The sequence below is a fragment of the Rhodamnia argentea genome, chromosome 6 (assembly GCF_020921035.1).
Source record: "Rhodamnia argentea isolate NSW1041297 chromosome 6, ASM2092103v1, whole genome shotgun sequence".
Classification (NCBI taxonomy): domain Eukaryota; kingdom Viridiplantae; phylum Streptophyta; class Magnoliopsida; order Myrtales; family Myrtaceae; genus Rhodamnia; species Rhodamnia argentea.
This window is the reverse complement of record NC_063155.1, coordinates 26,367,721-26,489,197: the sequence shown is the minus strand read 5'-3', so window position 1 is coordinate 26,489,197 and position 121,477 is coordinate 26,367,721. Positions and strand designations below refer to the sequence as shown.

At 40.2% G+C, this 121,477-nt stretch overlaps 16 protein-coding genes and 2 long non-coding RNA genes across 29 annotated transcripts; 6 read left to right on the top strand and 12 right to left on the bottom strand.

The window, feature by feature from the left end:
* Window positions 1-5,111: 5,111 nt before the first annotated feature.
* Window positions 5,112-9,310, bottom strand: LOC115756233 (protein CRABS CLAW). The gene is made up of 7 exons (XM_048280751.1): window positions 9,218-9,310; window positions 8,845-8,973; window positions 8,452-8,554; window positions 8,296-8,344; window positions 8,098-8,173; window positions 7,878-7,965; window positions 5,112-5,440 (listed from the first exon to the last, which is right to left on the bottom strand). The coding sequence occupies exons 1-7, from the start codon at window positions 9,308-9,310 to the stop codon at window positions 5,112-5,114; spliced, it is 867 nt and encodes a 288-aa protein (XP_048136708.1).
* Window positions 9,311-19,104: 9,794 nt separating this feature from the next.
* Window positions 19,105-21,945, top strand: LOC115728173 (cytochrome b5). The gene is made up of 3 exons (XM_030658510.2): window positions 19,105-19,342; window positions 21,201-21,267; window positions 21,400-21,945. Exons 1-3 carry the CDS (start codon window positions 19,256-19,258, stop codon window positions 21,648-21,650), a joined length of 405 nt encoding a protein of 134 aa, XP_030514370.1. The 5' UTR covers window positions 19,105-19,255; the 3' UTR covers window positions 21,651-21,945.
* A 1,278-nt stretch (window positions 21,946-23,223) lies between these two features.
* On the top strand, window positions 23,224-27,662 carry LOC115727924 (fructokinase-like 2, chloroplastic). Of its 2 annotated transcripts, XM_048280321.1 has the most exons (6): window positions 23,224-23,418; window positions 24,254-24,573; window positions 24,677-25,078; window positions 25,265-25,311; window positions 25,937-26,408; window positions 27,345-27,662. In XM_048280321.1, the coding sequence occupies exons 1-6, from the start codon at window positions 23,375-23,377 to the stop codon at window positions 27,569-27,571; spliced, it is 1,512 nt and encodes a 503-aa protein (XP_048136278.1). In that variant the 5' UTR covers window positions 23,224-23,374; the 3' UTR covers window positions 27,572-27,662. The 2 variants fall into 2 exon arrangements, with proteins under 2 accessions (XP_048136278.1, XP_030514104.1); XM_030658244.2 differs by having other exon boundaries at window positions 23,225-23,418; window positions 24,677-25,311.
* Window positions 27,663-27,906: 244 nt separating this feature from the next.
* On the bottom strand, window positions 27,907-31,931 carry LOC115727487 (probable 6-phosphogluconolactonase 1). Its single transcript, XM_030657711.2, has 4 exons — window positions 31,803-31,931; window positions 30,674-30,850; window positions 30,456-30,591; window positions 27,907-28,613 (listed from the first exon to the last, which is right to left on the bottom strand). Exons 2-4 carry the CDS (start codon window positions 30,847-30,849, stop codon window positions 28,119-28,121), a joined length of 807 nt encoding a protein of 268 aa, XP_030513571.1. The 5' UTR covers window position 30,850; window positions 31,803-31,931; the 3' UTR covers window positions 27,907-28,118.
* A 10,024-nt stretch (window positions 31,932-41,955) lies between these two features.
* Window positions 41,956-42,998, bottom strand: LOC115755951. Its single transcript, XR_004017179.2, has 2 exons — window positions 42,720-42,998; window positions 41,956-42,465 (listed from the first exon to the last, which is right to left on the bottom strand). It is a non-coding gene; the product is annotated as an uncharacterized LOC115755951 (long non-coding RNA).
* Window positions 42,999-43,008: 10 nt separating this feature from the next.
* On the bottom strand, window positions 43,009-46,657 carry LOC115755868. 5 transcript variants are annotated; one of them, XM_048280845.1, is made up of 3 exons: window positions 44,998-46,655; window positions 43,571-44,299; window positions 43,009-43,100 (listed from the first exon to the last, which is right to left on the bottom strand). In XM_048280845.1, exon 1 carries the CDS (start codon window positions 46,257-46,259, stop codon window positions 45,156-45,158), a length of 1,104 nt encoding a protein of 367 aa, XP_048136802.1. In that variant the 5' UTR covers window positions 46,260-46,655; the 3' UTR covers window positions 43,009-43,100; window positions 43,571-44,299; window positions 44,998-45,155. The 5 variants fall into 5 exon arrangements, with proteins under 5 accessions (XP_048136802.1, XP_048136804.1, XP_030551343.1 ...); XM_048280847.1 differs by having other exon boundaries at window positions 43,015-44,299; window positions 44,998-45,365; window positions 45,444-46,657; XM_030695483.2 differs by adding an exon at window positions 44,300-44,421 and having other exon boundaries at window positions 43,015-43,888.
* Window positions 46,658-46,907: 250 nt separating this feature from the next.
* On the bottom strand, window positions 46,908-50,383 carry LOC115755919 (ubiquinone biosynthesis protein COQ4 homolog, mitochondrial). Of its 2 annotated transcripts, none has more exons than XM_030695524.2 (3): window positions 50,267-50,383; window positions 48,688-48,890; window positions 46,908-47,716 (listed from the first exon to the last, which is right to left on the bottom strand). In XM_030695524.2, the coding sequence occupies exons 2-3, from the start codon at window positions 48,868-48,870 to the stop codon at window positions 47,222-47,224; spliced, it is 678 nt and encodes a 225-aa protein (XP_030551384.1). In that variant the 5' UTR covers window positions 48,871-48,890; window positions 50,267-50,383; the 3' UTR covers window positions 46,908-47,221. The 2 variants fall into 2 exon arrangements, with proteins under 2 accessions (XP_030551384.1, XP_030551403.1); XM_030695543.1 differs by having other exon boundaries at window positions 48,688-48,872; window positions 50,267-50,382.
* A 737-nt stretch (window positions 50,384-51,120) lies between these two features.
* LOC125315376 lies at window positions 51,121-51,313 on the bottom strand. The gene is made up of 2 exons (XR_007198617.1): window positions 51,250-51,313; window positions 51,121-51,198 (listed from the first exon to the last, which is right to left on the bottom strand). It is a non-coding gene; the product is annotated as an uncharacterized LOC125315376 (long non-coding RNA).
* Window positions 51,314-51,517: 204 nt separating this feature from the next.
* Window positions 51,518-56,476, bottom strand: LOC115755931 (protein SPIRAL1-like 2). 2 transcript variants are annotated; one of them, XM_030695556.2, is made up of 3 exons: window positions 56,330-56,476; window positions 53,822-54,097; window positions 51,518-51,893 (listed from the first exon to the last, which is right to left on the bottom strand). In XM_030695556.2, the coding sequence occupies exons 2-3, from the start codon at window positions 54,074-54,076 to the stop codon at window positions 51,813-51,815; spliced, it is 336 nt and encodes a 111-aa protein (XP_030551416.1). In that variant the 5' UTR covers window positions 54,077-54,097; window positions 56,330-56,476; the 3' UTR covers window positions 51,518-51,812. The 2 variants fall into 2 exon arrangements, with proteins under 2 accessions (XP_030551416.1, XP_030551422.1); XM_030695562.2 differs by having other exon boundaries at window positions 53,822-54,101; window positions 56,330-56,438.
* Window positions 56,477-69,065: 12,589 nt separating this feature from the next.
* Window positions 69,066-73,526, top strand: LOC115755911 (ninja-family protein AFP3-like). Its single transcript, XM_030695512.2, has 2 exons — window positions 69,066-70,038; window positions 72,922-73,526. The coding sequence occupies exons 1-2, from the start codon at window positions 69,519-69,521 to the stop codon at window positions 73,317-73,319; spliced, it is 918 nt and encodes a 305-aa protein (XP_030551372.1). The 5' UTR covers window positions 69,066-69,518; the 3' UTR covers window positions 73,320-73,526.
* A 1,276-nt stretch (window positions 73,527-74,802) lies between these two features.
* LOC115755835 (magnesium transporter MRS2-5) lies at window positions 74,803-78,199 on the top strand. The gene is made up of 7 exons (XM_030695395.2): window positions 74,803-74,851; window positions 75,564-76,185; window positions 76,478-76,548; window positions 76,900-77,028; window positions 77,106-77,450; window positions 77,767-77,814; window positions 77,923-78,199. Exons 2-7 carry the CDS (start codon window positions 75,753-75,755, stop codon window positions 78,151-78,153), a joined length of 1,257 nt encoding a protein of 418 aa, XP_030551255.1. The 5' UTR covers window positions 74,803-74,851; window positions 75,564-75,752; the 3' UTR covers window positions 78,154-78,199.
* A 91-nt stretch (window positions 78,200-78,290) lies between these two features.
* Window positions 78,291-81,666, bottom strand: LOC115755804. Its single transcript, XM_048279994.1, has 4 exons — window positions 81,339-81,666; window positions 80,320-81,169; window positions 79,429-79,853; window positions 78,291-79,147 (listed from the first exon to the last, which is right to left on the bottom strand). The coding sequence occupies exons 1-4, from the start codon at window positions 81,582-81,584 to the stop codon at window positions 78,530-78,532; spliced, it is 2,139 nt and encodes a 712-aa protein (XP_048135951.1). The 5' UTR covers window positions 81,585-81,666; the 3' UTR covers window positions 78,291-78,529.
* A 3,604-nt stretch (window positions 81,667-85,270) lies between these two features.
* Window positions 85,271-87,623, bottom strand: LOC115755847. Its single transcript, XM_030695420.2, has 3 exons — window positions 86,512-87,623; window positions 86,299-86,355; window positions 85,271-85,665 (listed from the first exon to the last, which is right to left on the bottom strand). Exons 1-3 carry the CDS (start codon window positions 87,527-87,529, stop codon window positions 85,616-85,618), a joined length of 1,125 nt encoding a protein of 374 aa, XP_030551280.1. The 5' UTR covers window positions 87,530-87,623; the 3' UTR covers window positions 85,271-85,615.
* A 3,969-nt stretch (window positions 87,624-91,592) lies between these two features.
* On the bottom strand, window positions 91,593-93,771 carry LOC115755794 (pentatricopeptide repeat-containing protein At1g69290). The gene has a single exon (XM_030695328.1). It carries the CDS (start codon window positions 93,752-93,754, stop codon window positions 91,769-91,771), a length of 1,986 nt encoding a protein of 661 aa, XP_030551188.1. The 5' UTR covers window positions 93,755-93,771; the 3' UTR covers window positions 91,593-91,768.
* LOC115755860 (erlin-2-B) lies at window positions 92,337-116,217 on the bottom strand. Of its 2 annotated transcripts, none has more exons than XM_048281562.1 (11): window positions 115,907-116,217; window positions 114,495-114,620; window positions 114,331-114,398; window positions 114,157-114,216; window positions 113,919-114,077; window positions 113,355-113,501; window positions 113,011-113,225; window positions 112,817-112,925; window positions 112,481-112,737; window positions 92,591-92,594; window positions 92,337-92,347 (listed from the first exon to the last, which is right to left on the bottom strand). In XM_048281562.1, the coding sequence occupies exons 1-9, from the start codon at window positions 116,142-116,144 to the stop codon at window positions 112,633-112,635; spliced, it is 1,227 nt and encodes a 408-aa protein (XP_048137519.1). In that variant the 5' UTR covers window positions 116,145-116,217; the 3' UTR covers window positions 92,337-92,347; window positions 92,591-92,594; window positions 112,481-112,632. The 2 variants fall into 2 exon arrangements, with proteins under 2 accessions (XP_048137519.1, XP_030551293.1); XM_030695433.2 differs by having other exon boundaries at window positions 114,495-114,615; window positions 115,980-116,215.
* LOC115755826 (protein root UVB sensitive 3) lies at window positions 96,273-101,269 on the top strand. The gene is made up of 15 exons (XM_030695381.2): window positions 96,273-96,584; window positions 96,685-96,742; window positions 96,943-97,002; window positions 97,102-97,140; window positions 97,227-97,289; window positions 97,376-97,432; window positions 97,657-97,720; window positions 98,218-98,301; window positions 98,570-98,652; window positions 98,752-98,881; window positions 99,428-99,520; window positions 99,754-99,892; window positions 100,206-100,246; window positions 100,329-100,513; window positions 100,988-101,269. Exons 1-15 carry the CDS (start codon window positions 96,433-96,435, stop codon window positions 101,084-101,086), a joined length of 1,347 nt encoding a protein of 448 aa, XP_030551241.1. The 5' UTR covers window positions 96,273-96,432; the 3' UTR covers window positions 101,087-101,269.
* On the bottom strand, window positions 102,371-107,703 carry LOC115755811 (ureide permease 1-like). 4 transcript variants are annotated; one of them, XM_030695353.2, is made up of 9 exons: window positions 106,957-107,702; window positions 106,726-106,788; window positions 105,987-106,378; window positions 104,977-105,115; window positions 104,513-104,687; window positions 104,009-104,046; window positions 103,824-103,921; window positions 103,305-103,679; window positions 102,371-102,946 (listed from the first exon to the last, which is right to left on the bottom strand). In XM_030695353.2, the coding sequence occupies exons 2-9, from the start codon at window positions 106,775-106,777 to the stop codon at window positions 102,794-102,796; spliced, it is 1,422 nt and encodes a 473-aa protein (XP_030551213.1). In that variant the 5' UTR covers window positions 106,778-106,788; window positions 106,957-107,702; the 3' UTR covers window positions 102,371-102,793. The 4 variants fall into 4 exon arrangements, with proteins under 4 accessions (XP_030551213.1, XP_030551221.1, XP_030551230.1 ...); XM_030695361.2 differs by lacking the exon at window positions 106,726-106,788 and having other exon boundaries at window positions 105,987-106,244; window positions 106,957-107,703; XM_030695370.2 differs by lacking the exon at window positions 106,726-106,788 and having other exon boundaries at window positions 105,987-106,377.
* Window positions 109,241-109,987, top strand: LOC115755945 (60S ribosomal protein L39-1). The gene is made up of 3 exons (XM_030695574.2): window positions 109,241-109,393; window positions 109,547-109,650; window positions 109,752-109,987. The coding sequence occupies exons 1-3, from the start codon at window positions 109,391-109,393 to the stop codon at window positions 109,798-109,800; spliced, it is 156 nt and encodes a 51-aa protein (XP_030551434.1). The 5' UTR covers window positions 109,241-109,390; the 3' UTR covers window positions 109,801-109,987.
* Window positions 116,218-121,477: the final 5,260 nt, after the last annotated feature.

Below are 121,477 nucleotides of genomic sequence, written 5' to 3'. Positions count from 1 at the left end.
AGAATCTAGTCAACAAAAAAATAAATAAATAAAAATCAGCGTAATATTAAAAAACTTAAAAATTAAATTAAAAAAATTAAATTAAAAAAAAATGGGAAGTAGTTCCGGCGGCGAGGGCTCACGGCCCTCACCGCCGCCGCCCCACCATCACCGGCGAGGGGTGGAGAATGGCCGAGGGGGGTCATCAGGGCGTGGTGACCCCCCCTTGCGCTTTCCCCCCTTGCCGACAATGGCAGACGATGGTGGGGCGGCGGCGGCGGCCGGGGCTCCGGCCCTCGCCGCTACAACTTCGCTTCCCTTTTTTTATCTTTATCTTTATTTTTATTTTTACTTTTTAAGTTATTTTTCTATTTGATTTTAATTTTTTAAAAACATTTAACTATTTTTAAATTGAGCAAATGAACGCCACATGGGTTGATTTTTTTAAAAAACAATTGCCACGTAATATTAAAAATTTAATAAAAAAGGGCCACGTGTACTCTTTGGCCGGAATTCGCACTTAGGTGATCGTTTTTTGCTGGAATTGAAACTTAGATTATCGTTTTTACTTTAATTTGACGCTTAAGTGATCCAAAAAAATATTGGCACCAAACTAAGCATCGTACACAAATATTGGCACTTCAAGTGTTCTTTTGCCTAAAATTAATTACCATATATTTATTGGTTGGCAAACTACAAACTTTTGTACTGATTTAGCAACTTATTTGTACAACTTATCGACACCTCAAATTTATCAACTCTTCTTAATTTGAGCTGCTGATTTTTCTCCGATTAAGTTATACATTCCTACTTAAGTTACTTGCCGACGTTTATTTGATTGTTTGGAAATTACCAACATTTTTCTAAGTTATTAGCAATTTATTTGACTCGCTTACCAAAGTTTTGATTTTACCAACTCTCACATGAAATTACCACCTCTTATTTGAATGATTAACTGACTCTTCTCCAATTAAATTATCTACTAGGTTTAGTTTAACAACTTTAATTTGAATTGCTTACCAACATAATTTTCTCAGTTACCAATTTTTCTACATTAAATAAGTGCACAGGGAGTTAAAAAAAGAAGAAGTAATTCCCTGAAATAATAGTACTTGTAGAGCCAGTACAATGCTCCACTTTTGTTCTCCAATTTGGCCGCCTACTAAAATCTTGAGGCAGACTTCCGCCTTCAATCTTTTCAAGAGAAAACTATTCAAAAAGTCGTCAGTTTATTGTATAATAGTCAATTCAGCCTTAAATTTTTTAAATATGCCAATTTAATTCTAAACATTTTGACAATATGCCAATTCAATCATAAACCATTCATTTGTGCCAATTGAGTCCCAAACTTTTAATAAATTACCAATGTAGTCCTTCCAGCTAATTTTGACCGAAAACAACCGATATAGTGGTCCAGCTAGCACCGCCCGCCCTATGTGGTGCAAACGTGAACAACTTTCTAAAATATAATGTATTTTTATATCAATTTTGTACTAATTTTGTATTTTCCTTTTTTTTTCTTTCTTCTTAATAGGGTCGGCGAACCGCGACACTTGTCCGATCTAGATGAGCGCTTGTGGGCTCTCGTGGCGATGGCAAGGGTGTCCCGAGCCCTCGCCAAATCTAGCGAGGGGTGACCCTCGCCTACAGCCGATAAGGGCTTCACTAGGGGTGATTGGTTCCCGATCCGGTCTAGTTCTCCTCAAGAATTGGGAATCGGACCGGTGGTGTCACGCCCCGAACCTTACGAGCACGCCAACACCCCGCACGGGCCGTAAATTTATAAACTTCCCGGGGATCCAACGGCAACGAACTTAAGCCTAAAATGATAAGCACATGCGGAAGCGAGAACTACACTCCATACAACAGAATGAAATACAATGACTCATGATGTAAAAGAAAGATTTAAAACTTACTCCATACATTTCTTAAAAACGTCAAATTGACTTCAAAAGTTACTACTTGATAATTCTCAAAATACAACTTCTCTTAATAAAACAAGGTAGATGAAGTTTAACCTTACAGAGTTATACGAGCGAACACAACCCCAAATATAAAAACAGCTCTCTAAGACTACAAAAAGAAGTACAATCGGGTAAGGCTAACGGTTCATCTACTTCAAAAGGGCATCTTCAAAAGCCAATCCATGGTGGTCATGGGACTTCATCATTTGGGACCTGAAAATTGTTATCCCACGACGGGGTGAGAATAAATCTCAGCAAGTTATTCCTAAACCTAGACCAGGCCAATAGTACCTCCAAACAAATCCTAAAACATGTAATTCTACTCGAAGGGACAATTGCTCAGCAAGCAAAACGACAAAAGCACACTACAAACATAAGATAGAAGTTTGCAATTCAAGTCATGCTTTACGCTTTTAAGGTCGAGCTTAAATCTTGGGACATTTCACAAATCACAAGATCATAAAGGGTGTTTCCTATCGTATATCTCAATCACATACCAATCATCGATATCAAATTGCCAAGTGCCCGCGTCATAACGCTTCAGGCCATTTTAAGCATTAAGACTCGCGTAATCATGCATCAAGTCATTATAAATATTAAGACTCGCGTAAACACGCATCAAGTCATTATAAATATTAAGACTCGCGTAAACACGCATCAAGTCGTTATCTCGCGTTTAACGCCTCAAGATAAATTCAATTCTCCGCGTATCACGCTTCAGGGTATTATGTGATCACATATATATAATCAATTCGTTCGCTTAGCCAAACTTGAATTCAAGGTCAATCATGACCTAAACAACACAAGCCATGCCAACTAACCATAGCACGGGTTCCAGCAAACATGAATTACACAATCACAAAGGATATCTCATGGTTCATCTACTATGCCCCAAACACATCAATTCATTCATGTTCCACATCATAATGTCAAACATACTATGAGCAATTTATCAATTCAGCCAATCGATCATTTCGATCCCTCATGACCGAATACGAGGTACTTAGCTAGTCAATTCCAAATGCTCAATTCACATTGGCAAACCATAGCCAAACATAATAACGATAAGTAATCAATCCACAAGGGCACCTCAAGACCAAACACATATAGGACAAGTAAGTTAATTTAGCCACATCCATGCATCCTCGGCGGTATCCACCTACTGATTTCTACTTCCAGACCTACCCTCAGAAAAATTGACATTTTTCTAATCTCTTTTTGAGCAATCCAAACTCAGAATCATGTTCCTCATGATCTTACGGTCATGTGGGAGAAAACGGGGCTCAATTCGGACTTCAGACGACCTCGAACGAGCCATTTCAATTTCGACGCGCACTGAAAAACGGGATTAACGGGTCTCTCGGGTTTCACACATTCTTCATACAAAACTACCCTAAAATCCTACCAATCCAATTCTAAACCATCCATTAGTAACCTAAAGTCCTAAACTAAGTTTAAGAGTAACTTACCACAAGATTGAAGCTTGAAAAGCCAACCAAGGGGCGGCAAGACTTCACGACCAAATCTGGAACAGATTTGAGGGCTGATTCAGTCCAAGGAAAACGCTTGAAGTCAGCCACTTAAATCCTCTTAATCCACTCCAAACTTCTTCCACAACTTGTCTAACATACTAAGCGAGGTATATGGAGTTTCTTACCTTGAAACCACTCAAGAAACTCCTTAGAACAGCCCTACAAGTCCACAGTTCCAGTGAAGGGCGGCAGCTGTTCTGGCTTGGCTTTACGGGCTCTCAACGGCTCGCGGACGGCGGTTCAAGGCTCACGGTGCTCTTACGGAGGAGGGTGGTCGATGGTGGCGGTGGTGAGGCATCCCGGTGACCAACGGACAAGGTAACAAGAAGGAGATGGTGGTGAGAAAGGGGAGAGGGAGAGTGAAAATGAGCTCTTGCTTCTCAAGAGCTTGTTCCCAAAGCCAAGAGAAAGAGTGAGAGATTGAGGTGATGGGTTGTCTTAGACTAGGCTTTTGACTTGAGGGGGGGCTTAGTAGACTAGGTGGTTGAGGGTTTTAAGGAGAGTTGTCTAGGGAGTCACATCAATAATTCAAACTTTTGGCTTCTTGCAAATAACAATAAGAGGGGCAATCTTGTAAATCCAACTCAAGTCTAAAGGACTACTTTGCCCTTAATCTAACTTGAGGAATGAGCTCCAATCCAACGGTAAAAGAGAAATTTTCTAATTCCATCTATATCTCACTTTTCTAATCATTTTGGGACGAACCGTAAACTTAATTGACTTTGGTGAGGCGACGTCCAAAATATTCATATTGTGATCCTTAAAAGTCCGATGCCCAAGTTCGAAGTCCAATTTAATGGCTAATCCCAATCGATTACAACTCGGTTTATCTCAAACTAACGGGCGGCTCTTTAGGAGTTACGCGTATCGACCTTATGATTCGTATCATACTCAAGCTATGGCGACCTTGGTTGTCATGTGATTGCGAGGGTCGATCATTAGTTACGAAGGACGCGATCGTCAAGAAACGGTTTAGGAACGTTCACAAATTATACTGTGGTCAAACGGAATCACCCGCGATCCAATTATATAACGCTAGCAATTTGTTCCTTAGTCGTTCTTGGATCGGCCTATAATAGTTCTAAACCTTCCCTCGACAACCCTTATGGCCAAATTGTCGATCCATGGTCAAGTTCTTAGGTCCACGTACTCATTTCCCAGTTAGCCATTCCCCTTCGGTTAGTTAACTCAAGAGTGATCAATTCTGAGCGAGATTTACTGAAATACATCGATGACAATTCATTACTTCAAAAGGGTCGGATTTTCAGAATGTCACAGGTGGGCCCGATTCTAGAACCGAGGATAGGACCGTTGGTCCGGTCCGGTTATAAGGAACCAATAACATGACAAATTTATGCACGCCTTTTGTGATGTTTGATGGTGCTTTACCACTAGTGGCTTAGAGTTTGTACACCGATCTTATGCGGGTACTTGGTTCCGGGGTAAAGCATACTACCATTTGGGCCCGATGGAGGGCTCTCCGGTACTTCTACAAACCGGAAAATGCTTGGTTACTGATGCATTTCGACGTGAGAGCATGTGTTGGTCCGACGACAGCCTCTCTTTTCCTAATTTGCCAAGCTTTAGTGAAACAATCGTCGCAAAAAAGGCCAAACCACATTCGACTGAATCGGCATTAGACTCCATCAACCAACTCTTGAGCCACGTGAGATTCCTCCTTCGCCGTCGTGCAGCTGCTCTTGCCGCTCTCGATGCTGGCCTCTACTCCGAAGCCATAAGACACTTCACCAAGATCGTCGATGGGAAATATGGGGCTCCTTAGGGATTCCTTGCTCAATGCTACCTGTACCGCGCCCCTGCTTATTGCTCGATTGGAAGGATTGCGAAATCCATTGCTGATTGTAATCGAACACTTGCACTTGACAACACTTGCGTTCAAGCCTTGGACACGTGTGAGACTTCGGAGAGACGTGAGAGAGGTGCAGGGGGAAAAAAGGGCAGAATCTGCGAGTGCGAAAGAAAGAAGTAACTCTAAATCTGTTTAGGGTTACTTTTAAAAATAAAAGAAAAAAGAAAAAAATCCAATAAGCGTAGTCTAGTTTATGCCCCTAGAACCGGGAACCGGACACCCGGCTATTGGTTTCAATTTTGAGAACCGCGAACTGGACCGCCGCCCTCTAAAATAGGGAACCGGACCACCGGTCCTGGTCCGATCCAGTCGGTCCGATTTGCTCACCCCTAGGCTTCACAACCCCACTAGCCCGCTGAAGGGGAAAAAAGGAAAAGAAAAGAAACAAAAAGGAAAAAATAAATACATTCAAAATATTTTTAAAAAATAAATAATTATCGACGTTAGTGCCGGTTGTGCCACATAAAATGGCCAGCGCTGATTGGACCATCACATTAGCGATCGCTAGCCAAAATTAGCGAGAAATACTATATTGGTAATTCGTTAAAAAGTTTAAGAATAAATTGGGACAATCAAAAGGTTCCGAACTAAATGTTGCTGATTATGCTTCCAGCTGCACACTATGTTTTGTTTTTTTCTTTCTGGCATTTGCTTTGTTCCGTAGTTATTTGAGATTTGCTAGCTTTGAGAGCCTTTTGTGTACCCTTTGAATATTATTCTGATAAATGAATGGAAATTTAAAAAAAAAAACAACAACAACACTGACAAGTTTCAGGGTACTAATTAAGTTTCTTTAATGCTTAACGCCGGATAAGCGCTTTTAATCTCATAACTACTGCTTCCTTTTTGGGGGTGGAAGTAGGAAGTGCCCTGGAAAGGAGTTGGGCGTGGTCCAAATTCCCATGTTCCTTCATTGCTTATTGACTGAACGCAGGTAATTAAACTAAGCTACATTGCTCCTTGACGAGTATCTCTAAGCTATCAGTCGTTTTCATTTCGTCTTAGAAACCTTAGAGTGTAATCAGAAGGTGGAAATGTCATTTTTTCTTGCAAACGGTGTTAAAATAGTTACCATGTGCATTCTTTCAAAATGATTTATCGCGCAAATAAGATTATTCATGTGAAAAGATTCACGTTATTGGCAGTGTTTCGGATATGATTTCAATCTCTTTTTCGAAACCGTAACTTACACACGGCATGTCATCCAAATAGGCTATGCTGGCTTGAGATCTTCAAGTAATTAAGTACATACGGATGACCGAGTTATATGTGTCTTCTGAAATTTATTGTGGAGAACAGGATCTTCAATGCACGCAAGCTAAGGTTTTTGTATTTCGTTTTTCAGTTTGATGCATCTCTGTATCCAGTCTTGCAATTTTCAAACATTCGATAAAATGTACATAGCTGCACATTGTTCTGCCGCAATTTTCAATTGGTACATTCATTGCAGATGCGAATTGATTTTCATTTCCCAACACTTCGTCAAGAACTTGTGAAGCATGTCGGACTATTTACGCATAGGTAATAAGTAGAAAGTTGTTTTTAAGGACTATCATCCAAGTATTTATCAGTCAGGTAATTGATCCTATTCAGGACGAAGTCTCTGGGAATCATGTATCCCAGTAATTCCACGTTTAAGCATTAATGCTTGTTTAAGCATTTCACATTCTGTCGATTTACATGCTAAACTCCCTAATATTCAAGGCCCTGATCATTCCTTGTAACTAATTGGATTAGCCAATCCATGAATTGTGCCCCAACTCTTAAAAAAAAAAAAACCCTTAAGTTGATGGCATGTACGAAATTATGTTGAGCTGATTAGGGACATGATCAAAGATACTAAATTGACTGATAAAGCACAAAGTTTCACATATGCATAGGAAACACTTATAAACCTTACATCGTCATCAATCGTAACTAACAACACGACAGTAGATAACTCTAAAACAGCTCGATCTAGTAGCTCATTATTTAGCGAAATAAAACGGACACAGATGGAGAAGGAAAGTAAAACGGCTCCGCTTATGTTGATGCACAGCATCAGAACGCCAGAACATCCGATATGCCCTCATGCTCTCCGAATATCCTCTGTCATGCCGTTTGTGACTGCGATTCTCTTCATTCCTGTAACCAAGGGTATGACTTATTATTGCTAACCAATTAATAAAACTCGATATCGATCTAGAGAGCTTATTGATTTCACATCGTATTTTCTTCTTTTTATTTAGTTTCAACGAATTTGATTACTTCTCTGGACTTATTTGGGTCATTCCACAGACATTGGAGGATTATGCTATCCAACCACCGGAATTTCATTGCACGCAAAGAGGTTCAAACGCAACAGTTGATTTATTTTACAAACTGTCGTGCAATCAGTACAGACATTGCGCGAAGAACTGATTACCACAATTTCCTCAGCTTGTATACGGTTAAATTATTAATGACCATGGATATCTACTAGGCACCGTCATTGAGCAAATAAAATTCTTTGATAAATGTTCTTTTACATATACTCTTCCTTTTTAATAGGACCAAGCAGATCTAGGAAGGGACGATAGCTTACACGGTTACTGCTGCCAGAAGCTGATCCCGAAGGTGAATGTGGAATGTACCTCGCCCACTATGTAGAACAAAGCGGCAGATTAAAGATAGAAGATATCACAGAAATAAAATATTCTGTCGTTGGAAGGAATGAATTTCACTATAAGTTAGGGCCCGGGAACGTGCAGATGTGTCCTGAAAAGGTGCTTACGTTTTTTGCCGCTGCACTGAATGCTTCTCTGTGTGGTATCTCAGGATTCGCCGCTTTGATGCGCTGTATCTCTTCCCTATTATTCATATATTCCATGTGCAGGTACATATCGGTCAGTTGTTCGCTAATTTTCTTTGCTTTCTGTATGTCTATGAGCAAAAAGGGGATGAAAGAGAGGAAAAATGTATTTATGCTTACTTCATGAACCGGTTATAAGCAGATGGAAGCCTGTGCTTCTTCTCCGGAGCTGAAAAAAAAAAAGGGTTGAACGATCCATACATTACTCATAGAGCCAAAAACAAAAAATGAAAGAAGGAAACGAAGTGGAATGATGAGTATATCGGTCGATCTCACGTTTCACAACAAAGGGGGCGGCTTTGGGTGATAGCTGATCACCCGAAGTTGAGGACGGGGAGGACGATGATTGGCCTTTCCTAAAATCACTGGAAAACCCCTGCTTCCCCAACAATACAAACACTTATGCCGGTATTACTTAATGTAAAAGCCTCGAATAATTTCTTGAAAGATCAGTATTCGCAACTAGACATGGCAAAAGATCGATTTTAGTACCCGGTGCAAGAAAGAGGGACATATATGCAGTATTGACGCACATCAATGGAATTAGAGTTAGCATACTAAATTTAAAAGGACATGTCTCGACGATATAATTAGGACTGCTTGTGGAAGGCATTCTTTGCACTCGGGAGATGCGTAAAAAGAAGTAGATAGAGAGGATCAGAAATGGACCTGAAGGCTCAAGGGATGATCAAGACACTGGCCTTGAAGGGGGGCCCTGGTGCTCAGGAACGAGAGATTGCTGCAATGCCCACATTTCACCGTCACTGTGTCCAACATCCTCTTGCATGGAATCCCTACCTGCAAGATTGATGAAGAAGAAGAAGAAGAATAGACCCTTCGGTTATTACAAGACATAATGCTCTCTAGACATGATTTCATTAACTCTTCTTGTGGACTTTATAGCTTTATCCCATGCAACAATACTCGTTCTTCGTGTGGAGAGGAAGCGAGAGCTTGTTTCTCTCTACTCATAAAGCTATAAATTCGTGAAGTTGGCGACGAGAGTTAGATTGGAAAGTGATTCAATTTAGGTGAGACATACAGCAAGAACGGTGTTGCAGAAGTTGCACCGGACATAGCACAGATGCTCGGACTGTGGGAGTTCCATGCTCGCCTTGTCTTCCATATGACTCATGACTCCTCCAACTCCAACAAGAGGAAAAGCTATATATCTATGGAGAGAGAGAGAGAGAGAGAGCTAGGGTTTGAGGGGCTATGCAACGATGTTAAATATGAGAGAAGAGAGAAGAGTGGGAGGGAGTGAAGCAGAAGGGGATGGAAGAAGCGTCAAAAGGAAAATCTAGGGTTTGTGTACACCAGGTCAGAACGTAGTACCTGCACTGCGATTTGCAGATACGGAAGTTTGCACGGGGACTTGATTTTTGGTCTTTTGCACTTATGACTCCCTCCTGCTCCTCTTTGAGGTGCTTCTTCTACTTTACTAAATACTCAACCATCCTTAGTATCACCACGTTCTTCGGCCACACATGCACGCGCAGACGAGCGATCGTAATACCTCTGCAATGTAATATCAATGCAAACACTACCCACCATTAATCTGATTCTATTTTACTTGCGATTCCTACAGGGATGGATTTCTCTGGGTGACAATTTTTGCACTAATAGGCCAGATAGATTTCATCACTACTTGCTCGTTAAATTAGCTTACGTTCCATCCGATACCGACATGAAGTAGAATGAGAACTATTTGCTATTCCGTTGTGGTTATTGGTATGATAAGATTTTGCAGATTACGGATGTATATATTGTTCCTCTTGTGTGAGTAAGGTCCACATCATACATTCGAGACCGTATGATGGATTGTGTAAATTTATCAAGTGGTAGAATCGTGAGATGCACGGACTGGAGATTCTAACCTAATTCCTCTCTAAGTTTATGCATGATATTACTTAAATAAGAATGGATCATCAGCTCATTTATCTTGCTACTTCAATTTTTGATTAATAGGAGATAATAACTTTTGTATTACTTTCTGTAAAGTAATAAAAATAATCTGCACATTGTTCTGATTTGCCACTAATTATACTGTTCAATTTATCAAAAATGGAGACTCTTGAAGCCACCATTTAGCAAAATAACTTGTTTTCTATTACATATTTTCTATCACCAATACTTTACTATCTAGTATGATTACTCATCCAAAGATAATATTACGTTGGTATGGTAGTTCATGCAAACATTCTTTATCTCACGCCATACAACTTCTATCTCATATATAAATGTTAGTGTAGGAGAGTATTCCAGGGTCAATTTATCATTAACACAGAAAATGCTCACACAAAGAAGAAATATATTGGACTACTACCTATTTTCATTTGCAACATTTTAAATTACTCTCTTTGGAATATTCATCAGGCACGGACTTATTCTAGGTTGATGGAGCAAGTTGCTGCATAGATATCTCTCGCGTGTCGCCAGCCAAGTCACATTGCGAAATGACATGTACCTATGTTTGTTATCATAAATCTTGTCATGTCAAAAACCATGCATTGTAGGATGATGGTGGCAAGAGGATTAATCAACAGGAAGAGTGAATTCGATGATAGCCGAACAATCGTCCAAGGCTATTACGATTCAATGACCTTTTGACACGAAGTAAAGATGTCATTTGTGCCGATGCTCTCAAACACAGATGTATCTACACTGATTTATGATCAAAGTATATACAACGGCGCAAGTAAAAAAAAAAAAACGTTATGGCCCAAAAGGACATAGAAAAGCATATGCAATCTAAGTTGAATTGCGTGAAAATTCTGCAGCGTCTAGAAAATCTAGATATATAACGTTAAGGTAGCACAAAACCATGCATAAGAAGAAATCCTTCAATGATTGGTGATTGCCGTGGGGAAGAAGTAGGAAGTGATTGAAAATGCAAGGAGTCAACCCTTGTCGATCACATCAAGGAAACTCAGATAAAAAAATAGGCTATGATCTGCTCTGATAAGTTAAAGTTATATGAACCACAATGTAAAGGAAAAAAGAAGGAAAAATCACTATGCATCAACCAAGATCGTTACAAACTTCGTGAATCTCCTTTCGTTAATCTTCGACAATATGGATACTACCATATTAACGTAAACATTATCAAGCTAGTCAGGACGAGAGATCGAATCGGAGGGATTCATTTTGGCAAAGGCATTTTATTGATTGCGCTTGCTGGGGCGAGAAATATAATGACGAAATTGTGAATGAATATCCAAATTAGTAGGAGATGTCCATTTGGACATCAAAGTAAAGAAAAGACTGATCGCAAGTAGAAATATATTGCCAAACTTAATGCTTGCATTGCATTCGCAGGTAAAAGAGTAATTGAACAAAACATAGAATAAGATAGTACCTAAAGGTTTACAAGCAGCTAAATATTTATTCCATAAGGGCTTATGCGATCTAATCATATCACATAATTCTTTAAAGGGTGTTCCGAATGAGTTATTTAAGTTTCACATTTTTTTTCCTTTTGAATTAAAGTTCACTTATTAAATTAAGTGGAGCCTAAAGTAAATTTTTTTATTTTTTATTTTATCACATTTTTGTATTTGTAGCGAACAATAGGCAGTTTATCGGAATCAAAGTAAAATTTCTAAGGAAGAATTTCTTTTTTCTTTGGTAACATATTTGATAATATTGTATAAAAAATCATGTGGATAATTTTTTATACCGATATTACTGATTATTAATCAGGAAACCTTATCAACAAAAAAAAAATCGTTCCTTCTTCGAAATTCAAATCAGTCAAACCAAATAAAATAAACCGAAGGTCATCTTTCCTTCTTGCTTCGTGTGTATAGTATGTATAATTCAAACATAGAAAATAAACCATCATTTCAAAATGACAGAAACAAAAAACAAATACGTGTGACAACCTGTTGAATGGACAAATGCATGGAAGAAGAAGAAAATGACAGTGGAGAGAGAGAGAGAGAGAGAGAGAGAGTAGGGTTTTGATGGTTGATCCATTCCACTTTAGAGGGCGCAATTTTAATGTTTAGGAAAATGACAGAGACAAGTGCTGAAATCACATGACAACTGTGGACCAATGGGTTATTTACGGACATGATGGGACGATTCCTGGATTGCCAAAACTGGAAAGGAAGCCATTCCCACGCTCGATTCGCCAGCTTTCTTTGTTGGTATAAATCGAATTTCCCAAGAACCCCACAAAAATATATGTTGTACGCACTCACTCTCTTCCAATTCAATTCAATCCAACTCAACCCCACCTTGCTCTCTCCGCGTTTGTTTGATCTGATGCATGGACGTGGTTGGATTTGAAAACCTAGCTAGGAGCATCAGGGCCATTCTCTCTTTCTCTGCACTGCGGTCTCTGATCCTTAACGGATTTGGACACAATCATTTGATCTGTTGTCCCCCTACGTTGGTACCTCTATTTGGAAAGTGTGATTGGACTCATCTTTAGCTATAGTCTCTCTCTCTCTCTCTCTCTAGAATGAATTGTGTCTTACTTCTCATGCGACCATTGGGGTTGCTCCTCCCAGGAAATGAAACTTTGGTTTCCTCTGGCTGGTTACACCCTTGGAGAACTTCTCTTTGATACCCTTTTAGATTTTGAAAAATGCTGCTCCAATTTATCGGTTATATGGTCTACAAATGCGTCTAAGTCTCTCATCTTTTAGGGTCGTGTCTCATGATCTGTAGAGCCTAAATCAAATTATAGGGTAGTTGCGTGGATTTTAAACCATAATATGCCGCCAAAAACCAATTTTGATTATCTTAGTAGTTTGGTTCTTCGTCATTAATCAAAGAATGGATGGAGAGGTTGGTTTATTATACCTCGATAAGTAAAGTATTAGGTTATTTGAAGGGACAATTTCGAAGTACTCAAACCAACATTTGACCACTCCACAACTGTATGGGGATTCAGGGGACTTTTTCAAAATAGAAAGAATTGAAATAGCCAGTGCTAAATTGATGGTAATAAATTGAGAGATTTAATCAGATTAGCTTTTATTATTATTATTATTATTATTATTATTATTATAGACCTTGTTTAGTTTAGAATTCCTCAAATTATTGCTTCATTTGAATTAATAAACTCGTAAGCGAGGCTGAAACATCTCAGAAGCTTCTCTGACCCCTCTTGAGCTAAACATGAAGTACAAGAATGAGAAATTACTAGCTCTTATATGAATGTATCTTCCAAAGTCGGAGGCACTTGAGACTTTAGATAAGTAAACAATCAGAAGAAGTAAAAAGGACAAAACAATATGCAAAAATTGAAGGTTGCTCGCTCTATGTTTTGATATGGAAAGAGTTGCATGGTAGTGCCCCTCCACGTAGGGCATTGCCAAATGTGGCTTTTAACAACGCTGGAGCTGGTTTTGGTTACATAGTATTGATGCAGAAGTACTCTCTAGGTTACTCTCATGTGATCGATCAAATCCATGAAAACAACCAGATTCTATTTAAAGCTTAAACGAGTATTTTTCTTCATAGTGTTACGAAATATCTGCGAACCACCAAAAGCAAATCAAATTGATGAACGTTTGAGGCTCGCAATCACTGTCCACAAGGATAATTTACGATTCAACAGACCTTCTAATTAGCGTGCACCGCACTTTTGGGTAGATCATGAACGGGCATGAAACCAAAAGAGAAGGCGAAAAAGAAGAGTGTGTCGAATGAAGATTTTCGGAGTGCGTAACAAACGAAGAAATAGCCATCATGTATAGAGGAACAAATAAGAAAGTAAACTACATCAAGTAATGGCTAGGAAAAGTAAATGTGGAAACAACTAGAAAACTAATTAAGAAAAGGCTGGCTGAGCAAATTTTACGATGCTTTGTTTGATCGTCGATTTAAAGTACCCGTAAACGCAGGTTCAAGATGTGAACCCATTTTTCAAGCAACGCGGAGCAAATAAAAGTGATGGAATATATCCTTTGATATGTGGCTCAAGATTACTACATGAATAGTCTTATCAGCCTACACAAGGGAAAATTACCAAAAAAAGCCCTAAATTTATTGCAATTATACTAATTCACTCATAAATCATTACCAATTACATCCTAAATATTTTGTATTTGTGTTAATTCGGTCTATCTATCCAACGGTAACGTGAACGCTGATTGGGGCTGATGTGGCGCTGTCGACGCAGACTTGACAATTTCTAATAATATTTTAATATTTTTGCACATTTCTTATTGTTTTTCCTTTTCCTTTTTTTTCTTCTCCTTTTTCATCCAATCGATTATCGGATCGAAGATTAGCCAAATGCGACGGCCGGCAAGGGCGAGGTCGGGCAAGGTTGTCGCTGGGCGAGGCTCCCCTCGACCTCGCTAGATCTGGTGGTTGGGCAAGGGCGAGGCCGACCTCCCCCTCGCCTCTAGCCGGTCGCCAATTTGACGATCGCATGAAGGAAGAAGGAGAAGAAATAAATAAATAAATAACTCGCAAAAAATATTCGAATTAGTAACAATTATTCACGTCACCGTCGGCTGATCAAAGTTGGCCGGATGGACTAAATAGGTCCAAATGCAAAAGATTTAGGACTCGATTACCAAAAGAAAAAAAATTAGTACTAAATTGGCACAATTACAATAGATTGAGGACGTTTTGGTAATTTTCCCCCCAACACAACTACATGTGCTTAAGAACTATGAAGTTATTGATCACATCACTTAACATGCAAGAACCTGACACATGTGATATGAACACAATCCCTGTACCTGTTCGATCGAGCCAGCGAAGAAACTTCAAATTGTTTTTGAAAGGAAAGAGAAAATACGAGGAAGGATCGGTCTGTTTCTTTCTTCTTCTTTGGTTGAGCCATCATAGTATGACTACTTTCCTCGTGACAGAATACCATAGTTAAAAGCTAAGGCAGTTAATATCCGTCTCTCGGATGATGGACCCTTGGTGCCTAGCTGCCGGACCCAAGTCCTTGGGGCCAGCCAAAGCCTGGTCGGCCGACCGGACCCGGGTCCCCAGTGCTTGGACACGGGGACCGGGGTCCGGTCCTGCTGTCATACTGCAAAGTTTTTTTCCCATGAAATAGACAGATTGAAGAAAGTTCAGGTTTTCAATTTTACAGTGGACACTTTAGGAGTTATTAGTCCTTAAGCTGGAGATGCTTCCCTGGGTTGAACCCCATATCGCTCATAGCATAAACTTTTCTGGACAAAATTCGACGCTGATCACATTAGAAACGTATCTATCCACGTTCGTTCAATATGTACGAGAACACTGCAGAAACCGAGACGAAGAAAAACAACGTGAAACTCGTACGTTGCTTTCTTCTTACTCATGAAGCTCGGTCCTTCTATGAGGAACGCTATGTTTTCGCCCAGAAGTGGCCGACCCAATGTTCCCAGAGGCAAGCCTTTTGTACTGTACCTTATCTCGTTCCACGTTAACAGGGCCAGGCAAATGAAGGGATTCACGATCAGGCCAAGGTGACCAAATCGATGTGAGTTGACCGTCTCAATCTGCTTCAAAGCCTAATAGGTTCAGAAATAATGTTGGCTGATATGTGTTGAAGCATATTTATGGAAAAAGAGAGTTCTCTATTAGATAATATTGTTAGAGATATTATTTAATATTGGACTTTGAAAGATAACAGATCTTTGGGTGACTGTAAAAATAACACTAGTTATGAGCCACAAATTATTAAAAAAGTGGACCCCACAAGAATTTATAATTAATTGTTATTCATTTTTTGTGGCTCAAAATAAACCATTGATCTAACAGTCACCCAAAGAATGTTATATAATCAATTCCCTTCAATGTTAAAGATATTACTTGATATTTTGTTATTTTTGAATATAGACTTTGCTAGCATAACAGTATTTGTGTGACCGTAAGAATAATAGCATGTTATGAGTCACAAATCCTTGAATGAATGGACCCCACACCAATTTTTTATTATCTCTTTCTAAGATAGCTAATTTCCTTATTGAATTAGACTATTCATGTGAAAAGCACAACAAAAAAATTCTAAATCTATTGCACTTGCGCCAATGCAGCTATAAACTTTTTAATTATACCAATTGAATCCTAAGCTTTTTAACGATTTGCTAAATGAGTCCATCGACTAATCTTAGCTTGAAATTGCTGACATGGACGTCGGTCGTCCTACATGGCCCGACTAATGCTAATGTAAAGATTTTAAAATAAAATTTTATGAATTTTTTTATTTCTTATTTCCTTTTACTTTTTTCTTTTTTTTGGGGGTGGTGGGGTGGGGCTTGGGGCTTGCCGGCCCTCAAGCGAGGGCCAACAATGGCCGGCGAGGTGTGCGGCCCTTGCCTAGAGCCAGCGATCCTAGTAGACCCACAGCCCCAAAAAAATAAATATATAAAGAGAAGAAAAGAAAAAAAAAGAGAGCAAAAAATTGTAAAAATCAAAAATATTTTTTTAATAAAAAAGTCCACGTCAACACCCACGCACCACGTAGGACGGCCGACGTCTACATTAGTAATTCATTTAAAATTGCTCGGATAGACTTAATTGGCAAATTGTCAAAAAGTTTAAGATTGAATTAGTACAATCAAAAAGTTTATATCGGTACAAGTGCAATCGGTTTAGGGATTTTTTGGCACTTTCTCCGATTATCTCATTTCTTAAGGTCAAGTCAATTGAGTAAAGATGTTGAGATTGTTGATTTTCCCTCTCTCTCCTTTGAAGATCCTAGAATATTAATTTAAAAATTTAAATAATAAATCACGTCTTCATCCGACAGCTTTAAATTTTAGAAATTTCACAAAATCCCACGCGATATCATTGCAAAAGTTCAGCCTACATGTGGGAGTGAGCGCTAGAATAATTAAATAATAAATCATGTGAACAACTAGTAATCCCACAAAATCTCTCTATTGAAATCCCAAAATGACTTTGCATATGGGCTTCGGGTGCGTTTGGGACCGCTTTAGGTAAATGCAAAGTCATTTTCCCAAGGATATTTGAGCGAAGGTGTACTTGGTGAAAGCTAATGGTGTTTGGATAACCCATTTTCATGTATATTTTGCAAAGCAACTTTGAAATAATAAAATAAAAAATAAACTGAAGGCAAGCATGGCGGGGGAAGCACGGAGGCAGCCAATTGTTGGCCAGAAGCGATCGCCAGCCATGCGAAGCCACAGAGCTTGTCGCAACTCTTGTCGAAGCTCGGCGAGCCCGGGCGACGAATGTCAAAGAATTTTCGCGAAGCCCGGGCAACAAAGGTCAAAGAAGTTTCGCGAAACCCATCGCCGACATCACGACCCCGGGTGAGGGGCATCGGGGTAGATCCACCTTAAGGGATGAGATGCCAGAGTCACGCGACCTCGGGTGAGGCGATGCCGCGGATGCGTGATGCCAAGTGAGGGACGCCGAGGTCGCAGATCTGCAGTCAAAGAACCAGATCCGGGTCGCTCAATGCTCGATCTCGACCTCGACTCACAAAAAATCAGACAAAGACAACGGCTTCAGCTAAGATAGAGGCTTGACGGCCACCGTGACCCTCGATCTCAACCCAAGTTTTGGGCGTTGGGAAGAAGATGACCTCGCCTTGAATGAGAATCAGTGAGTAGGACAATGCTTGGGCGTTGGGAAGAAGACGAATGATTTTTTAGGGCAAAAGTGGAACAAATAATTATCTGTGGGGGCAATTTGGGAAAAAAAATCAATAATTACCTTGAAACCAGCCTTCTGAAAATGCTCAAAGTCCAAGGCAGGTCTCCACCTGCTTTGGGCTTTCAGCTTTGATTGATGGTAGCATTTTCCCAAAGTGGCCCAGAAAAAATTGCCAAACACCTAAACTTTTTCCCAAGGGACTTTAGAGGTCTAAAGTCCCTTGGGGAAGCTCTTCCCAAACGCACCCTTCAAGGGCTTAAAATTGGCCCACTATAACAAGGATTGCAATCGAGTTACAGATTGGCTTGCAAAGACCCGTCTCAATGGATCTTTACCTTTTAATTGGTTATCTAACCAACCGAAATCCTTATGGGCATTACTTTGTTCGGAATCTAGTCTTTTGTACTCGAACTTTGCAATTAGCTAATGAAGTCTTTTTCTGACCCCAAAAAAAAAAAACAAATCCCGAAATGACTTTTAAAGAGCTTCGCAGGGAAACCATCGCACATTGGAAATGCAAATGATTCGTTGTATCAAGTTTTTATTACCGAAATCAAGTAGGCATTTAACTCTTTATTTATGGAACTTCCAGAAACCGAAGAAACTACCCTTAGATGTCATTATCTTTTGAGGATGTTCTTAATTGGCTTTCTAATATATATCACTAAGGTGACTGCTTTAGGAAATCCCTGGCTGCCCTCTAAGTCAAACCTTCTTCTTCTTCTTAGGAGGTTGTCAAAGTTGGCAAGGCAGTTGGGAATTTACGGCTTAACAACGATAAGATTTCGAAAACATATCAAAGTAATTGGTTAATCCAAAAACATAATATTTCGGGTTCAATTTCCTCCTCGGATTTGCAACTAGATGATGCTCATGATAGTGAAACTTACGATCATTGGCATCATCCAGTTGTGATGCGTAGAAAAGTAATTTTATAATGCATGTTCACTTTCGTCTTATTGAAACTGAATGCGAAACCGTTTGTTCTAAAAGTTAAAAATATTACGATACATTGTACATTATGTTAAAAGTTTTACACCCTTCTCTCATGTGAAAACCGATTTGATCACGTAGGCCTTAAGCAAATGAATCTAAAGCGTGTGGTTGAGACGAGTTGTACATAAGGAAACAAGTTCATTTTCGATTTTGCCGAAGAAAACGACTATATTGGATTAGATTTTTTTTTTTCAAATTATTGGATTATTATTTTTTTTTTGTTTGGCAAATATTGGATTAGTTTTTTTTACTCTAAATTAGTTGGTGGGGTTCGTTTTCAGGCTTGTAGCCCAAAATTAAGTAGAATTCATAACCAAGGTCAAGTTCAGGGCTCAAGCCCAATGGTCTATCTACACCAGAAAAGGAGGAGGATGAAAACATATGTCAGAGGCGGCGAAAGTTTACACCAGAATAGTCTGCGCCTCCGAAAGAATTCCTGCCGCCGTCGTTGGGTTGACCGGGCAGCGGAGGAGCCGTCGTCGCCGGTGGCCAAATGCCGACCATCACGAAGATGTACTCGATGCAAGAAGCATCGCAGCACAACACCAAAGAAGACTGCTGGATTGTCATCGACGGCAAGGTCGTCCCTTCCTCCGTCCTTCTTCTTCTGGGATTTTGGGCTATGACCCAGATTCTGCTTCACGGCCTTTGTTTCTGTTCGATATGATTTTGGCTTATCACTTGTATTTGTGTCCGCTGTTCTAGCTTAGGTTATAGTGCTCATATTTGATTGTTTAGTGGAGTCAATGTCCTGTCCATATGTTCTGTGATTGGAAGCTTTTATGTCTTAACGCCCTTTTGATGGCTGATCCATTTTTCCTAAGTTCAGTGGCCTGAAGCCATCCAGTTTCATTATGGTGGCTATAAATTGATCAAACTTGAAGCACTTTCCAATAAATACTTGAAAGAACAAATTCAAGTAATGAATGTTATACGGCAAATGAGCCGAAAGATGTCCCTTTGTCCTTCCTATCAAAAATGAAAATCTTTCTGAAAAGAAAAAAAAAGGCCAGCTACCCGCAGTTATAGTCGAGGAAAAATGGAGAGGGATTTACTAAAAATATTATGATCCCTATACGGTTGCATGTTATTTCATGGATTTATGCAATCCTAGTTTTGAAGTTTCGGTCATCTTGCGTAAATGATGTTGCGCACATGCGCTTGTGACTTTAGCAGCAATTTGAGATCATCAAGTTCATTGAGTTTTGCTATTGTTTGTAGGTTAGCTAAGAATCAATTAACTGTCACTGGAGGTGTCGAGTTTGGTTATAACAAATGGGGGAGTTGGGTTCCGATTTTGTGAATTATATGGGCTACACAATGTTATATGTAGTGTTCGTGGTTTTGGCTTCAAGATGCTGCTCGTTGGATCCTAAGATCAGTTGAAGTTAGCTTTTTGAGTAAGTTTAATCTCTAGCCGTAATTGAGGAGTTTTAGTCTTGACAAATGACAGACACAAATACATGCTATAGACTGATGGTATGCACCAGCAAACAATGTGTGTGACCCCCTTCCACCTTTTGGCTTCTTTAGTTGGAGTTGCGTCTTAGGTTTTTTTCTTCGTAGCAGTTAAAATGGAAAAATATAGAACAAGGTGTTGTCTTCTTTCAGGCTTAAAAATTCTTTGTCGTTCACAGCAATGTCAAAGCTAGCTGCTTGGCATTGGCTTGGGTGATGTGAAGTAAAAGGGAACCTTGTTCTGAAATGCTATGGATTACTTTCAATGAGTTAGTAATGAAAATGCTACTCTCAGGTTGATTTTGGAGGGACGACATGTCAGGGGAGAGGATGAAGTTCTAGCTACACCCTTCCAAATATCTTTTATGTTTAAGGACTTAGTTATGTCCATTTAACCAAAGAAAAGATACATGCTCTGAGTTGGAGCACAGCTTTGATGTTGGATTATGTTGTTTTTTTGATAAATTCATTGCTTGCAATACGAAATTCTAGTGGTCTTTATACTGATGAATGCTATTGCTTATAAATTTGAGGTAAGGACAAGGAGTATGTATGTGTGTGAAGGAGAGAGTAGATGGTAGTATCTGGATTGGCGAAGAGACTGATAGAAGTGGAGAAAGTGGATGAGGGAAACCACCTTCATTTGATCCTCCAATTGGATTTTATTAATACTAATAAATTTGTATTCTTTGGACGGAAGTATGTGGAATTCATGGACTTAACGGAAGGTGGTTGTGAGTTTTTAATTGATATAAGTTTTGTAACTCCAGAACTCTATGACAGGGTCAATGCTATAGAATGGAATGCTCCTTTTAGCATCGTTTCCCTCTTGCCACTTCCTAAACAACAGTGTTGTGCAAAATATTTGGAGAAAAATAGTACTGACTAACGCAAGTACCAGAAAGAAATTAAAGAACAAATAAGAGTAACTATGGCATGTGCATGACTACGCTCTAACTAGTTGTGTTTCTTCTGCACAGGTCTATGATGTGTCATCATACATGGACGAGCATCCTGGCGGGGATGATGTTATCCTTGAGACAACTGGTAATATACTTCACCTTGTTGATAGTACTTAATGAAGTTTGATCGCATTGAGGACAATTCATTTAAGATAAATCTCATGATATTGGTTATAATCTATCATGTGTCCATGTCTTTCCTTTAATCTTAATTAAGGAAAAGATGCTACCGATGAGTTTGAAGACGCTGGCCATAGCGAAGAAGCAAAGGAGCTGTTGCGGACCTTTTGCATCGGTGAGCTTGACACATCTTCCCCAGCCATCCCGGAGCTCGAAATATTCTCAAAGAATGAAGGAACAGACTATTCTCAGAAGCTCGTGGCCCTGACAAAACAATACTGGGCTGTTCCTGTTGCTGTTGCTTGCATCTCGGTGATTGTTGGCTTCTTATATTTGCGTAAGAAGTGATCGAGTCTGTTTTTGGCATAACGTCCCCTTTAAAATGAAATTTTTGTAACAATTTTTTGAGTCATGTGACAATGGTTCAGAGAAAGCGTTTATATATGTTGGGTTCAGATTTGGATAGAAGTCGCCAAGATTGTTGAGAGGGAATTTTTCCTGTTGCAAGTCATTAGACATTTTGTTTTTTGCTATTTTCGAACGGCATCATATAGTCTCAAACACTAGTGTGAATTAGAGAATTCATTTGGTGGGGTGGTATGTTGGGTTATTTTGTTAGGATTGTGTTTAAGCTTTCCAAGGACGTGCTTTAGTATCCGTTTATTCCACCGGAAGTGAGCCTAGCACGACACATTTTTACCATTCATTGTGCGAGAGGTTCTAACCATTCTGCTGTTACTGCTGGTTTCGTCTTTTGTAATTTTGTAAACTTCCTAGCTGATCAATGAATTAGCTAAACAAGTCGGTTCTGGTTGATTAAATGATGAGCCATTATGAGCCTATAATCAGGGCGAATGTAATGGAAGCTGCATGATCTATATGATTTTTGTTTTTGATCTAGGACTGAAGAGTCGTCTTGTTCCAAGAAATGCATTTACAGCCATGCACATCCAGAATCTCGCTCACGCTCGATGCCTAGACGTTGTTGTCTCCGGAGCTCATATACTTTCAGGATCTGAACTGCTAAACAGGGGTCATTTTGGTCCAAATCTTTGGATAAATGCGAGTCCTCATATCCATAAACATCATCGTATCAGTCAGTAATGATCTGCAAATTGATGTTCCCTACCTCCATCTGAATGCTGCATTATTGTCGCTTATGATAGATGAAAAAACGAATAGGTATCGAAAGGAGACAGGAAGGCTAGAATGCCAACCCGCGTTTTGATTGCTAGGTGCGTCGATGCCGGATTTTCATGTAAACTATAAACTTATTTTGGTATGGTTTTTTGGTTCATAAATCTCACCCATACCTAACGGATCTCATACCATAGGAATTATCGAGGATTATCAAACCAATTCTTAAAATCGAAACAGTCAAACATCATCGAAAAGACTAGCTTCGAAAAGCCAAAAACTTAGTCAAACATCATCGAAAAGACTAGCTTCGAAAAGCTAAAAACTTAGCTAAAACAAGCAAAGGGCACGCTGCAATTTGTAAATCAAGTGGTCATGTTTGACAGTGAACATTGCAAGGACATGCTGCACGTATGGTCAAAGCATATGATAGAAAGTTATCAAATTTTAAAATCGCGAATTTGATGTAACGTTACATTGAAAATGGTCTCATCTTCTCTTCAATGTCTTTGTTGGCAAAATGTCCTACCTCCGCCTCCGCCTCCGCCGCCTAACTGGTGGCAGTGAAGATGAAAATTCTTGGCCGCGAGTTGCCCTTTTCCTTAGCTAAAACTAAAAGGTAACCAAGAGAAAAAAAAAACAACCAAGAGAAAAAAAAGGAAAGATAAGAGTAAAAACTTAAAAGCAGCAATCCACCAGTGAAAAAAACAAAAAGGGACTACAAAAGAAGAAGAAGAAGAAGAAGAAGAATAAACGGTAATAAAAGAACCTCCCTCCTGCTGATTATCCGTAAGCGCCCTCGGTTCTTAAACCCGAGCAGGTGCTGGAAGATAAACCCCTCCAGGGCCTCCACCAAAGAGTCTCTCTATCTTTGCCTCCGTCTGCTCCCTGCTCCGTAGTCGATTCGTGGGTCCCAGTTCGCCGATTCGATCTCAATGATGGCCTCTCTCTCCTTCACTCACCTGTCTTCATTGCCCAGGTTCGCTTCTTCTCTTTCTGGCTCATCTGAATTCCTCCTCTGCCTTGGAGTGAAAAGATAATCCCTTTACTTGCTTCCAGTCCCTGCTCACTTTGAGCCTTTTTTCTTTTCTTTTTCTTGTGATTTGAAACCACTCATTTACTTTTCGCGGGTGCATTTGATTACTCGCGGTCGACTTCTCATTTTGCTCGTGCGCTTGTTCAGTGATTGTTTTGTTTTGAAAATTTTGTCTGACTGGGCATTCGAGGTGAGACTAGTCAATCTTCTTGTTGAATTTTAGAAGTCTGCGGGAAGAACATGTCTTGCTTGTGTTTTGATTACTGATGCTGGGTGACCCACTTGACTGTTCATATTGAAAAACTCGCTTTCTTTTAAGACATATAGTTGTCACGGAACTGCGGCTGCTGTTCGGAGTTCGATTCAGTGGTTGGCTGTGTTTTTTGCGGCTGGTTCTGCAACTTTGTTTCCAATCTCCAGTGGTTCTTTGTTTTTCTTGCCTTCCCTTGGTTTTGGGGTGGGAATGCATTGTCGTTTTAACAAATGAAGGCTTGAAACCATTAACGTGGGTTTGGGATTGATTATTGTGCGAGAGAAGAAAATGACGGTCAAAGTCTTTCAGCAACTATGGGTGAAATGATCAATTTGATGTCATACTATAGGTGAGATGACCTAGCCCCGTTTAACGTTTTCTTGCGAGAAGCATCACCTCAATCAGAAATTTATTTGCTTTTGCCTAATTTTATATGAGGTTGGTTTTGGGTCACTCCACCAGTATAATTATGAACTCGGCAGATGTGATTTTTGTTTTTCTGAGGCATGAACTCCGCAATTGCAGATGGCATAACAATTGCCCTGTCTATTCGACCCAGATCTTGGTGCTCTGTCAAGATGTTAAATCACAAAACAAATGGGGTCTTGCGGCTGTGTCTAAAACAAAACTTGTGGAGCCTTCAGCTGCAGAGCAAATTGAAGATAAGGCTGTTACTAAAAGGAGGACATCAAAAATTTCTAAGCAAGCTACTACTCTTACTAGAAAGAAAGCTGTTGTAGATACCCCGGAGGAGTCCTCTGAATTGATTTCTAGTGAGGAAGAAATGACCGTATCCGAAGGACTGGAAGATTCCAACAAGAAACAGCGAAGGACTCGTAAGAAAGGTAGTGCCTTGGAGTTTACTGCTAGTTTGGTGCTTATCTTAAGTCGTGGTCATTTCTAATATTTACGGCCAGGAGGCATGCATCTGATTTGAATATTTTGCAGCTGCATCCTCTCTTACAACGACCAAGGAAGAGAAAACCAAGAAGGTGAGGAGGCGGAGAAAGAGTACTCTGGAAGTTGCTGAGGACAAAACTAGTGAAACTGAATTGTTGGATAGTGAGGACTCCACATTATTTGCAATTTCAGATCAAGAGAGCGACGAGGACCTAGATCTGGGAAAAGACAAGGGAGAGGATATTAGCTATACGTATGGCTGGCCTCCTCTTGTTTGTTGCTTTGGAGCTGCGCAGCATGCTTTTGTACCATCAGGAAGGCCAGCGAACAGGCTTGTAGATTATGAAATTCACGAAAGGATGGGAGATGCTTTATGGGCACCAGAGAAATATGTAAGGGCTCCAGGAGGGTCAGTTGGAAGTGTGGCTATTGCCCTTGCAAGCTTGGGAGGTAAGGTTGCTTTAATGGGTAAACTTGGGGATGATGACTATGGCCAGGCCATGCTTTATTATTTGAACATCAACAATGTCCAAACCCGATGTCTTCGCATTGATAGCAAGAGGCGATCAGCTGTATCATTGATGAAGATTGGTAAAAGGGGCCGATTGAGAATGACTTCTGCTCGACCTTGTGCAGAAGATTCTTTATTGAAGTCTGACATCAATGTTGATGTGCTGAAGGAGGTAATCTATCCTGCTGCTTTGAGAAAGCCCTTGAGAATATTAAACCAGAGGTCCAGAGTGATATACATTACTAAGCCGTAGAGGGTAAATTTATTGTTTAACATCTTTACAAAACTTAAGGTTTAAGCATGTATCTTTCTGCTGGTAGTGCTGATGTATAAGTGTTTTGGTTCAATGGCTAGTGGATCTCTAAAAAATCATGAAATTCAGTGACCTAACGGCAATGAGCGATAATTAGAATGGACATCATGACTTCCTTAATAAAATCGTAAGACAGTTGCGGTAAGTGTGGAAACTACACATGCATATCAGGAACCTGGTGGACTTTACTCCACTATCCCTTTTTGTTGTCACCTTTGCCCCTAAATTATTTACCTGAATGCCTCAAATTGGGTCGTACATCTGATGTACCATCATACAATGGTTTATTTTTGGTGTGGGATCTGCTTGTTATAAATGCAGTCTTCTACTTGAAGTGCATATTGACGGCACTTCTTCCACCATAGTTTGAGCTTGGAGCAGCTTTGAAGCTCGCATTGTTGCTTATTATGTCATTTGAATAATTGATTCTTCATTATGTTGTGTATCCCTGATGTCCTTTAACATATTATGGAATTTGATGCAGGCAAATATGCTATATATCAACACTCATTCATTGCTTGAGCATAACATGAGATCAACGGCATTGCAAGCCATCAAGATCTCAAAGAGATTCGGAGGGCTTGTATTTTATGATGTCAATCTTCCTTTGCCTCTTTGGCATTCTGATGAGGAAACCAAATTGTTCATTCAGCAAGTGTGGGAGCTAGCAGATTTTATTGAGGTCACCAAGCAGGAACTTGAGTTTCTATGTGGGATCATGCCATCTGAGGAATTTGACACCAAAAATAACTCGAAATCTAAATTTATTCATTATGAACCAGACATAATTGCACCTCTCTGGCACGAGAATCTTAAGGTCTTGTTTGTGACGAATGGAACTTCCAAGATTCACTACTACACAAAGGAGCACAATGGTGCTGTCCATGGGATGGAGGATCCTCCCATCACCCCCTTCTCTCGTGATATGTCGGCGTCTGGGGATGGCATTGTTGCAGGTATGAACTTGTTAAGATGCAATACTCATATCTACTATAATTGGGCCTGTTTGTTAGACCAAGAAAAACAAGTTCCACTTTCTCTCTTTGAGTGTTTAGTTTTTGTGAATGGCCTTGCATAGGATGTTCCTTCGGGATACTTCATGATTGAAAATATTGTTGCTTCAGGATGCCCCAAAGAAAATATTGGTTCCATATGCTATTCTCATGTACTGCTGGCATATTATTCTGGGGCTGATCTCTCCAATGTCTCACAATCATATTTCTTTTGCTTGTTCAATGCTCTTTCAAATATCTGATTATAGTGGAGGCTAGACAGATGAAGCACATATTGCAGATGGTATGCCGTGCTTTTCACGCAGTGTCTCATAGTGGGGTCAAATAGCTAATCAGACCTCATAGTGCCACAATTTGTGCGTTTTTCTTTTTTTCAGTTCATCACAACCATAGTATACCCGTACTTGTTAAGATATTTCATTACTCCATATGCATAATTTGATCAGTTTTTAGCTTCTTCCTCGAAATTTCACCATGCATTAACCTTAACTTCATTGACACTCTTATTCTCATTTAACTGGTGCTCTTTCTCTTTTTCATGATTGTATGTTATCATCAGTCGTCATTGCTCCTCATCATTGTTCAAGTTCTTAAATCTCTCTCAATTCCTTTGGCCATTCCTCTGGACATCCTATACCTAAATTTGATGAGCAATCGCTAATTTGTTCAAGACCCAAAGAAAGTTTGATGCTTGAAAAGGCAATTCAGAACAGTTCACAACAGGATTGCTTCTTTTCTCCTGGATATTAACGCTGTGATTTGCTACGTCTCGCATTGTCAACATGATGGAAAACGAACCTTTTCTTACCAAGCTCTGCGTTGTCGGCATGATGAAATGGCACTCTGCTTTACCAAGTTCTCTTTTGCCCATGTTTGAAGGTCTCATGAGGATGCTGACAGTTCAGCCTGACCTCCGCACAGACACAGACTACTTAGAGCACTCGATCAAGTATGCCATTGACTGCGGAGTCATCGATCAATGGGCGGTTGCACGCACACGTGGCTTCCCTCCTAGAGATGATGAGGAAGAAGAGGTGTCGCCTGATATTAACGGCATTAGATCCATAGCAGAGAGGGAGTATCGGACGATGCAGCTTGCAAGTTAATCCCAACATTCTCGATGATCATTTTTGCTTTCAACTAGCCAGCATTTTCTTCCCTGTAAAGTCATTCTTTTTCCCTTGTTCCCTCCCTTCACAAATTTTCTCCATTTGCTTCTTGCCTTCTTTCACATTCACAGTCGAAAGTTTAGGCACAGTGTAAAACGTTATTTCCCTTTTTAGGACTTCTTGTGACTGGTATTCTATTACTTGGTGAAAGCCATCTGAGAATTCAACCGGAAGCTTTGATTATTGCAACTTCACTGGTGTAAATAGGCAGAAAAGAAACACATATCAAATTGTTTTGTCTGTTGGAACTTTTCAAGCATTTTTCTTCACTATTGATCCTCCGACCTCATCAAAATCTTCTTATAAAAGGGATTAACCATAGTTCTCCACCATCCGACAAAAGAGGACGACAATTCAAAAATGGAGAACCAAACCAGATCTATATAGTTCGAATATTTGTTTCACTTTCTAAATGTGAGAAGGGCGGGGGCATAAACAAAATCCACAGGTGTTCCATCCCTCTGCAGTGCACGAAACATAGACATCAGGACTTATAAAATTGATCGCCGTCGAGCTTTGAGGCAGCTCCCTTGTCCAAAAACCACACTAACTTCCCCGTCGTCGGCTGAACCATTCTAGCGGGCAGTTTTGGGCAGTCAGGTTCCACGTCGTCGATTGCCAAGTGCACGGCCTCCGACTTGGCTTCACCAGCCACGACCACAGCCACGTTGGAAGCAGAGTTGATGGCCGGTAATGTGAACGTGATCCTCTCTGGTGGAGGCTTCGGCGAATCGGTTAAGAAGGTGACCCACTCGCTTTTCTCGTTCAGCACTGCATGGTTAGGGAATAGTGAGGCAACATGTCCATCAGGACCCATCCCTAGGAGGATGAGGTCAAACTTGGGACAGTCGCTAACCTCGGAGACACTGACCATGCGAGTTTTCACTAGTTGCCTGATCACAAACTCGTACTCACTTGCAGCCTCCTCTGCAGAAACCGCATCATTGATGGAGTGCACATGACTCGGGATAATGGGAACCTGCCAAAGTAAAAATAAGATGAAATCGAGAAAGCAATGTATGAATCCTTTGCTGAATGAGTTTAACTAGCATGAGGAGACTTCCTGTTTGAACTAGATGGGCATCTGATGCCTATCAGTCCATGTTCATCTGATCCTTTATCTGTCCTTCCTAGTCATACCGCAATGATAACGACACTGAAACTATCAAGATACTCCATTCATGTCCGAAAATGCTCAAAATGAACAGGAAAATAAAACTAATTCCCTGTGATTTTCAGGCTATTAGAAGCTCACAGAAAATAATTACAATTAGTGATTTGATTGCTAGTTCAATTGGCTCGTTCCGACAACTTTTTCAAATAACGGTAACTTTTGCAAAAAAATCTCTTATAATATTGAATCGTTGCAACACAGGCAGCTAGCTCATGTAGAAGGTAATTAGTGGCATCAAAAGGCAGCCAAGTTGCTGCACCATGTCACAAGTTCTGATGAATCTTAGCATAAAGGAATGGATAGATGTTTCAAGCAAGATAAAGGACAACTAAGGCAAGCTAATATAGAACGAATTTAATCCTGTCATCTTTTTGTTGAATTTCTGTTTTAGGTGCATGTTATATCTGCTCAACTCTTATATATGTTTTGCATCTGTTAGGGCACATAGAAGACTGGAAGAGGAAAGATGGAAAAACTGCAGACAAGAATGGAAAACTTCCAGCTCAGTAGCTAGTTATCGATGGAATTGAGCATACTATGTTATCATCTCTATCAGATGTATGAATTTTGATGAGGACATTTAATTTGAAAAGTCCATAGTTCTCCCTATAACTTCCCTGCATGCGGTATGCTAACAAAACCACATATTTTGAATTACACAAGGAATTGAGGAGCAAAAGACACCACACATTTGTAATGTCTTAGAAGTAGCACGGAACAGTTAAGTTAAATTCGCATTTATTGGTTAATGACTACATATCACAAGCTATAGATCGAAGTAGGTGGAAACAAGTTCGTTGTTGTCTTAGTTTATGGTGATTCAATGATTATCTGCCGACATGGAAAATACTTCCTTCAGAATGGTTAAGAAGATGATGTAAATTAGGTAGAGTGGGACCCACTGGAGACTTGCACATATTTGTCAATCTACCGAAAAAGGGTTTAAGCACTTAGGAAAGCAACTGAAAGGACAACCCTAAAACTTCGCCGAGAACAGGGTGAAAGTCAGATACGAATGCGGAATATGTCCAATACATGCTAGGATCTTCGTGTTGGCCTATTAACTGAAGCACAAGACAAACTAAAGGCTGGGGAACGACTCTTCCAATGAATTGGCTCATGCACTAGGTGAACCACCCAGATTCAGAAGTTATACAAGGGAAGATATTTTTCCTGAAACAAGAAAATGAAGAGCTAATGCTTGATGGTTAAGCTCTATTTGATGGAACTTAGTCCAATCATGCTGTTATCGTCAATTTTGGGTCCATACAGCCAGGAACAGCTCAATGAAAAAGTCTATCTGGTGAACAGATGACAATAAAGCATTCAAATTGAATACGAAACTGAGCATATACGGAGAATGTGCAGTGACCTTTCAGCTACATCAAGAGTCTCGAATATCATTGTGGAATCAGTCCAAATAATAAATGCAGACGTCAGTGGGAGGAGCTCCGCAAAAGATGAGGCTTATCTACATGCTAAGGAAAGAGGTGATATCCCAGGTCGGGAAGGGCTTGGGAATGTGAGGTAGTTAGTTCCCAAAAGAAGACTAACCTAACACATTCTCCATCACTGCCACAACAAATGCCAACTAAAAAGGACATATTTTGATGGACGATACATTATGAGTCTAAAAAAGATGCATACTTTGGACAAGAGGCCGTCCTTCGCTAACTTATAGTTGCTATCAGTGTGGTTCTTTGCTACCACACGCTCATCGGCCCAGAAAATATACCATTTTGCCCAATCCACTGTCCTATTATAAGGTGCTTCGCAGAGCTTCCTGCAATGAGAGAAAAAATTTAAACAGAGAGCTGAAACTGTCCATCTTACAAAGCAAGTAAAGGGAATGCAAGCATTAATACCCCATTAAGCCAATGAGAGAACCACCAGATAAGGCGATTGAGAAAACGCCTCGCTCTTTCACCGAAGCCTCAGATAATTCAGCAATGTAGTCTGCCAAGTCGGTGCTCAGCTCATCCAAACTTTCATGGATCCTCAATTTTCCTCTATCTTTATGAACCACCTCAGAGAGAGCCATTCTATATGCAAGTCCAATTACACAAAAAACCAGTACTTAGATGACAAAGAAAGATGAAATGCTAATTCTAGAGGAGAAACAATAAGAAGGTCTTCGCAATAAGCTAACTGGAAACGAAAAATACCGGCAGGTGGCAACGGCCAATAAGAAAAATTGAAAACGATGGTATCAACTAATCGACCACATGTTTCATAGATCTTGAAATAGCCTGGAAATGAAAGACAGCAGCACCCAGAAAAACTCAGCAACATTTATGCCTCACGGGCATAAATGTACGAAGGACGACAAATTGAAGCATTGCTGCACTGTGTGATCAATCAAGCACAACAAATGTCTGAATCCTTAAACCACAAGCATACTCATAATCCACACAGCAGTTATCTGAAACAAAAAGTCAAAATTAAATCCACCACAGATGGTTTTTCTGTTTCTATAGCCAAAACTCAAAGCAATTAGCCACCATGGAATTAAATAAAATAAAAGCACAAAAAAAAAAAAAAAAGCTTTCGTGAACAACTTGGTGATGGCCCTGACGGGTATTTGTAAAGAGATCAAGAGCAAAGCCACCGGTTCACACATCAACAAACAGGCTTTAGTTCTACTGCAGACACAAAATGTGCCCAGCACCCTGATTCCAGAAAGTCAATCAGAACCCTCCTCTAAGACATTGGCAATAAAACGCCATACACAGCAAAAACGATCGAGAAGAAACACATGCAATCTACCGATTTGCAGACAGATAAACAAAAAGTTATTTTATCCAGAACGAATTGGCCAAAAGAAATCTTTTTTATCTGTGGAAACGAAAGAACAAACGGACAGGCTTACACAGGAGGGGCATGAGGGTGAAAAAGACATTGTCCCAGATGGATATCAACGAAAATTCATGTAATCACGCCATTGATATGCTATATTCAAATGAATTTCACAAGAAATTCAGAGAGAATCCTCACCTTCTGGGTGTCCCACGTGCAGCCACCGATCGTAACGAAACGCAAAACCAACTCTCTCCCCAGAAAGTAAACCGAAGTAAAGATTGGTGAATACAGATGGAGAGACGCCCACAGAGAGAACTTATATATAATGACCCTCGCCCATTTTTCCTCTTTTGCGGGGCCAATGCACTATTCTTTTCCCTTTATTTTTTGGGGTTATACAGAAGAAGAGGGAAACCTCGCTGTCCTAAACCATCAGCGATAACATCTCCGGGATGACAGAGACCCACAAGCACCGGATACATGCATTTTCTCGTTCCTTTCATTGGATCAATTTTGTTCAAATTGCCATATATATAATACCACAATAATTACCCAAATCACCTGAATTTCTGAATAATTCTCCCCTTCTTCTCTTTTCCCCATATTGTGAGATCAGCACAGCCCACCTGTCCATTCTCAGCTGCTGACAAATGTACCAATAGTAGCTTCTGTCTTGCAAGACAAAAGCAGCAAATTTTTTAATCAGTATATTGGTCTTGTATGGTAGTGGGGATCGATCAAAAATTCAGTCTTTCATTCCATTCCATAAGTTATCTGCCCCTGGCTCTGGCACATAAGATCTTCCTCCGCTTTCTATTCATCCCCATGGAAGATAAACAAGAAAATATTCTCTCTCTTTTCAAAATTTAAAAAAAAAAAAACAATTAGTTCCTTTATAATTTCTCTTTTGGTTGTCTCCCCAAAACCAGCTAATGTACACTTCATTATATTATGCCTGTGCGCGGGAGAGATGTGCCTTACGCTTTACCCCACCTCATCTTGATCCCATAATTTCGCCTCCCCTGACACAACTTTTTCTCTATAAATTATTGAAGAGTGATCTGATTTATGGTTTGTTGACGTAAGACTTGCTTATGATCAATTGATTATCGCTCGAGGAATGCACCAACAATCTAGACATCACGTTTAGTCTTAGGTTATAGCTCGCAAATATGATGTGTGTCTCACAAATTTTTATTTCCTTTTGTAAAAAGTCAATGGTTAATTCTATCCTACTCCTTTAAAAGGGTGTCGCATGTACCTTTCAATATAGTACGTTATAATGTTTTTTTTTTACTTTTTTTTTTGTCCAAAACCTTGTATTTTCCAACTGATGATTTATAAAACTACAAGTTGGCCCAATTGGTGTTTCTTTTGTTTAGCTTTTCATACGTAATCCAATTCAAAAACGCATATTTCGTCTTTCGTAAACATCATGAGAATTCGATGTTTGCTCGTATCTAGCAATTTCACAAGACATATATAACCGAAAAAATGGTAAAGAGAGATGGTTTGAAAGCCGTTTATGATACAAAAGTTGTGCGAGTTTATAAGTATTTGGGCCCAATACCCAAAAAAATATCTAACTTTAGCATTTGTAATAATTATATCCAAAACTTTTTTTGTCCCATAAAAAACATCCAACTTATACTTTGGTCGCAATTCTACTATAAACTTTTACTCTTATCCAAATTCTACCGGTTTAGTAACAAAAAATACCGTCAACTTTTGCACATATCCCAATTATATCAAAAAAAAAAATTTGTCTCATAAAAAAATCTTCAACTTTTACTTTTGTCTCAATTTTACCACTGTTAGTTTTCCATCTATAATCATAATCACCATTAATTAATCATACGTGACATTTTCACGTCATTAATGAGTTACACTTCATCAAAGCTGGCATGAAAAAACCTTTGAACTTCTCTTTTGTTGTTTGCTTCTTTGTATGTTGCCGGAAGATACAGAGTCACTCAAGACAACGTGTTTCGTATTCTCTTCGGCACTCAACAACCCAAAGAATAGCTAAACATGGAGATATTGGACGAATAATCTAAAATCTCGGCGTCCAACCTATTGTTTCTAAATTTTGAAGATTCATTAATAAGTCCAATGAGAAAATTCCTGCCACATAGGATTAAGTAACAGTGATTATGGACGAAAAAGTGACAATGGTACAATTGAGATAAAAGCAAAAGCTTAGGATTTTTTATGAGAAAAAAAAAGTTTCGAATATAATTGGAACATATGTTAAAGTTGGGGGATTTTTTGGATATTAGATCGGTAAAATTGGAACAAAAGTAAAAGTTGAGGATTTTTTTATGAAATAAAAAAAGCTTCGATATAATTGTCACAAATGATAAAGTTGGAAGATTTTTTGGGTATTAGACCTAAGTATTTGTAAGCCTTTTTTTTTTTTGGCGCTACTATTGTAATGCTCCAATATTTAAGAGATCTCTTCTCTTTCGCGAAGGAAATGTCAGGGACGATATTCTTGCTTCCCCTATGTCTCTCCTCCAACTTTCCATAGCTGAAAAGGGGTTATGCCATTTTAGTCTGTCTAGGCTGGCTGTTGGTTGCTCGTGTAATCCCAACTTTATGTCACCTCCAAAAGTGTCTTTTGTTTGAGCTGAAGATCTCAACACTAATAATTTCCTTTTAGCTCCCCTAACCTCCACCACCGGGGAGTGTAATCATGGACATACCCAAAAGGAAGTTTGGAATCTCTACTAATCTGGGATTGCCTTATAACTTTTGCGGAAAGGAAAACTGAAAATGGAAACTCCAAATGATGACAAATACAACCCATTTTCTGAAATATTTCTTTTTTCTTTTGTTAGTAAAGAGACAGGAAGAGCGACCAGTACAGTCTCCCGTTTGATCGGTTTTCATAAAGGCCCTACACTAGCTACAAAATGTTCGACTTGATCAATAACTACTCGGTCCTCCTATAAGTGCACGAGCTTCTGTCGTCGTAGCCCCACCAGTATGCCAAAAGCCAATAAGTCTCTCCATATGAGATGGCCAAAAAACAAAATACAAGCTAGCCAGCAATGCGCTCATAAGAAGGATAGAACTTGTGGCCTTATGAAAGACAGTATGACATTTTTACCATTAGATTACCATGTTTTGGAGTGGAATTCTATCAAAGCCTAGCATTTTCATTTTTTTTTTTTTTTGAAAGGGATAATTGATTGTCCCTTCTTGGTTGAAACTGCCCCATGCAATCTTTCATTACTAACGTTGACAAAAGAGTACAAAGCACACACTTCTCATCATGGTCTCAAATGTCACTCCCATGTCTCTATTTCAACTAAGCTTCTGTGCGCAACTTTCAACTTTGGGCATCTCTCTCTAGTTTGGCAATACCCTTTTCCGCATGAAAAGGAGAATCTCCCCCACCCTATCTCAAGCTAAAGGATGAAGGGATGAAGGGTTATAAGCATTATATTGTTAGGGGAAAAGAAGTTTTCGATAACAACTCCCCGTTAGTTTTTTTTTTTTTTTTGGTCCAAACAATTCCCCGTTAGTTGATCAGTTGTTCATTAATGAAACAAGATCATTAAAGCATTTCCATTCTATCTCGACTTGGTTGCTTCTCCGCACCATATTTCGATCTGTCTCTTTTTCGAGCCGAAATTCCTTGGCAAAATCCTCAAACTCCTCAAAGACAAGGGGATATCAATATAATGCCCCATAACTTTTCGCTCTATTCATTTACTAAACGACTCGATGAGATCGGTAATATAAACCACCGATCAAAAAGCCCGCGTGAATCTCACTTATTTAAACATCCGATCTAATCTCTTGTTTGATGCCTTCCTTGAGAAACGAGTGTGGGGTCATACATCCTGGTGATACCGAGCAACTAAAAGCAAAAAGAAAAACATTTCTCGTAATAATTGTTGTGTCGTGTCACATATTCTATGCCACGCAACTGTCTTCAGCTGAGAGAAAGCAAACATCTCCATATCTGATAGAGCCATGTCCATTAGACCAGCAGTTCCTGTCTTTTTACTGACCATGGGAAAGCTCCAAAACAGCTTTCGGAGATGAAAACAACGTTAATGACTTATAATCAACACGAAGGAACGACTTTAGGCCACTGGAAATGATTGGTTGTCAATCCACATATCCTTAAGTAGAAGTCATTATGAAAGGATTAGCGTGTGGGGATCTAACTCCAAAAGCAAAAATCATTCTCTTTCGGTTAAATTATGGGGTCGTCTTTTGAAAAAAGCACATAGGTAACTTCTTTTCTTCACCATAAAAATTTGCTTAGCTTGTGGATCTCATATTCAATTCGACCAAGAGATTCTTTCCCTCTGAGTTCAAGACTGACAACTTCTTCCCTTGATTTGTGATGTCTCTTAATCCTATTGCTAGGCGGTTGTGTAACCTGATGATATAGGTGAGGGTTTAGATGGTAGAGCTTACTAGAGTTAGAAATCTCGTTTTGGAACATCGGGCACTAGGGCTACATTTAGTAGTCAGAAATAAAAGTAGGGATAGTATGAAATTTATTCTGTTCTTTTGAAGGATCCTGTTCAAGACAGGATAAGGCCGAATATAATAGGGATGTAGCTTAGATAAAAATATCTCATGTGGGGGTGGGATAAAGATAGATGATTCTTATGTCCATGGTACAAAGTAATTCTTCTTGAATAACACATTTCTTATTATTAAAAAAATGATTAAGAATAAATAATATCTAAATTATAATATAAAAAAAGAAAATTCACAATAGCAAAACAGAAGAAACGACAATTTCAGTTTATATTAGCAAAACAAATAAATGACAATTTCAGTTTAATATTTATATATTTGAAGATCTTTCTTTTTTATAACTTATACCATATGTTTATAGTATTTATTTGCATTATGCATTTTAGGTGTATTTGTACTTCAAGTATATTAGTATAGTCTGTTATTTAATGAGAACTTAATTAAGGAATGATGAAGGGGGAAAAAAAAGAGGGGGTGGAAATAATTTCAAAAATAAGTAAACGAAAAAAAATGAAGTAAAAGAACTTGATTTTAAATTCAAACTTGAAAATCATCTTTTTAATTTCTCAAAGGACGAGAGGCAAAGAGATTTCTAAAACTCCCCTATCATCTCCTTTTGGTCTTTCTTTGTAGCAGTGGTTCACGTTAAGCTTCATAACTCTTCTATAGCTCTTTGGTTTATCTCGAAGCTCTGCAAAAACGATACAAGAGTAGAAGAGAGGCAAAGTTCCTTCTCCTCCATAACTTTCTGGTTCTTGTTGCAGTTTCATGAAAGCAATGAGAGAGTCTAAACACTATATTTTTCAAAATCGCAACTATGGATGATCATACTTTCTCATTCTTACTAGATTTGGCTTTCGTTACGTGATCTATTTCATTAATTTTGTTATAGTCCGTTTATATTTTTTGTCATGATCAAACCCGTAACTCTGGAATGCTACAAGAAGTTCCTTTGTTGTTTGAGGTTTAGATCGTACAGTAATCACAGATTGATTATTGAAGGTTGTCTCTATTCATGCATTTGTGATTTCTTTCGTAGTAAATTATGAGATACTCTTACTATCTTCTTTTATGCATTTTTAGATTCATTTATACCAATATGATGTTCTTACTAAATAATAAATACAATACGATATGCAAATACTCGACGTTATTACTACGAACGCAATCTAAGTTGATGAGATCATCAGCTTCGAATAATTTTGGTGTGATCAAAGTTTAAGTGAAAATAAAGTTCTCGGTCGAATATCAAGTCTAGACATGCTATAAGCGTTTTCTTTTTCTGGATCGAAGGCATTAATTAGTCTCTGCATGCTACAGTCCTAGTCTAGAGTTTTTTAAAAAAATTTGGGTCTAGACCTAGTCTAGATTAACTTCGTTGCATATATGACAATCCAATACACAGACGAGAGCTTTCGGTTGGATGTTGACACCGCCATCAGAACCTGGGCCCAAATGAAAAGAAGCTAATGGTCAGTATTACACCATGATTATACATAGGGCTTGCAGCGTTAAAAAGTCCCACTCAAAAATTCAAATTATGTGATGAAGAGATGTCATATGAATATAAAGAGCATATATAATCCATTGTCAAGTGATATTTCAATAATCTCTATCACGTTTAAGCCAAATTAGGAGTGGCACGTGAAATTTGATCCCAACGCGTGGAATTTGATTGCTAATGATGGATGCACATTTGCAAAAATGATAGCATTGATTTTGATACCTTATTAGAAAGTCCAACTCAAAAACTTATATTATTAGATAGAAGTAGAACACATAAATATAAAAAGTATGTAGGACCTTATATGAGGTTATATTTCAACAGCCCCCATGGATAGAATGCCTGATGAGCTCACAAATCCTGAGTTTCCTACTAGCAGAATTCTGAGTGACTTACATAGTTGCAAATTTTTTCTCATTTTTGATGTATTTTGTCCTGAGGAATATGTACAAACACACAGCAACTTGCATCATGACGCAGGCCCTACAAGAATTTATCAACTTGCAAGCCCATTCTAGACGTAGCTGCAGATATTTTTCGTTTTCCACATAGCAAAATCATTGTCAATGATGCATCATTCATCATGTCGATCAACTGCTCCGAATTTGTTATTGCCATGTCAAGGTTTGAATTTCTTGCCCCCACCCATCTGTCATTTTGTGTGTAGATGTCGACATGAACCGCCACAGAAATTCTTTGAATTGTTTCAGATCATCTCCGTTTCACTTCCTAATCAGACAGAAACCACACAATGCCTTCACTTTCAGGAAGAGAAACTGTTGCATTCAGTGGTCTTTTACTCTTCATTATTGAAGAAAATGATTGAAAGAGAGCAGGTGTTGTAGGCCACGTTCAGCAGGCCCCTCTTAAAGCCTCTCGCCCAATAACAATTCCGGATCGAAAAGACATCTGCATCAGGCTCCTTTCGGATAAGTGACAGTTTTGCGTGTTGTTTGGTTATCCTTTCTGTGCAACTCACTCTCCTCCTTTCAATTCATAAGCCTATTTTCAAATAAAGGCGATAATTGGGTCTTTTACCAAAATTTGCATGCCCTCTTTGTCAATCTGGGCTCATCCCTACATGGCAGTAGATAATGAAGTGATTGGTAGAAATAGACTCCCCATAGTTCACACAGGTCCCAGATGATGGGATCCAATTCACTATCCACCCCATGCAGTTCAAGAACTTGCTTCTTTACCTCCATTAGGGTTTCATAATCCTTAGGTTAGACAGCACAATCGGTACTTGACATGACGGTCATCATCCACGATCTATGTCCATCACTCTTCAACCAAGAATGCTTCACGGGTCTTTGGGACACCTGCGTTATGTTACGCAAACCCGATCCACGTAAAGCATACCGCCGAGTGAGAAGATATGGCACAGTCCTACATCATGGATCAATAATGCTAGCTAATGCGAAATGACCTCGCGAGACTTGTGAGCTCTCTTCCATGGAATTATCCCTCCCCATCTCTGAGTGGAATGATTTCCAGCTACATGTGAAACAGAGAAACGTCCTTGGCAAAACAAAGTGGAGCTATCAACCAAAGATGGAGACTGGTTCTGGTGCAAAAATTTGGAATGAAGACAAAATAATATATCCCATTAGGTTAGGTTAGACATGAAAAATACAAAGGAAAGGAATGTCCTAATCAACGTGATAGGACGAGTGCTGGAGGGGGGAAAAAATCCACTAGCTAGCCATTGGTGTGGTACTGGTATGGGTCCACTTATATCTGATGATGAGCAAAGCCAAACGTGGACACACGTCCATCAATTGACAACTCACCTTGTTATTGCCTTGCTTTAACATTATCTTTTCGTCTTCGTGTGCCCCTTGTTCTTGTGTCTCCTTTGTATTTTGGGGAGAAGGCACGCGATGTCATTCATCTTTAGCTTGCTGAATCCATGAGCAATGAGCAATGGGGACATCAGGAGACGGAAAAATTACCAAGAAAGTTACAAATTTATTAAAACTGTATCAATTCAGTTCTAAATCCTTTTTTGACCAATCGAGTTCTAAACATTTTGTATTCGTGTCGATTAAATCCATCTAACCAGCGTTGACATGGCAATTTGTTTATATTCTTTTCTTTTCTTTCTTTTTCTTTTTTTTTTCCCTTCTTCTTTCTCTAGCCGATCGCCAATTCGGCAACCGACCAACGGCGAGGGGCACACGAGGTCGGCTTTGCCGTCGCCGGGCGAGCTCGGCCTCATCGGATATGGGCAAGGCTGGCGAGGCTCGGCCTTACCGTTGCTAGGTGAGCTCGGCCTCACCGGTCGTTGCCTTTGGCCGATCACCAATCCAACGACCAGCGGGAGGAAAAAGGAGAATAAAAAAAATTGAAAATTTATTAAAAGTCGATAGGATTGATAGAATTGGCATAAATATAAAAGATTTAGGACTAAATTAATAAAAAAAAAGTTTATAATTAAATTGGAATAATTATAATATATTTAAGACTTTCTTTATAATTTTCCCATGGGGAAAGTGTATGAGATACCGCATAACCTGGTCATCTCCCGTGACCCCGAAAGAAGTGCTGTCGAAGATATCAAGGTTAGTATTGCCAAGAAAAAGTTAGCATCGCCATGTAATATTGCAAGTAGAGTCCAGATGAATATCTGTCGAGGAGTCACGTTGCCACAAACACCATCCCCACAATTGATTGATTGAATTACGAGCTAACAATGACATTAATTGAACAATAAAAATAGATGGCGAATGTCCAATCACGCAAATCTTCAGAGAGATGTTGCATAAAGCTGTAAAATGCCACGCGGATTACCCGCCGTAAAAGCCGTAAAGGAGTCGACCACTTGGCGGATTTACGAAAACTCTTCCTTAGGCTTAGGCAAACTATTCTTTTTCACAGCAAAACATGAAGAGTCGAAAGAGTTCACTTATGTTGAGAGCTTGCGGGTAGAAGAATAACTAAAAGCTGTCCGATCCAATGCAATCTCAATCGCTAATTGTAAACCTACGAAAGGAATAGCTAAGAAAAGCACGTTGGCCCGTTGGAGTTCCTATTAGTTAGTTTTTCTTGCATAAGCTAATTCGAAAGTACATGTTTCGTCTTGAGGAAAAACCCTACGAGTTCAACGTTCCCTCATCTTTGTCGATTGTTCGTTAGTATATGCAATTAGAGATTATTTAAAAACCTCGGGCATCGCACTGAAACTTTGGCAAGTTTATAGGTAATTTTGGGTCGCTTCTCTTGCTCTAAACACTTGTTATGGTTCAACTTAAATAATTGTATGGGCCACTGAATCTTGCGTAATTCAATCGTATGAACTGTTCTTCCTACGTAACTCTCCAATACTAGGTTTCTTCCCATCCAAAATCTCCTTTTTTGGACATTGTTTGAGGCTGGTACAAAATATATAATTGAAAAAAAAATTGCTTGCCCTACATGCTTCTGCTGTTTCTGCTGCACTAATTAGTAATTTCCAACCATCCATTGTTTCGAAAGTGGTTATGCCATTTTAATCTCACTAGGCTAAGCTGTTCATTGCTCATGAAATTTCAACTTTATGTCATCGTGATTTGATGAGCGTTTTGAGTTGAAGAGCCCTATCATTTCGCCATCCATCATTACCTTTGATTTCTCTAACCTCCACTGGACCACTGCCATATCAAAAAGGAGGTTTGGAATCTCCAATCAAAAAACAGCAAAGTGGGAAAAGTGGAGTAAAGTTGTATTTTCTTTTAAGAGCCTTACAGTTTCATTGTGACGTACTAACTGAAAGGTTTTTATTTAGTTTCACCGCTCTTTATTATTTAGCTCATACGTTATCAATTACTAGCAATAACGTGGCCGGATACGACCCGGACATTTTTGGGATGCTCCTAATACCAACGAATGGCAAGTCACGACCAAGAAGTATTGTAGTCTCTCTCAGATAGGTCCGGAAAGGAGAAGGAAGGCTGGAACAAAACAATTAGAATTAGGCTCGGTCAATTGAAATGTGTTTGTCTAATTCCTTTTCAGACGGAGAAAATGGAAATTTGAAACTCCAATGATGTCAAGGGCCATGCTACCCCACTTTTTTGGAATCTAATTTCATCAAAGCCTGACAATTATTCTTCTTGAGGGATAATAGAATGTCCCTTTATCAGTGGAAACAGAAGCATCATGCGCTCTCTTCTTTCTTTGGGGAAGAGGGACAAAGCACCAGCTTCTCATCATGGTCTCAAGTCCACTTCCATGTCTCCAACTAGTTTCTGAAGGCGACCGTGTGCATCTTTAACAAATAAAGTCGAAACCTTCTTCTCTCACCTTTTCATTTCCTCCTATACAGCCCCCAGTAACAAATAAAAGGAAATGGATCTATTTCCAAATTACTCATATAATAAGTAACAAAAAGAAGACAAGTATAATTAGCATATCTCTTATAACTTCTCATTTCATTTAGTTCCTTATGCATGAAACCACCCAATTTCTTCCCGTGGACAACCACCATATTTCGCACATGCAAGTAGCGCGTGCACTGCCGTGTCACTAGTCTCTCTCCACTTCAGGAATGTGCAGCATACCTGATGGCCGCTGGGCGTGATTTAAGATCCGATCATTGCAATGCAAAGGGGCATTCAAGGACTGGTACTGCTGGTCTCCATCCATTCTCGCACGGTGGGGTTCTATTTTCCAATTCCTTATGTTATGCATGAGAACCTGATGATGGACATTGGAGGGAGAAGGTCATCTATATTTCTTTTTTTCCTGGAAGATCTTCCAAATTCACCAGCACATTGTCACATTCCAGATCAAAATGCAGAATACTCTTTATTTTGCAACAGTGCAGCATCCATTTCAATTATGAGCCCCTCTCGGCAGTCTAGACACCTAAAGACTATGCAGGTTAGAGGCTGGACATAAGCAGAACAGAAAAGAAGGAACAAACCGTTGAATGAAGTGAACTAGCAAGATGACATGCTTATTGTTCCAAGACAATTAAATTTCTTTGTTGTTGTGGCTAACGATAAATTTCTATCCTTTTAAGTTCTCGTATCCAATCATGCCGATTGTAACAACTATAAAAGAAAATTATTGAATCAATGCATCATAAAATCTGAAAAATTATCCGCTGGAGATGATACTTATCCTTGTGGAGTAAAACATGACTCACAGAACCATCGACCATAAATTCTGCAATTGTGGCTAAGGTTTCTCCAGGCCCATCTTGCACAACTCATAAAATGCCACGACATTCACATGATGAAGCTTCGATATCTAAAAAGCAAGAATGAGCATAGTTAGGCAATGGATAGAACATTAGAGATGCATAAAAGCTGGACACAATGATAAGAAAGGGGGCAAGAAACGGAGAAGCAGTAAGCTCAAAAGTACAGAGACATTCTGGTTGCACGCATATAGTACCCAGAGACATTCCAGCTTCGAAGATCAATCTGTGAAGCAACTTTTCTTTATCCGCTTGATAGAAACATCTGTCCCTCTCCATTTCCCATGATAAACAGATCCTGAATTTACCAAACACAGTTCTCTAAGCTCTTCATGTCCTTTGTTCTTTATCACCAATCAAGAGCATGTGGAGTGGTCACCCCAAAGGACGAAAAAAAAAAATTGGCAAAACAAAATCTGGGGAACAGAAGTCAAAAAAGAAAAATTCCATAGGAGAACATCCGGCAAAGAAATGATGAATGCCTGAACCGTGACAATCCACGCAAGCTTAGTGGCAGTGTCACCAGAGCAATAGATGTAAACCGTATACTACCTTAAGTAATTTTGAAAAGATGAAGCATGCAGAGACCAAGCGTGTCATGTCTATGCGAGCTATTACTAGACCTTGTCCCAGATGCTATGGATGTCGGTACAGGCTGTACAATGTGTTCTTATCAAAGACGCCAGTGCCATAATTTTCACATTTACATTACGGTATGACGAAAGGGATCCACCACCATCAAGTATGGTATTGGCAATTCGGGCTTACCTACTGTCCCAATTCTGAAGAGAGCTAATGTCAAAAGCTTTCCCGATAAGATTCTGCAGGCAGATCCATATTTCGTACTTCTTAACTTCCTATAACCACCGCATTTCTCCAAAGAACACAACCTGGTTAACCTTAGGACCACATGAGTCTGCGGGAACTTGGAGGACAACAAAATTTTGGCTTCTCGTCATAAAAAATTCTAAAGGCAAAAAGGAATTGATTTAAAGGGGGAACAACAGTCTGGCCAAAGATGAACAACCTGTATTAAGACCAATAATTCTTGGATTTTTTTTCCACCTACCCATTGTTCCTAATTACCTAGTGAAAAGAAAAAGGATCGGATTGGAACCCATATCTCTGGAAAAATCCCCATCATATCAGAGGGGTAGCAGGACTAGCTCCAGGTCAATTGTCAGCCACGAGGCACGCAAAAGCTCTAACGTCACGAGGATACAGGATTTTGCGGCAGACCAAAATCATCATGGGAGACTAAAAAGCTTCAGTGGTAAAATTGCTTATCCAAGCATCATAACTGCAGAGTGCTCATATCAATAATCCTGTAGAAGATCGATCTTTGCAACTAAATCAAATTGCAAACCTTCATCATTCTTAAGTTCGGAAATTCCGTGGGTAAAGAGATGGGTCAGTAGCAGATACTTCGGGCTACTCTTTATGGCCGTTTCCAAGCAAAAATATGGGGGAATCAACATTGGCTCTATGGAGATTTACCTGCCTCAAGAGATGAGATTTATCATCACCTTGTCGAGCTTTTCAACCTCAGAAGGAAAAACAGGATGATCCTGGTCCGTAAGATAAGTATCCATTCTCCTATATTCTTATTGTGCCAGCTTCTGATCGTAAGACAAATGCTTAGTTTCATGGTTTTCCCTATTCAAGCTCACGCCAGCCCCATCTTTACACAGATGAGTAGAACCAAATGAATTTTCGAACTCCTAAGTTAAATCATCAAAGGAAAAAAAAAGGGCAAAACAGCAGAGCAGACAATCACTTAGAACAGGATGACAAAATCCAAGAAACACACGTGTTAGCAAACACAAACAAGCAACATTCGAACTGGAGGCAATGACTTTCCGGTTGTAAATGGAATCACAAATCTAGTGAGCACATGTAACTACACAGTTGGACAATTGCTACCACTAATATTCAGATAGATTAGGACGAAGTCAAGTGCAGATAGTAAGCCCCAGAATAATGAGAAAACTAGGAAAAATCCTAGACATCACAGCAAAGTTATAGCCTTGTCAATGGTAACAAACCAAGGTACATGAATTGCTACAGAGAAATGCGAAGCTGAAATCGAGAGAGAAGGAGCAGGTCATTCCCATCAAAATGACCTAAAAAAAATCTGCCTATGATCTGCTTAAATTGTAATCAATTTGGACATTCTATGGAAAAGTGAAAGAGACCTGTGTATTGGCAATCAAGAGATGCAGTGTACAGTGCGCTTTCCACATTTCATTTTTAGAGCTCCATTTTAAACTAATTAAATAATGAGTATTTGGTATCTCTGTGTAAGTGACACTCTCTCAAGTCTCCAGTTCGCTGGCATCAAAATCGAAATCCTTCAGAAAGGGAATCCTTTGGTATAGTTCTTCTTCGAGGCTTCAGCCAATCGCTTGACACCTTTGACAGTGTTGTAGAACTCCATCAACTCATTGGCAACATCTCCCGTGTGACACCCAACAAATGCTTTTAAGAATCTGCTCTCAGTCATCCTGAGAGCCCTGAAGACACTAGGGCCTTGGATTTGAGGAGAGAGACCCATGTCTTGAATCTTGGCAGCGAGAAGAACACGCGGCCTCAGCACGTTCTCCAAATTACAGTGCAAGAGAAATGGGTGTTCGAAAACTACCTTTGCAGGGAGCTTCATGATTCCTAGAATGAAAGTCATGTTCCTTTGGATCTTATCAATGGAGAAGGTGAGCATAAAAGGAGAGCGACCGAATAGACGCAACACCTCCTCCTCTGAGAACCCAAACTTCTCCAAATTAGCCACCTTTTCACGGATTGTGGTCAGCCTGGAGACGGCCATGATGGTCACCACATATTTATAAGACTTGGAGTTCTGGGGAACCCCAGTCCTGCGAATGTAATCCAGCTTTTCATTCTCCAAAGAAGTACGGGGTATCAAAGTCGGGCGAGACATGAGCATGGGAACCAAGTCGACCTTGCTAACGCCCATCTTCTCATACAGGTCGACAGTGGCCTTAATCCTGCCGGGGAAATCGTAGGTGAGGATGGAAGGGTTGCGAACGATGGCCCTGCGGAGGACTTCTTTGGAGCCGTAGAGGGAGATGAAGTACTGGAGGCGGTCCTCGAGGTGGTTGTCGATGCGGCAACTGAGGAAGCGAGGGCGGCAGTGGATGACCTTGACGAGGTCGGGACCGGTGATGCCCACGTCGGTCAGTATTTGGAGCTTCAAGCGAAGCTGAGCGAGGTTGGCCCCGCGGAGAGAAGGGCGGCGGGAGAACAGTTTGGAGATGTCATCGTCGCTGCAGCCCCATTGGCGGAGCAAATCGGCAGAGTCTTGAGGCGGCTCTTCCTTCAGACAAAGGGTCGAACAGGTGGCGGGCGCGGGGAGGAGAGAGAAGGAAAGAGAAGCGGCGAGGGAGAGGATTCTGGGGAAATCACACACGGAGCGTGTAGGGAGGCGGAACAGGGATCTCATGAGTCGGAGGGAAGTGAAGACAGCTTGGAGCTTGAAATTGGGAGAGGCAGCGCCGCGGGAGCGGCTTCTACCTCTTCTGCTTGAAAGAGCAAACGCGAATGAATGAACGAACGAACGAAAGGGATGGATCTGGGCCTTTGCCTGACGTTTCAGATTGATTCGAACGATAGAAACAATCTGGGATCACCACTACAAGCAAAAAATGGGCCACTGAATCGAATAGGGAGCAAAACAAGACGACGAACCTTCTCCGACCTATGAAAATCTTTTGGCGCCAACCAAACCTTCCCGCTCGAACTGCATATTAATGTCCCACAAAACAGCCTTTTAAGTCGTTTCGTTGCTCACGTTTGGGGAGGTGTGATTTCACTTCAGCAAAGCAGGGGACATTGCATATCATTTCCTCACACACAAATTTTCAGGGAAAGGTCCAAAAAATAAACCATATACTTTCGTCACTGTTCGATATGGTTCTCGAATTTTTAATTTTGGTTCAGTTTCGTCGTAGACCATCCCAGTATTCCTTGCAAAAAGTTCCCTACTTTTACGTGACTGTTTCACTTCGATGTGTGTTCTGCTTTCGTTTTCCATCCGCGGTCAGTGCTCCGTCAACAGTTGGCAAGAAGATTGAAGTACATACAAAGGTTCTTCGAAAAAATTCCTTACTATTCTCATTTTGGATTCGATAACGGTACAAGAGTAGAAGGAGAAGATACACAGACAAGAAAGTGCAGCCTTTGGGTCATAGTCCTGTACAAAGTGAAAGGCGCACCCAGATTGCAATGCAGAAGAGGGAAACGGACCGCAGTTCCTAATAACGATAGACCTCAGGTTTAGTTTTCTGTCAAAACAACAAAAGCACAAGGTGATTCAGAGAGTGGAGGGGAACAGAATCTCCAGTCTGTGCCGACACGTCTGTAGATGTCGATGCGGTGAGAATTGCAGAAAGTTCAGACAGCACTTTATTTAGGTGCAGCGGGTGCAGGAACTATTCCCCATCTCCTTCGAACGTCTTCCAAATCCTCGCGGAAGTGCCGTTCATAATATAGACACATGAGGTCCGTGCACCTCATACCCGCCTGAACTGCCCATGGGAAGTAATGCTGGAAGAATAAAGCCCTTTGCTTCTCATTGAATCTTGCCGTGCCTCCTAAAACAGATAGGAGGCACATAGGCAGGTACATCTGCTCGAACTCTATCACCTTAAGAGCTGACTCGCCTATTAAATTAGTTGGGAGACCAAACAAAGTGTGCCAAAAGTCGTGCACCTCTCGAGCCCGCATGGCCACATATGCCAATTCATCAGTCTCCATGAACCTCACAGGTGGCCGGTCATCCGGAGAAAAGTTCCTGGATCCCATAAACCTGGCATATGCAGCACCAAATGTGTTCTCTGGTAGGTCCCATGCATGACTGACCTCATTCGATATTACTCGTGGTCGTTCCAATAGAATTGCCTGCCAGAACAGGATTTTATCTATTTGCAGTTCAGAAAATGAAAGGCAGACTCAATCAAATATACAATGTCTCGAGAAGCATGAAACTCTCAACACTGGATGGCTTGGTACTAAGCTGTAGGAAGTAATGTTTAAGATGACGATACATACATATCACTAACTTCGAGGATCCCGTTTGATTTTCTTAGTAAGCTAGGTGCCCAATATAAACAAAAGATCATTTGTCCTGAACATGGGGTTAGTCACTGGCCAGCTCATGCAATGGACAAAATGCAGAGCAGACGCGTCAGACATACTAGACTTACTAGTCCCCAGAGAATAATGCAGGTTGTGCTCCAACAAAAATGCTACTGAGTTCAGTTTTAACAGAAGTTGCAGAGGTAAGTGCGAAGTTCCAGTGTCAATTGAGAAAGAAAACACAATGACCTTTCGTTTCCGGCCGGATGCCCTCCAAGACTTAGACATTTTTAGTCAGACACACTAATGCCGAAAAGACATATCATTTCTACATGACTGTGATAAGTAAAATTTCAGAATGTTGGAAAGTTGCACCTCAACACAGAGCAGCACAAGTTCAGCATGTCTAGAACTAGGTATGCTTAGACATCTGAAGAGTACAGTGCAAAAATCATGTAAAGAATCTCCAACAGTTTTCTCCTGGCACTTTACGTTTGCAAAATGCTAAAGTCGTTCAACATAAGGGACAGCAAGAGCAAGCCAAAAAAATTAGTCACCGAAGACGAGACAAATAAAACTCGAGATATCTGGATCACTAGCTTGCGACTAGTTATCTATAATTAACCAATTAATAGTTTCCCACCAAAATACTGCACATCCCCATGTCCAATGTCAGACTCACAAGTAATCGGTCATGTATAATAATTTGTTCTTTCACATATTAATATATAAAACCACAATACATATACTCAAAAGTGGGAAAAAGAAAAATTAGGATGAATTAAGAAACTTACTCTGCCTTCTGAACTCCTCTTCATCCTCTCAAGGACTCTCTCAAAAGCAGGCTTCCCAGTCGTCTCACCAAGAGCCGCAATAAGATCTGCTCTTCGAGGGTCAAGCAATGCACCCACGGCCGAACCTACAGCCACTGCTGCTTGCTGCCACCTATTGAGGCGGATGCGAGCACCTCCTATCATGACTATATCGCTCTAATTATCTAACAATCCAATGACAAATAAAAACTCATTTATATGATCCAAAACCTCAGAAAATGTGGACAATGATGCTCGGAAGAACACAAGATACACCAACAAGGACATACTTTCTAACTGGTGCCGCCACTAAAAAAACAATAGATCAACAGATTCAAAACTGAGGCAGCCACACTACATGTATAAACAATATAAGATGCCACAACATCCAACTTGACAGATCTAAAAAGATAAATCAAAGTGCCAGTGAACCCTTCAATCTAATATACAAGAATATCAAATACGTGACTGCAATTTTAGTCTACATTAATTGTCATTTTTCGCAAAAAAAAAAAGATACCTTCCGTGAAGAAATTAACTACTTGCGATTCACGTTGGCTTGTGGAAAGGAAAAGCTGCTCCAAGGAGTCAAACTAGAAAAAAGTAGTTACACTAAGAGACTAGAAGAAGGTAATAGTAGGAAAAAGAAGCGCAATTTGGCTCACGGGAAGAAGAAGCTAACCCATTGTGATCTATTGTCTGATTCACATCGATACAGCATAAAAGTACTAGAAACCAGAGATGCCCTACAGGTTAATATCACTGAGATCTTCTGTCATCCAATAGAAATCAATCTACTTGGAGCTACAATTTTTGTATTGAAACATCCAAACTTTTAACTCCAGGAAGTGATTACCAGCTCTTTCTACTTACCCTATAATCCATATTTCAAATTTCAGATGTCTACAAACTAAAATATATAAGCATATGCTTAACATCTTCAAACAAATTTCCTGCAAAATGCCCATGAAGAATTTAAGCCAGACAAGGCCATACACCTCTACAAGAATATGAGGCAATGTTATGGAGATTCGAGACAAAACCAAACGGGCATGCAGTGACTGTTCTCCCACCCTCAGAGGGTCTACAGCTAAACCACGCATCCCCTCAGCCAAGAAATTTGTGTAATAAATAAAAAGGAAAGAAATTTATGTATCCGCAAAATACATATGTTAAAGTATAGGAATCCAATGAAAAGGAGGCTAACGAAAATGAAGAGCTTCACTCTACAAGACGAGCACCGCAAAGCGCGCATTGCAGCCTCATTCTCTCCTCTCGAGCAATCATGCCGACCTTACAAACACATTGAACCTTCAGATAAAAAAAATATGAAAACCAATGTTTGAAATTCCAGCAAAGTATGGTACTTTCGAAGTTCACTAGACACAATTCGCCGACGAACAATTCAAATTCGCGAACGAACAAATCGATCTGAATCTGAACAGAAGGAAACATCAGAAACGGGTCCAAAGAGACCCATTGCCATCTACAGGAGCGAGAAAGTCTCGTGCATATACGAAGCAAAAAGAGGACAAATGGGGGAGAGAGAGAGGGTGGTTACCTACAGTCGATCTCGTCGGCGACGTAGAAGGAGGAGGCCGGTGCGGTCGTCTGCGGCGGTTCGTAGAGCGGAGGAGGCGAATCGCTCAACAAATGGGGAAGATGGGGATGACTATACATCTTTCCTTTTTTTTTTTTGGGTCAAGGGGGATGACTATATTTACGTCTTATACTCGTTTATCGTAACTAGAAGGTTTTTAACTTTTTACCATTTTGAGACATATAAGAACCACGTAAAATAAGATTTTTTTTACCGAAAAAAAATAAGAGTTTCTGACATGATAGAGCGTACCCAAACATTTTACCTCCTAGAACACAGCGACGACCATTACTGAAAATATTCTTATAATTCTTGAGAAGACTTTTTAGTTTTGTTTGCCATTTTTCCCAAATCGAATGCATTTTCACTATACTTAGGATACATTGAAACCATTGTATTAGGTAAAGAGGATAATAATTTCAATTTGGGTATCAACTATTCAGTACAAACTTGCGATTTCAAGACTCTCCGTACCTTGTAACAGAGCCCATGAGCACAAGTCAACTCATGAGCAAGGTTCAAGTTAGAGACCACGTAAAAGAGAGCCAAGCACGAGAAGACAACCAATGAAAATTGGTTTTGCTATGATTGACATACGATAACAAACATGATCAGCAAAAGTTTAGATTTTGCAATTTGCGGCAATATGTAGGTTTTTCATATGTGAGATATATTGATTATGGAAGGAGAATTTTGTCATATTTTATTTACATGAATCGTTTTGCTATATATAAGACATATTTACTGCAAACTAAGAAATTTTTTTTTTTTTTACTAAAATAAGATCCAATTTAATCTATTGAAAAGGCTATCCAGATCAAATATACATATATATTCATTCAGCTTCAGCATACTTTCCCCGTGAAACTGGTCCGCAACAAATTCTTCCCACCCTGATAGACGCATCCCGTTTTGCAAGTGAAAATGGAAATTTGAAATATTACTTTCGTGCTGCCTTTTGCATAAAAACGTCAAATAATTAAATAACAAATCCCACATAAATACATAAATTTCTCGATGTTCCTTAGGATTGAGGAAAATTATTCCACTTTGAAATTTTGAACGTAGAGATCGTAAGGAAAAGTAATAAGCAGTTTTCTTATGTATTTTTGACAAATACTACTAACTTTTCCATTTTCAGGCCATCAAATCCTAGTAGAAACCGGGCAAAGTCGCAACCTCCCCATTCTTATGTGCAGTGATGACAGGAGAAACGGGGCAAAGTCTGCAAGAATAAATAGATTCGAGAAAACAAGTTCTGCTGATATCAAGATTCGCAGCAGACGTTTATGCATCTGCTGCGGAAGCTGATATTGTGCTTCAAATTGGAGTCCAACAATAAGCAGCCACCACATCAAACATATTACACAACATGATGCAGCCAAGTTTCAGTATCGGTTTTACAGAACAATAAAAGCACTCGGTTGTCCGACTTCACAGGCTCCACTTGGATCTATTCAGCGGTAACCTTCGGTTCAGGAGACATGTGCAAAGGCCTGTGCAGTACTCACTTGCCTCCGCCACCGAAAAGGTAATCCAGAGATGATCCGCCCCCAGGTGCAGAGTGGACCTTGGTTGAGGGCCGATCCTGCACGTAAAACTCGGATCAACAATGGACTGGATAAATCCATGCTGAACAAAAGTCAGATGAGCAGCCATTTGACTACAATTTGGCCTTAGAAGGCAAAGCGGCATTGTTATGTGACTTATGTCCATAACCTTTCTTCCAACCTCTAAAAAATTCCAGAAAATATAAGACAACCTTCAGGCTTCAGGAAAAAACCTCATGTGACAGCTAATGTTTCATACCCATATGCTTCACAGAACAAGCTAACATGTTGATGCCATGACATTCCGGACTCTTCCAATACCCGATTGACAGAGTCCAGCAAGCCACAAGGCATCTTGACAACAGCACAGTAGCAATGCTCTATGATCTCATGAGACTATTAAAGAAGGACATTGACAGCAGGTGTGACAAACAAGAGAAAAAAAGTGCTAAAAGCACAGGAGAATCGGACATTCTTGCACGCTGATTGAAGCATGAAGCATCAGTACGACATGCCCTATCAAGAATTTGCCCCTATCTTACAAGGTGTCAGGACAATACAGAGCCTTAGTCTGAAGGCCCAGAATAAACTCCTTGGCAACCAGAAAATATCCTCGGGAGACAAGTACCACGAGGGCTTGTAAGAAATGGGCCCCAATCTGCTTGGGGGTGGTCAAAGGACGACAACATTTAGCAGGTGTATCTCACGAAGAATACACACGGCAATACAGCTCTATCTTAAGAAACAACATTCTAGAATAAATGACAATATGATATATTTTACTCTCTACCCATAAATGAGAAACCAAAGTCAACACAATGTCAAGGGCTTACCTTCCTCCACTGGATGCATGGATCCTAAAACATTCAATGGCATGATTTCCACTGCACGCTTAATTTTTGGATCAAACTAAGAATTTTGACTTGACCAAGCTAAAGAATGAACAAGCTGACATTACATGTTAACAATTAACATCATGTGGACGACAGCAAACAAACATACAGTGCAAAACAGAGGAGACATGTTTCACATGCAATCAACAAGATTCCACAGGAAGTAATACTGTTCTCGATTCTTGTTATGAGGTTCCTCCTACAAATAAAATTTGACGGGATCCTGAGAAACCATCTCTTCATTCATATGATCCCAACTACCTAGATTAATCAAAAGTTCGATTCCGTATGAACTACTCATTTTCAAATGATATCCACATTGGTCACAAAGAGCCGCATACGTGAACATATAACCTATAGAAAAATGGGCTAATCCAACCAATCTTGCTTGTACAATGGAAAGAGCCAATGGTTTATCTCATCGAATCAAATTAGCAAAGGTGAGGTCATGAGCCCATGCTAAAGTTTCAATCAATTCCCGCCACAAATAGGTCGGCTATTACTGAAGCTTTTAAGAAAACAAAAGGCCTGCCCTTGATGAGTGTAGGGATTTGTATAACCATTAGAGCGGTTCTACCCTTCATGCCCGATGGATCAAAGTCCGATTCTTCCAGGGTTGATGCCCGAGTGGTTATCGGGGATAAGAAAAAAGCATACATTGTTTAATGGATAGGACGGAGGTCTTCCAAACCTTAGGTATAGGTTCAAATCCTTTTGATCACAGTTTTTTCCATCTATATTTTGAGAGCAAAAACAGTTAATCCCTCCAACGACACTGTCCTACAGTTCACTAGCAAAAGGACTCCACTCTACAAATGAGATGAATATCAAGTGATAGTGATATTACAATGAATTAAACAATATAACTTCCCTCAAAAAGCAAGCAGAACATGAGTTATATTAATATGGCAGTTTAAATATCATACTGCTGTGAGTTACCTGAATTACATGGTAACAATCCTCCCAATTATCTCTCCAGTTATAAGACTTGGTTGGCAAATACTCACTAAAATTCCTAAAACAGCTATCCTGTTAAATGCTGAATGACAAAGCTGTCATGGCTAGCAATTTACCGTGAGAAAGTTGCCCGTGTTCTGACCATCAGCTCTCATGTAGTTGTTTGAGGAAGTACTATGGATTCCAGCAGGAATCTGCTTGGTAACATCTACTGGAGGAGAAACAGCCGCTGGTTTTGAAGGAGGTGGATTGTCCACCTCAGTCGGAGCAGTCGGGAGACTGCTTGCTGCTGCTTTTGGAGCCTCTCCACTACTACCAAAAAGGTAGCCCAAGGAGCTCTGTCCTCCACCACTGCTAACTCCACGGCCCATTTTGCCTACTTTCCTGAAGCTTTGGGTACAAGGACAATCAAAAAGAGGAAAAACAGCGGAAAATTAGGAGGAATTGTGGAAAAGATCAATCGGCCATACCTACAGATATCTCTAGAGCTGAACATGGGATGGAATGGAATCAAAGAACATGTCAGCATAAAACAGTGAACCAACACGAACACTAGAAAGTGGTTTCAAAGTTCCATTAAACAAGAAATCCAAATTTTCATCTGTTTTTGTGTTCACAAACTGTCAATTCATCCTTGTATTCGCACAAAGTTAAATCCTCCCCTCCAAAGTGACTCAAATGAAGTGGCAATTATCACCGCCAGAAAGAGAACTTCTGACAATTACCAACATAAGATCACATGACGTCGTTCTCCTGTTATTAGCCAAAATATGTTTCAACTGAGGGTGCTTTCATCTGCCTACTAACTTCAGGAATCAATTCAGTCAAATCACGAGTTAGAGTTACCATGGAATTTAAAACAAGAAACTACAAAAGTACTTTCACAACAAAGAAATTCCTTTAGGAACTCTCCCCTGGCTTCTCGTCACAGATTCTACATGACCTTAAATGCTATTTCATCTGTTCAAGAGGTGATTTACTCATCAAATAAACAACGAATCTTAAAAGCTAAAGCAAAAGGGCGGAAAGGTACAAGCACCCGGAATGCTCACTGTATCTTACTAAAATGCACAGAAATCCTAGTCCTGCATTAGTTTTCTATCATACTATATTATTTGCTAAAATATCCATGGAGAACAATGATGAGAGAAGACGGACTACATATGTGATAACAGGTGACTGCAAGAGATAAGATCAAGAACATTGTAATAATCCCAAGGACTCGTGACAAAAAGCAAAAGTTTCTATTCGCTCATTTAAGCACCTTGCTCAAGCAACACATCTATGTGTAGAAAACAGGTTACAGAATCTGGAAGCAAAGCTAATGATAAATTCCTTCAATTGAGAGACTCAAGCGGCAACTTTTAGAGCAAAGATCAATTTTAAAATTAGAACTAAATGCATTCCTCTACTTAAAGTAGTTTTCAATATTCCGATCATGCTTATCATGGAGAGAACTTCAATGGCCAGAATAATCAAGAGATGAATGGAGAAGATGTATAGTTTAGATTCATATAACTGGGACACTTTTGACTTTGAATAACTATAAGACAAATTCAGTCTGTTCCATTTAAATCCACATAGAACTACGTTCAAAAGTTGACGTGCAGCTTGGAAAATATGTGTCAAGTATGATGAGTAAACCGGAGAATAAATCTTTAGCAGAAGTTTTCAATCAATCGCAAGTTTTTCCATGATCGATAAAACGGAAAAAAAGCTATAGACCACTTAACCTACAGAGAGGAGAGAGATTCCTACAAAGAACAAATAGCAAAAGTAAGAACGAATGTTCCACCAGATATCAAAAGGAAAAGGAAAAAAGTTCCTTTCCAGAATTCAAGTTTCAAACACATGTACGAACCCTGTCCAACATATAAAGGGTTGATCAATCTACAGAAATGTACTGGGGAACTATACATTTCTACTTCATCATCTTCACTACAATTTACTCCGTCTTCATCCGTGAATTTTCGCTACATCAAATCAAAGATTTGTTTGACAACTCTGCGCTCATATCCAGGCAAAGCGGGGACTACAATAATTCCAGATCCACAACGTTTCTTATCTATCAAAGGCCTACAGGTCTAAAAGAGACATCTGTATGCCACTGCCACCTAATGGGGATGATGGCTAATCATATACGCTTCGAACATCACAGACCAACAAATGCGACGGTAACACAATCACGAATCACAAGCCTTATAGAAACTCAAAAGGCGAAACGATCCCACCAAACCGAGCATGTCAAGCCATCACAAGATCTTTCCAGAGCACGGCGACATACATTTCGAAAGCTACCCTTCGAGCAGCAGAAAAGTCTCGATCAAAAGCGCTCTACAGCTCCGTAAAAGCGCAAAAGGAAACGGAAAAACAGGAAGGCAACGGCGACACTACCGGCAGATCCAACAAACGGGACGCGCATTTCACTAAACGAACGCAATTCGACGCAACACTGCCGGTATCGCGCTAAGGGCGTGGAAGACGAGACACGGAGATCAAATCAGTAACGGCGAAAGGGCGACTTTCGAACAGCGCATCTACATCCCCGGCGAATCGAAACATCGGGAGAGAAGAGGAACAGGAGGGCCAAGATCTAGGGCTACGCGAGAGCTCGGGGTCGTTACCTTGGGACTCGTCCGGGGATCGGATCGGATCGATAGGGAGAGAGATCTGACTCTTGAGAGTGGCGGAACTGGAGAGCAAGCGCCGAGCGAGTGAGACAGGCGAGAGATAAAAAAAGTGAGACGATGGACTGGACAGTAACACCGACTACTCCGTTGCGGCTGCTTCTAATTCACTTTTCCATTTAAAATTCGAAGCTCATTTTTTTAAAACATTTTTTTTATAACGTTTTGACATAATTAACCAATAACTATTGCTTTCATCATCGGTAATAATTTATATCTATATAATTTTATAGACGATTTAAAAATATTATTTTTTCTAAACAAGGGCTAATTTTAATTTGATCTTCTCATTTGGGCATTTTGTTTGTTTTTTTAACTGGGGTGAATGACCGTGGAAAAAAGGTGTGGTGATATATATAATTCTAGCTCGAGGGTAAAAACTAACCACAGTTCGGAATCACTTTTACTTTTCTAATTTTGAATTTTTTTTAAAATCTTTTACTTTGCACGTCTTTAATGTTTTATGAGGGAAATTATCAAAAGGTGTCTCGATTTGATAATTTCCCTTACAAATATGTTGCTTTAAAAATTATAAGTCGGCCGCACCAAATTTTAAGGTGGTGGGGATGCTAGAGCTCGCAGCCCAAATCTAGCGTCTCACGGCGAGGGAGGGGAGTCAACTGCGGCGAATGTCGTGGCAACGGTGCCATCAGACAGTGGCGTGTGGGGGAGGGAAGATGGAGGTCTATAAGTGATGGCGGCCGGGGATATGTGGGAGAGTTTGATGGTTCAAGCTGTTAGATTATATGGTATCACTGTTAATAATTATAAAAGTTTAAATTTTAAAATGAATGACTTGATTTGATATTTTTTATTATTTAATTACTCCCTTTTGAACTCGGGATTAGGGGTGAGCAAGGCGGACCAATCAAATCGGAAACTGATTGATTTGAGCATATTCCAGGGAACCAGACCAGCAATTTTGGGATTAGAATGCAATCTCCATAGTTAAGTAAGTCACAATGTATTGGGAATTAAAAAATCCAAAACCCTTTCAAACCCTAGCTTGTAGAAAAACATAACAACATAAACATGAAAAATACTCATTGAGAAGTGTGGCGTGTTGCATGACTTAAAAACGCACGCACATATATAAAGAATTTACTGGTTCCATCGAGTCCGATCCTCGATTCGAAAAATTTGAAACCAGGACCACTAATCCGGTTCTCAATTCTGAGGGGAACCGGACCAAATCGAAAACCGATCACCCTTACTCGGAAGTTCTTACTATGTAAGATTTTGTGATATCACTACCAACCATTTTGAAATGTTTAAACTTCCAAACAAAGACATTTTGTTATATTTAATTACTCTATCATGAGAATTTGCAAAAAGGCGCAATGTGTTCTTTTCAAAGCATGACTTTTGCCTAAAAGAGAATTTTTTGTTCATTGGATGAAAAATTAGCTATACTTTTGTGTTTTCCCTTTTTCAAACCACCAAATGGTTGAACCTTTAAAAAATGCAAATGACATTCAGATTCACATGTGAATTTATCTTTTAATTTTTTAAATTTCACTATTTGTCAGAACATAAAACTTCGAGAAAAATTCAAATAAGGGTCCCAAATATCTTTATTTTCTCACATAAGGATTCGAGATGGATATTATTTTAAATAAAGGGTCTGAAGTGTCTCTTTATTTCAAAAAAAAGCGTGGCCGAATAGCATTTTCATCATTTACTATTTTTTGCAAATTTTCCCTTTCTACTTTTCTTTCTTTTTTTCCTTTTCTTTCTTCTCTTTCTTTTTCACCTCCCCTCCCCTTCCCCAGCCATTGCCGACCTCTGCCGGCCGCCCTCATCAGCTTCTGGCAGGCGGCCCTCGATTCGGTGCGAGCGTCGGCTAGCAACGGTGACGGTGACGACTGGCGGTCGTTCAAGGAAGCTGCCATCTCTAGCCTCGGCGACCTGTTTGCTGCTCTGTTTGGTCTTGAGCCCTCCTTGACAATTGGTCGAGGTCTATGAGTCCAAGCAAGCACTTTCACGACAAGAGGTTGCTGTTCCAAGTTTTCCTTCAATTGTTTCTGCACCGGCCACACCAGATGCGACGATCACAGCAAACCCGTAACAAACCAGTCACTATTCTACGAGCTGCCGGCCTTGTTCTCTGATCCAAGGCGTAGTTGCTGTACCCCCGTGGTGGAGTCGCTGCTGACGACCGACGCTCCTACCTCCTGTCTTACTTCGAGCTCCACGATGACCAGACGAAGCAGCCAGCCGGGACGATACTGAGGCGCCTCCCGAGACTAGCACTGTCGCTGCACCACCGTGACCGAGCTCCCTGTCCCTCTCAGTTCGCTATGTTTTTGCAGGTTTCCTGACCGAGTATCGTCGTTGGTCATTCGCCCGGCTAACCGAACCAAACCAGCCCCGCTAGTGTTGTCCTCACCCAAGACCCACGAGTTGAGTGCCACCACCGCCGTCCGGGAAGCCGAGCGCAGCACCATCTGTTGCCGGCACGACTTACCAAGCAAACTGCAGTTTTGATAGTCCCCGTACACCGAGATGAGTTCGGTCGCGTCCCATCCCATCGCATCTCTGGTTAAAAGGCAAGAGTCCAAGTGGTAGGGGATCATAATGGCTCGGTCAAACATGGAGACAAAACTGACCGAGAGTCCATGAAGCCTTGGATATTCTTTGTTCATATAGAGTATCCAATAGCGCATTGCTCGAATTTTCACCAAGAGCTTCACCGCAAGCAAAACCAACCCAGGCAGAGAAGTCCCGCATGCACAGTTGTCAGATGGCCCCGCCGTGCGCATCCGTCAGTCGTCACCGTGCTAGCCGACTACATGTCATCTTAAACTCAGGTGAGGGTCACCTGGCAGACCCCGCCGGTAAGGGCGGCCGTCGCCACATGTGGGCGATAGTTGGGGGAGGGAAGGAGAGGGGAGGGGAGAGGAAAAAGAAAAAGAAAATAGAAAAAGGAAAAAATTATGAAAAAATAGTAAAGGACGAAAATGCCCTCTAGCCAAGCTATTCTTTAAAATAAAGATGGCATTTTAGGCCTTTATTTGAAACAACGTCCACTTCGTACCCTTATTTGAGAAAATGAAGGCACTTAGGGCCATTATTTGAAATTTTTCCTAAAATTTTGACTTTTCAACAGTTTGGGCAAACGAACTCTAACCTTAGACGTACTTTTATGCTGCATTTCGAACGGACTTTTACACATGTCTCTAATTATCGCGATTTAAAATTTTAGATTTTGAGCGAGAGCGATGAACATGCTCGCTACTTAAACAAACCTCTTGACATTTGCATGTTTGCTAACAATGATTCAACCGACGCATTATCGGGTATCAAGACTCGAACAAACAATACTTAAATTGTGTAATGGTGGTAACATTTGCTTGTCTTTAGCAAATGAAATATTGAACAAATTAAAAGTTCAAACACCACATTATATATTGAGCTAGAATTTAGAGACTATATTGAATAAATTAAAAATTCATGAATCACATTGCATATTGAATCAAAATTCGGTGATTATTTATGTCATTTTTCCTAATTCGAAGAGCTCACAAACACTCTTAACACTTTTTTTTTTTTATTTGGGGGTGGGTGGGTAAGAAAATGCTCAACAATTTTTTTCTTTTGGTGGGAATACAAATTATCATTTCACTTCGTTTGAAGACACATAATTTCAAGAAAAATATGCAAATAAAATAAAGTAACTAAATGTGAAAGATAAATCAACTTAATACACCATGGAGGAGAGACTTGCCCATTTTCTAACACAGCATCAAAGCACAACCGGCGGTCGATCATTTAATATTACATCAACATTAGTGACGATCACTGGGATTTCCTTCTCCAGAAGTTACAGCTTTGCCAAGAGGAGCGGTGCGCGTTTAGATTCGGCATCCCAACACCATCAACATATAGAGACAACAATAACTCCAATAGATTGAAAGAGCACAGAAAACATCTAAATTCTAAATCTATCTCTATATCAAAATAGAAGAGTATCCAAATCTAAATCTAGTTTTACATCGGGAGAGAAGACTTGTAAAAGAGATACCATTTGATTACAAATTACTTTCAGATAAACCGACTGTTAAGGCAATAATAAAAGAGTTTTGTGGATTTGTGAAATGCTCGACTATATGAAGCAAGCATCAAAAGTCGAGCAAGGCAATAACATATCCTTTTGAAACGCTCACCCTTCGAACTTCTACAAAACTCTCCAAAGTTAACGACGTCTCACGAAATCAACGAAGAAATCTCGCATATAAGAATATACGGATACATGGATAAGATAAGGAACATGGAGAAGGAGAGGGAAATGGAAAGGGAAGGGAGAGAGCCTCTCCCTTAGAAGACACGCCGCAGAACGATGGGTTTTTGGCAGCGGCTGAAGAAGAGAGGAAAACGCTCGATAGTTGACTTGACGGGACCTTGATAGTTTCTGACATTTGGGTCTTACAGTCGGGCCGGGCCGGCCATTGGACTCCAGAAGGGACTGTCTCGGGTCAAACTTGTCCAAACATGACAATTAAGAAGAAGAAAGTCCGAGCTGATAATTTCGAAATCTTAGAACTTGTTTGGTAACGTTTCTATTCCTCCGTTTCTGTTCTCCGGAAGAAAAAAGAATCAAAAATATATTTGGCAATGCAAATGATTTTGATTTTGATTTTGCTCCCGGGAATACTTTTGGACCAAAAATAAGAAACAAAAGTTGCTTCTAAAAAAAAAAAAACACTTTTGAGAATCAAAAAGGCAATGATAGTCTTCTTTCACTTTTGCTAGGCGCCCACAAGGCCTAGGCCGGGTAAACCCGACTCTGTCCGAATAATATTTTTAATAAAAAATTCGGAAATTAATAAAAAAAATCATGAAATGATTAAAAAAATCCAAAAATTGGAGAATTCATTAAAAAATAAAAAATTTGAAAAAAAAAATCTTAAAGATTAGGAGATGGATTATTTCAACTGGCCAATCCTATTTTTGACAATTTTTCCTTTCGATTTCTCCCAAATAATGATTTTGCCCTTCGTGGGCAAATTGTTCTAAAAAATCCTGAAAATTCCAAAAAAAAAAAAAATCAAAAAATAGGAAATGGGTCCATTCAAGTGGCCAATCTTGTTTTTGGTGATTTTCCTTTCAATTTTTCCTAAGCCTTGCTTGATTTGTTGTCAGAGTACCATGTTGCATCGGTGACCATCTGCATGGTATCTAAGGGTAAAACTGAGCCACCTATGTGACAGAGATGGATTTTATTCATTTTGAGCAATAAAAGATAATCGTAGTCACATCTTTCATCATTGTCATATGCATAGCCTCAAGACAAGCATGGGAAAACAACAAATTTAGCTTATTATCATTCCAAGGAACAAATCTGAAGCATTTCTATTTAGCCAAAAAATGTCATGGTACAAGAGAACCGTAATTGTGGGGTCTGAGGAAAGTCATCAAATGTGATTGTGTAATTATTTGATTTAAATGACAAATTGGGAAGAGGAATTATTTTCCAGAATAGAAATTTTATGCGCTTACTAAACGCATTTTTGTTACGGGAGTAGAAATTTTATACTGTTACCAAACGCGCTTTAATTCTCTAAAACTCATCCAGAGAACAGAATCAAAAAAATTAATTCTAATTAGAATCACTTTTTTGGAACAAAAATGTTACCAAACAGGCCCTTGGTGACCCACATACATTTCACGAAAACATTCTAATCCGCCATCCTCCAAATATATTAGCCCTAAAGAAACAAAAAATTACCACCTTGCCATGTGCTATTGGAAATCAAAAACTTCCATTTTATGTTTCAAATTAGAACCACGGACTTGTGTATAGATGCATTCAAAGGGATCTAACAAGCTTAGTTTATGTTGTAACCCAAGATTTCATGGTTAAACAGGCGGTTACGATGCCATGTGAGATTTTATTGAACTACTACTAACTATTTTAAAATCTTAAGATAATAGGTATGGACAAAGGATGTGAATATATAGAGCATATATGATTCGTCGTCAAGTGATATGGAACAATAGTCTCTTTTGTTAAGATTTTGTGAAATTGCTATGAAACACCGGCTCCCTCCCACACTCTCCTTCGTTCTTATCACCATGATGCCAACTAATTTAAGCACCAGAAAGCCCACACGAGCAAACACCCAGGGAATTTCTTTTGCCCGTGAGTTGCATATTACATGTCGCGGAGCGTGACAACCCGTCAATCGCGGCGGGCGAAATACGTGCATCAGCGACATTTTTATCTTCACCAGTGACTTTTGGTGATTTTCGAATTTTGTCGCTCTTCGATCCTGGATGGTTTTGAAAGCCTAGCCTTCGTTATGCAAGATCAACTTGTTGGTTAACGGCCCTCGATCAAAATAACAAGAAACGAAGGCTAAATTTAGTTATTTATGGCTTGCTCTCTCCTACGTAAAGAAAAAGGACATAGTTGAGTTCCCAATAGGAAAAACTAGGAATGTCTCGGATCATTGCTCACGCCGGAAGAGGAGATCCATAACAAACTTGCCAACGATCCCAAGCTCCAAGTGGAATGTCCAAAAGCTGAGTTTGAAAACGTACTCAAATTTTCAATCTTCTTAGGGTTGGTCTATCTGCAATTTGTCCATCCCAAGTCAGTTCTCACCGTTTACCTCGAAGATGGATTCCTCCAAAGGATCGATTTTTCAAAAGCAAACTTCGATGGATCCTTATGCCGAAGGCTCGAGCAGAGCCCCTCATGTTTGCATCGTCCGAGATATGTCGGGGAGCGATGGTGGCGGTCGCGGCGAGCTTGGGTCCAGGAGAGAAGAACAGTCGAAGGCTCTACTAATCAAGAGATAGAATCGTCGCTTTCTTCCCCAAAGAAACATGGTAAAAAAGAAGAAGAGAGAGAGAGAGAGAGAGAGAGAGAGAGGAATAAAGGTCAAGTCAAGCCCCCTGAGGAAGCCACACGTAAGCCGTGCGAGTTCTTGCATAATCTATGAAGTTGGAAAAACTGCCGTTCGATAACGATGGTCGTGCCTCGCCGTGCCTGCCACTGTCTGACGCCAGCACATCATCTTTTGCCGATTTTTCTTCTGCTTTGAAAAACGAACGATGTCCCAAGACGTGGCACCCGGAAATGGTCGAGAATCTTTCGTTCTCACATCCACGTCGGTGACGTGTGTTGCGCACAATTCGCTCTCTTTTAATTATTTGACCAGCTATGTTAATTAAGGCTAACCATATCTTCAAGAATCCATGATACGGTGCTATTGTTTAACGAAAAATTCAAAATTCAAAATATATTTTTTTTAAAAATGATTGCTTATATTATTTACAAAAATAAATATATGAGATATTTTCAGCATCCATAAAAATAGCTAGTCATAAATTATTATTAATAATAAAAATACTTTTCGTTGACTAATTTTTCTACACGATATAACTAATTTTTGTGAGCAAGTCCTTTAGCAAGTGCGAGACGCCAAAGCTTCTATCAAAAACACGTTTTTTTTTTAATATTTTGGTTTGGAACAAAAACATGTTGAACGAGCACAAATTTGACATCGAAGCAGCTGTAAGCACCACCGAAACTGGAGGGGGGTACTTATTCATTAAAACTCCTAGATCTAGAACTAGCTTGGGAGAGAAAAGCTCATAGATTTTAGATTGGGAAAGGAGAGCCTCTAAACCTGGATTTCGACGAGAGAATAGAGCAAGAAACTAAGAAGATAGAAGGAAAAATAACCAAATAGGGAGGGGAGAGACGGGAGGGAGAGATCTAGATCAAATTCTTTCCATCTAGAAATTGAATAAGCGAAGAAAGGCTGAGATTCAGAGAGAAGAGGAGAGAGAGAGAGAGATGAAGTGCTTAAAAAAGAGGGGGAGGGGATTAGATTATTAATGCGATTTTTTGTTGTTTTTGTCTTGGTTGGAAGCGATTCTAAGCAGGTGCGAACTTATCTTATAAAAAGAAAAGCGGACTAACAAATAGACAAGGAAATAATTTCATAAAAAGAAAAACGGATCGAATCGACACAAGTGCAATAAGTTCGCAACCTTTTCGTGATCTCCCCTACAAAAACTTCACTAGCAAAACCTTTTGAAAATTCTAAATCCCTTCATGCCAGCTAATCACGGGTTTAATGCATCGAGAGGTTAGATCTAATCTTCGATTCGCTTTCGCTAGCTCAATACATTCAAATAATCGAAAAGAAGAACGTAATGACGCACTTGGTGCACGTGCTTCGCAAAATTGGCGGATAGCTGAATTTAGAAAAGAAAAAAAGATTAAAAAAACAGGGGTCAGATCGGAAGGACTTCACCACACACGTGGACGTAACTACGCTCGCTCAATCATCCCAAGAGAACAGCAATTGCTCTCGGTTTCCATGGCCCCCCGCCCATCCCTTTCGATATCTTCTTTTGAAATCGGAATTCTGGTCACTCAATCATTGCCATCCACCAGAAAGTAGAATTCACAAACACGAAGTGACGGCGGGACAGGATGGTGATTTGATCTCACTTTCGTTTGATTTCGCACCATTAAGGAATTAATGGGATCCCGTCACTCGATACGCTAATAGCTTTTATCTTAATAATATATGTGAATGTGATGTTTGGTTTTCTATGTTGCGCATGCATCTTTGCATAAGCTCAAGTTGTTTGTCTTAGGTCATGTCGTGTCAATTTAAATTCAAGCGAGAGGATTATGACACCACGTACCTAAAAACACAGATGGAAAATGATATTACATTAGAAAAGCTTTCCTATAAATATAAAAAAAAAAAACAGAACATTGCGCACTTTCGTTACCCACTAATAAGAAAACCAATTTGACAACTCTTATCATAGGTGAAGGAAGAATGTGCCTTGGTCTTAGTACGAGGACGGCTTAGGAGATGGCAGTTCGTCGGAGCGTCACTAACCTCCCGTCGATCACTTTGTTTGGTGAAGCGTTGCATCATCTCTTTTCAGCAATATATGTTTCCATCTTCACTTTTGTGCTACAGACCATTTTCCATCTTGTCACAAAAAATTTTATTTACCGAATTTTGTTTTATTTTCTCTACCTAAAATTACTAAAAAAGAAGAAGGGGTCAAAAACAAAGTCCGAGCCTTTCTCCATCTCCTTGCTTTGCCCATCTCCTTTCACATTTGACGCACGGATCGCCCAAGCTTTCAACTTTCTTCAATTACCAGCTGAACACCCCTCTTTCTCGGCTCGATGTTTCTGATCCCGATTCACTTCGCAACGGCATTCCTTACGTCCGCAAGCAAGCATCCCGGCCATGTGATTCCTCACCCCGCCCTTATTATCTCCTGCGTCACCGCCATGAACTCCGCCTTGATCGGCAAGAACTCGACCCTGGCCCTCATCAGCGCATGAGGCTGGCAACGGAGAACATTGTCTTCACCTAGGGATCTCAAGTAGTGCCATGGGCAGGAAGGAGATCTGGTGGCTGACTCCCCAGGAGTGACAGGCCCAGCGACGCTGGCGGATCTTCTGAGGACTAGGCTGCCTCGCAACTGCCGAGCCGGTCCTCGTCTTTGTACAACTCTCGACCAAAGAAGCTCAACCTGAGCCTACTTCTTGGCTCAAAAACTCGACCTGGCTTGTCGAGGGACATCCGAGTTCTGCCTACACAAGCAACGATCATGCACTTTTACAAGGAATAGAACTCGACGGAATAAGAAGGAATTCACGCGGGGACCGGCCGCGATGATGAACGCGAGGCTTCGCATGGACTATGAAGCTTGTGGACGTATCACATGGTCCAGCGAATCATACATAAAGGGGGCATCCGCAGAATGCAAAGTAGATGGTAGTTAAAAACTTAAAAAGCGAGGCTTATTTTCAAAATCTTTTAAGAGCTAAAAAATTCTTTCATTCCCAGATTTTACCGGGAAACTCGTAAGTAAAAGTAATAAGTAACCATTTTGATTTTTGGCCAACCTAATGATACCAAATACGGAGAAGTACCAAAAAAGTCCTAAATCTATTGTATTGCTACCAATTCGATCATAAACCTTTCAATTTGACAAATTCTGTCATAAACCTTTTTGCATTGGAATTAATTCAATCTATTTAGCCAGTTTAGGCCAAAAATTGCTGATAAAGATGTAGGCAAAAAATTACTGATAAAGATGTTAGCCATCCTATATGTCACCGCCGGCACCGACATGGACATTTTTAACACCTTTTAATTTTTTTTATTTTTTATATGTATTTTCCTTTTTTTATTTCTCATTTCTTTTTGTAGGTGGCCGGTGAGGACCGGCCGTGCCTAGGTGAGCGTTGATGAGGCCCCCCTTGCCCATGCCGAGGATGCCTTGTTGGACCTCGCTTGGGTGAGAGCCGACCTCCCTGAAGAGAGGCTCAACGAGGCTGCCTTGGTTTGAGCGAGAGTTGGCCTAGCCGGATCTAGCGAGGGGGTCTTGCTTGGCCAACGGCCAAAAAAAAGGGAAAAAAATGGAAAAATAAAAGAACTGTTAAAATTTATATAAAAATATTTATGTCAAAGTCGACGATTCCACATAGGACGGTCAAGTGTCTAGATAGCGATTTTCAGCCTAAATTGATCGGATGGACTGAATTAGTACAAATACAAAACAGTTTAGAACTAAATTGGTCCAATTAAAAGTTTAAGACTAAATTTGTGCCAATGCAATAGTTTTAGAACTTTTTTGGTACTTTTCCCCTCCAAATTAGCCCCAAAAATTAGTAGGTTATTCCTATTGTTTGTAACTTTCCATATCGGAAAACAAATTTCAACATTTTGATGGTTACATTTAGCGACTTTTTCAATGCGATAATTGCTTTTAAAATTGGAAAGAAGTACTCACTTACTATAGCTATAGCTAGTAATTTCCTTTAGTCTATGTTCCCATTTTTTCTGGAAAAAAGATGATCGGCTTGAAAAATATTTCGTTGAAAATTCGCTTGTGTCGCTTACAAGAGTTGATGAGCACAAAATATTTTCATTGTCAAATAAGAATCTATGTTTAAGTATCTTTAAGAAAGATAATATTTTTCATCGAAAACCATACAAGGGATAACTTTGAGATTTTTTTTTAAATTATTATTTTTTTACGAAACAAAAAGCCTTAATCATAAAAACTTTTCGATGACAGGACAGATTAGTTGACCATGGTCAAAATTTTTGTGACCGCTTTTTGTGGTTACTTTCGAGGTGGTTTGATTCGAATCGAAATTTCAGGGAAGAAAGCAAAACAAAGATCGATTCACGATGACTAATTTCGAGAGTCAATAAGACAAATGGCATTGCGCAATGCACATTTTCCAAAATATGTTTTTTTAATGACGGAAAAGAAACCTAACTTTGAAAGAAAATATAACATTTGTTAAGGATAGGTAGGTAGGTTTGAAGGCGGAAAGAAACCATCAAGCGATTAGTTCGATCGATCAAACTCGTGCCCAAAATTACACCGTTGCTCAAACTAACTTCGATACCATGCTCGTTATCTACTCGATATATGCACCACAATCCGTAAGTATAGGTCGGTACTAATCAATCGAATTGTTTAAGTATCTTGTGTTTTAGAGTGATTAATAGAAGGGCCGCTCCGTCGATTCATGAGAGATCCGAATGACAAATGGACGAGTTTGCATAGTGACCGTACATGTAGAAACTCGGCTTGCTTGACTTTGGTTGGGATCCGGCTCGATTAAAATATTTATATGTGAAATTTATGTTGTGGCGGCCTTGGATCATTGATTATGTGTGATCTTTGATCTCAACCTTGAAAAAAATTATTGGTATGGAGGGTTGTGTGAAAACATAAATACGAAAATAGGAATAGTTCCCCCCCTCTTTTTTTAATAAGTGAAAAAGACACTATCTCTAACAAGCAAAAGAAGGTTGTTTTCAATAGAGACAATGACACAAACGGTTTTTAGAGTTTGGCTTAATGTGCAAGTTCTTATTTGTTGAACGTGGTCTATAAATTTTAATGTAATGTTCAATACGATCTTCAAACTTTTAATCTGCTAAATATTTTTGAATTATATGAAAATGTTTAATATTATTTAAGAATTTAATTAATGAAAAGGTAATATTGAATACCTTTTACATGGTTTAAGAATTAAATCGAGTACATGCCAAAAAGGTTGGAGAATATTATAAAATTTAAAGACCGCGTTGCATATATTGGGTTAAACTATTGAAAGTTATGAAATTATTTATTTCATTTTTCCTTTTAAATACTAACAGAAAAGGTAACGATCAGAGACAGCTAAGGAGGGCAAAAGAGAGAGAGAGAAATTCGCGGGGCACAAAATCCAACGCCGCATCTTCGAAAAGCCAAAGGATTTAGGACACGTGGGTTTCAACCTCAATCATGTCGAGAGGGAACACGTGTTCCAGTCAGCCTGCCTGTTCCGTTTCGAGACACGTGTCCCTCTCTACCCACAACTTGCTCCCCCCCGCAGACCGTAGATATAGACTCCCCGACAAGCAACGAGGATGGCACCATTTTTTTAGCCTATTTCTTTTTTTTTCTTTTTTTGTCCTGTTTGCACCGCTTGGGAAAACCCATCTGTCTCGAGAAGAAAGAGGAATTTTCAAAAAAAAAAAGCATCGCCAGTGCGCACCGTGCTGGGTCAGACCACGTGTCGTCCAGGAACTGCTTCAGGATCGACACTTGTCATTTCTAGGTACTTTCTTGTCCGAACGCCAAGGGCATTTTGGTCACGTCACCTCTCTCTCTCTCTCTGGAGAACACGTTCCCCGGTCCATCGCTCTTCCGCTTTCAGTTTCTCTGCTCCCCTTTCCTCCTGCTTCCCTGTTCTGTTCTCCCATTTTTCAGATTTTCTTCTTCCTCCTTCTTTGTTTCGTAATTTTTTTTTTTTGCGGTAACGGTCAGTGAAACAGGACGCTAATCTCTGCTCGTTATTTCTTTTCCCCGAAAATACAATAAAAAGTGGGAAGAAAAAATCTCGGGAAAATTTTCCATTTTTGGTCTAAATTTTATCTGGGTCTTGATTTTTTATGATTCGTCACCCAGCTTCCACAACGGGTCTTCGTCGAGAGAGTCGGGTTGCATCTGCAAATGGAACGGCTCTTTCCTCCCTCGAAAGACCAGTGCCGTCGCACAGTTCATCGTCCGAGCCATAGGCAAACCGTGGGCGAGTTTCCGTTTGCGTAACGAGAACGGGGACATGGACGACAGGAAAGAAGCTCGAAGAACCAGTCCAATGGAGAACATCTCTCTGCGTCTCGAGCGGTTCCCGAGAGATCTGCTTCAGAGATTTACGTCGTCGCCGAGTGCGTCTAGTAGTGTCGCCGCGCCACGGTCGCGCCAATCGTCGGAGTACAAGACGCCGAACCAGGAAACAGAGGAGCTCGAGCTGAGTCTAGGGCTCTCGTTGGGAGGCCGATTCGGGGTCGACAAGAGCACCAACAGACTGACCAGATCGTCCTCCATTGCCGGGTCGTTCCCACTGTTCAGGGAGGACGATTCGGCGGCAACGACGACGACGCCGCCCACGCCGTCTTTTACGGCTCTGGTGAGGAGCAGCTCTCTGCCGACGGAGACGGAGGCGGAATGGAGGAAGAGGAAGGAGATGCAGACGCTGCGGCGGATGGAGGCGAAGCGGAGGCGGTCGGAGAAGCAGCGGACCGTGAAGGATGATAGGCTTGAGATCGAGACCCAAGTGGGTGTTCTGCCTGCTAAACAAGGTAATGTCCTCGCTGTTTGCACGTTCTTGTCGCCGTTTTAGTAGACACTTAATGATTTGGTATTATCTACTACGTGCGGAGTTTGTTCAATTTGGGGTTGTCGGTGTCTGTCTGTAGTTATTTTTTTCCTCTGGATGTTTCTTGTTTTGGTAGGTAAGCTTGGCCAGAAAAAGTTCCATTTTTGTGTCTATCCTTCTCGTTGGGGGTCTCTGTTTTGGTTGTTTTAGGTCTATTATTGAGAGTCGGATTGACTTTGGCTTGGATGATTCTGTTCCCAGAGGGCCATATTTCCATAGGCATCGATGGGAGAACGTGCACAAGAGATGAAATGAACTATGTTCTTGGTTGTTTCTGTGTTCGATAGCATCCTTAGGTAGGGTTTTATGCGAACCATGGCTCGACATTTTTGTCCAACTGAATCAATTATTGAGTGTTAAATTTCGTCAGTTTGGAAGAAAGAAGACAACAAGGTTGGTGTGTGATTGAATGGTGTGGGCCGATCGGGTGCAGTGATCTGGGAGTCTGTATGAGTATTCATAGGTAAGACTATTGATGATTTATGTTGAATATAGGGCAATGCAAAAAGCTAATTTGAGAGCCTTAACTCGAGGTATATACAAGTCTTGACAAAGACCATGTGAATTCCTAGGACTCTTTCTGTAATCTCTTGGCCACCAAACAGTCTGAATAGGCGAGTTCTTAGCTTGTTGAAGTAAATCAGAGTCTTTTTCATAGATATTTCTCACCTAACGCTAGGAACTTTTCAGGCTCATATTTTTTAAAATAGCAACTAATTCTTTCTCTAGCGCCGTCTTGATTTGCCTATGGAGTCATCTCCAGTTGAAGCTCATTTCGGATGGAAAGACGACTGTCGAACTGAAGAACCAAGAGCCCAAATGGGACAATGAAACACATTGGAACTCTGAGTGAAAAACTGGGGTGGAGCTCTTCAAGATTTTTGTATGAGAGGGTATAGGCAATCACCGGAAGTTCTGATCCATGAATTCATTTCAGTCAAGCAGAATTTTGCTTGAAGCACGACATGGTTCTAACCTTGGAATCCGGACATTATAGGTGCGGCTTCTCCCGAGATTAATATAGCACTGGTCATACTCAGGGAATTCTTATTCGTGAAGTGAAAACTATTTGAAGACAAGAAGCAAACGTGGCCTACTACTAAATTAAAAAATGTTTAATCGGGATGGTTATTTAGGAAGACTGATAAGCAAATGCCTGTTAGTATTTCCAGTAAAGAGAGCAGGAGTTTAGCTAGATAGGGCCGCTAGAATTTGTAAGTTTGAGATTTGACATTGTTCTAACTAAAGATCTCAGAAAGGACTTTGATTCTAGTTTCCTAGAATCCCTCTTTGACATTCCTGGCTATCGGCTGCTGTGGACGGAAAGATTATTTTAGTAGTTACATAGGTTTACTTTCTTGCGACTCTGTCAAACTGTTGGAGCAATGAAAGTGTAATTTCGGCTATGCAATGTATGTTATTTCTGGAGTGAGAGAGAGGAAAGAGCAAGCCTGACTAAGCACACTTGACCGTACCAGCCTTCGGTTCTCACTGGTTTAGCAGTTTGCCTATACCATCAGTATGATTTTCCTTCTACGAAAGAGTAGACCCACTGTAATAAATGTTATGTTTTAGGAAATGATTACATGCTGGGGTGTTCTTGTGCTTGTTGTTTGGAAAACACCATTATTTTTTCGACAAGGAAGGTTAGGCTCGTGAAGCACCCCGCTCACCTCGTGGACCTGGTTTGGTGTAAACCAAATTAGGGGTGATCGGCTCAAAATGGAATTGTTTACACTTTGGATGGTATGGGGAGTTGATGCACCTAATCAAACCCATGGGGTCTGGCAAAAGATAAAGCTAGTTTTGGAATGTTTGCTTGTAGCTTGAAACCGCTGTTGGAGACTATAGAAGGCTCTCAGAGTACACAAAAAATATGGAAAGCGATGCGTCAAACTTTTAAGGAAGGATATCAGAGGAACAGTAAGAAAGATCCTCCTGATGGTAATTTAATGTTTCTAATTTCATACAAGGTGTTGTTTTCCAGCTTTTAGTTGAGCAAATGTGTAATAGACAGGATTACCGGCAGATTGTACACTTAAGGACAATAGAAAGAAAATAGTCAGGGAGTGCAATTGGGTTTTGGACGAGCTAATGAGGTGGTGCTTGTTGGAATCAGGGGCCTGTAGTAGTAATGGTCTATTGCTGTGTTTCTGTAGCTGTGAAGATTCCTAATTTATCGGGGAAAAAACATAAGAAGAAAGCGGACATTCTGCAGGAGATGTTGCTACTTACGTAACTATGGAACTTCGATATCGAATCTTTTTAGATAATTTGAGTCGCCGGAGTGCGCACAGTAATCCATTGGATTTGGATATTCTGAAGCTTCTCACTCCGGAAATGTCCTAGAGCACATTGCTGTTAGAGCTGTGAAATACGACTTGACTCAGTAGATTTCTCGGTTTTGTTCTCTCATGCCATTGATTGATGTAAGCTTCTCTCTCTCTCTCTCTGTGGGAAACGTGTTTATATTTTCTGCCAGTCTGCTGATAACTCCGTACATTTTGCATGCTGAGTGTGGCATAATGTCAAGTTAAAACTTCTCAGGAGTGACTTCTGCATTTGGTTTGGCCTGTTGTAAATTTTCCGGAACTCATTTGTGCTGTTTATTTGATCTTCTGACATTACTTGAATTTCTTATATCCTTAAAATTACGAAGTCAATAGTAGCTCGTAGATGCAGGCAAATAGAATAGAACCTGTATAACTAGATGAAGCTTTTTCCTTTATTTTGCCTTTGCTATGAAACTAACATATGTCGAGGATTAATTACTGGCTAAGCTCATCATCTGTATCTTCCATATCAGGAACAAGCGGCTGCAGCGATGTGAGAAGCTCCCTCGGCAGTCAGACACTGCAACAGCGGGTAAGTCAGGACACCATCGGTTCATCCGGGGGATCCTCAATAGAACAGATGACGAGCACCCAGAGACCAGATCCTTCTGAGAGCAGGGACAACGAAATTGCCGCCGGCACCATGGAGGACATGCCTTGTGTCTTCACGAAGGGTGAGGGCCCAAACGGGCGGAGAGTCGACGGGATCCTCTACAAGTACGGGAAAGGGGAGGAAGTTCGAATAATGTGCGTGTGCCATGGGAGCTTCCACTCTCCGGCGGAGTTTGTGAGGCACGCCGGTGGAGGCGAGGTCGCTCACCCTCTCAGGCATATCGTCATAAGCCCGAACCCAGGTCCTTTTCCGCGGTAAATTCTCAGGCTCATGTGTTGCTTCATAACACCCCTTAAAATTGGTTCGGGAGGAAGTAGAGGATGCGAAGTAATATTAGATAGAACTCGAATGGAAAATAGGCTTATTCGAAGATCGAGGATGTTTCATATTGCTTACAAATTTCGAATGATGTATGATCAAATCTGTACATTCACCATAGAAGAAATTGATCCCAGCATTCGGATCCCGGGATCAAAGGGAAGATCAACATGAGAAATGGTTTTTAGTGCTACATTCTTTTAGCCTTTTGACTTAAAAGGCGATGAGTTCCGTACATAAGTTATTCGAATCCAGGGGTTCTCGCATGTTTTTTGAGTTGCCAAAATTGATGCTGTCCACGGGTACGGTTCAAATTGAGCGCGAGACGATCACGGTTCGGGATCACTGCGGCTCTGCAGCTGAGGATGGTGGTTAAAGCATCAGCCGCTACCTGTTTATCCACGTGATGGACGGTGCGGCGGCACCACCGGTTCGCCATGAAGACGGAGTTCACTTGCCTTTGGGCTATCCCCAATCTGCGACCTCGTCGTCCGGCAAATTGTCTCATCTCCTCCGCGCTCTGAGCCCATGTCATGGGGACCTTGTTTTCTGCAACGTTGGCTATATGCGCCATGGATATGCCGTTACGCTTCGTACGAGGAAGTCATATGCTCCACTGTTCCCTTTTTTCGCTGAGGCGAGAATCAATCTTTGAATGTCTTCTCTTATTCCACAAAAAATAAATAATTTAATTTATATATTTTTTAAAAATTATAATTTATATTACTTGAAAAAATAAATAAATAATTTTTTTTATCGTTTATGCTTAAACATAAATTATTATAGATATTAAAATTTATTTTTTACTTGATAATTATTTCAAATTATATGAACGATTATATTATTTTTTTTAAAAATCTATAAGATCACAAAAAAGCGAACAAATAAACAATAGCGAGAAATAGGACGGAAAATCCGATGGCCACACCATCCTGACTTCCTGAGAGGTAGCAGTGGCACCACCTGCCACCCTGGCACGACGCAACCGTCCTATCATGACCTTTCCACTTAACATAGTTAGCACGGACATTAACACCCACTTAACAGAATAAAACAACATTTTATTATTTTAGAGCGTTGTTTATTTTTTGAAAAAAAAAAAAATTTTAAAAAATTTTTTTAAATCGATTACTTTTTTTACTGTTTATAGAAATAAAAATAAATATTTTCATCATACGTGAAACATTTATACGTAAATTCGCGTCGATAACGAAAATATTTATTTTAAACGATACAAGCAAATACAGCAAATACTTCGACACCGAAAACGACGTAGTGCGGTGTCGCTAACCCTCTCCGGTATTCACGAGCGTCGTTGGGTGTACCACCTCCACGCTTGCTCATCGGTGCGGGGCGGTTATGCTCTCTGCTTCTGCGACATCGAACCCCTCTCTCTCTCTCTCTCTCTCTCTCTCTCTCTCTCTCTCTATCTCGGACTCCGATTGGTTTCGCGATCTTCACGAAACGGAGAGGTACATTCGCTGTTGCTCGGCTCATTTCGCTCTTGCTCTTGCTCTGTTTCGTCTTCATTTGCTCCTCTCATCCTCATTTTCCTGTTAATGGCGTCCTGTGGCTGGTCTCCGTTACTTCCCGCTCAAATCTGATAATTTTTTTCACGTTAGAGTCGCAAATTGGTGGAATCAATCGTTGCTGGCGCTCGGTTGCTGTCCATTGCGATTGTCGAAACCCTCTCGGCTGAAGTGTCGATTCTTCTAATAACGGAGTTTGTCGTCGGTTGATTTGCGGCATTAGAGCTTCTAGGGCTTCGTGGCGTTCACTGCTAGGGGATTGCTTCCCGTGACAATTTGGGCGGTTCTTCTTGGTGTCATTTAATTCAGTTCCATGTTCTATGAGCTAAGCTTTTGAAAGTTTCTTTTTTTCGTTCGACAAGTGGTTTTTTTTGGCTTTTAGTAAGTTTCTCCCTCCTCGAATCCAAGGAAAGTCGCCTCAATTACATGGAAGTAAATTGAGGGTCAATAGGATTGTGGAAAATATATTTGCCAGTAGCTTTTTGGGAGTTTGGAGGTTTCTCTTTTCTTGTCGCCACTTTTTGTATTGGGAAAAACTCTTGCTTTACTTTGAATCATTGTGGGAATAGTCGGATGAAGAGAGCGGAGACTCTGGATTCAGCCAGTCAGCTGATCATCGCTCTTAAGTTCCCACTGTTGTTTACTCTATGTCCAGGTGGGTATTAAGAGGATGTGGCATCTGGAGGAGGAAGTTTGATGGTTATATGAGTTCCTTCCTTCAGCTGGGAATGAGAGCTTGCTGTATTCACAGAATCAACGAGGTAGCGGTACTCTCATGGCATGCTGCTAGATTCCATTCGCATAATTTCATTGTTATCTCTGCAGAGAGAACGATTATTACCCCATGGAAGGTGCGCAAGGGCCAATCTTCGCACCTATTATTGCTGAGTCTGGCTCTTCTCAGTACAGTGCACGGTTTAGTGCGGATGGGTATGGAAGCCGTGCTTCTAATATATCTAATGCAAAGAAGAGAGGTCATGGAAGCCGCTCTTGGATAAAGATTGATCAAGAAGGAATCTCTAAAGTTTTGGAGCTAGACAAGGCTACCATAATGAGACATTGCTCTCTGCCAGCGAGGGATCTGCGGCTTTTAGATCCTTTGTTCATTTATCCTTCTACAATTTTAGGGAGAGAGAAAGCCATTGTGGTCAGTCTTGAGCAGATAAGGTGTGTAATCACAGCTGATGAGGTTTTCCTGATGAATTCCTTGGATGGATGCGTTCTTCGGTATGAGTCAGAATTGTGCAGGAGTCTGCAGACGAACAAAGATCAAACTGGTAAAGAATCTCCTGGATCAAAATGCATCTCAGCTTGTTCTTCATAATTCCCCAAGCTGACTAATGGAAATTGTAACATTAAATGAGGATCATATGGGCCTTGCAGTAGCTTTTAGAAGTCCAAGCCTTCTTGAGGAAGAAGTGTTTTCAATGTGCTGCCCTGTTTTTATGTGGACTTTTCACTAGTCATGTGATAAATTTACCCAGGAAAATCATTGCTTAGATTGATTAATATTTTCTCTATGAAAGATAATGCCAGTTGAAATTGCTTACATTTGCCTACTTAATTCAGATGACCTACCTTTCGAATTTAGGGCACTGGAGCTAGCTTTGGAACACACATGCATGTCGCTTGATGCTCAGGTATGCAGTAACTTCTGCAGTGATTGATGATATGAGATGAATCAGAGAGTCACTTCTTTCTCTGTAATGTGTCAAGCCTGTTTATTGTGTGGTTACAAGTATGTACTTATGACCTTTCCTAGACAGTTGTTTATAGAGGAAGACTTACAACCCCAGAAAAAATTGGACCCAAAATGAACGGTGATCATGGAGAGTTTTAGTCAAATTCTCCGACCTGACATTGTTAATCTAACATGACTAAGGAACACTCAAACTAAAGTGACTTTGATAGATTGCTGCAGCTGCCATTGTTTATTTGACATCATCCTTGCATTCTTAACATATGATGCGAGAAGCTTCTATATTTGACAGGTGAAGGACTTGGAGATGGAAATTTATCCAGTTTTGGAGGAATTAATATCATCTGTAAGTACTCTTAACCTAGAACAGGTCCGTAGATTCAAGGGTCATCTACTTGCTTTGACTCAGCGAGTTCAGAAGGTAATTTGATAATTCTAATCACCTTCAGATGATTATGGTTGTGTTACTCTCCTTCACAAAGATTTTTGCAATTCCAGGTCCGAGATGAGATTGAACATCTCATGGATGATGATGGCGACATGGCCGAGATGTACCTCACTGAGAAGAAACAAAGCTCTGAGGCGTATACCATAAGTGATCAGGTCATCCAAACGGATGATTCAGGTGTGGCTAGGTCGGGTTCCAAGTCAGCACCTGTTTCACCTGTAGCGTCACTCAGTGGGGGACACAAACTGAAAAGGGCTTTTAGCAGCATCGTAAGTTCAAGCAAGCATGGAAGCTTTCTGAGTTCATCTAGTAGTGGTGAAAACATTGATCAGCTCGAGATGTTGCTTGAGGCATACTTTGTTGTCAGTGACAACACTCTCAGCAAACTCTTATCGGTGCGTGTTCAAATGAATGACTTGAACAACTCAGCCTCCTCTCCTAGTTCCATGTCCTTTATGATCATATTTCATCATATCTATGATTTTCCAGGCATTGTAGTTAGATTTCCCAAGGAATAACTATTATGTGATTGGTTTGCAGAAATCTACTGGAAATTTGGCTGCTCTTAGGCCTAAAAAAGTCTTTCAATTTCATTTGTTGATAGCCGTACTTTTTCGAGTCAGCATGCTTCCTAGAGATGATCAACAATGAACATCTAACTTTCTTGACTGGTATTGCTGAGACTGTGTGCTCTTTTATTTGGCAATGCAGCTTAAGGAGTATATCGATGACACGGAAGATATGATCAATATCAAACTGGTGAGCAGAGTTGAATTTGTACCTAATTTCCGCATTTATTATCTTCATCTCGTTGGTTGACAACTGATGCTTCATGAGCTTTTTCTCTTTCATTTTACTTGGGACCAGGGCAACATTCAGAACCATTTAATACAATTTGAGTTGCTGCTAACAGCGGCCACATTTGTTGCTACGATATTTGCTGTTGTGACGGGAATCTTTGGGATGAACTTTGCAGCTACAATTTTTGATTATCCATCTGCTTTCAATTGGGTTCTCCTCGTGACTGGTCTATTTTGTGCCAGCTTATACTTCTCCTTTTTGCTTTATTTTAGGTATAAGAAAGTTTTCCCGTTGTAAAATTTCCAGCGAAGCTTAATGCAATGCGAATTTATTCTGATTTTTATTTTGAGCTGTGTATCCTGGGCTAAGGCCTTATGAAACAGGCGAGGGACGAAAAGATGACTGTCCTAATTCATGGATGCCTCGTGGATTGTCAATTTGTCGATAAAGTAGGTCCTTTGATCCACATATGCCATTGACATTCGACATTCCTTACCGATATTGTCGCTACCATAGTCTACTGTTGAGCGATATGTGAGGACATTTATCGTCGTTTCACTTTGGGTATTTACACTATCAAGAAAGTGAAGTTCTGGTTATATCCTCCATTCCCTACCTTGCAAGGACTGGAAGCATGGTTAAGGAACTATCTCCTCCATGTCTCTGCATTCGTCTAACTTGATCCCCAGCTCTTTGGTGTCCATTCCATACTGGTTTTGTCATTTTCATGAAGAAGACTCTCTGAATGTCTCCCTTCGTCAGCCTTATTTGTGCTTAAATTATCACCCCAGTTGATTTGGTCGTCTTCCTGAAGACAATGCGATTCCATCTCTGTCTGGTCAATGCTGTGTCTGCTATGTGTTTGATCTGTACCATCTAATTCACATATCCCAGTAGTCTCTTCTCGAGCCTCCTTATATGCATCAAGATATTCCCCCAACGTATCTGCAACCGAGGGTCCGTCTGTTTCGAAAGTAACACCGGGTGAGGCCGGGTTCTCTTGGTCAGACAATGGTGATGCAATGGTACCAATTGAATCTCTTTGACAATTTTCATTCTCGAGTAGTAGGAATCGCAACTTCTTCTGGCTAGCTTCAAGGGCTGCCTCGAGTTCAGCAATGCGTTCCTCGAGCCTTGACTCAATTAATTCATGAAGACGGAAACTCAGCTCTTGAGGTGATACTGCATAATTCGGCGAACAAGCTTGACTGTCTGAACTCCCACTGACATCGTGGTTGGATTTTAATGCCCCTTCTATATGTGAATCAACTTCTTCTGGTCTTAGATCTCCCTGAGGGAGCACAGATTCATATGAACAAATTAGCCCAGGTAAATTTAATTCATCTCTGCCACATGTCACAGATTGAAATTACCGGATGAAAGTGAAGTTGCTGTGCAGAAACTAGGATCCCATTCAAGCGCGGTGATGTTTGTTTTCATGTGCATGTGTGACAATACGAGTTCCAAATTTAACTGCCTATACGACTTAACAAAGGTTACCAAGGTACTCTATAAAGGGTAGTCAAGACTTGGGCCAAGTGTCATGCAGCTCAATTGTAGATTCAGACTTACCTCAACGAAATCTGATGTGTTCTTCACGCTAGTCAGCTTCATGTTCAGCTCCAACCTCTCTAGTTCAGCTTCAAGCTCTGCCTCGATTTCTCTCATTGCATCAGACTTCTCTGCCACACCATCATTTGGCTCTCTCATACGAATCTTCGAGGAATTATCCATTTCATAGACAGGGGAAGATGCGGTTGTTGTCCTATTGAGAAAAGGTATAGTGCCGGTTTCGGGGATCCTTGGACCATCGGCGTCGATCTCCTTCACAGTTAACAGGTCCTTCATTTCAAGCTCCTCATGTAGATCCTGAACTAGGTTTTGTGCTTGCCTGAACCTCTCATCTAACAGGTCCACTTCCCTGTTGTTCGCCACTACACTGGTCATCACGCCAATTGTTAAACCGAGAAAGAAAAGCGGCATTGGATCGTACAATCCTGAGGAGGACACACACCGTGACGATAAACACGATAGTTGTGTAAGAATTAGTGAAGATACAAATAAAGGTCTCAGGAAAATGGGATACACACACTAGCCTGTACAGTTGCGTCCTGGGGTTGCATTTGGATTCGATTCGTCTATTTAGATTAACAAGTTGGTTAATGTTGACTTTCTGTTTTGTGTGCCAATGTTGTTCAAGGTTATAATGGAATCGCTTAGATCATGTTGATTCATTTTCTTAATTTTCTGCAAAAATTCATAGAAAAGAGAGAGATTCAAGTCCATACAAGGTGAAATCAAGATTGTTTCGATTAAACACTCGGATTGACAGAACTTCTATCATTATATCACAGCACATATCCCAGCTTAAGTCTAAATGAGTTACAAGAAAGTGAAAAGAAAGTCCAAAGATTCTTCATAATGTTTATGTCGATAATTAGAGCATGGAGAAAGAGAATAGACCTTGTGATTGCAATGAACTGGCAAATGCGCTTACGCTAGAACTCCTCTTGCTTGTACTTAACTTCTGTCCACTCGACAACTCTCGGGCTTCAATCTCGGGAAGTCTTAAACGTGTTCCTTCCTGAACAAATTTGCCTTCTTCTCGATGCATCTCTATACCATTTTCGCTCTCCACATAGAAACCGCTGCTGATCCTGCTTATGATTATTCGGCTCCCATCAGTAACCAGCAGAGGCCTCACCGCAGATTTAGAGGGCGACACGAGCGTGCCATGCTCACTCCTCTTGGTTCTAACGTATTCACTATACAACTGACCATTGATATCGATGAAATCCTCATATAAATCAGCAGGCTTGAGTGCTGTTTCATCAGACACAGCAATCCTAAATTGCCTGCTCCCATTGAACCTACTGCTTTTATTAGCTCTTGAACCCGGAAAAGACTCATCACCGGACTGCCTATGTCCTTGTATAACCACTCTGAATTCATGAGGGCTCTCATATTCAAGTATGCTTGGCAGGTGAGTAACCAGCGAAAGCACATCGCGATTAAGATGGCTACCCAAATTTGCAGGCCTCTTTCTCTCTTCATGATCGCCATTAAGGTGGTCATATTCCCAAAACTTGCCCCCGAAAGCATCATGGTCACCTACATGTGTAAGAGCCAATCTGTGCAAAGGAGACTCCCTGATTTGCCGAAGAAAGCTCTTCAATTTGGCTTGTCTGAACTTAAAGTCGTTACCAAATGGCTCAGACGAAGACTCTTCCCTGCCTTGAGACGAGATGTTGCGCCAATGCTTCGCAGCATAACCAGCCCCAGCAGCTGCTGCCACAACCCATAAGTCCATACTCTCTGTTTCAGGAAGATAGAACTTAATCAAATCTCAGCCAAAGAGAAAATTTAGAACATGATACCATGCGTCTCCAACTTTTGTTTTCCACGTTCACATGCCCAACTTCTTTGTACAGGGTAATACAATCACACAAACAGGTGGGAAAACTTGAAGACAGTGCAATTACCTCATTTAAAATAAAATAAAAAAAGAAGGATTCTGAGTCAAAACCGATGGATTGTCCCAGAGACTGAAATCGAAGGTGATGCAGCTGAGATGATGCCGCCGTCCGCAAGAGGGTGAACTTCTTAGGAGTCAGAAACAGGAAGAAAACCCCATCAGAGCAAGAAATGACTGAACCAAATTCGTCATGAGAACATAGAGTCCCATTTTTTCTTCTTAATCTGTGAGAAAGCGTGGGAAGTGAATCCATGAGAATTTATGAAATGACATGTTATATGGCAGGACATTCCAGGCCACTAGAACCGTTCGGTCCAGCAGCAACCAGACAAGAATGAAACTACGTGGCTCAGAAAAGGTAACCCATGATATTTCTAGCTGAGCGTAATTCATTTCTTTAAGTTGTCTAGTAGCATCCCTGCGAGGGATTTCTTGTAGTTTTCCTTTTGGCTTCGTGCTGAATCTTGAAGGTGTCGTATTGGAAGAGTCAGAATTCTTACATATCTTACATATCGTGGAAACCGCCAGTTTGATTCAGATTAATCATTGCAAGAATAGCATGACAAAGGTACGAAGAACTTTGAATGCTCTGAGCAAAATTCACTTTCGATATGACAAAAGACTATAAAAACTCCTGGCCTAAACTTATGAGATAGAGTGGTGGTTCGAGTGTACTATCAAGGTAGCTATGAACTACCAAATGCAGAAATTGTCTGTGAGTCACTGATGGTATGTGCGGGCTAATACCGACACGCACGGCACACCGATGACGACAAGGATATGTTCACCGTGCACAATTGAACACAATGGCAATCACACCAAGAAGAGATTACACAGCGGGTGGCGAGTCGACAAGTTCGTTCGATTCCCCATTTATTGTGGGTTTAGTCGGATGAATTTCCCGTGTCTTTCGCGATTTATGATACCATTGCCCTTTTTACATGTGCTGGAGTAGATCTTCCCTTTAATTAAGAGAGACAAAAGAACCTTTTGTCATGGCAAACACTTTTGACCTTCACAGATATATTTGATTCTGTTGTGGAAAACTCCAAGAGATATGCAAATTCAAGCGCGAAATGGCGAAAGATGAAAGTAAAATAAAACACACAAGACACGATATATATGAAAAACCCAAAACGGGAAAAACCACGAGAAGGGAAAGGAGTTTCACTATCTTCAATAACGAGTACAAGCGTACAATCAAAGATCTAACGAGAAGAAGTGAAAAACAAAGGGTTTCAGAGCAGAAGCGAAAAGCTCAGGACAAAAGTAAAAACAAGCATTACAATGTAATATGCAACATATCTTTTTTATAGCCCCATCTAAAAAAATCCTAAAATAAAGCATATGGTCCAAAATAACCTTATCTCTAATTTGAAACTTATCTCAAACTTGAACTTTATCTTTAATTTGAAAGTCAAACTTAACAAATCTCCACCTTGACTTCATATATCAAGAAGGGCGTTTTGCCAAACGCGACCTCTTTCCCTCACCACCAAGAGTGACCGTATAAGGCCACCCACCAAAAGACGGAATCGACAACACACACTTCTAAGCTTACGTGAGCGTACTCGATATAGGAAACAAGGGATGAACCACCATCAACACCGCCTAAGCAACTCAAACGGTGAGAACACCAACCAAGTCCAAACAATGCTTGAAGTTAGTAAAAGGAATTGGTTTGGTCAACATATATGCAGAATTATCCGCTGCAGGTACTTTCTTCATTGTAACTGTACCCTTAGCAACCTCATCACGCACAAAGTGATAACAAATGTCAAAATCTAAAAATGATGATATATTTAAAGAATCTACAGCGGTACTTCCCTGCACAACGTAAAGACTATTCTTCTTGTTACCTCTCATCACAATCAAGGAGCCTTTCGAAATTTTCAAAACTCCACATCCACCGGTATACATGCATCTAGTGGAATCCAAACCGCTCAAAGAAATAAGGTGCTTCTTCAAATCTGGGATGTGTTTAACATCTGTTAAAGTTGTTACTACATTGTAATGACATTTGATCCGCACCGTACCAATACCCACAATCCCGCAAACCGCATTGTTGCCCATCAAAACCGAACCACCACCAACTTTCTCATATGTGTGGAATCAATCTCTATTTGGGCACATATAGTATGAACATGTTGAATCCAAAATCCATTCATCGTCTACATGACAATCCGAAGACAAAATAGTAAGAATATTATATACATTAGAAAATTCATTATTCTTCATCAGACTAGCCGAATCAGAACTCTCTATCGACTTTTTCCCCTTAGCCTTGAGCAAAGGACACTCATTTTTATAGTGTCCGTAACACTCAACTTTTCTCTTGTCCTAGCCCGATCTAGAGTTTGAACGTCCTTTACTATTATCGCGTCTAGCCCGATGATTCGATCTTCCCCTAACAACTAAACCATCGATTTTATCCGAACTACTACTCGCATTCAGCTTTGTACGCATCTCTACGGAATTCGGTGAGGTCTTCACATCCTCAAGAGTTATGGATTCTCTTCCATACAACATAGAATTCACAAAGTTCTCATACGAGCTCGGTAGAGAGCATAACACAATTGGAGCTTGTCATGCAGGATTTGAAATTGGGAAAAGAGGATAATAGTTTAATGTCGTCCCTTTATCGCGAAGTCTTTCAAGTCCATGATGTGAGATGATGACCATGTCCTAGTGCCATTTAAAAAGTAGTTTAAGAGTCTTTTCAAAGGCAAATAATCCAAAAAAGAATGTGATGGATCTTTCCTCACTTTCTGATTTCTTTTATGTGATCAATTCTACAGGAGCCATCTCGATCGTGATTGCGGCCAATTTATTGCAGCTCACGATACGAGTAAGTGAAAAGAACTGGTTGGTTCGGTCCGATTGCCTGGGTCCGAATCCCTATTTCATAAAGTTGGCATTGATAATTGTCTATTCGATTTCCAATTCCAGGAGCGGAATCTAGATTTTTCATAACCATAATAATTTTGTTAAATTCATCTAGATGTTCTCGGATAGAAGTACCTTCTGCATCTTTAGCATGTAAAGACGTTGCTTCAAGAATAATTTCGTCGCAAGAAATTTCTTCATGTAGAGACTTTCTAACTTTTGTCACAATTCTGAAGTCGTTTCTTCATTGGCGACCTCACGAAGTACCTTGTCAGATAATGATAATTGGATGGTGTTGTGCGCCTTTTCTTCCATCTCTTCGATCTCTGTAGTAGTCATGTCCTCGAGGTAATTCTCATCCAAGGCTCTAATCGAACTTTCTCGACGCAACAAAGCCTTCATCTTGATCCTCCATAGCCTAAAATTGTTTTGGCCATCGAAAGGTGTCACTTCGAACTTGATAGATGCCATCTCAAATAAAAGAACAAAATTCCTTTGCTCTGATATCAATTTGTGGCGGAAAACTCCAAGAGGTACGCAAATTCAAGCGTGAAATAGCAAAGGATGATAGTAAAATAAAACACACAAGACACAATATACGTGGAAAACCCCAAACGGGAAAAACCACGGAAAGAGAGAGGGTTTCATCGTCTCCAATAACGAGTACAAGCGTATAATCAAAGATCTAAAAATCTAACAAGAATAAGTGAAAAACAAAAGGCTTCGAGGCAGAAACAAAAGCAAGCATTACAATATAATGCGCAACATATCTTTTTTATAGCCCCATCTCAAAAATCCTAAGATAAAGTGTATGATCCAAAATAACATTATCTCTAATTTGAACCTTATCTCAAACTTAAACTTAGTCTTTAATTTGAAACTTAACAGATTCTGTAAGTGCTGCTGATCTCATTGAATGGTCTTGAAAGCATTTGACAGGAGAGCGTTAATTCCTTAAAATGTCAATATGATACGTTGAAAATAAGTTGTTCTCGATACAGGAAAGATAAATACGTAAATCCCCCGAAGAAGCAGATGAGATGACCGCGAAGATGGTCTCAACTTCCGTTCACATCCATCTGCTTCTGCTGTTTGTTTATTTTATTAAACTTGATCGCAAGCCCACCAGCACAAGAAAAATGTGATTCGTGACGCTACGCGACATGAAAACTGGCGAACCTCGAAATATTTTTCACCCTCAAATCTCTATTATATGACATCGGGAGTTCACATTAATTCTTCATAAACAGAGAATCTCACAGCACATTCCAAAACCATAGGATCTAGTAACCAGAAAAATTCGCCGTGGTCTGGTCAACTGCAAAACCTTGTCAGCTTCAGGAAAGGTTAATAAGGCATTCAGCAAATCACCAAGTCCCCTCCATGCGCATTGAACATTCAGATTAGAGGCAGTGCAATGAAGAGCAGAATCCACCAGAGCATCAATCCTATTACCACAAAAGAAATGAATTATGCGAAGATCCGGTGACGTGATCGCATAAGAGGAGATAATGCAGCGGCATACCAACATCGGCTTTCATTTAGCGGGACTGGAGTAATCGGCAGCACCAGGATAAAAACATAGTAACAGTAACTGGATGGCTTGAAGTCTCTACTTCAGACACAACATACATAACTTAGGAGTCTAGTACAGGCCCTGTTCGAATTGTTAAACATGACTTCTTGTCTATTAGATATTAGCCAAGAATTTCTCCGCCGCCACATTGTGAAATTGCATCGGAACGCAACTCGGAGCGTTCCTTTTCCTGTTGTATTGATTTGTGAAGCAATTTTTCAGAAGGAACTTTAATTTTGCCATAAGATGTGTCCTTTATTGCAAACATCCCAATCTCATACAGGCCCGACGCTAAGTCTATTAAGTCAACATAATTGGAGCACTTTAGTCGAAAGCTTAATCATTCCGCTAAGCGAATTTTAAGCAATTAATCTTGCAAGCGAGCTGAACTTTGTAGCGGGAGGAAGGGATGCAGACAAAGGAGAGGGGGGAAAAAGTCAATCGGTGGAAAAGTAAAGAGCTGAGGGAAAAAGAAGAAGAAGAAAGCGTAAGGCTACTTCAGTACCTGATATGATGATCCTGGCTTGACTCTTGGGTCCCCATGTCCCACTCCAAGAATATCCTGTTCACATCAAACACATATCAGCATTAAGCCGAACAGCTCAAAAATTGAAACTTTCTACATACAGCAGAGGAAAGGAGAATTCCCAATGTGCCGCCATAAGAGCAAGATTCACAGACCATTAGACTCTATCAAGGTTTTCGTATCGGCACAAACCTCGGCCGAAGCAGTTATTCGTGGTATTCACGCCGTTGTGGCAGAGGCAAGCAAACGACTCGGCCACGCCGGAGAAACCGCAAGATCCCCCACTTGCTTCACAGTCCGTGCACGCACCCGCGTCGTAAGAATCGTTATACTGCACGGAAATCCCGAACTTCCACTTCGAGGGATCTCCGCGATCGTCTCCGAACCCGTATATCGCACTGTAAGACGAGCACTGGAGCTTCGGAAGATCCAAAGCATAACTCGAACCGAACCCGGTCGGCGATTGGTAAACGCAGCAGGTGGACACTGGCGCATTCTGCTGCAGTCCAATGCCGGTCACTCCCTTGCAAGAATACAGGCCCCTACAAACCCGAGAGTTGGAGCCGGTGTCGCACAGCTCCTCGTATGGATCGAACACAGGAGAGTTCGTGGAGCACCCGAGCAGTACAAATATGTTGTCATCCATAACGCTGAACGGGCTGGCTCGATCCAGGCTGAAACTGCCGGAGTTCTGCATCGATTCGCAAGTCGACATGAGAGGGTCAGTGACGATCATGGTCCTGGTGGAGTAGTCGATCGAGGCCACATCGTAAATCCCACTTCCGGTCGAGAACTCGAGCTTGCCGGTGGAGCTGCATCTCACGTTTCTAGCGAAGTCCGGGTGGCCACAACCGAAACTGGTGCCGAATGGGTACTTCACGGGGATGGCGCCACACGCGTTGTGACAGGTGAAGTTCATTGGAATGGCAGGGATGGAGGCAAACATGGTTGGAAGAAAAGGAAACAAAACCAAGAGATACGTGGAGAACCATGTCACTGGAGGAGCTGACATCAGAGGAGAATGTGGGGGAGTTTGAATGTGAAATGGGTTTAAGCAATGAGGCAGATGGCTTAAGAGATGGTTCTGGTTGAACAGGATGGAGGAGGTTTCCATTTGAAATGGAAGCAGAAGGGGGATGATTTGATTCATCCATTTTCGGTGGAGGCAATCACATTTCAAAAACCCTCCATTTTCCTCTGTTTCCTGCATAAAAAGCAGAGCCTGCTTCGATAAGTGGGTTCCAGCTAAAAAGCATCACACGCTTTTTGTCAGGAACTTTGTGCAGAAAGGGCAAAAGTAGTCAACAGAAAATGTTCTAGCTGGATAACATCGAAGCTCAAATCTAGAGCATGCAACGGTTCCGTGAAACCGCCGGTTCTGATTCAAGAATCGGCCCTTGAAAATATCGGTTTCGAGCCCATTCCTTGCGATTCCATTTTTTAATTTTAATTTTTAAAATAATAAAATAAACATAATAAGTTATAGATTATAAAATATAATTAAATTATACATTGTAATAAAATGTGGGAAAAAAAAAAAAGAGGAGGAATGAGCTTGAACTTAACGAATTATCATTAAGTGCCTACATATCTTCTTGGGGATACAAGAATCAAAGTCAATATAGTTCTTTTACCTTTGATAACCTCAACTTACATCATCGTCAATCGTCGCTACCCGTTGTGGCACCCGTGGCGGTGGTATCTCCACAATCCTTGCTAAAAAATTCATATTCTCAATCCAATTCTTGGTGTCGAAATTTCGCCCTCGTCCAATCGTCGACACAAGCTTGAGCTTCCACAGACTCCGGGCTTAATCTTAAACGGCGAGAATCCAAAAATAATCCTCCAACGCTAAATGTTTGTTCAACTGCAACCGTTGAAGAAGGGGTTGTTAATATCCGGCGAGCGATGAGGGTGAAAACCGGGTAATCGATTTGGCGACTCTTCCATCATTTTAGGATTTCGAAATTTGTACTATGTTCCATATCACGAAACTCAAATTGAGTGGTTAAATATTTTTCTAATTCATAAATAATACTTGTTGCCCCTTTTTATTTTTTTATTTTTTTTGCCTACTCTTGAGCATACTATACCATCTACTAAGTGAACTACCACCTTTGTTACGTGAGACAGTAGATTGTAAAGATCCGGAATCACTTAAACCATATCTACTACAAAATTCTCCATACAATACTACTATAGATTCTTTAACATCTACTTATATATTGGAAATATCTATTGAATCTTCCAAATGTAAACAATAATGATAATACACATTCAAATAATCTAGTAAACAGTCTAATTTAATACGTGGATTAAAAACAATACCAACTAAACAGACAAGAAGAATTTGCAAATAATAATGTAGCCATTTTTCTCGCATTACTAAAATAGTTCGAGCTAATTCAGTATCATTTTCATATTTACTAAAATTACTACCAATATTAACACACTCTATTAAAAATAAATGCGTAATATAATAATAAATACCAGATAAAGTCTTAGTAGCATCATTAAAAAATTTTAAAAAATCTAAATTTTTTTTGCAAACGTCCCAATGTTGCGGAAGTAAAGTAATTTCGGAAATATTTTGTGAAATAAACATACACAATAAATCTTTGTAATCAAAAGTTTGCCGAAGCAACTCGTGGGTAAAATTCCAACGAGTCGGAATATCTTTTGGAAATCTTTTTGCCATTCTCTCATGTTGTTTACAAAATTTTCCCCATGATTTCATAAAATAGGAACGACTCCATAAAAATTTAATTGCACCCCTTTATTGGGGCGAGAGAAGTGTCAAGAGTTCGTAAACCATCCTGTACACATAAATTTAAAACATGGCAAACACATCTAATGTGAAAAAATTGTCCGCCAAAAGTGGGTTTGCAAATATTTTCTAATTCGGGAATAGAAGCGTATTTGCGGCGGCATTATCAAAACCAATTGAAAATACTTTATTTATCAAATTATATTCTTCTAAAAATTACCTAATTATTTTATAAATATTATGAGTCGAATGTCTTTCATCAAAAACTCGAAATGCAATAAGTCTTTTTTGAATGGTCCAATCATCACATATCCAATGACACGTGACACACATATAAGAATGAATTTGCCAAGGATCACTCCAAATATCGTTACCTATATATACACGTCCATTGAATTCCACAAAAATTTTTGCTAAAGATTTTTTTCCTTTTTTATAAAGATGAAAAACTTCCCGTTTAAGAGTATTTTTTGGAATAATTGGTGCTTGCGGAACCAATGCAGTATTTATCAAATATTTCAAATTAAAATTTTCACCAGTAATAAACGGAGCATGATCAATGGCAACATATTTAGCTAATGTTTGTTTATAAAGTGTATCAGTGTAACGGAATAAAGGATGATGATTAGAAATGGCATATCCGAAAATTTGTTGTTGCATATTGTCCATCCCCGCTTGCGTTGGATGTTTTTTCGTCAGATGCCAACGGAATGTTCCGTAGCCGTCTCATTTCGTAAATTTATATGTTTGCGAACAATATTTACAATATATATTATACTTACCTTCGCCTTCATCACGTACCTTGTCGAAGTGTAGCCACAAGTCGAATGTACTATCTCGGCCCTTCCGTTCCAACTTATTTGCCGTTAACGTTTCTTCGACACCGGTAGGATGATGAAGACTTTCTTGTATTGGGATGTGCTTGACGTTCGGAATTGGGACATAGTTGATATTATCGTCGTTGTCTTCCCAACATGCATACTCACGAGAATCATATTCAGGAATGTGATACTCGGAATCTCCTATAGCCATCTTGCTATTTTCAGTATTTCCGCTTCCACTTGCCATTTTTTAGAAAATTGATCGGAAATCCGATTGAGAAAATTAAGGTGGGATTAAGAGAATTGAGCGAATTAAAAGGATTTGAGAGAATTGTTGAGAGGATTTGTGAGAAAAATGAAAGGAGGAAGATATGTATTTATAAGCAAGAATTAAAAATAATTCAATTTTTTTTTTATTGTGGAAGGTCAACGACTCTTTGGGCCGTTGCCGTTGGTGGGGGGGTTAGGGGGCTCGGCCCGGTGGGGCAGAGAGCCCAACGGCTCTTTGCCCCATCGGCCCTTTTTTTAAAAAAAAAAAACCGGATTGGAACCGTGGGCCCAGTCAACGGGCCGGTTCCGGGCCCACGGTTCCAAATGGCCATCTCTAATGCAACATATATTTACACATGGAAACTTACTTATACGATAGAGACCATAAAAAAAATGTTCGTGCAGCGATGTTTGTCAGGCCCATTGAAGAAATTGACGGACCCTTGGTACCGAGTTCTGTCTCATATATTGATACAGTTTCACACACAAAGTCTACCCATATACTTCCATGAATTTCACGTTATTCATGCCAAAATCCACCAGATCTCATCTAATATAATAGGAATATAACAACAAATGGAAAGTGAATCAAACGGAAGATTGGCACTTGCAAGTTTTCATGTTGAAAGCCTGGGTTTTGTACAGAAGAGAATCATTAAAGTGTATCAAAAGATGATACATTTCTGAGGGGCTTGTCCACAATACCATGCTTCTATGCACAGCAAAAGTTGTCATGCACACGGTAGAAAGTCGGATTGAAGCGATTCAATCTCCATCGTTGGCTTAACAGTAGGCTAAGAAATTATTTCTACCAACCGTTGAATTTGGCGCGATCAAGCTATGCACATGCCCTCAGCATTGCAATGTCGCGCGAGAATCGACATGCCTTCTCAAACATCAGATAGTATGAAAAAAATATAAAGTTCCACATTCGTGATGAGAACAATTTTGCTCTCCAAGAAATATCTGAAAAATTTCAACCGCGTGATGGAACTGCAAAGGTCCACACCCGGGGCATATTATATGGCTTATCCATTGTCCTTTTCGTCTTGGGCATGATGGTCCAAGCAAGAGGTGACAAATTTAAAATCCTTGTCGGGTTTCATTACTGATCTCTTCCCAACTTGAAATCCTCCTCCTCTGTTTAACTTAAACCCTCAAACAGGACAAACACAGGATTTCCCGCCAGTGCCAGCATGAAGCAAATGAGATCTCGGCTGTCACCAAAGAGCTAACTGCTGGCAAGGCCTTGGAGAATATTTGAATGAGCATTAATCTTATGTTCTTGTTCTTTTCCATCTTATAGCATCACCTAAGTTCACCAATCATCATTTCGACCAAAAAAAAAGTCCACCAATCATCAGTTGCGATATGCAATGAGCACTGCTGAAATGCTCCTCCTCTTCACAATTTTTAAGACCTGCCATATCTTCTAGATGTGAAAGTGAGGCAAGGATCATCTGCAGGCAAGGATCATCTGAGACTTACATTACTTCAGCAATTCCACTTTCTTTGAGTTTTGCATCATAATCATCAGCCACATGAAACCATCAAAGTTCGTGAGTGAATAATGAGATGACAAAGTAACATCTCAAGCATTTAGACCTGCCCAATTCTTGAAAGCAATCAGTGCCTCCGTTTTTCTGTAGTTTCTCTTTCTTAATTTGTTCACTTTGAGCTTCTTATGGTTCTCCATGAAAGCTTGCTTGTACCTCCACTTGTCCACAAAAATTTTCATCTCTTGAGATTTCTCCACCACTTGCATGACCGCATCAAAGAAGCCACCTTTAACCAGCGCATAAAGGAATGCATCAACCAAACTGTGGTCAAATTTAATCCCTTTCTCTATGTCAGCTGAAACAAACTTTCTTTTAATCTCATTCCACAGAAGCAAGACACTGAAGTATTTCTCCGCCGTTACATACCCGTTGATAAGGGATAAAAATGTTTGACAATTCGGTTCAAACTGCAAAAACACCATTCTTCTGAAAGTTCTCCTAGCATCTTCCAATCTTCCAGCTTTACAAAAGGCGTGGATTATAGAATTCCAGTCGTGAGTACCCACTTCAATCCGAGGATCCTCAACAACCTCATCTAAGAAGGCCGCCATCAACTCTGGCCGGTGATTTTCCATTAAGCCCGTCATTATAGTCAAGTAACTCCCTTTCAACTCTCTTATTCTAGCATCTCTCATATCTCTGAACAGTGAAAAAGCCGACTGAAAATCTTGGCTCGACATAGATGCTTCTATCAGGGTATCATAGGTCCCCATATCCAATTGAAGCCCCGAACTGCTGATGTCCTCGACCAACTGAGTAGCCTCAGCTGTTCTATGCTCTTTGCAGTAAGACCTGAGGATTGGCACATAGACCCCAAGCCCTACAGAACCACCTTGAATGTTAATTTCATCAACAATACTGTGTGCCTTATCTGACAGCCCAAGATTAACGCAAGCATTAACTATGCCATACCCAACTGAACGATCGACCTCAATTTCAGCAGCCTCCAACTTTTGAGCTTCGATGATCAAATGTGCTAATTCTTTGCTACTACCATTCTTGAGAAAACCTTTAACTATTTCAGAGAAAGTCTCCTCACCAAATTTTGCATCTTCCCCACTGCTCTCTCCCAGACTCCGCAGAACAGTTCCCACAACAGATTCAAAGTCACCCACTTTAACATACCCGCTAATCAGATTACTGTAAAACACCCTTTTATTCAAAAGACCAAACCCACCCATCAAATTCTCTAACTCTGATATCTTTCCCTCAAGCCCCTTGATGGCATACAAGTAAGCCAGAAACCCAAAGCTCGACTCATCGGGCCTCACCCCCAAAATTGACATAGTCTCCACCACCTTTTCCGCATCAGTCACCGACTGGAGGTGCCGGCAGCACCCCTCCAATGCCGCATTACAAGCGGCTAAGTCGGGCCTCATAAAATCCAGTTTCTCATCCAAAGCAACCCGATAACTCTCCTTGAAAACCCGCAGAAACCCAACAAACTGACCATTCTCCCTACATATCTCAACAAGCAGATTGCCCCAAAGCTCAAAGGGCATGAAGTACCTGTTCTTGAACATGCTCCTGACCAGAGCAAAGGCCGGGGCCGCCGCTCCGGCCCGTCTCATGGACTCCAGCAGCGCCGAGACGGTTCCGAACTCGACCAATCCAGGATCTTTCTCGATGAAGTAGACGGCGGAGGCGAAAGCCCTCTTGAGATTGTGGGTGTCGGCGAAAGAGGACAAGTGGGCGATGAGGGAGTTGGCGAGGGGCTTGCTGGGGAAGGAAGAGTGGGAGGTGAGAGCCTTGAAGGCCTTCCAGGCGTCATCGGTGTTGTGGACAAGGACGGACTTGTGGAGGGCGGACTCGAGGGAGGTTTTCAGTTCTTGGGTCAAGGTCTGCGGCGGCGATGGCGGCGGTTGCGGCGGAGGAGATGAAGGGGTATTTTTGGGGTGGGAGAATAAGGAAGGCTGGAGGAAGGAATAGAGAGATGGGGTCTCAGCTTCAGAAGAGGAGGAGAAGGACAAGATGAGTCCGCGTTGTTGGAGATTCAGATTCAGAGCTCTTTTCCACATTTTCTGCTCATTGAGAACGATCTAAGAGCAGGGGCAGCACATAGTTAGGCTGTTTGCGCCTTATTGCCTCTCTCCCGGAGTTGCAGAAAAATGCCAAGTACAGAATGGGGCATGCCGAGGATGCACACGGTAACTCTTCTGAAAGCAAATTTTTACTTCAGAACGACTTTTAGAACAGAAATTTATTTTATAACGTAATTTCTGAAATAAAAATTTATTTGATAAAAAAATTTACTTCTAAAGTGAATTTTCACTTTTAAAGTTGTCTTTTTTCCAATTTGAGAAGTTAAAAAAAAAATTACTTATCAACTTAAGAAATATTTCTCACCTCGCCATTTTTTCATTACACCTCACTTTTTTTTCGACCAAGCCTACCTCTGTCCACCTCCACCATCGCTAGTGACCATCTCTACCAACAACCGACCGTTGCTGCCACCGACCATCGTCAACATGCACCGGCCACCGTCCATCGCCGCACGCGACCATCATCGACATGCACCGGCCAACGTCCATCGCCGCACGCGACCACCGTCGACCATCATTCGCCACCCCCTACCGCGCACCTCCATCACCCACTACTTGAGATTGCCGCCACCCACCGATTGCCCCTTGAGCCCAACCTCCGCCCTCGGTTGACCACTACCCATGACCACCGCCGCCCACCGACCGTCCCCCACTGGTAACCACCGCCCATCGCCACTAGCGGCTACCGGCCCCGCCGACCTGTGCCGGCCACCGCCAACCGCCGACCGCCGCTAGTTGCCGCCCATCACAAGCAGGCACCAACCATCGACCACTGCGGTGCTTGCCGCCGCGGTCTACCGCCCACCTCCACCAATAGCCGTAGTAAAAAATAAATAATATTTTTTTAATTTTTTAAAAAGTAAATATTTTTTAAATAAAAATTATTTTTTAAAGAAATTTAAAAAGTTTAAAAATGAAGTAGAAATTTTTCAGCTGTCGACAATAAATTACGATAGAAGATTTTGTGTTAATAATATTTTAGAAGTATAAATTTTCAACCGTTACCAACCGTTACCAAACGAATTTCTCTAATCAAATAAACTTTTGGAGCAGAAGGAGAAAAATAAGTTTCTGCTTTTGAGGAGAAGTAGAAAAATTAACTTTTGACTAGAACTTGATTTCTAAAGCAAAAGTGTTGTCATGTGCACCTTGAATCGATGAGGCCCTAAATGCTACGTGCAAGAAAGCATGTGAAAAATCACAATTAACAATATTACGGTATTTATTTACTATTTCGTTTTTGAATTTTATTCTTGTAGTTCTTCCATTACGATCCGAGTTGAATGCGCTTGATTCGGCCTCCAAAGATCTTAGGGAAACGCCAAGGTGTTTGACGAGTTTTTTCAAATGTTAATACCACGGAAAATCCTAAACCGGTACACTTGTGGCAAATTTACCAAAAACTATTTTTTTTATCACGAAAAATTTCAAAATGGTACGGTTATGATAAATTTACCTCAAACTGGTACACTTATGATAACTTACCCTCCATTAGTTTTCGTTAAATTTAATCATCAAATTGTTGAGTTAGATGGCACATGGTAGTTCATGGGTGTATCACTTCGGGATTTTTACCCTCCGTTTGTCATAAGTGTATCAATTTGAGATTTTTCATGTTATTAGTCCAATTTAACAAATGGTAAATTTGTCACAAATGTACCAATTTGAGATTTTTCTTGGTTAAAAAATTAGTTTGGGGTAAATTTATCATATATGTACCGGTTTATGATTTTTTATGGTCAAAAAAATAGTTTAGGGTAAATTTATCATAAATACATCAGTTTGAGGTTTTTCGTGATTAAAAAAAAGTTTGGAATAAATTTGTCATAGGTGTATCGGTTTGGGGTTTTTCGTGAAATTAACCATTTTTTCAATGATCATTTGGCCAAATGCCGGTCTTGGAAAATTGAAAGCTCAATATTGAAAGGGACCAATACTAAGCATTTAGCATTTAGTCAAATATTGGCCTAGGATTTTTTCTTTTGAAACTACCATTACCAATTTTTCCAAGTTAAGATTTTGCCCTCGTCTTCTTTGCTACATTATTATTTTTTATTAAAAAAGAGCTCAAACCCTAGGACCAAGGCCGGCGAGCCAACTTTGATTTTCCTTTTTCTTATTTTTTTATTATTTAAATAAAGACATATTGTAGCAAAGCTCATTTGTAATTTTTTTTTTTTAACCAAACACTAGTCATCTCAAAGTTATTTTTCAAAGAATTTTTATCAAACGCTATTTATATTTAAAGCTGCGTATTTCCAATTAGGCACTTCAAATATCAGTTATTTCGCTCAATATCCGAGCCATTTCACCATCTTCCATAAATAACATTCGTCTTCTAATTCAATTTTTTTTTTGGCTCAAATCCAGATTTCAGTTTTAATTATTAAAAAAAAGGATTTACGTGTAATAATGATATTATTCTGCGGCGCGGTTATTCACGAAGAAAACATAATAAGGAAAATGCAATTTCTCCGCTTAAGCAAGAGGGAGACAGAGAAGAAAACATAAAATCTCTCCGAAGTGGACGAGGTCACAGAAAGTGAAACCAAGTGAACAATTGACTCTGAGAGCAGACGCGCATGTTGCGAGTCCCCGCTGAACCGAAAAAACAAACGACGGTGAAGTGAATCTGGTCCGATCGTCGTCTGTTCATGGAAGATTCAACCGCAAGGGAGCTGATCGCGTCGTTGGATGGTGATTCTGGAGACGGGACTTTGATATTAGAAGAATGGAATGGCTCGTCTTCTTCAAAGCTTTCGAGAACCGCCATCATCACTGCTGCTCCTTCTCTTTCCATACAAAGGTCGTTTTTTTTTTTCCACTATTTCACTCTCTACCGCTACATGTTAATAGCTCGAGTTCGTGTTTACCTGACCCAAAGCTGGTTTTTCTTTTACCCACAGATCGGGCAATCGATTCGGCCATGTCTGGAGACGTGTTCTTGAAGCATTTGTCCCTGAGGTTGCTAGCCATCATGTTTTAAGTCCCTATGATTTCTTATTCTCTATTTGTGTTTTTCGAATGATTGATTGACTGTCTTGGGTTTGTTGTTTGTTGATCTCTCGTGCTAGTTTCTGAGGAAAAATTTGATCTTTTTGTGTTAAGTTATGGAGTTTCTGACATTCCCTTGCGATTTTTCATGGTGCTTTATATGAATGCAGGGCTTTCCTAGCAGTGTAACCCCTGATTATGTCCCTTTCCAAGTTTGGGATTCATTGCAGGTGCGTTGAACTTTTCAATTAGTTGGCGTAATCCAATCAATCTGACTGGCTCTATCAATCTATTAGTACTAGAATTAATTGCTTTGGTTCCCTCTGTAGGGCCTTTCGACCTACATAAGGACCATGCTTTCCACTCAGGTGAGGCTCACTTCACATTAAAGTGGTTTGAAAATCTACTGGTAATGCTATGAATCTGATTGCTTTGCGTTTTAATCACTTTCAAGGCTCTTCTGAGTGCCATTGGAGTTGGCGAAAAATCAGCGACTGTTCTAGGTGCGACATTCCAGGTACTTCTAGCGCCAGCCTTGTGCTTTCCTTTTCTTGGCCTAAGTTAACTGATGGCTAACTAGTTAACTATGTAATTTTGTCACAGTGGTTTTTGAGGGATTTAACTGGCATGGTTGGAGGCATTTTATTCACATTCTACCAGGTGTGCATTGATATCTTCTGCATAATGTCAACTGTTCATTCTTCAGATGAATGGTCTTGCAAAGACAATATGGTTGTTGCTGGGCACATATTTTTTTTTTTGTTCTTTCTGACTCTAGGTGACTTGATATGTGCTCCCTCAGAATGTGAGCTTTATTATTTGCATAGACTTCTTGATTGATGTTAGAGCTGGTAAATTAAGCGGTTGAGATGCTGCATACTCAGGGTTCAAATTTGGATAGCAATGCCAAAAAGTGGCGTTTGGTTGCCGACCTCATGAATGATCTTGGTACGTCTTGAACTGCCAGTCTGTTGCCTTACATATTATGTTCTTACGGGTGTACCCTTTTTATTATACCTTTTATCTCATTTATCATGTCAACATACAAAGAACATTCTTCAGAATTTTTGTGTGCTTTTACTGCCTTTTATAACTTAAATCTCTTGAATATGAGTAACGTCCATCCAAGACTCCTGATTGCCAATTTGTATGTAACTTATGGGAGAAAATTGATTATTTGACAAACTCAGTTTTCACCTCCAAAGAACAAGATATCTTTCTCATTTGAACTAATAATATAATTACCTAGGTCAGTTTAGCAGGGTATTCCTTCTTTCCTTTACTTCTGTGATCTTCTTTCATTGCATATAAAACTATAGTGAGATAATTACTTGTCTACTGCTATATGACATGAAGTCGCACTCCATTATGGGAGGAGAGATGCTTTTTTGGCAGATATTTGAAGAAGGAAAAATGGTCACTAGATGCTGTCATGTTGGTTGCAGGGATGTTGATGGACCTTGTCTCCCCATTGTGTCCTTCAGCATTTGTTTTTGTTGTTTGCTTAGGAAGCCTTTCGAGATCTTTCAGTAAGTGCTTTGTTCCTTCAACAAACTATTGTTTGACTACCTCTGTGAGATAAGTTCTGTTTTGCCATGTGACATAAGCTGCTGAAATTGCCGGGTTTGATGTAACACTAACTATCCATGAGACTGTAAAACAAACTATCGCTTACCAAGTTATCGATTTTGCTTTCCCTTTTTTTGGGAGGTTAAAATATGGCCGTTAGAACGTCTAGTTGCAGAACAATGGGGTATTGTCGTCCTGATGAGCATATTCCTCATTATTCCTGATTAGCTGGTGTTGCTAGTGGAGCAACTAGAGCTGCTTTGACTCAGCATTTTGCCCTTCAGAATAATGCAGCGGATATATCTGCGAAGGTACTGTGTGGATATTAGGTATGCTGCTACACTATCGCGTGCCATTTCCATGTGCTAGTGTCATTAATTAATCAGTGTGCTGGGTGTGTGTCCATACAGGAGGGAAGTCAGGAGACTGTTGCTACAATGATTGGCATGGCATTGGGGATGCTTCTTGCACGCATTACGATCGGACATCCTCTATTTATTTGGTTTTCTTTTCTCTCACTTACCATTTTCCACATGTATGGTAAGTTTGCTTGCTTTCTCTATCAATCTGGCGTTCACGTTTCTTGTTTCCCTCTGCGAAGTTGATTCCACATTTGGATGAGAGAACCAGAATCTGTTTAGTTTGAGTACTACCTAGGAGCTTAATCTAAATCTCTCTGTCAACACAGTATCACACGATGTTGATGATAGCAACTCTCTTTTATACAGCAGAACATGGATTTGGAAAGATATGCACAATAATTGGGCTGACCAAAAGAAAGCGCTCTGTTGGCATGCCTATAACTTTTGGTGCCAATTGCTGGCAGAACTAAAACAAGGGGCGGTGATTTTGTCCAGTTTCTAAAAAAAATATCATTTCTGGTCATACAAGTGGTTCTTATTCATTTGTGAAGCTCTATCATTGTTCTAGATCTATGGGAAATCACTTCTTTTCTATTAAAGAATTCTAAGATATAATTTTCATGACTTCTGATACTTAATCATTTAGTTTAAACAGCAAAAGTTAACCAGTGATTTTTTTTCCCCACTAATCTGGCAGTCCTACTTTTATTTTACTTATGTGCAGCAAATTACAAGGCTGTTCAGTGCCTTGCACTGACTTCGTTAAATGTCGAAAGGAGTTCAATCGTTTTGCAGCATTTCATGGAAACTGGGCAAGGTATGCCGGTGCAAGTGCTATGATTGTGTTTCAATTATATGGAGACATTTGATTTGCCTGTTCCATAAAGCATCTCATTTTCTTCACCTTGGATTCCTTGATTTTGAACATAGTCTTTCTGCCTTCGAGTTTAACATAATAGTATTGATACTGTGAGTTACTTCTCTTTATGGATTTGATTGTCTTTCTCCCTTCAAGTAGGGTTTTTAATTCCTCACGTGACTTTGTGGCAGTCCCCTCCCCAGCACAGGTTTCCAAACTGGAGCATATTTTGCCTACCTGGATGTCTTCATGGGGCTTGAAGAAAGTGAAGTTGTTGCATACACGAATAAAATTGGGTGCGAGAGTATCCTCTCTTGGGCAGGAGGAGATGTGAGTATGGATTGATTAGTGGAACTTATTGAATTGAACTTAGTAATTAATCCCAACTTAAGGTAGAGATCTCTCCAATAGAGATGAACATTTTTTAAAGTGGTTGATGGTGGATTTAACTGCTTAAAATTTAGAATTTTTTTGCAAAAGGTAAATAACCGTCCTAATTGCTCTTGATATTTATCTTAACTTTATCAAATCCTATAACATGGCTTGATTAACCTCCCAAAAAAGTGCTTGGTTGAAATGTTATTTCAGATAAGTCGCATTGGTGCCTATGAAACTGTTTCATGCTCTTTACATTCTTGAGCAGGATGATCCTTCTGCAGACAGCAAAATCTCATGCTTACAAAGGTGTGTCTCTTTCTAATTTTTGCTTGTGGATTTGTCTTCTGTAAAGAAATTACTTTTATCTCTTTACCTTTTGATTGTATAGGGAAGTACTTGATAGTTGAAAGGAACAAAGACATCAGCATTGTCATGCATAAAAGTGCGACAGCTGCTGATGTCTTGCAGTCATTTATTCATGCACTTGTGGAGGCATACCAAATAAATGATGATTCTGCGCATTCAGAAAGCCAGACATGGATGGATAAAAATTACGAAGTATTTCTTCTGAAGGTACTGCCCAACTCAAATTAGTTTATATGTCAAATCTCCGTTTTGGATGGAATAAGAGAAACCATTGTTAGAAAAGTCAGATAATCTTTTGCGTGTGTCCGTTTTCACGAAGCATCACGTACTTGCTCTTTGCCGTCTCATCTCCTTATAATTGTTGGCATAAGATTCAATGCCAAACCTAAGGAGAAACGGTCGGGTTATGTGACTGCCGACCGGATCTAACCTAGAGCCCCGCATGTCGTAGGTTTAAGCGATTTTTCACCTTACACTGCGAAGTTGGCAAACGCAAATAGTTCTAGCTGAATGGATAGAACAAGCACTCTTAGCCTCTTACTGATAAAGAACAATTGCTTACGTGCAGACCATAGTGTTTGTGTGGGATGATATATTGTATGAGCAGTTTGTTTTCGTTTTCTGTTTTTGTTTTCGGAAAGAACACTCGTGTTTCTCATCTTCCCCTAATTCATTTTGCAGTTGAAGTCATTGGGATGGAAAACAGAACGCCTTTTAACACCATCAATTATCTGGAGGGCTGAGTGGATTTATAGTTCTGTCGATAAGAAAACTAGCTAGGTTCTTTCATCTGTCAGCTATTGCAACAAACAATGAAAGGGAGAAATCGTTTAATGCTTGTTGGGCACCGGCATGCTTGTCAGGGAGCACAGAACTATGGAGCTGATGCATCGATTTGAATTACTTCCCATGCTTTAATGTATCTACCACTAATGAGGTATCAAACATATTTGGGTTCAATCATCCTGGTGCAAATATCAAACTCTCCATGATATTCATAGTTTTTTTTTTTTTTTTTTGTCTGTCCTACTCTAACTCTCCTCTCTCTCTCTCTCTCTCTCTCTCTCTCTCTCTCTCTCTCTCTCTTAGACTTCTGCTCTGCCTCTTTGCAGAGCATGGGAGTTGAACTTCATACTTGAAACTAAATGTCCCCCCCTCACCTAATATCCTTACTATGAGGCCGCGTGCTCAATGGGCTAGACCATCAACCTTATAGGAGTTGAAATTTTGCATCTTTTTTAGTGCTGAGTTGAAAGTTCGTGACCATGCATTGCTTCGTGTTTCTCCCTTTGGTCTCGACGAACCAAAAGCAAAGTTTGGCTGGTTTTTGTGTAGTTCTTCCTTTCAGGCCTACATCTGCTTCTGGATAATTTTTTCATACCTGTCCCCTCATTTTGTGGAAGGGACCCTCCATGTATTCTACTTTAGATGCATCTCCAATCACGTGAGGGATGTTCGGACAAAAGTATCGGTGAAATAAATTGCTTGTTTACAGGAAACTAATTGATAATGGTTTCATATGCAAGAGAAGGAGCTGCATGGAATGGCCTTGCCCTCTAATTCCTGGACAGCCATTGGTTGTTTGATTATATCTTGACATCTCTCTGTGAACGTTTCTTTTTCATCCTTTATTACAAAAGCTAATTTGACGTTGACCACTGGAATTTGCTATCATGAAACGGACCAAACCAAGTCGGTCTCCTGGAATTCCAGAATTTTGACAAACTTCTTGATGATTTAGTTTTCGAGACTCAATTTTCACACAGCATATGATCCTTACAGAAAGAATTCCCTAGATGAGGCTTATTTAGCTTGAAATGGATATCCACTTTAAGAAAAGGTGTGTCGAAGACGGTCGAAATGATTTTGTAGCTGTCCTAAGTTTAGAGCACATAAGTACACCAGGTCTAAGAACTCTCTAGGACTATGGTTAGCAGCTGTCCTAAGTTGAGAGCACATAAGTACACCAGTTCTAAGAACTCTCTGGGACTATGGTTAGCGCGAAATATGGATGAATTGACTTTTAACTAGACAGACAAGGAGTACTTCCCAGTAAACAGTGGAGACAACAAATCTGAGCTGCCAGGATTCCCACTGGCAATTTTTCTTCTTTCCCCATGTTGCAGTGTCGACAACTATTGAAAGCAATCTAGATACATTTGATTCGACTGACATGACCAAGGGAAAGAAATACAAAGCACTACTAATCCAAACTGTGTTCCAAAGCAAAAGAACTGAACCGACGGTCCATGACTAATACATCCTTGTCCCGTTTGTCGAGAGAAGAAGTTTAATTCCATATTGTGGACATTCACTTCCCCTTCCTAATCAATATGGATCAAGCCACTGTCCTGGTATCTACTTGCAGTTTCTTTCCGACCCGGATTGCTTTGAGCCGCCACCTCTTACCAAGACCGATCGACAAGTGATTGATTACTAACTTCCTTTGGCTTTCTTACAATTGCTACATCCGGGCACCCGGCCTTTTCATTTACGGTGCCCCGATGAGGCCATTAGGACTCCAACAGCCGCAATGAACATAAAAAGCATGCCGAAAAGTAAAACATAGGTTCTCCTCGATGATCTGCGGTATTCTCCAAAAATGAGTACGCCCCAGAAGGTGCTCACAAGTGGAAGCGCCTGCATAATGCAACAGATTATAAGTTAGAAAAAGAAAGAAAAGTCATAGCATAAAAATGTCATGGATTGTGTTTTTGACAGATTGACAGAATAGGATTCAGGTTTCATTGTCAGTTCACGCCACAAAAACTGGAAGAAGTCTTGTCCTTTAGTCCCATGCTCTCATGCATTATTGATAAAGACGCAAACAAAAAGAAGCCGGAAATGATTTTGAAATTAAAAACTGAATGGAGACTTGGTTCTCAGTTCGGTTCAATTCTTTAACAGTTTGGCCATGGACCGAAAAGTTAAACTCTCAACTCAAGTCAATTCATTCATCAGACGGATCCTTTGGTGCCCTCTAGCTTGGTCAACTAACCTGAACAGCATCTGCTGCTGCATAGCCTGCGGCTTGACCGCCCATAAACTGCAGACCATTCCCAAATCCACACAGAAATCCTGCCAAGAGAGCCCACCCTCTGCCGTTCCAATCGTTCAAATAAGCCTTGAATGATGTTTTGGGCAGATTGAGCACCGGCCGGTAAAGGAAGGTGACATTTAGAATGACGGCCACGACGAAGCACGATACAGAGAAATAGAAGAATGCTGTATACACAGACAAGTGAGGAACCCCTTTCTTCAGCGTGTCCCACTGGTCGTTTGTCGCCAAATTAAATGCCGGTGAGAAAAGAGAGAAGCAAAATCCAGCAAAGAAAGTTATGCTCAGTCCGAGTACGGCACTTCTTCCAAAGACCTACAAGAATAATAAATATGCATTTCATTCATAGAAACGGAGAAACAGCAATATACTCCAATGTCATGATGCTAAAGTTTTGGAAGATGACAAAGATTTTAAACAAATCTGTTCCACAAGCATGGTTGAAGTGGTTTCACGAGCCTTGATAGATCTTCTGTTCTCTACTTCGACCAGAAAGTCAGCAGTCCCTACTTTTGCCTTATCTGTGGATCCATTCCCGTTTTCTACATCTTTTGGCCCTGTAATGCAAACATCATTTAGTTAGGCTACAGATTTTCTAGCTCGTCGGATTAGAGAAGCGGTCATCACTCCAGAAAGTCTCTTACCTTCATTCGCAGTCATACCACTATGCGCATCAATGGTGCTGAGGAAGATGTAAAAACAATTGCATCATACATCATCTCTAAGTGAAAAGGCTATAACAGTGCTCCTACAAACTAAAGTAATCGACACGAGTAGAAGTTTCAAAATTAATATAATCTCCAAATGGAAAATCCCTTCCCCAGCAAAAGTTCACTTTTTCTGTTCTTTTTTCCTCTTGCATAAGTAGGCCAACCAGGGATTTCTTATATATTCCACAAATATAGGCTTTTATTTCCTTCTTTCAAATGAAAAGTGAGGGAGAAGAGCAAACATGTAGGAGAGATGGAGTAGTTTGAAAGAGAAAATAAAATAAATCCTCGTGTGGAAACTGCGTCAACTTTATAGTTAAAAGGTCGCGCTACCAAATGGTGATTAATCTTTCAGACTCCCAACAGTTATGACATAAAATTGATCATTCACACTCTTGAGTTTACTCATGTTCTTAATCCTTAAACAAGCAGATGTACCTAGCATCCACTTTGCCATTGGCAGGAAGATTGTTCAGCTTTATTTTATTATCAGCAGCATTTGATGTGTGAACAGCAGAGCCAAAACAAACTGCAATGAGGAAGCAACCAACTCCTGGGAAAAGAATCTCCGCTCTGTTTATTTTGTCATCCAGAAAGTAATTCAGGGTTGTGCCTGAGCAAAACAATAGGATAAAGGAAATCAGCATCATGTTAGTTGTGCCTCTATTCATGCAATTATGTATGCGTGAATTTTGGATTGATACTTCAAGGGCAAAATGTCTAAATTATTTGAAGCCTCGATAGATCCACTAGTTGAGGGTATTGAACCAAATTAATTCTTGCCAAATCAATTGATGAAGAAATCTTCGTAGAACTTCTTCGTCCATCGAGCATATCTCTATAGAACGACACATTCATCACTGGCACAAATACAAGTGAAGGGAGATGGAACATGAAGAGACCTATAACGACTGTTACGCTGGAAGTGACAACTTCTGTTACTGACAAACCAACAAAAGCCCATGCATACTGGGTTGCAAGATTCCCAAGGCTAAGGACAACACCACCTGTCATTGCAAATAGAACTGACGACCAATTATCCTGCATCAATCAAGTTATAGATATTAAAACTAGATGAAGTAACGTCGTCTTGGGAGGTCACATGCATGACAGTGTATACTGCTTCTCCACTCTTGATATGTCAGGAGATAGAAACGTAGTATGTATCCATGGTAGGGATGAGCAATATATAACAAAAGTTAGATTTCATGTGACATTTGGTGTGGCTAAAGTGAGGCTGCACCATCGAAATTCATATGGTTAGACTAAAACCATTTCAAGGATGATATCAAAATGAATTATACCCTAAATTAATCAGCAAATAGACTGCTTTGTCTCGGCATCTACTTAACCGGGCTTCTCTAGCTGTTATGTGATGCCAAGCGTTTGAAATAACATCCAAAGCATTACACCAACTTAGTACTTTGGCTGATGACCAGAAAGTGAAGTCAGATGACTTGTCCAAGCCGGACTCCTCTTATTCAAACTAAGATGCTACTTTCACAAGTGAAAGCAAGCTTTCTCCATCAATAAAGTGGAGAAATAGAACCAAAGTTTAAGCTAATTTTCAAAAGTACCACCAATCTGAACCAGACTTGCAATTATGCATCAACCACAACAAACTGCAAATATTAAGTACTTCTATTAATCAAGAAGCCTTACTTTAAATTTGATAATTTCAACAATAAGTAACGCTAACTGGTTCCGTATTAATTGAAGTACAAGACTTCCTTTTCCAGTTTGTCATTGTAATTGCAAAATATACAATGAGACTTCCATGTCCTTGAGTTGGTCGGGTAGAAATTATTGCCTACTCCCTTCGCATATGTGCTTCTACTTAAAGTTTTTCTTCTTTTTCCTTCTAGTATAAATTCCATCAATCTCGAATAATATAGGAAGTCAAAAAACTCACCTGGGAAAGTTGCTGCAAGAAATTCGGTGCCTCTGGTGTTCCTGCGTGGATCTCGCCAAATGTGAAAGCAATAATCACAGCAGCCAAGAGATTGGTGATCGTGTAATCAAGGTAAGTGTGCTGCGGAAGGCGGCCCCGCCTTTCGAGAAGAGTTAATATAGCAGGCCATGTACCCAGGAAGAAGAGGGAGAGCAACATGCACCCAATCGCGCCTCCTTTACTCTCCACCAGATACATTGTTGAAGAGCTCGCTTGCCCCTGGAAACAATTTCCTCTGTTGGACAAGCTATGGTGACTGAGGAGTTCCTTGAAACACCTGTTGGAAAAGCTGGCAAAAAGGGGAAATTGGTGGCTTTTCTTCTGGCCTTCTTCTTGTTTGTTCGCCAGAGGACTAGCTTTATAGGCCAGAAAAGAAAAGTCGATTCATTCAAGTTAGATTGTCCAAGACGTTGAGAAAGCTACTAGAAAAAACTTTTACAATTGAAGACTCTCAAACACGAACAGGTTAATATGAGTCAGGACAGACAGTTGCTAAATTACGATGCTCATTTAAAAATAGCATGCAGCGGTCAAATTAAGATTACAAGAAATAGACCGGAAGACAAAGTATCATGGGCCCACACGCATGCAATAGCAATTAGTCCAAAGTGTTGATTTCACTGGCCACACGTAATTGATATTTAATTAATCCTTTTTGGAGATCACATAAGACCTGCAAATAGCAGAAGCAGAGTATAGCAGACAAAGAGAAGCACGGAATTGACAGAGTCCAAATTGCTTAGTTCACTCATTCTCAAAGAGTCTTGCAAAGAAAAAACGAGAAAGAACTCGTCATTATCTCAATCGATCTCCAAACTCTTCCCCAACTAACACCGGCAGACGAAGAACAAAGAAGCGTTCAAGCATCCAACATCTGCGGAGCAGAAAATAGTAACAGTTTGACATTCAGAGAGAGGGATTAGGAACTAACCAGACGCAAGTGAGATCAAACTGCCAAACCACTTTCCGGGGAGACCCAACAAGCCAAAATCAAGAACCGAAGCACCGGAACAATCAAAGCCCGGAATCTTCCCGCCCAGCTCTCGGGATCCGCTAATGGCTTTGAAAGAAGTGGGGGAGAGATCCTCGAATGCCTCTGCTTAGCTGGATACAATTAAGCACTTCGTTGAAGAGGTATTTTCTTTTAGCTGAGGTCTGATACAATACCCGGCTAAGGAATCGTAAACAAGATTCTCTCTTGATTCAAAACGTGATCTTTCTTCGTTGTGGGGTGGTGCTCTGCTTCCCGACTTTCCACGCTGTTGACCGCCGCCAATGAAGGGAGGAGAGAGAGAGAGAGAGACTCGCCTTTCTAACGACTCCAGGGGGGGAGGGGGATTCGGTCAACGCATGGGATGGGGTTGCTTTCGAGCGGGGTTGAATCCTGAGCACCGGAGTGGGGACGATCTAACGACTTCCACGCATCGCCCGATTGGTTGGTCGTGATTAAAGCCGTTTTTTTTTTTTTTTTTTTGCCTCATCCGGCACAAACGTGGGATTTCACGCGACACTAGCGAACGATGGTACAAAGATTTACGGTTCCTCCTCTGCAGTCAGTTCAAGGACGGGGTTGATCGCTTTCTGTCTGCAGTGTTCCCAATCTCGTGGAGATCAATCGGGTGACAACGTCCTGCGGTTGGCGACGATCATAAGCACTCAGACAAGAAGGAGCTCCTGATTTCGTCAATTCTTAGTAATTGACCAACTGTAGAAGACATGGCTGGAAGCTACAGTTCCTTCCAAAGAATCCAATGAGAACTCAAGTCGAAGTCCAAGAGTGTCATCCAATCACCTGCTTTTTGCTCGTGCTGCTTGTTACTATACATAGGAAAAATACTCAACAGTGACGTTTCAACGGTGCCAAGAGCTTGTAATTTATTTCGGAATTTGTGAATTTTTCTTATTTGACATGTTATGATTTCTTCAAGAAAATTCCAAATAAGTGCTTCATTATTTTAAAGAATGACTTAATCAAGGGCATTTTTATCTTTTACTTTTTTGCTTTTTTTTTTCCTTTTTATCTTTATCTTTTTTTTCTCTTTTCTTTTTTTTTTTTTTCTTTCTTCACTCCCCAAGCCACCTATGGAGGTCACCGGACTCAGGCAAGGGCCGCCCTCTCTTGGACTTGGCGAGCGAGAGCCGTCCTCGCCGGATCTCGCGAGGGTCGCTCAACACGAGAGCCGTCAATATATTGGCCCATGGCCCAATCTCGGACTCATATTTTGTATAAATGGGTTATATATTGGTTGTAAGTTTTTAAATGGCCAAGTTAAAATGGGTACAAGAAGTTAAATTTGAATAAGATGTATCAAATATAGGTTACACAGTTGAACCCATTTTCGGCCTATCTAAAAAATTAAGTGGGTTGGACTTGGCTTGAGTCAGTGAACCTAAAGTAAATTAATTTATGTTTTTATTTTTTAAAGTAAAAGAAAGAAAGAAAAACAAAATAAAAAAATGTAAACACTATTCAAGAGGTGGAACACCGTCGCCGATCGCCGGAGAGAAAAAGGAAAATAAAATAAAAATAAAAAAGATACCTTTTCGAGTTTCAAAAGAATTCAAAACAATAATAAAAAAATTTCACTAAATTTGTATTGCATGAAAGTGTTTTAGCAATATCATTTTTTTTAATCAAATTACTAGAAACAAATATTCTACAATTTGATTAAACATAGAAGTGTTTAGTAATACGGGTCGGATATGTGTTATGTAGGGTATGGGTTGTTAAATTTATATTGCATGAAAATAGATCAAAACGGGTTAAATATGTCAATATAGATCGGACCAAACCAAACCCAACCCACCTGTTTGACACATTAACCCGACGCTGGTGAGAACGACCATCAGCTGAGGCCAACGATGGCTAAGGGAGGGGACAGGAAAAATAAAAAGAAAAATAAAAGGAAAAAAAAAAATAAAGGAAGAAAATGCCATTAGGTGAGGCATTTCTTTGAAACAATGTGGCACTTTAGGTTTGGGCCCTTATTTGAAATCTAGTCTATCTTCACGCCCTTGTTTGAGAAAAAATGAGGACACTTTATGCCCTTTATCTGAAAATTTCGCCATTTCTTTCTACGCATACTTTTTTATTAAATGGCACTCGTTAGATGTTTGACCCCCCAAAAAAAAAAAAAAAAAAAAAAAAAAGCTCGTTAGATGGGTACGACCGAAAAAGGAAAAATCGTTGGATGGGTTGATTGTAGCCACTCGTATCTGCCAGGCCCAGCCCATGAAACTGGACCAGAACCCTCAATCCTCACTATAAAACCAAAGATGAAGCGGATTAGGGTTTCTGCTCGCTCGGCATCTCCCTAGCTCCCACTCTGCTCGGGTCCATAGCGTTCCGCTCGCCGTCAGCGAAGATGGTAACGATCGCTCTCCATTTCTCTCTCTTTGCATACATGGGATAGCTGAAAGTGTGGTTCGTGTTCTGGGATTTCTGAGAAAACGGTGATAGGCGGATGTCTCTGTCGGCTTAACTCGTGCTCTGTTTTTTTCGCGTGTTTTTGGGTCCGTAGCCGTCGCACAAGTCGTTCATGATCAAGAAGAAGTTGGCGAAGAAGATGAGGCAGAACAGGCCCATTCCTCACTGGATCCGCATGAGGACCGACAACACCATCAGGTTCGATCTTGTCACCGTGACTTTTCATTCGTTTTCTTATCGTCAGTCGGCGTCATTAGAGAGTCGAGCAGTGATTAGAGCGGTTTCGGCTTCGATTCCAGGTACAACGCGAAGCGCAGGCACTGGCGCCGCACCAAGTTAGGATTTTGAGGTGGATTAGACGTAATTTGAGCTTCCCTTTTATGAAAAAGATGGAGATTTTTACTTCATTCGCAAGACTGTTGACGAGGGTTGTGTTTGATCTGGAGTTCAGTGGATGGAATTTACGTTTTTGAGCAAGTTGAATTGTAATGGCATTTCTTACATAATTGTCGACTGGGTTAAACTCTTTCGTTTATTTGATGTTGTTAGTGTTATTCCTGAGTCGTGTAGACATCTTCTTTGCCTGTCGTGAGTGGTGATAGTTCAGATGTGGATTTTTGTTTTGGTGCGCTTTTGGCTTTTGTTACCCCCTCATGGTTCGCTGCTGCTGTGTGCCCATTTCCGATGTTGAAACTATATAACAGCAGATCCAACCCTTCTTAATCTTATCATGTCCCTCGGCCTAAGTTTGGCAAAAATCAATTGGAAGTTAGATCCTTATTGTTGCGTCGTAATTTGCCTGCTATTGTCCTGGCACACCCACAAGAGTGGTGTGAATTATGATGGCTATAGTTGCACGGGCGGTGCCTCCGTGGACGTTATTCGTCTGTTAAGTAGGATAGCGTTTGGCTTTCGGCTTATGTTACCCCCCTCATGGTTCACTGCATCTGTGCCCATTTCCAATGTTGAAACTATATAACAGCAGATCCGACCCTTCTTAATCTTATCATGTCCCTTGGCCTAAGTTTAGCAAAAATCAATAGGAAAGTAGATCCTTATTGTTCCGTCGTAATTTGCCTACTATTATCCTGGCACACACCACAAGAGTGGTGTGAATTATGATGGCTGTAGTTGCACGGGCGGTGCCTCCGTGGACGTCATTCGTCTATTAAGTAGGACAGCGTTTGGCATTTGGCTTTTGTTACCCCCCATGGTTCACTGCTTCTGTGCCCATTTCCAATGTCGAAACTATATAACAGCAGATCCAACCCTTCTTAATCTTATCATGTCTCTCGGCCTAAGTTTTGCAAAAATCAATAGGAAAGTAGATCCTTATTGTTGCGTTGTAATTTGCCTGCTATTGTCTCGGCACACACCACAAGAGTGGTGTGAATTATGATGGCTGTAGTTGCATGGGCGGTTCCTTCGTGGATGTCATTCGTCTATTAAGAAGGACAGCGTTTGCTCTAAATGGCATTAGGTGGGGTGTGAATTCTTGTGCGTGCACCGGCACCGGTGCTCAGTGATCGGTCTCCTTCCTTATTCCTTGGGAAGGTAATTTGTTGAGTAGGACGAGGGATATGGTCATTCCCTCAATGCGACAGAGCAAGAGCTTGAGCGCACAGTGCATAGGGTGACCTGGTACAGGATTTTGGGGCTTTCTTCGCAACAAGGGACCATTTGCTTTAAGCGTTATCAAGTATACCGCTATGCCTTGGCTCAGCTATACTGCTACCAATACTTTGCATGGCAATGCGAACTGGCAAAGTGAGCGATTTTGATTCTTACACTCCTTGCTTCGATGTAGAGCATTTGTAACGGTTTGCTACGCTAGTTGCAATTTTGCTCACTTTATTTACTAGGGCTTGCGAATCGTCCACGTCAGTTAGAATCGATATAAAACACTTGCAATTTTTCATCTTTTCTCGTTCCAATTTTGGCTACAAGAGAAAGGTTAGCTTGTATTTGTAAGTGCGTGAGAAGTCTTAAAATTTGTTATGAAAGTGCAAATAATTTTTAAGGCTAATTAATTTAAGTTTTTAAGGAGACTAGAGCAGGCTACCATGAGCGGTTTAGCAAAAACAATTATGGGGTTTGAATTGATCCTTTTCCGAGAATTATTTTCAAAAAGCACAATTAAATCTTAAAATTTATCATGAAGCGCAATTAAGTCGAATTTTTTTTAAAGTACAATTAAATCTTAAAGCCTGTTAAATTGATCCAAACAAGTCTTTTCGCTTATTGCAATTTTTGAAAATTTTAGAGTTCGATTTTACTTTTATGACAAGTTTAAAGTTTGATTGCGTTTTTTGAAAGCTTTAAGAATAGATTACATTTTTATGGGAAGTTTTGAGATTCAATTGCACTTTTTGAAAGTTTTAGGACTTAATGTTCTTTCATGGCAAGTTTAAGATGCACTTATGCCCATCATTTAACATATGGGTTACACATGACCATGATAGTATCATTAACGGTATGTGCATATATTATTTGGTATTAATAAGACAATTATTATTACCTCCGAACCGGATTTGAGAAGCGGCAATGAATGGTCATCCAAAAAATTGCGCCCAGAAGCCCTCCAGGGTGGAGGCATGCATCATACAGAATCGAGCCCGGAATGGTTAATGCTGAACATTATCTGTCAGGTGTTTATAGGGATTGAAATTAAATGTGCACAACGCATGACTGAAAATGGCGTCTAAACCATCTTCCAGGAATCCTTAAAACAACCTTATGGTTCAAATTGCAAAAAGATTGCATTATCACTGTTAAGGTAATGACCACTACCAAATAACATAAGACACTCATTGTCTAACGAGCAGGCTTTCCAGAAGAAATTGCAACTGGAGCTTGTGTGTGCCAAACATTCATTAAGGACGTAACTTAAGGTTGACATTATTCACTCAACACCTTTCACATGCTCTCCGCAATGCGCTAACCTCACAGATAACACTTACGGAGAAAGTCACCAAGGAAATTCATTACTTGTGCAGTCACTGCGGTGAAAGCAAAGGAAATTGCAAACAATCAACCATTCTATCTAGTGCCAGTTTTGGAGATGGTACCACACTTCTCACACTCGCAATACCATATTTCCACAACTCAAAAGATATGACTGAAGCAAAACAGAACTAAATTAACAGAACAGCAGAAAGTTGGGCTGTTTTCATCGGCGCCTTAGGTGTCTGAGCAGCCATCTCTGGAGGCTACTCTAGATACCTCCTTAGACACATTCTGCAAGAAGTTCCCCAGCAACCTCTGGTCCAAAACCATATTCGGGACCTGCAGGCAGAGCCATTGGTAAAGCTCAGAGAGAGAGAGAGAGAGAGAGAGAGAGGGGAAGAGAGAGAGAACTTCATACCTTGTCCCCAAAGAAAATCTTGGTGTTACCAGCAATTGCCTCTATGAATTTCAGCTCAAGAAACTGAGGTGTGAGCTTCAACTTGTTTGCTTCAGCTTCCTTCAATAGACTGCGTCAAAAGCACATAACAGCAGTCAATTTCAATCTTTTACAATCAATAATCAACATGCCAATGAGAAAAAGGATAATCTCACCGATAGAAGTCAGCATCTGCCAGACTCTTCTCACGAGCCAGGTACATTTGGTTCTCTATTTCCTGCTGCCTTCTGGAACTGTCTTTCTCCATCAACTTCTGTTCCATGAGTATCTTGCTAACATTGGCGTTCTTTTCAGCTTCACTTATAGCCATCTTCTTCATTGTGTCTGCTTCTTTCTCAGAAACCTTTTGTTTCTCAATAGCAATTAAGACCTGTATAGAGCACCTTGGTCATGGACTTCTACTCATTCAACCAATGTAGACTTCCTAGGTGCCATAATTATTAATTCCTGTTTAGTAACAGCTTAGCAATCAAGATCTGTTATTTTAGGATCAGTGTACCTTTGTACGCTCCTCTTCCATCTGCTCAAAATTGCGCCTTATACTCTCAGGAATAGCAGGCTTAGTTACACGGACACTAATTATTTCAATGCCTGGAGCATATTTTGTGCAATCACCTTGAAGAGCATCTTTCATCTTTTCATCGATCTGGAAAGGTTTAACTCGACCTTAGTCAGTTGATCCATACTAATTTAAGCACACACATAGATGACATCTAGTAAACAATGGAAACTACATGACAAAGATCAGGAACGTCCTCTTCGTACAGTATAGCTGCAGGAAAAAGAAGGGAAATAGGATGCCCGGTCAAAAGGCCCAGGTGAAACCACTATGAGAAAAGAGCTAGTGTGCAGATGACAAGTCCCCGGGTAATTGCAAGTGCTCTGTCCACTACAGAGTCTAAATGCAGGATGCCTCGACAGTATCAAGGGTACCCAGTCAAAAGGCCTAGGTGATGACCCTACAAAGGAGCGAGCCCATGTGCAGGCGACATTTCACTTGGTAAATGTAATTGCTCTCTCCACTCCCATGTAAATGCAGGATGCCTCAATAGTATCCTCTTACCTGATCAAACACATCAATGTACACTTGCTGCAGGGAATGTGAACTGCAGAACTGATTGATTTCATGGTGGATCTTGTCATAAATCCACGTGTGGTCATATTGCACTCCATAATTGAGCAGTGTTTCATACACATAATCCTTGCGGAGGCGATTAACAACCTGTAATAGCCAATGCACAAGTTAGAAAAGAAATCATGGTACACACATAGAGTTAAATAATACAACTCAAAAGCCTTGCCTCTATTTTCTCAAAATTTATCATAACACCTCCTTTAGTCCCACATGGAATATCCCTCACCTGCATATGGGGAGCCAAAAAGGAAATGCAAGCTGAAATAAACATTACGTCGACAAGGAAATAAATAGCTAAATATAAGCAAACAGCCATACGCATGGAAACTGGAAGCACAACCTGATCTGTCTGTAGGGTCACTTGAACAGGCTCATACTGAGTTACTAAGGGCATCTTTAGATGAAAGCCTGAAAAATGAAAATCAGCACCGCAAGAATCCAATGAATCCTATGCCAGCAAGCAAAAATAGATAACCATTAGCCAAAAGTGGTGCAAAGCTGTACCTGGATCTGTAATCATTTTTAGTAGCGCACCACCTCTCCAATATACACCAACATGGCCTTCTGGCACTTGGTGAAGAATACTAAAGCTGTTTTTGATGGTTGAAGTTGATGGAATAAGGATCTGCAATGAAGTCATGATTCACTGTTAGTCTCTCAAGACCACCAATTTAAGTGCATCTTCTAGCTTGACAAAGCTTTATCGTTTTCAACATATCACAGTGACATGCGGCAATAGTGTCAATAAACTGAAACCAAAAGAGATTGAAAGTCCTGCTTCCACTTTCAACATGGAATGACAAAGGCTTCGCTTTTCAAATTTTTTTTATTTTTTTATTTTGCCTTCTGTTTTCATTTGGATGAAAATTAAAGGCTTCTTCGGACATGTTATGATACGAGCATACGCCATGCACCTAAGAACTACTTCTCCACAGCATGACACGATAAGAGGCTGCAGCACAACACTAATTTGGAAAGATTGGCTCAATTATAAACTTAGTTTCTCTAACATTCCTTCTCATTTATTATTCTAGTATATTCCTCATCTCATAGACGCAGAAAACAACAGAACCAGTCACCAAAAGCTTAAATATAGATGCGTAAACTTTGCCTTTGAATGCCTCAAATGCGAGAAATTCCAGTTTCCTGTGTGTAATGTCAACGCCGTGTATGATACATCAGAATGCCTCAAGAAATATGCAAAACTTGGCATATAACAGCATATCTTGAGAGTACTACTATTCTTTACAACATACTACTGCTGTGCAATAGAAAACACCTGTATGAACTTTCTATTCTTTCCCTTTTCTAACTTCTAATCTCTTCATCTTCTCTTATACTGGGACTTAGATGAAATGAGCCAGGTACATTAGGTTGAGACTGCATGGTGTAATTAGATTGAGACTAAACCCAAATCATGACGTCAATCAACAAGATACTCCCCAAAGAAGTCATAAACGAAGTGTAAGAACCATGAGACTCAGAAATAACACCACAGGTAACTATAGTAAACCCTAAGCCACCTAGCAGTCAACTAGAAACTTGGACATCCAAATCCAAGAAATGTGGCCAAGTGAGTCTCAAATTCCTCAGATGATCAGCGTCTCAAGCGTCATTTTAGTGGAATGTTCGGTCATTAGTGCAACGTTCTGTCACCGTCTTCAGCAATTAACCAAGAAAAGAGGCACGGCACTGTCAGTGACAGCAGTGAGAAACTCAAAAAGATTTCGATTATACACAAGTTACTCAACCCTCAGCCTTCCGCAACAAACAGAGACTCCTCAACGTGATCGACGAGGCAAGGGGGACCAGATTCGACCAGCAAATCTAGAGCAAGCAGGAAGTGAAATGACAAGAGCTAGAAACAAGCACACGGAATCACGGGAAGGATCAGAGAGGAACTACGCAGTGCAAATTTATGATCATGAACATGTTTGCGAAAAGGCCTGAAAGAAAGACCGAGCTAGGGATGATGGAACGTTTAAGTACAAAGAGCGCGATGACGACAAAGGAGAAGAGGACGGTGAGAAAGCCAGAGCCTTGGTCGGGAGGAGGGCGCTGTGGCGGCGGCGGCGGCGCCTGCGGCTGGGGTGGCGCCTGCGGCCGAGGGGGCGCGACCGGCGGGGACGGAGGGGTTCCATTCAGAGGGTCCATGGCGGTTGCGACTCAGCTTTAAACCGGGGCAACTTTCACTCTTTTGCTCTGAAAGCTAACCACTGGCAATGGTTCCCTCCGGTTCAAGGCAAGGGATATTTGTAAGCAACACGAGCTGAAAATTACAGGCAAAGGAAGCTAAGCCCGACCCGTGTTGAGGTTGATGTCCGGTATTCTGTTATCCAAGAGATTATGAGGCGGTTCAGAAAGGCCCCCTGCGACCGGACAGCAAGGGGGTCCCACTCCCCAGTGAGCGGGCGGGGGTTCGGGGGCCGCCTCGGCGGAGGTCGCAGGAGCAAGACTCCCGAGCCGCCATAGGCGTTTTATGTTCGATTATAAAAGGATTTCTATAGAAAAATTAAATATTTTAGGCTATGTGGGCAATTTTGTAATTTGTGTCATGTAGGGTTTCGCTATATATATTTAGGGCGAAACGGGTCTCTATGACATAGAGAGGGTGTGAGAAAGAGCGGTTATACACTTTTCTACGTTATTAGTGAAACAGATCTCATCTCCCCGTGGACGTAGGTAGGCGGAACATCTCCGCTACCGAACCACGTAAATTATTGTGTTGTGCTAATTTCCATTGATAGGATCGAATTTAGTTCTTGTGTTGTGTGAATTCCCATTGATAGGATCGAATTTAGATATTCGACAACCCGAGTCTATTGGGTCGCCCGAGAAGCACTTAGCGTAGAATAATCTGAGTTTCGTTTTTTCTCCGAAACCTCAGTGGAATCGAAGCACGATACATCACCAGAGGTTGCTTCTTTCGCAGCAAAGAGAAGCTTCCTCGTACAAAGCCCCGAAGACCCAAGGGCCAACTGCGAAAAAAGAAGGTCGTGGAAGTGAATTTCGTCGTAAAGGGATTGGCGAAACTTTGTTGACGCATCGAAGAAGTCTTCGTCAAAAATACTGTCAGCTCTTCGGATCAATTTCTTTGGGGGCTCGATCGGGACGCTAACGTGAGGAAGAAGTCGGGGGAGGAACCAATGTCGTAGCATGTTCTCGACCGTACAACATCATTGTTCATTTCAAGACATGGAGTCAGTAGTCTGAAATAGAGAGAAAGTGTTCTGGTCTTAGGGTCGCATGAATATGCATCTTGCCCCGTGGTCGTGATAAAATCGATGTTGTTATTGAAGGTATCTCACATCGATCATGAAATGAATTGGTGGCTAATTATATTTATAGTGAGAAGGCGAACCTCGCATCCTTTTTCTTTTTCTTTTTCTTTTTTAAGCAAAAACCTCGCGTCATTTGAATTAACTTTTGGCCGAGACTCAAAAGAGACCCAAGATCGCTCTACACTATCCAGGACCTGATATGTGAGGGGGAAGATTATTAGGTTACCCACATCTCTTGTGGCCTATTCATTTTATGGAAAATGAATTATTTGAAAATTATTTTTAAAAAAAAGATTATTAGTATCGCTTATAAAAATAAATGAACGAAAAATATTTTCATCGTTCATGGAAATATTTAGACATAATTTATTATCGATAACGAAAACACTTTTCTTGAGTAATTATTTCAGATAATGTAAGTAATTATTTTAGAATAATATTTTCCTAATCATTCACTTTTCGTTAAATAAACAGAGGTAACGTATCTTCTTTCTATTTTTTTTTTTTTTTATCTTTCTTGTGGAGGACCTCAAGTCAAGTTTGCAAATGATAGTGGCGACCTTGATCTAAGGCCTTAGGGCGGCAAGCGACCTTAACTAGATTGAGATCACATGTTGCATTCAGGCTTGGACAACCCTCAACAATGGAAATAGAGAGCAGTCGATCGTCGGGGTGGAGAGAGGTCAGGCCTTAACAAAGATAAATATTAAATCAATTATAGATTGATTTGCAAAATTAATTTACAAAATGACATGTCAAATTATTTTTTACCGTTGAATATGACCACTTTGTTTAAAAGCACACTCGCAAATCCAACAAACCACTATGGTAAATCAAATTTTGTTAACAAGTCTTAATAGTCTAGCATTGCTCTTTTGTAAGTTGTAGGATTTTGAGAAATTAGGATTTGGCATGTGGGTAAGAATGTGAATCATGAACACGTGTCAATTTTTTTCGAGTGTGTAAAATTTTGTCCTGAGAAGATGCAAAGTGATAGTTTTGGTTTTGTAAAGTGATATGATGGTAATCAGACAAAAAGCGATTAATCAATATTTATGAATTAAATTCACATGAATGAAAAGGGCAATTTTTGCACGTACCTCGATTGCGATTTCATTAATCCAGCGGCTAAAGTTTATTGTTCGATCAACGTTCTTCACGTGGCAAAGGAGAGAGAATTCTTATGAAAAACTTGAGCTACTCCTTTCGTTTATACATCATGAAAACTTGTATCTCTAAAAGAAACAATGGTATTTTTGTTTATTCTATGAAGATTTGATTAAACTGGCAATTTTTCTGGGCATTTCCAAAATTATTGTGGAGACGGACTGTAAGCAGCAATTGCACTACTTAAGAAATCGACCGTGTCTCTCTGTTCTGGTGACATCCGAATATTTCAAATTCAGAAATTACCGAAGTACTTTCACAATTTAGAATTCTTCATACTCTTAGGGAAAATAATTCACATGCATAATCGTTAACAGACTGGATCATCCGAACCTGCGAGGCTGTGATGTAAATGCCACTCCGACATTAGATAGGCCATCGATAAATTTAATTTCTCTATTGATAGGAAATCGGTGTGGTTTAAGCTTTGTTAGGCAAGTGTCAGTATCATAATTGAATTTTGCCCCTTTTTCTTGTAAAAAAAAAAATCAATAATTTTGCGCAATCATATATTTTAACTTATTTGAATAAGTACATTTCTTAGAACGGTACCCGAAATTAGATGCGGCCACGGGCCGTGAAGTGCCGGTTCCGGTTCCGATTCATGAACCGACGGTTCCCGTTCGTGGCCACGATGGAACCGGAACCGGCCCTTGAAGGGGTGGTTCCAGTTCCGAGCCGGTTCAAGGCCCGGTTCCGGTTTCGAATTTAAATTTAAATTTTAAGTAATAAATTATGAAATTAAAAAATAAAAAATTATCAATTATAAATTATAGTCAAATTGTACATTGTAATCAAATTTGGGGGGAAAAAGGGAGAGGGAATGTGCTTGAACTTAATGAATTATCATTAAGTGCTTACATATCTTATTGGGGATAGAAGAATCAAAGCCCGTGTAATTCTTTTACCTCTGATAACCCCAACTTACCTCATCGTCAATCGTCACTACCCGTGATGGTGGTATCTCCACTATCATTATCGAAGAATTCGTCGTCTCGATACAACTCTTATTGTCGAAATTTAGCCTTTGTCCAATCATGGACACAAGCTTGAGCCTTCATTGCATCCGGATTTAATTTTGAACGACGATCGTCCAAAATTAATCCTCCAACGCTAAATGCTTGTTCAACTGCAATTATTGAAGAATGAGCTGCTAGCATCTATCTTGCGATGAGAGCAAAGACTAGGAATTGAGTTGAATAAATCTTCCACAACTCCTGAATTTTGAAATCTGTGCTGTGTTCGAAATCACGGAACTCAAAAGCAAAGGTTAAATAATTTTCTAATTCGGAAATATTACATGTTGCTCCATTTTGTCTTTTTTATCTATTAATTAGCAGATTGTGCCTTCTACTAGGTCTACCACTCTTCTCCCTTTGTGAGCCACTAGGTTGAGAAGATCCACTATCACCTAAATCATATCTACTACAAAATTCATTATATAATGCTACTATAACGTTTTTAACATCTACTTGTACAGTTTTAATATCTAATGTTTCATTCAAATGTAAACAATCATAATAATAATAATTCATATAATCATACAAACCATCTAATTTAGTACGTGGATCGAAAATAATAGCAACTAAATAAATAAGAGAAATGCAGGCATAATAATGCAGCCATTTTGCTTTCATTGCTATAATAGTAGGAACTAATTGAACATCTTGCACATATTCACAAAAAATACCACCAATATCAACACACTCTATTAAAAATAAATGCGTAGTAGGATAATAAACACCAGAAAAAGTATAAGTTGCATCATTAAAAACTTTAAAAAAATCTATGATTTTTTTGCAAACAACTCAATCTCGAGGGAGTAAAGTAATTTCGGAAACATTATTTGAAATAAACGTATATAATAAATCTTTATACGCAAAAAATTGATGAAACAACTCGTAGGTAGAATTTCAATGAGTTGAAACATATTTTGAAAATCTTTTTGGTTTTTATCCATGTGATTTACAAAATCTGCTCCATTCTTTCATACTTGGGGATGACTTCATAAAAATTTAATTGCTCTCTTTATTGGGATGAGAAAAGCCTCAAGAATTTGTAAACCATCTTGTACACATAAATTTAAAACATGGTAATCACAACTAATGTGAAAAAATTATTCGCCGAAAGAGGGTTTACAAATATTTTCTAAATCGAGAATGGAAGCGGTATTTGATGCGCATTATCAAAACCAACTGAAAAACTTTATTAATCAAATTATATTCTTCTAAAACTTGCTTAATTATTCTATAAATATTATTGGCGGTATGTCTTCGAAATGCAAGTACTCTTTTTTGAATGTTCAAATTGTCACCTATCCAATGACATGTGATATCCATATAATAATGAATTTGCCAATGATCACTCCAAATATCGCTACCTCTATGCACACGTTTATTGAAATCCGTAAAAAAATTTTGCAAAGCTTTTTTTTTTTAATTTTTTATACACCTTAAAAAGTTCGCGTTTAAAAGTAGTTCTCGGAACAGGTTTTGCTTGCGGAGTACATGCAGTGTTGATAAAAAAATTCAAACCAAGATTTTCACCAGTAGTAAAAGGTAAATGTTCAATGGCAACATATTGAGCTAATGTTTCTTTATAAAGTTCATCACTATAACGAAATAAATAAGAATCGTTTGGATTGGCGCACCCGAAAATTTATTGTTGTCTGGTGTTAATCTCCGCTTGCGTTGCATGTTTATACCGTCGGATGCTGACGGTATGTTCCATAGTCGTTTCCTTTATTAAAATTATATGATTTCGTATTATATTTACAATTTATCTTATAATTGTCTCTGCTTACATGTACCTTGTCGAAGTGTTATCATAAGTTGGATGTATTCTCCCGGGCTTGCCGTTCCGGCTCCTTTGCTGTCGACATTTCTTCGACGCCGCTAGGAGGATGAAGACTTTCTTGCGTTGGTACATGCTCGACGTTGGGAACATAGTTGATATTATTATCATCGTTTACCCAATATGTAAACTCACGAGGATCATATTGATCATGAGGTTGAGAAAAATTGGATTCTCCCATCCCCA

Coding starts and splice junctions, on each gene's coding strand:
- LOC115755811 (XM_030695353.2), bottom strand. CDS start 106,777: ATGAGTGAACTAAGCAATTTGGACTCTGTCAATTCCGTGCTTCTCTTT. Junction 105,116..105,986: donor TCTTGCAGCAACTTTCCCAG/GTGAGTTTTTTG, acceptor TGATTGATGCAG/GATAATTGGTCGTCAGTTCT. Junction 104,688..104,976: donor CAGCGTAACAGTCGTTATAG/GTCTCTTCATGT, acceptor TGTTTTGCTCAG/GCACAACCCTGAATTACTTT.
- LOC115755794 (XM_030695328.1), bottom strand. CDS start 93,754: ATGTGGAAAAGAGCTCTGAATCTGAATCTCCAACAACGCGGACTCATC.
- LOC115755919 (XM_030695524.2), bottom strand. CDS start 48,870: ATGATAGGAGGTGCTCGCATCCGCCTCAATAGGTGGCAGCAAGCAGCA. Junction 47,717..48,687: donor AGAGGAGTTCAGAAGGCAGA/GTAAGTTTCTTA, acceptor CTGTTCTGGCAG/GCAATTCTATTGGAACGACC.
- LOC115755868 (XM_048280845.1), bottom strand. CDS start 46,259: ATGAGATCCCTGTTCCGCCTCCCTACACGCTCCGTGTGTGATTTCCCC.
- LOC115755804 (XM_048279994.1), bottom strand. CDS start 81,584: ATGGATTCACTTCCCACGCTTTCTCACAGATTAAGAAGAAAAAATGGG. Junction 81,170..81,338: donor TTTATTTTATTTTAAATGAG/GTAATTGCACTG, acceptor CCTGAAACAGAG/AGTATGGACTTATGGGTTGT. Junction 79,854..80,319: donor CAGTTCATTGCAATCACAAG/GTCTATTCTCTT, acceptor TGTCCTCCTCAG/GATTGTACGATCCAATGCCG.
- LOC115755860 (XM_048281562.1), bottom strand. CDS start 116,144: ATGGACCCTCTGAATGGAACCCCTCCGTCCCCGCCGGTCGCGCCCCCT. Junction 113,502..113,918: donor ACATTGATGTGTTTGATCAG/GTAAGAGGATAC, acceptor AAACCTTTCCAG/ATCGATGAAAAGATGAAAGA. Junction 113,226..113,354: donor TGGAAGAGGAGCGTACAAAG/GTACACTGATCC, acceptor TGCTCTATACAG/GTCTTAATTGCTATTGAGAA.
- LOC115727924 (XM_030658244.2), top strand. CDS start 23,375: ATGATGGCCTCTCTCTCCTTCACTCACCTGTCTTCATTGCCCAG. Junction 24,574..24,676: donor GCGAAGGACTCGTAAGAAAG/GTAGTGCCTTGG, acceptor AATATTTTGCAG/CTGCATCCTCTCTTACAACG. Junction 26,409..27,344: donor TGGGGATGGCATTGTTGCAG/GTATGAACTTGT, acceptor CCATGTTTGAAG/GTCTCATGAGGATGCTGACA.
- LOC115756233 (XM_048280751.1), bottom strand. CDS start 9,310: ATGAGTCATATGGAAGACAAGGCGAGCATGGAACTCCCACAGTCCGAG. Junction 8,174..8,295: donor GCTTATAACCGGTTCATGAA/GTAAGCATAAAT, acceptor TATGAATAATAG/GGAAGAGATACAGCGCATCA. Junction 5,441..7,877: donor TCCCTTCCTAGATCTGCTTG/GTCCTATTAAAA, acceptor TCGCACTCGCAG/ATTCTGCCCTTTTTTCCCCC.
- LOC115727487 (XM_030657711.2), bottom strand. CDS start 30,849: ATGGCTCTCTCTGAGGTGGTTCATAAAGATAGAGGAAAATTGAGGATC. Junction 30,592..30,673: donor TCTCTCATTGGCTTAATGGG/GTATTAATGCTT, acceptor CTCTCATTGCAG/GAAGCTCTGCGAAGCACCTT. Junction 28,614..30,455: donor AGGACGGCCTCTTGTCCAAA/GTATGCATCTTT, acceptor TTACTTTGGCAG/GTTCCCATTATCCCGAGTCA.
- LOC115755931 (XM_030695556.2), bottom strand. CDS start 54,076: ATGGGCCGTGGAGTTAGCAGTGGTGGAGGACAGAGCTCCTTGGGCTAC. Junction 51,894..53,821: donor ACACGGGCAACTTTCTCACG/GTAAATTGCTAG, acceptor TTTTACGTGCAG/GATCGGCCCTCAACCAAGGT.
- LOC115755826 (XM_030695381.2), top strand. CDS start 96,433: ATGGAAGATTCAACCGCAAGGGAGCTGATCGCGTCGTTGGATGGTGAT. Junction 98,653..98,751: donor CAGCGGATATATCTGCGAAG/GTACTGTGTGGA, acceptor GTGTCCATACAG/GAGGGAAGTCAGGAGACTGT. Junction 100,247..100,328: donor AAAATCTCATGCTTACAAAG/GTGTGTCTCTTT, acceptor TTGATTGTATAG/GGAAGTACTTGATAGTTGAA.
- LOC115755945 (XM_030695574.2), top strand. Junction 109,651..109,751: donor AGGACCGACAACACCATCAG/GTTCGATCTTGT, acceptor CTTCGATTCCAG/GTACAACGCGAAGCGCAGGC.
- LOC115755835 (XM_030695395.2), top strand. CDS start 75,753: ATGGAAGGTGCGCAAGGGCCAATCTTCGCACCTATTATTGCTGAGTCT. Junction 76,186..76,477: donor GACGAACAAAGATCAAACTG/GTAAAGAATCTC, acceptor TACTTAATTCAG/ATGACCTACCTTTCGAATTT. Junction 77,029..77,105: donor TGACTCAGCGAGTTCAGAAG/GTAATTTGATAA, acceptor TTGCAATTCCAG/GTCCGAGATGAGATTGAACA.
- LOC115728173 (XM_030658510.2), top strand. CDS start 19,256: ATGCCGACCATCACGAAGATGTACTCGATGCAAGAAGCATCGCAGCAC. Junction 19,343..21,200: donor GGATTGTCATCGACGGCAAG/GTCGTCCCTTCC, acceptor TCTTCTGCACAG/GTCTATGATGTGTCATCATA. Junction 21,268..21,399: donor TGTTATCCTTGAGACAACTG/GTAATATACTTC, acceptor ATCTTAATTAAG/GAAAAGATGCTACCGATGAG.
- LOC115755911 (XM_030695512.2), top strand. CDS start 69,519: ATGGACGACAGGAAAGAAGCTCGAAGAACCAGTCCAATGGAGAACATC. Junction 70,039..72,921: donor TGTTCTGCCTGCTAAACAAG/GTAATGTCCTCG, acceptor CTTCCATATCAG/GAACAAGCGGCTGCAGCGAT.
- LOC115755847 (XM_030695420.2), bottom strand. CDS start 87,529: ATGCAGGAAACAGAGGAAAATGGAGGGTTTTTGAAATGTGATTGCCTC. Junction 86,356..86,511: donor GAATAACTGCTTCGGCCGAG/GTTTGTGCCGAT, acceptor TGATGTGAACAG/GATATTCTTGGAGTGGGACA. Junction 85,666..86,298: donor AGCCAGGATCATCATATCAG/GTACTGAAGTAG, acceptor TTGTGGTAATAG/GATTGATGCTCTGGTGGATT.